The 121,896-nt window shown below is 40.2% G+C and overlaps 8 protein-coding genes and 1 pseudogene across 8 annotated transcripts in view; 7 read left to right on the forward strand and 2 right to left on the reverse strand.

Annotated features, from left to right (window-relative positions):
* The window catches only part of LOC139478247 (uncharacterized), a 5,487-nt gene extending 2,331 nt beyond the window's left edge, over window positions 1-3,156 (reverse strand). Inside the window, exons 1-3 of the mRNA XM_071260667.1 lie at window positions 3,073-3,156; window positions 1,656-1,731; window positions 1-1,045 (exon numbers count right to left, since the gene is read on the reverse strand). The exon at window positions 1-1,045 is cut by the window's left edge and continues 2,331 nt beyond it. Of these exons, the coding sequence (XP_071116768.1) occupies window positions 1-1,045; window positions 1,656-1,731; window positions 3,073-3,082 (1,131 nt within the window). The 5' untranslated portion in view covers window positions 3,083-3,156. The remainder of the gene's footprint in view (window positions 1,046-1,655; window positions 1,732-3,072) is intronic.
* A 1,975-nt stretch (window positions 3,157-5,131) lies between these two features.
* LOC139479407 (uncharacterized) lies at window positions 5,132-13,439 on the forward strand. The gene is made up of 4 exons (XM_071262261.1): window positions 5,132-5,375; window positions 9,544-9,582; window positions 11,813-11,900; window positions 12,146-13,439. Exons 1-4 carry the CDS (start codon window positions 5,132-5,134, stop codon window positions 13,437-13,439), a joined length of 1,665 nt encoding a protein of 554 aa, XP_071118362.1.
* Window positions 13,440-23,646: 10,207 nt separating this feature from the next.
* LOC139478251 (uncharacterized) lies at window positions 23,647-56,120 on the forward strand (annotated as a pseudogene).
* Window positions 56,121-59,938: 3,818 nt separating this feature from the next.
* On the forward strand, window positions 59,939-65,091 carry LOC139480004 (uncharacterized). Its single transcript, XM_071262971.1, has 3 exons — window positions 59,939-60,013; window positions 61,933-62,027; window positions 62,873-65,091. Exons 2-3 carry the CDS (start codon window positions 61,933-61,935, stop codon window positions 64,650-64,652), a joined length of 1,875 nt encoding a protein of 624 aa, XP_071119072.1. The 5' UTR covers window positions 59,939-60,013; the 3' UTR covers window positions 64,653-65,091.
* A 1,507-nt stretch (window positions 65,092-66,598) lies between these two features.
* Window positions 66,599-72,531, forward strand: LOC139479245 (nucleolar protein dao-5-like). The gene is made up of 4 exons (XM_071262102.1): window positions 66,599-66,736; window positions 67,716-67,749; window positions 68,968-69,046; window positions 69,881-72,531. The coding sequence occupies exons 2-4, from the start codon at window positions 67,728-67,730 to the stop codon at window positions 71,751-71,753; spliced, it is 1,974 nt and encodes a 657-aa protein (XP_071118203.1). The 5' UTR covers window positions 66,599-66,736; window positions 67,716-67,727; the 3' UTR covers window positions 71,754-72,531.
* A 3,041-nt stretch (window positions 72,532-75,572) lies between these two features.
* On the forward strand, window positions 75,573-80,087 carry LOC139480279 (uncharacterized). Its single transcript, XM_071263333.1, has 3 exons — window positions 75,573-75,661; window positions 76,492-76,594; window positions 79,033-80,087. Exons 1-3 carry the CDS (start codon window positions 75,616-75,618, stop codon window positions 79,430-79,432), a joined length of 549 nt encoding a protein of 182 aa, XP_071119434.1. The 5' UTR covers window positions 75,573-75,615; the 3' UTR covers window positions 79,433-80,087.
* A 2,190-nt stretch (window positions 80,088-82,277) lies between these two features.
* LOC139479408 (uncharacterized) lies at window positions 82,278-87,542 on the forward strand. Its single transcript, XM_071262262.1, has 3 exons — window positions 82,278-82,287; window positions 85,772-85,865; window positions 86,486-87,542. Exons 1-3 carry the CDS (start codon window positions 82,278-82,280, stop codon window positions 87,540-87,542), a joined length of 1,161 nt encoding a protein of 386 aa, XP_071118363.1.
* Window positions 87,543-88,548: 1,006 nt separating this feature from the next.
* On the forward strand, window positions 88,549-93,089 carry LOC139479989 (uncharacterized). Its single transcript, XM_071262955.1, has 2 exons — window positions 88,549-88,830; window positions 90,521-93,089. The coding sequence occupies exons 1-2, from the start codon at window positions 88,754-88,756 to the stop codon at window positions 91,443-91,445; spliced, it is 1,002 nt and encodes a 333-aa protein (XP_071119056.1). The 5' UTR covers window positions 88,549-88,753; the 3' UTR covers window positions 91,446-93,089.
* Window positions 93,090-95,433: 2,344 nt separating this feature from the next.
* Window positions 95,434-121,672, reverse strand: LOC139479098 (multiple epidermal growth factor-like domains protein 10). Its single transcript, XM_071261860.1, has 10 exons — window positions 121,593-121,672; window positions 120,192-120,323; window positions 119,206-119,472; window positions 117,441-117,578; window positions 116,969-117,103; window positions 103,766-103,909; window positions 103,163-103,276; window positions 98,504-98,585; window positions 97,930-98,028; window positions 95,434-97,227 (listed from the first exon to the last, which is right to left on the reverse strand). Exons 1-10 carry the CDS (start codon window positions 121,654-121,656, stop codon window positions 96,864-96,866), a joined length of 1,539 nt encoding a protein of 512 aa, XP_071117961.1. The 5' UTR covers window positions 121,657-121,672; the 3' UTR covers window positions 95,434-96,863.
* Window positions 121,673-121,896: the final 224 nt, after the last annotated feature.

The following is a 121,896-nucleotide window of genomic DNA, read 5'->3' on the forward strand; positions in this document are numbered from 1 at the left end:
GGATGTTCTAGAAGCACGTCCGAAATTAGTACCATGTATCTTGGTAGTATCTTTGGATATTGGGTGCATCTCGAGCAAGTTTCTTGAAAGAGGCAAAGTTTTCGTTTTAGAAGACAAGCGTGGCATAGCAAATTGTCCTGCTGATCGTGACTGATCATCAAATGGGTCAATATTATTCTTGGAGGAAAAGTTATCACTGATCATGTCAATGATATTTTGTGACATTTCCTGGATATTTGGCACAGCACCTTCCAATATAGGATGAGCAATATCTTCTTCGGGTATGAACATCCCCTCTGTTTCCTCCAAGGAGACACCCGAGCCTGAAGATGCATAGATGGACCCAAGGTCCACATCTGCAACAGGTTGCATGTTGAGCCAGGAGGTTCTGAGGAGTGTAGACATTGAAGATTGACGAGTTTTCCCATCGGATGTTTCTCGAAGGAGAACATCGTCGTCCCCCTCTTCTGGATTAGGTCGTTTGAGCACAATATCCATGTTCTCGTCTTCATCGGGTACGAATACGTCTGCTTTGTTAGTATTGGATAGGTACGCCATTTTGCTAGTTTCAAATGTAGAAGCGGTGCTGTCTCCTCTTGAATCGTCTACAGGAACGTAATCATTTGTCAGATTTGAACTAACACTTCCTCGAGCCAGGGCTCCTTTGAAGCTCGATTTAAAACGATTATCACTTTTACGCCATCCACGACCAATCTTCTTCAGGAGGATTCCGCTCAATGTTGAACATTTCTTAGGGGGCTGAGGCCTACCAGTTACTGAAGTGTCTGCTACTGTTTTAATAGGTTCCTCACAACTTGTTGCACCGCAAGTAACATCTGACACGGGCCGGACTGCACCTAAATCTTCATACGAATGGTCGTCACTGTCACCGTCACTGTCACTGTCACTTGATGATGAGTCTGAGTTCCGGCTTCTCTTCTTCTTTCTTAAAGGAATAGGATCCCCCTGGTTCTGGTAGATAGCAGCAATGTCCAATATGCTGAAGGATAGGTCAGACAGACTTTTGCCTCGTTCGCACTGTCTCCTTTGAAAACATTGAAACATAATTCATCTTAAAAAAAAGATACCAATTATGAAAATTACCTTTAACTACATATGTCACTAGGTAATAGTTAATTTATTTTTCAAATTATACCGATATGCACCGATATACATATACACATATGGTGATTAGATTAGGATAGGTCCCAGTAACCTATCCTTGTTCAAGACGACTAAAATGATTGAGTGGTGATCTCTATGGTTGTGTTTAATTATACACCGACATTGGACATTTCACAACAAACAATCGAATTTTGATAGAATCCCTTCATGAAAGAAAAACAAAATAATTATATGTGTGTAATAATCGAGTCTCGACTGAAAAATCCAGAGATTGACATCATGAGCATTGATCTGCGCTTCTGGGATACCATGACATGCATCAACCAAGGAATCAATCCTTAGTTAGTTAGTCGCCTCTTGCGACAGACATGCTCGCCTCTTACGACAAGCATGGCTTGCTGGAGACCAATGGTATCCCGGATTCTCCAATAACAACATATTTCCAATATTTTTCTGGAACATTATTTCTTTCCAAAAGTTCAAGCCCGTGCAGAAAATCTTTTATCTTATGAAATGCTTTTTGTACTTACTTGGCGAACAATAGGACAGCCAATATGAAGAAGAGAAGCAGGATATATGCGCCAATAAAACCCAGCGATGTATATACTGGAAAAAAGAATATACAGAAACATACGTGTGACATTTCACAGTGTCATCTACTGAGTTTAGATACAGTCTGAATCGTACAATCGACTCTGCTTTCAGGGTCATGGAAAGGGTTTTGTTGCTTTATTTAATTTGCACTGCCACTAATAACACTATTTAATTCGAAATTACTTAAATATCCGAATGGTCAAAATATCCTTATGATTAATCGCAGTTTCGAAACAAGAGATATTTGTAACTTCCCTCTGTTGCTTAAGATAAAATACAAATATGAAACAAACAAAGATGATTCTTATGATGAGTTTATGATTTTTCTTTTCACACAGAATAAATATAATACAAAAACCTTGGAACAATATCCCGTCAACTTGTAATTTTAACTGTGAAATTGATCACCCCCAAAGATATATGAGTTTCTGGATTGCCGCAGAAACACCAAAGTCGTACTTATTGATGTTGATGGTGGATTCTCAGATTGTCTGGAGGCGATATCTGGATTAATACGGTTCCTAACTTTAATTCAGATTTGTTCTTAACCAGCAGACCATACTCTAAACAATGACAATTTTTATCTTTTCTAGCATTAATGTGGAACCTTATTCATCCAGGCAATCTAATTTCCCTCTAATGTGTTTTGATTATCGGGGAATGTCCCGAAAACGAAACATTTGATTTATTTAAAATGTTCAACGTCCGGATGTAGCAGATGTTGGCGAAGCACATTCCACGCCGCTTTGAACAGTATTCCAGTTATATCTCGACGCGTCAGCTTCATGTGGGAGAAAAGACAAAAGTGATGCAGGTCTTGGACGTTTACCACTTTGGTGAAACCCACGCGCACTCGTATGATGCTGATAAACCTGGAAACATAATCGTGGCGAACCCCCATCATAGGTTTCTAGCGTGCCCGAACTATGCATCTCTGCACAGCGAAATGCGCGCTTAGACGACTGGGCCACCTGTGCCCCGCCGAAGTAAGAAGTTTGCACTGTATATTATTGAACACTCGTGAACATCACACTGAATGGTAATTGTAATTTGAAAATATTATTAAGTAATACTTTCCCAAACCATCCAAAGCCCGCCACATTGTCACTTGGTGATGAACAGCTATGCTACACAGAACACTGAATAATGCGAACCGAACTTGATGAAACAACATATACGACAATGCGAAATCCAAATCATGTTTAGTTTCCTTAACACAGTGTGCTACATGCCACTTTATAGATGAACATGCACAAGCACTAGATTGACTGACCATGATTAACATTTGGATAATTATCACCCAAAACTATTTCTAGACTCTAAGTTTTGCTGGTACTTTAAATACATACATACCCCAGGTCATATCTTTAAAGGATTAGGTATCCAAACACGTCCGCCGGTCATCTTCACTAAGGTTAGTGTATGCGGCATCAAGGTTGTGATTTCTTATTCAGTTCAGTTTTAATCATATGCAGCGTTAATTTATTTCCTTCTTGAAATGAGTGTTACCGTTCACATTCCGCCTTACAGGGAAATAGAGCATTTATGTAACCGCGAGATATAGTGCGTTCTGGGTTAGAATAGGTCTTCAGCAATCGTTGCTCATCGTAAGAGGCGACTGAGGAGATCGGGTGGTCAGGCTTTCTGACTTAATCGATGCTCATGATATCAATCACTGGATTGTCAGTCGCTATATGGCTGATATAATGCCGATGCGACGTTAAATTTAACCCACTTTCTGGATTGTCTGGTCCAGACTCGATTGTTTACAGACCACCGTCATATAGCTGGAAAATTGCCGAGTGCAGCAACAAACATACCAGCGGATGTATAGATGAAATGAAAGTTCACGTTTTCTTTAATATGTCACTTTTAAATATAACTTAGCAAAAGTCTTCAGAAGTTAGGTACCGATTTTGTATGATTTTGAAAAAGGTTTAAGATACAATGTACGCCAATAGGTACATGTAGGTAGTGCGACAAAAGCTAATTACTTTCATTGAGATAATCAATAGGTTTGATCCTGGAGGACAAAGGGTAGTTTTTTTCAAGGTTTGACACGGACATGTTTAAGAAGTTAAAGTCAACTTTTGGGAGAAAATCATCCATTTGTTGTGTCACACTGAACGGCCAACATGTTTGGTGTTTTCAGTGCATTGGACAATTTCCTTATGTAATGTTCGCCTCCTAACTCGATGCTGTGTCATGGGTCAAGGAACTAATCTAAATCGAAACTGTCGCATTAATACTTTGACATGTGACAGTGTACGTGCGAGAAGGACAGAATTAATGTTCAAACGAAATGATATTGGTGGATAAACGTTATGTTCTTACAATAGTATGTTACGCCTTTATACAATGCTTGACTATTAGACTTCAATGAATGCACACAAAAATATTCCTTAAATAAGACTGCATATGACCAGGTATAGGATTTGTTTGTTTGTTGTATAACGCCGCACTCAGTTATATTCTTGCTATATGACGGCTGTCTGTAAATAATCGAATCTGGACCAGACAACCCAGTGATTGATATCATGAGCATCGATCCACTGAAACTGAAATAATTACAAACTACCAACTTTATAACAGCAACGTGTATTGTAGATATCCCTTACATAATTCGCATGACAATATTCGTAGTCCTGATCGTTGATTGTTTTATGAATATTAAGTAATAATATATGAACTAAAAGAATGAAGTCTATTGGAGGTGAGGGGAAATGGGGTTTAACGTCGCGTCCAAGATTATTGCACTTATACAGCGACGTGCATGCACGTGTATGTGTTTGTGTGGCTGCTTGTACTAGTCCGGACTGATGCCGATTTATAGTGCTAGCTCACTGAGACACCATGCCGCAGTTTAACATGAATATCCCACTCAGACACAGTATACTGACTCCGAGCCGACCAGTCCTTGTTTTAGCCTCATAATGCCGAGCGCCAGACAGGGTAACAACAAGTACCATCTTTTAACGTCGTTTGGTATGACGCGGCCGGGGATCGAACCCCGGATCTTCCGCTCTCCGGGCGGACGCTCTACCACTAGACCACGGAGGCGGTCGAAGTCTATTGGAAATATGTATACTCGATGTATATTCGGTGAATATCAGTATTAAATGAAAATCGCTGAACAGAAACATACAAGTTCATGAAGGAAGATTCAACAAACAATATGACGTACATGTTTTTTACTTACAAACTCTGTTCATGTAAGAAAAGATCAAAGAAACGCAACCAACCAAATATCGCATTGCATTGCATTGCATTTTCTTTTTGCAAGAGATATCGCTTCAAATGTTATTCATAAAGAGCCAGATATCCAATCCCATATTATTAACACTCTTAGCAAACATCGGTTGTGCAGAGTTCAGAAAAGCACCTCTTTTGATCGTTTTGATGAGACTGCACCATGCAATGTCTCAGTGACTATGCTCAACAGGACAACCACGTCACAGACCGTCCCGGTAGTGGTCGCTCGCCTGTGATAACCCCTTGTATAGACTTATGGATTCGAACCACGACCCGGCGACACAGGTCCCAGACATCGGCTACCACAGCCTGTGTCATCCCCGGCAACAGTGGCGTATGTATGACAACAGTCCGACGACGTCCACGCATCCCAATGTCATCCGAGCTGGGCGCCCAGAAAGAAGGCAAATCTTGACGGCAGTAGATCAACGGTGATCTCCAGTGGTGCATTGCATTAGTGGAGGATAGCACATCAAGGAGAAGGGTCGTCTTCACCGATGGGTCACGTTTTCTTTCTCACCAAAACTGGACACGTGTCTACAGGCGTCTAGGTGAACGTGACTTCACGCCTTGTCGTCTTGAAGGCGATCACTTTTTTTAATGTGGTTGCGTTATGACTGCCTCAATATTTTGACCTTCATAATATGTTCATGTGTTTTTTTCAGATGAGTGAGTGAGTGAGTGAGTGAGTATGGTTTTACGCCGCTTTTAGCAATATTCCAGCAATATCACGGCGGGGGACACCAGAAATGGGCTTCACACATTGTACCCATGTCGGGAATCGAAACCCGGGTCTTCGGCGTGACGAGCGAACGCTTTAACCAATAGGCTACCCGACCGCCCATTTTTTCAGATGAACATTTGACTTCCTTTGATGTATTTATGACGAGTGCCACCGGTGCGGCAGGCTAGCTCAAATTTTTGTTAACACCTGGTGTCATCACTGTTTGATAGCGTTTCAAAAACACATGCTTATGATATAATCGGAATCAGACAATGGACTAATTTTAGTAGTAGAAATTTCTTATGATTTATATGGACATGGTTTTTGTGACTTTTATTCCAGCACGATAACGCCAGACCACATGTTGCTAGATTTGTGCAGACGTATCTGACTGAGAACAATGCTAATTAATGTGTTATCTTGGTCTGCAAGACGTCCAAATATGTCACCAACGGAATACAGTTAACTACGTTTTTAACGAACACGCTTATAACGAACTGACTGATAAACCGAACTTTTCTTTGGTCCCGGCCATTTGATGTATATATGCTGTATACGTGTATAGTATTCATAACGAACTACGATTATAACGAACTACAATTAGTGGTCCATTTGAGTTCGGTATTACCGTTGGTTATTGTATGTTTGAGATGAAATAAAACGACGTTTGCGACATCTTGCAGGAACGTTGCGGATATTGTCGTTCCGAGCCCTTTTTTAGCCTCAGTGAGGCGGGGTTGTCAGACTTGCATCGGCGCACGGGTGGACACACTTGTTACTGACTGAACTTGCCTCTGAACCCCCTCTAGTGACATGATTCGTTTGCACATAGCAGGCGTGCTTTCAATGTTGTCTGTTGCTCGTTATCTTACCTTTGCCTGTGAGAACATATCAACATATCTTATATTGTTAAAAGGAGTGAAGGGTGTCTTTTTTGTTTGGTTATTTGTTGTTTAACGCCGCACAAGCAATATTCCAGCTGTTTGACAGCGGTCTGTAAATAATCGAGTCTGGACATCTGGTCATGAGTATCGATCTTTGAAACTGGAATACGATGACATGCATCAACCTTGTCAGCAAGCCTGACCACCCATTCCCGTTAGTCGCCTCTTACGACAAGTATGGGTTGCTGAAGACCAATTCGTAATTAGACATAGTTGCAATCAGAAACGGTTTCATCAGCGCGTCTGGGAGTTTGAAACACTAGCTTTAGACATTATTTTCAATCCTATTATGACAAAATAGGACCATGTTTCCAGTTGTGGAATAAAATAATGTTCAAACCAAGACAAATCCCCACCCTCAGCACAGCAACATTTTTTAGAATTACCAATGACGATCTCTCCAGATCCAAAATCAAGATCTCTCCAAGAAGTTGTGTAATTTTTCTTTAGATTTTTTTTCATATACGTGTATCTGTTTATCTGTTTACAATTATATGCATATGACCCTTCTGCATCCGTAGAGATGCTATCTGATAGTGATTCATGAACACAAGCTCATGATTATAGTCGGATTTTTAGTACAGATGTCTGTGTGCCCTCAATGACATCCACCTCAGTGGAGAGTTGTTGCAAGTGTGGACGGTGGACGTGGTTCGGAGTATTTTTAGCTTCAACAAAGTCAGTGGATGCGCTGCCGTGTCACCGGACTCCCGGTCCATCGATCACAATCGATATGCCCCCGTCACCTGCATGCACGTCAAAACAAGGAACGCATCACTGAGTGACACAACTTAATTGGGCGTACTCGCATAACTGTAATTGCCTCAATATTTCAACGAGGTCAGCAGGGAAAGTCAAGTTGTACCAAGGATGTTACAAATAACGTTCACATTGTCAAAACCTGTTTCCTTGAATCATGAAAACTGAAACCACAGGCAACATCTGCCGTTTCCTTACAAAATATTGAATTGTGTCCGACTCTCATTTTCACGCATCATCTCCTCCACAACATAGTTGTGGTGTAAATACAGGTTGAAATAATTGCTGTGGAAAGTAAGTACCTTGTCATATACAAACTCAATTTTTATTATTATTTTTATGTGACCAATATGCTTATGATATGCAGTATTTCATGCTTACATCATTATTCATTATTGATAAACACATGTATGTGGAATACAACTTAGAATGATAATAAATGCATCTGATTAACCGCAGCCAGGTTACGAAACAAGATATGTTTATATTCAGGTGCCATTCACTCGCCCCGCTCTAACTGAGATGCAAAACGAACATATTTCGTAAAGGTTTTTTCTTTACTTATAAGCAGCAGAACTTCTGTACACGACTTAACAAATTAAAAATGAATATCTTGTTTTTTCTTTCAACAAAATCAGTAAATGCGCTGTCGAGTGACTGGATTTACGTGGCATGGCATAAGTACTATTGTACTACTGCCCGGCGTCAAGCAACTAACACTTACATTGTTAAGCAAATTGCATGAATGGCGGGTGCAACCGGTAGGGCAGGGCTGCCACCTTTTGTCATCATTGATTTTAACTGATCCATCATATCATTTTCCCCACTATTTTGCCTTTCACGCCGAAGTGTGTGTGTGTGTGTGAAACCTATGATTGTGGGTTCGAATCCCGGTTCGCCCCGATTATGTTTCTAGGTTTGTCAGCACCATACCCGTGCTCGTGGGTTTCACCGAAGTGGTAAACGTCTGAGACCTGCATCACTTCGGGCTTTCCTCCCACATTGAGCTGACACGCCGTGATATAACTGGAATACTGTTCACAGCGGCGTTAAACCCAAACTCATTCACTCACTCACTGACGCCGAATGGAATCTGTTTCGTCGGATAATCGAGACTGGTTATTCTCTGGCGTTGACGATATATGTTCCATCGATATTTGGAAATAATATTGTGTGATTCCCGTTTATTACTTTCATCATGTCGTGGTATTATAAGGTCATGTCAGACATGTAGTCATAATGAAACAGAGATTGGTCAAGTCTAATGATAATGGTCAATGCTTATAACAACTGCCTATAAGCATCCTTCCTAAGTATGGTCCATTCTCATAAAACCGCATCCGTGGTCAAGTGGTAGAGCGTCCGCCCGGAAAGCGGAAGGTCTGGGGTTCGACTCGGTACGTGTCATACCAAAAGACGTTAAAAGATGGTACCTTGTCTGGCGCTCTTCATTAAGGGGCTAAAACAAGGACTGGTCGGCTCGGAGTCAGTATACTGTGTCTGATTAGGGTATTCATGTTAAACTGCGGTATGGTATCTCAGTGTGCTAGCACTATAAATCGTCATCAGTCCGGAACAGAGCATGCACCTTACAAGCAGCACACAGGTGCATGCTCGTCGCTATATAAGTGCAATAATCATTGACGCGACGTTAAACCCCATTTCACCTCACCTCACCTCACCGCCATTCTCATAATATTCACGTACTATCAGTCTCTGCATAATCCATTTGAAGAATCCACTTTTATCCTTTATTGTGCAATCTTCCTGCTTGCATACATCCGGGGTATTAACCTAAATAATCTACTTTTATTATCACTAGCTATCTGTAAATCCTCACAATTCGTGTAATCTTGACGCGTTATACCATTTAACTTCATAGAAAATATGATTTTTAAAAAGGATACTGAGTTCAAGGTTCTACTATAATGGAACAGCAGATGATGAGTTATGAATATAACCAATTTGGGTTCCTTAACACCGAGTCTATAATACAGCAAATGATCAAATATGTGTTCATCAGCTACCACGAATCCCCTTCCTGTTATAATAATTTGTGCTGTTCAATAATAATAACACCTCTACTCCCCACTTGCGTGCCAAACACTGTGCTTTTTATCAAGTCATTTTCAAATTTATCAACAGTGTCGCCCTTACCAACAAGTACAGTTAAACCCGAAACAGGTAAGAATGATGTCGCTTTTAACTGACTATTGTTTTACGTCGTTATTTTATAAATTGTCTAAGAAATCGATAAATAGAGGGTTAAACATGTGAGCAAATTTAATGGACATTTATTTCAAATCATACTTTGATATTTACTAACGAAAAAAAATAACTATGCTTCATATCAATTTCAATAAGAATAAGTTTATTCTGAAATAAATAATGCATCTTTTAATACATATTCATGAAGACAGCCGTGATTCACAGCTTACATGTGCATGTTAATGCATGGCGCACAATTCAATCAGCACCTTATCCTCTGGACCCGTGAAGATCCGGGGTAGAATAGGTCTTCAGCAACCCATACTTGCCGCAAAAGGTGACTATGCTTGTCGTAAAAGGCGACTAACGGGATCGGGTGGTCAGGCTCGCTGACTTGGTTGATACATGTCATCGATCCCAATTGCGTGGATCGATGTTCATGCTGTCAATCACTGGATTGTCTGGTCCAGACTCGATTATTTACAGACCGCCGTCATATAGCTGGAATATTGCTGAGTGCGGCGTTAAACAACAAACAAACAAACATGGCGCACAATTTGGATGTTTAGGTGGTTGTTGGGACTCACACACCTTGTTTATTTAATGTGAACAGCAAACAATGATTGTTTACTGTTTACTTATCAGGTGCTCATAAAAACACTTTTGTTTATCCGCAAATAACGCTTACGCAACGCCACGGTTTCCTGGAAGTGAACGTCTACGTGCCGTAGGTATACTGCTCAAAATGAAGTATCCAGACATTTTAATGTTCATCGAAATACAATATCATCTCTTAGGGGACGCCATCTACAGCAAGGCAACACTCATGACTTGCGACGTGCTAGTCGTCCCCGTGTGTGATGGGCGGTCTGGTAGCCTAGTGGTTAAAGCGTCATCCCTCTTGTCATACAGTCTTGTGGAGAGTGTTAAAGTCACTTCATCTGAACTCCATTAAAACTACACGTAACTAGTTTTCCGCTCTTTCTACGAGGGAAGACACACTGTGAGCAGGACAAGCTCGCACACATTGTGTCATTGGGGCGATGGGGTAGCCGAGTGGTTAAAGCGTTCGCACGTCACGCCGAAGACCTGGGTTTCGATTCCCAACAAGGGTAAAAGGTGTGAAACCCATTTCTGGTATCCCTCGCCGTGACATTACTGGAATATTGCTAAAAGCGGCGTAACTCCATACCCACTCACTCGTCTCCGTGTGGCATCACGTCAACAAGACGACCATTGACACTTACCAAACTGTCCCGTTAACAGCTCAGACAATTCCTTGGTTAAGGCCAATTAGTGGAAGAACCGTACGCAATCGGTTGAGGGAGCACAACATCCGACTCCGACGTCCAGCGATACGCCCAATTTTGCTTCCACATCACCGTCAGTCACGCACAGCTTGGTGTAATCAGCATGTGAGGTTCAGAGTGAGAAAGTGAGTTAAAATTTAAAATCACATCCGCAATTTTTTAACCATATATTGACTGGAACATGTTAATGATAATACATTTAGTCGATATAAAACCTGTCGTCAACGGACAGTAAAACAACTAGAGTATCACTGATTTGTATTTAAAACTAGCATTGGACGATAAAATGGATGACTATACATAACAACACAAGATAAAAACGGGCCATAGATCATCAGCAACTAAAGTTAGGCCACCACACGAGGGACCATGGGGACCTCTGCTAGAGGGGTTCAGAAGACAGGACCGGGACACGATACTGTTCTCAGATGAGTCCATGTTTCATCATTCGAGGCAGTAAACTTGCATGGTCGGCTGTTTTCCAGACCTTACCCCCCATGGGACATGTCTGAGATGAAAAGGAACGACGATTACGATATGATCAGTACGGCTTGTAACGCAAGCTCAGTTGGATCAATCTGTGGCTGACTATCTCCGGGCTCTTTTCGAACATCGTGTGCATCTTCAGTGCGCCGCAACTTTCTCGCCTGTGTCAACGCAAATGATGGCCACACCCGATACTGACATTGTTAATAGAGTTGATAAACTACCACTCTTTCAGGGCGTATCGCTATTTCTCCTGTGACGTGGTATGGGTTTTGTCGATGAAGTTAACATTTCATAATTTGCACCATTTTATGTGATATATAAACCACAATTACTTTTTTACTTATGTACTTATATTTTTAGGTGGGTGGTAATATATATGTAATAGGTATATTTATTTTCATTTCCAGATGTTAACCTCATATTTGCGTGGACAATTGCTGGGATTGGAATGGTCCTTGCCTGTCTTTTCCTATTACTATTTTTATACATGAAATGGTAAGTATATCGGGTTTGAATAACTTTCAAAATGGTTCATGAGTTTTATGAAATAAGTTTGGCCTTAGGGGCATCTCTGAATGACATTCGCACACTGAGAATATTACTAAGAAAGAGACAAACGTTTTAAATAGGTTATTTTAATGTAAAAATAGGTGACAAGCCATTTCAGTTTTTGTTTGTTATTTCTCTAGGTTGGTGGTTTTTAATAAACGTCCTATTTATTTATTCATTTCTTATTCCAGTAAAGATTCGTGTCGTGGATGTTCCAGATTGGTATCGGCGTTTCCATCAGATATTGCTTCCATCTACAGACAGAATGATCGGGTGGACTGTGATCACGAGTATGAGCGTATAACTTTACAAGACCAAGTCGAGGAGAACGAGTCTGTGTGCAACAGCGAACAATCACCAACAGATAGGCGTCCTGGTGGGGAAAGAGCAGAAGACTATATAAATCCTCGAGCTTCATCTTCAACAGAACATGTCTTGGATGATGTTAGGATATCTAGGTTATCCCATCTTCTGAGTTCATCGTTCTGGAGTGAAACGAAATCGGAGGGTTATTTGGAATCTAAGAGCATTCAGTCGCGTGGAAGCTATGGACAAAAGAGAACTCAGAGTTGCCGCAAGGTAAAGTCAGATGACGTATGTTCGGATACTCTTACTGCGGGGCACTTTGTACCCGACTCGGGGGAGTTTCGTGCACAGGGATTCCCTGCAGGAATAGCAGAAACCATGTCGCCTGTCACGGACAGCATGGTGGACATTTTTCAAGAAATCTTCAATCCTTCCAACAGCAATCTTAGAGGCCTGCTTCTCAAAACAATTAGGCCCACAACAGAAACAAATGAGAGCCTGTCCCGACGTCTCTCAAAATCGGAGACAGATGTCAACATTGCCAAACTTTCCAAAGCCTTTGGCGATATTTGGTACGATCCTTTTGCAGACCGACAAATTAAACCAAATGCAGATGATGATCATTATGTTGCTGTCGCCGATATCAGAATAACACCTAAACCAAAACAACGGAAATCTTTGTCTAGGAAAGGACACAGCCTTGATGCTAAACAAACGGAGTCGGAACTCGACATCCAGAACAGAAAAATGCCCGACATAAGTGTCTTAAAATGTAACACAATCCCATGCTCCCTAGATAAAAGGGTACCTGTTCCTCTTCCGAGATGCAAACCTATGAGCCCCAGTCAGTATCAACCATGCAGCATCTTAAAGACTTCCTGTAACAAGATAGAAGGGGATGAATCTGTCCAAGACGGGACGACAGAGGAAAACCTACGAGCACCTTCGATGCATCTTGACACTTTGGATCAAATTCAATGTCCAAGAAGCAACAATGCTCAACAAGTCGATCCACCAGGTTATGGGTCGTTAAGGCGGAGCGTTCAAAAGGTAAAGAAGGCTATATGTTTAGATGGACATGCAAATACAGGAAAGGAACATTTGAACGTTAGGATGATCGTGACGGATTTGGCATGCTCTGCTGAAAATGGATTGGATTCCGAATTCTGGAACTCTTGAGTTATATATTTTCACCTCGTTGATATCCATGGGTAGACTAGTTTCCTCCGTTTCCATAACTAACCCTTTTCGCGAGCACCTGTTCACCGCTGTTTTGTATTTAAGCTCAATTGTTTCTGTTTCGGCGTCCAATGAGGAACGGGTGGTCATACTATTTTGTTTTGTTTTTGGTTTGGTTTGGTTTGTTGTTTAACGCCGCACTCAGCAATATTCAAGCTAAATGAGGGCGGTCTGTAAATAATCGAGTCTGGACCAGACAATCCAGTGATTGATATCATGAGCATCGATCCACGCAATTGGGATCGATGACATGTATCAACCAAGTCAGCGAGCCTGATCACTCGATCCCGTTAGTCGCCTTTTACGACAAGCATAGTCACATTTTATGGCAAGCATTGGTTGCTGAAGATCTATTCTACTCCGGAATCATACTATTTTGGACATGGATGATTGTGTTTGACTTTGCCACGTGGATCGTTGGTCTTACGTTTTACCTGCCTTCCGCGATAGGGCTGAAACACTGCTTACCACGTCACTTTTTATAAACTTTCATAAACACGCATGATATAGTCGGAGTCATTCAATAGACTATGCTTTCAGAAGATATGTCTTATCTTTATTGAAATACGAGTAGCTCTGTCGCTTAAATATCACACGTTTTTAAAATATAACAGTGTATATGTGAAACATAGCATTGATGACACTGTTTTGTATGAGAACTAGATGGTCGAGACGGGCATAGACTTGTCATTATAAGATTTACAGTAAGTGTACTCCCCATCAAAAAGAATTTCGCGTGAACTGACTATTTACTTGTGACATGGTTGTGACAGTGACGTCGTGTTCAAACAACCTGGGTTAATTTACTCACACTGTCTGTATGAACATACTTACAAAAACACGAAGGATTAGGATTTAGTTAGTGACCAAACACTACCATGTACACTATCGTCAAAAGTATGTATCGGTATCACCAAGGCACATAGATAATCGAGTCTTGATCTATAAGACAAATAATGATAGACAGCATTAGGGACGACCCAAGCCATCGGGATACGATACCACGATACTCTATTGACCTGCAATTGTTTCCTGTTTCGTTAATTAATCACGACACCACGCTCCAGACAGCAGAAACCAAAATCCCCGTTAATTTCTAGCGGGACTTATTTGTATTTATTTCCCTGTGGAGTTTGACGGACATACTGCGTCTGTAGCCCAAACAAGGAAATAAATTGTTATATTTGACATTCTGGAACATGAACTCTCTTGTACTGACACTTGTAACGCCCTATTGTTTTCACGTAGCATATTGTTAGATATATTCCAAGTAGACTTAACTTGAATCAATTCACTTAAATCATTATTTATTTATTGCATTCTCAACTGTTCTGCACTGGTTAACCATTGTATCAAACAGTGTGACAAATGATCTCTATTTCAAAACAAGACAGGCTACTTGCAAACCAAGTAGGAAACGTAAGAAACATAAACTCATGTATGACATTTTTCTCGTATATACAGTTAGTCTTCTCTTCGTTATCCATCGACTTTACACACATCAGACAACACTTCTGTAGTACTGTTTATACCTTATCTGAACTTTTTCGAAACAGTTTCTAACAACCAGAATTTAGCATTTTGATATAATTCACTTTCTGTGAAGAATATAGATCTTAATTTGAACCGTCAGTTTATTCCCTTTGAATTTGATGCTTGAGATGGCATTTTCACTTGAATTGTTTTTGTTTACATGTATGGTAAGACTGGAGACTGCACAGCTGCATTACTCACTCACATACTCACTCGTAATCCACAGGAGGATGTAGTCCATAATCTAATCGTGGTGAATCCTGTGTGTGTGTATGTGTGTTTGTGTGCGTGTTTGTGTGCTAATTGGTAGCCCCTGCTAGTTTGATTCAAGTCATCCAAAACTAACTCTTCCCCAAAAGCCTAATGAGGTACATCAGTCGAGAAGGTAGTTCATACCCTTGTTACTCGGACATTTTTCTCAAATTCACACAGAGCTCTACATACGAAATCTGGTCTTTGGAAATACATGTTCAAGAGCATGTGTGGGGCATCAGCCCTCTAATGTTTCAGCGTGTACGCGTGTGTGTGTCTGTCTGTCTCCGTTTCCCTACCTCTGTGTGTGTGTATGTGTGTGTGTGTGTGTTTGTGTGTGTGTGTGTGTGTGTGTGTGTGTGTCTGTGTGTGTGTGTGTGTGTGTGTGTGTGTGTTTGTGTGTGTGTGTGTGTGTGTGTGTGTGTGTGTGTGTGTGTGTGTGTGTGTGTGTCTGCTTATACTAGTACGGACTAATGCCGATTTTATAGAGCTAGCCCATTTAGATACCATGCCGCAGTTTAACACGAATACCCCACTTAGACACAGTATACTGACTCCGAGCCGACACGTCATTGTTTTCGCCCCTTAATGACGAGCGCCAAGCAGGGTAACAACAAGTAGCATTTTTAACGTTGTTTTTTTATGACGTGGCCGGGGATCGAACCCACGGCTTTTCGCTGTCCGGACACGAAGACCACGAAGGCGGTCTGTCATACATAAAGCCAACAGCGACAAACACAGCGCTGTCAGGAGATTGAATACCTTATACTTGGCATACTATACATCGAATAGTCGGATAAACATAGAGTCATATTTGAACTGGGTAACTATACACCTTTGATCGTAGGTTCGAATCCAGGTTTCAAGCCAATGATGTTTCTAGGTTTGTCAGCACCATACCCGTGCCCGTGGGTTTAACCAAAGTGGTAAACGTCTTAGACCTGTATCACTTCAGGCTTTCCTCCCACATGAAGCTGACACGCCGTGATATAACCGGAATACTGTTCAAAGGGGCGTTAAATCCAACTCACTATCTCATATTTGAACTGATTGTTCACATGCGAATACCTTAAAAAGACAGCATTATATCTGGATTCCAGCTTCTTTTATTATTTCAAAGCGACTTTTCCATACAGACACTGGTATAGCTATCGTATATTCATAAGTAGTACAGTTTGCAAAATGCCAAATAAATGGTAAATAAGTATCTTACTTCAGTCCTTATATTTGCACATTACTGTAAATCATAATGCAAAAAGTGTTTAACCTCGGGACCTCGGCTTAGAATATGTCCCCAGCAAGCTTCACTAGTCTACGAGTGGAATAAATGGATCAAGCGCTCAGACTAGGTGATTTTGTGTCATCGTATCCGACGGCGTGAAACGTTGCATTATGTCACTGGTTTATCTGGTCCAGACTCGAATATTGAAAGGTCACCTTCATACAGCTTGAAACTTTCTACCTACGACTTACAACAGCAAGCAAATTGTATGTTTTCAAATATTGCCTTGGCATAAAGCTGTTTTGTACTTTTGTAATGACATATAGGTATTTTTCAAATATTTCCCTTGCATATAGCTGTTCTGTACTTTTAATGATGATGTTGAAGTTATGATGTTGTGTAAGTATTCCTGAAACATATTATAAAATAAATTATGTTTCTACATTTTTTAAGTGAATGTGTGCGTCTGATTTGTCAGTATAAAGTGAAGGGGCGTTGTATTATACCATACGGTGTGGATCGTTGCTCACAATATCGATTTCTGGAATGTCTGTCCAGACTCAATTATTTACAGGCCGCTGTCATATAGTTGGAATATTACTGATTGCGGCGTTTAACAAACAAACAATCAAGCAAAAACTCCACCCTTCCTTCCTTGTTAAAGTACAAGACAGGGAAAAGTTATTGTCAAAGGGAATTTGTGAGTGTATAAACAGTAAACCAACAAAAAGTATTTGTAAAAAGTGACGATACATGTCAGGTCGAAGACCCGGACCCCGTTCCACAAAGCGGTCTTAGCTTTGCAGGTGTCCTAAGTCAAATTTAAAGTATGGGAGTTGCAACAGTGGTTGCGTTAAGATTTGCTTTGTTGAACGGGGCGAATGTAGTTAACAAACATATTGTATTCAGGCTATGCAAATGGCTTGGTATGGGTAAAATATTCACGGATGCATCATATTTTCAAGTTTCGAGTCAATATAGCCATTAATAAATATTTCCGAATTCAGCGTTAAGCTATTGATATGAAAACTTTACTGTGAAACTATGTATGGTTTGCTACTGATATACAGTTTCCTGCCATCAACCTTCCTGTAGATCACCTCCATTATGGCCCCTCGACTGTATTTTAAAGCTAGTTAAGGTCATACACATTCACTTCCTCGTTGTTAACCTTAAGAGCGCCTTACATTTGTTTTGCTTTGTTTTACGCATCCGCCGAACTTAAAAATAGATAAAGAAATCAAAGCGATCGGAGGTATAAAAACTGTCATTCTGATTTGATTTCCTTTATATATATATTAGAAATATAGTTTACTTTCTGTTTATTCATTTCTCACCAACTAAGTGCATACATATTACCAGTATAGTAGTGTATGTGGGTGTTGACCAGATTCATACAGTTTGTGAGGACACTCAAACAGCATTAAAATATTGTTTGTCCGCTTACTTTTTCAAGTTTATAAAGCCCACAAGTAGTACCAATCTAACCAAAAGAGTTTCAGTTTCTAGGACTTCATATATATTGTTCTTGGCTCAATCGTGTATGGTGCTGAAAACCAGCTCATAGACGTGGCCTCTGTTACGGAAATGATCAACACAACATAAGGATGCATATCTTGAATGCTTCAGTTTAAGCGGTAACAAAAATACCAATCATTTTTATTATATATCATTTGCGCACTTCATAGACATATGTTTATTTGTTTGTTCTTTAACGTCGCACTTAGCGATATTTCAGCTATATGACGGCGGTCTGTAAATAATCGAGTCCAGTGATTGATGTCAGTAGCATCGATCTACTCAACTGGGATACGATGACATGCATCAACCAAGTCAGCAAGCCTGACCAACCGATCCCGTTAGTCGCCTCTTACGACAAGCATGGGTTGATGAAGACCAATTCTAACCCGGATCGGGGCGGTCGGGTAGCCTAGTGGTTAAAGCGTTCGCTCGTCACGTCGAAGACCCGGGTTCGATTCCTGACATGGGTTCAATGTGTGAAGCCCATTTCTGGTGTCCCCCGCCGTGATATTGCTGGAATATTGCTAAAAGCGGCGTAAAACCATATTCACTCACTCTAACCCGGATCTTCACGGGTAAGATAGGCGTATGGGGCCTTGATAAAACACAAGTTTCAGACAGAAGTACTTGCGTAAGGTCAGCGTCCGTAGATACAGAAAATACCAAGACAAGCACAGACGCAAACAAACACCGCCATCACACACACACACACACACACACACACACACACACACACACACACACACACACACACACACACACACACACACACACACACACACACACACATACACACACACACGCGCGCACAAACATACAGTTATCTAGTATGCATGTCTATCTATGTCGGACAGTTTTGAAACAGTGCACCAGCATACAGAGCCTCGGTGCCACTTGTGTCCTGTGTCTGTTTCCGGGCGTGGTTTCAATTGTCAGCTTTAAAACCTCATCAAATTATCTTTCGGTTGATATTCTTGTCCTCGAAAATAGATCATATGCGAGGCGTGCATAAAGGGAAGTTGAAAAGTGTCACTTGAGGTATAATGCGTCAAAGCAGGTCCGTTGTTAAACCGGAACTATATTATCATTTTGCCCAAAGCAACAACGTATATAATATGTTCACTACCCTATGCTACTGCGCATGACAACACTGTTGCCTGTTTCATATACTCTCCACAAAAAGTAGGAGAACGTGAAATATGTGTGTAAGAGATAAAACTTAACGCCCCAAACACATCCGAAACAGCAAATATTTGATAACTTAATCGCGCCAGTGTACACCCGCGGCCACGAACAGGAACAATCAATGTTCCATCCGTGTAGAGAGTTTAACTGCGACTAAACATCTCCAACATTTCGGTTGTGGCAAATATCAGTATCTTTGAATTATCGAATCAGGGGTCTTAAACCAGGAACCGCCCAAAACAACACGTGCACGTGTCTGTAACAATGCTGGTATTTTATTCCACCGATGTCGATATAGGCTGGACATGGCCTTTGTGCATGAATATGCTGTAGCAAGAGAAAAAATCATTCAGGCTTGGGATATCTTTTTCATAAACAAACTGGACTGGAGTTATTTCGCCTTGTACTTCATGTAAATCAGACTAAGCTAGTGTTTTAATATATCAGCAGTGCCTATCAGTAAATACCACGAAGAATAGATTGAACATTTGAGGTGATCAGATTATAAGGTGATCGGCGCATTATCAACTTGGACTTTCTGAAGTAAAAAATAAAAATATGTTGAAATTGTTTTATGTGTAGGGAAACTGGGAGTTAAAATACATTTGAAGTGTTAATGTTTACGGGTACGTCAATAACTACTGGTACACCAATACACAACCACCGAACAGGACATTGATGTCAACTTTCCCTTTATGTTGAGCAATATTCCAGCAGCTCCAGCCTTTGGAGTGGACATTTCACAACGTTTTAGGTACAAATGAATGTGTTTCTGACAGGTGCCACTGGTGGGGAACCTTTTCGCATACACCTGGTATCAATACTATTTGATAGTGATACATAAACACATGCTCATAATAGAGTCGGAATCGTAAAATCAACTCTGATTAAAAATAACTATGGATAGGACTCTGTCGCTTTTATTTTGGTAAAGATGTAGGCACTTTGTGATGCAGGGACAAACCGCGTGTGTATTGTTATTAGATATGACACATTGTCGTTAACTGTTTATTATACTAGGCTCAAAGTTACATTAGTTTATAACGGATGGATTGGGAAGGGATTGTTGCTTGATATACTAAGAAGGAATCAAAGAAACTGACACTTTTGTGAGTTTGAACAGACAATTAACGGCTATGGACTTTCAGGACTTCATAAACAACTTGTGACAATTTAAGGGATACACAGGAATTATTTTGTTTATGGCCAGAAGCTGATATTTCTTTTATAAATGTGTATACAAGTGGGACCCTTCCAACTTCACCATATACTTAACAGCTTGGCGTTGATGTTCTAAGGCCAGGAACACGTTTTCGAAATTTCAAGTGGATTCTTTCAATGACATCTAGCGTTTCGTAGCCTATGACTTCGTATCCCTACAACAAAATGGGAGTAACCGTAACGCGAAATGCCTTAAAAACAATCTAATGGTAGGTTAATATTTCTCGCTGTTTTAAGCAAGCTAAACATAGCTTTTGTATGCGATCTCGGTTAAACTTTTTTTAAACTAGTTTTTCTATTTTAAAGAAATTTTGTTCCAAGGAAATTATTACCAGCAACTATTTTCAGCTTTTTGACATCACCAGATGAAACTAACAATTTTGTTTTCTTTACTGCACTTCTTCCAAATATAACAATTTTAGTTTTAGATACTGTAAACGTCAAGTTTCCATTTGCCACAATACGACTTATTTATTGAATTTTTAAATGATATTGGGTCTACATGTATATCAGTTGAACATAGGAGAAACAGAAATTGGACACACGGGATCACATTAAAGATCACTACTTTGTATGTCAACACCACTGCATTCCTTCAATCATTCAAAAATATTTAGAAAAGCAGAGGTGACAGATTTTCTCCTTGGCGAACACCCCACTGACTTGTCATTGATTTGATAATACTGTATATGTTTTTCACGACTTTGAGAAATCATTCAACATATACCATGTTCTAGCATTTTATACCAGAGCCAGACCCTCTAGACGTTATTAACATTTTTGAAAAAATATGTCAACTGTGTAATTAAAGTTTTCTATTAGTATTTTTCAAGATATAAACAATTACACTCTTCAAAAAAAAGAAACGCACACGTAGATTTTTAGTAAATTTATTGTACCTAATAAATTCGATATATTTAATTTACTATCATAGATACACATATGAAATTTTGGAGCTCGATAGTCACATGTTGTCGAAAGGCATTGACTATTGTTAATTGTCAACAGCTCCCTCTGGCGGTCAATGATTGGAAGAAGGTGAGGTTGAAGAATTTGATTCATGATCGGCAGCGCGGAGTTTCGGCATTTTCGAACTTGAAAAATGGTGACAATTGAATTACAAATTATTGGCTTATGCTTGCCTTTTTATAGCCACTACCACGAGTTAAGAATGCCATAACATGCACGTGCATTTTGCTTTACTGCTTTCCTCCATAAACGTTTGAACAAGTGTGAAAACAATGCCGTTTAAGACATTGCAAATCGTTAATGGCTGCCAACAGTTTCCAAAAACATATATCCAATTTATATACAGGATCCCTTGTGTAGTCAGGTTCAATGAACTACATGCGACCTGTGCGTTTCCTTTTTTAAGAGTGTATTCTGCTTGAAATGATGATATAAGCTGGTTTATATCGAGAAATTGTGTTAATGTATGCACGTAAACTATTTTCCCAAACAACTTAAAATAGTTACTGGTTGATTAACAGTTTGTTTTTTACATCAGTTTTTTTTCCTTAGAAATTTGTTTAACAGTGCCTAAACCATGTTTCGGTTGACCTATTGTTTAAAGTTGCCCTAAAATATCAAAGGCGTCTATAAGGTGATCAAATTTATATTTGGTGATATATGACGCTTCAGTAAGGATACTGAATTATGTCCGTCACTGGCACAGAAATCGTCGAAGTATAGTAACATTCCACAAGGCAAGTGCCGTTCAAATTAACTTGTTTTGAACGTCTTGTTACTTTCGTCGACAACGGCTCCCCCCTCAGCCTCCTAATGCTACCGTCCAATACTCAGTGTCTAACTTTTTCTTGTGGCAAATTTCTTTTGTAAGACTGGTGTATATCGTATATCTTTTTTTATTAACAGTCTTCTTTTCTGATGACAGTAAGTAACCTGGAACATTCTGTGGCTGTTACATTCTGCATTATCGTCCTGTTTGTGGAAATTTGTCCTAGATTTAACATTTAAAAGTCTATAAAATCTCTGTTAAGACAGTAGAGGCAATAGAACGGAAATATAATATTTTAGGCATCATATGTTGTGTATTAGCTGATTGTTAAGGCCCCGAAATGTTATAATGTTAGATCGTGTGGGCGAAACATTTTATGATACACAAGAGTGCACTGGCTGGTTACACCTAAACATGGAGTTTGAAATCAGTAACTGACATGATCAATTAAGTTGAGCTAAATAATAGTTCATAAATAAAGAATAATAGAAAGTAATAGTCGAAACAAATTGAATTAGCTTTCTACCAAGAACGATTGTGCATAGCAGCTTGGATGTGCACAGGCGGTGTTCAAGAATATGATGTTGTACAGAAAATACAAACTTTGACCGATTTAAGTTGTTGTAGAATGATGAATCGCATGTGTTTTTCATCCTACGCTTCCATATACACACAACAAATGCAAACATACCACTTGTGTGAAACATTATGAAGCTGATGGCTGATGAGCCAAGTATAACGTACATTCCCACACGGAAGAAATAGTATTCACTAGAGTATTTGAGCATCCCTCTAAAGGGATATATCACTAAAGTATTTAAAAGAGAACAAGAGAAAACAAAATTAATACAAATCAGTGTTTATTCGTGATTCAATAAAGACGTTATACTATGGAATATATTGCTCAGTTAAAGGAGCTTTACATTATATACACGAACTAAACAAATTAAACAATTGAAGAAGAATGTGGCAAATAATGTACCAACTCTATTTTATAAATCCACGTAATATATGTATCATCTTTGGTATAATGTATAGTATATCATTGCGACATTTTTCTCATCTCTACCAACACAATTGAAAACAGTATATATATATATATATATATATATATATATATACCACAACTAATGTATATATAAATATCGACATGTAAAACAAACGCAAATTAGCAATATAAAATCGCTGTACAGTTGAAGATCTGCTGATTTCACTTTAATGGTAACTCAATATTTCAGTGAAAATCTCTCTCCTTGACAATATGTTGAAATGACATGAAGAAGCAAATTGTATCTGTGACGCAGTTTGCTTTCCTCAACAATGAAGTTAGTTATCAAAAGCGGCATGTTACGGGATAGTGTGTTTGGAGCCTCGGCAGATGAGAAGAAAAAAGTCTCATTTTAGAACAAGGAAGATATTACATCTAGGCTCTATATCCGTTACTGTACAAGTTATTAAGAGGGGCGCATCCCAACAACCACTGTCACATGGAGTGAGGACATCAGGCAATGGATATATGGGTCATTTGTGTCATTCTTTCTTGGATTACAATTATAGGATTACCTGATGTTGAATGTGAGTACCAGTTAAAGGGCACTAGGCTCAGGCTAATTGGTAGCCCCTGCTAGTTTGATTCAAGTCATCCAAAACTAACTCTTCCCCAAAAGCCTAATGAGGTACATCAGTCGAGAAGGTAGTTCATACCCTTGTTACTCGGACATTTTTCTCAATTTCACACAGAGCTCTACATACGAAATCTGGTCTTTGGAAATACATGTTCAAGAGCATGTGTGGAGCATCAGCCCTCTAATGTTTCAGCGTGTACGCGTGTGTGTGTGTGTGTGTGTGTGTGTGTGTGTGTGTGTGTGTGTGTGTGTGTGTGTGTGTGTGTGTGTGTGTGTGTGTGTGTGTGTGTGTGTGTGTGTGTGTGTGACAAACACAGCGCTGTCAGGAGATTGAATACCTTATACTTGGCATACTATACATCGAACAGTCGGATAAACATAGAGTCATATTTGAACTGGGTAACTATAAACCTTTGATCGTAGGTTCGAATCCAGGTTTCAAGCCGATGATGTTCAAGCACCATACCCGTGCTAGTGGGTTTCACAAAGTCTAAGACCTGCATCATTTCGGGCTTTACTCCTTTCCTACTCCAAATCTGACACGATGGTGTTTGACTGAACTCCAAGACAATGCGTTCCGTTTAAACCAAACTCGCTGCCTAGCTTATTGTGTACGTGTGTCTCTAGTTACTTTTATGTGACTTACACTTACACTTCAATATCTGCCTGAATAGATTTCACGGGACGTCAAAAGGCAAAATTGTGAGGAAAAATTTATGAATGGAACACTGCAAATCAGTGATGACATCAGGTGTTCGCGAAAATAGCTAATACTACCATGCCTAGCTAAATGTAAGCGCTCCCTGGGGTATTCAAATCGTTCATTCGAATATGAGTGACAAAACGTCACAGCCTCAGGAGAATTCACACTCGAATATCAGTTGCATGCAAAGGCCCATTCCTAAAAAAAACTACACATAAGAGACACAAATGATTGTAAAACCATACCAATGACCCCATTTTCCTTTTATGTATTCCTTAAGGGCAAAGGAATTGACATCGTCTGTTTTAGGAAGACAAACAAAACTACAAGTGTGTGTTTCCACGTTTAGTAAAACCAGATCTTGAAAGGTTGAAATTCTGTCCACATTACCAAGAAAAGCTCTTCTTGGCGATCACCTTCAGAAGGAGTATGGCTGTTCCAAAGCGATATATTTGTTTGTGCTACACCCATCTAGTTCAGTTCAAGTATAATCTGATTCGACTAGGAGTAGGCCTACTCGAAGGGTTGACGTATGTCATCGAGTTGTTGGAAAATGGACACTTTATGGATCTGAACTCTTCAACTCCCAGTTGAATGCCTGAGTGTAACATCCGACTGAATATTGCGGTCTAAGTACATCCCTTTCCATCTTGCGATTCAATAGGACGCCTCGTGGTGTAGTGGATAGAGCGTCTGCCCGGAGAAGGGATACCAATAGACGTTAACGGATTGTACTTGTTGTAACCCTACCTGGTGCTCGGTTTTAAGGAAATAGAACAAGGACTGCGCGGTCCCTATTGTCCCAAGTAAGGTGGTCTAGCTTTGGTTGCTGATGGTCTATAGCCCTTGTTTTAATAATATAAAGTGGATTAATGTTAAATATGTTGATTTGAATGTTTTATTATTTAATAGTGTTAATTTTAGTCTACTGCTAAAGTTTTACTGGCCTTTGTGACTGATATTTATCAGTATCTGTTCTCGTCACAAAAGTTTCTTTTTAATTTTAACCCACTCATTCACTATTCGGCTCGGAGTCGGTATAATGTGTCTGCTTAGGATATCCATGTACTGCGGCATGGTATCTCAGTTAGCTAACACCATAAAAACCGGTATAAGTCCGGACTAGTACAAGCAGCCACAAATACACCTACACGTGCAGGCATATTGCAATATTAGTCCACACATCTTGAATGCGACTTAAACCCCATTTCAAGTCACGTCAAGTAAAGGAGTGGAGTTGATATGAGGTGAAATTACATTATACTGGAGTCAGCTGTGTTCCAATAGCAATGCATAGCTAAAATGAAGACACTGGAGAACACAGTGTTGAATCACTACTATTTCTGCTATTCACCAACGACTGATGATTTTCGAGGTTTCAAAGCCCCCTGGAAAACTGGCTGTCGAGTGGTTGTGTGGTAATAGCATGTTGTGCGGCACTTGGCCAATTTCTGTTTTTTTTGCAATTTAACAGAGATATAGAGTATTGGATGTTGATTGAATAACCTCATGGTGTAAAATAATTTGTGTTAAATAAACACGAAAACGGCGTTATGACTATACCCCGCCATGGGGCACATTTAAATTTTGTGATTGATATGAACTTCATGTTGAAAAGCATGGAGGAAGGTCTTTAACTCTGCATATTTTCATTCATGTAACTGTAGTGGTTTCTGAGAAAAGTTGTCCCCATTGCAGACACTATGCACTAAGTAAAAAAGAAAGAAGCATAAAAGATATTTTTTTAAAATACCTAAAATTAAAAGGCCCCAGCTCAGCAAATTTTTGATACATATGCAAAGTTTCATAATAAAAGATTAAACGTTTTCCGAGTTATGCTCCGGAAACGAATGCTACACATTATTTGAGTCTAAGTCCAGTTTGTTACCAAGGAAGCACAGAATACGACGAAAGGTTTTATATGGCGGCTTTATGTAAACTTTGAGAGAGACAAATACTGCCTTAGATAATATAATAAGTATACAACTACATAAAGACCTATCAATTAGAATTGCATGGTTTGTATAGCGTTAAACATTCGATCCGGAGAAAGAAAACGGGGCACAACTCCAGTTATCGTACTTTTTGTTCAAATGCTGTCAAACTTATTCCACATAAATATCGACATTGAAACCATATACTTTTGGATCTATCACATATGATAAGAAACGATGAAATTGTTACGATAAACAAATCAAGTTAATAGACATATTTAACCTAATTTCCATTAATAGTACAGAAAAAACGATTAAAAGAACATAATGTCACGCTTTTTCGAAATTACAGAAAATCATTTTACGGGGTGTTTTTTGCTACAAAGTCACTCACCTTTATTTTAAATAAAATCAAACCATTCTTAACGAAGACCATTTCTTTTTTTTAAATGAGACTTGTATACATTTCATTAAACTGTGGTTCATTATCATTTCACACCAGCATCATGCATTTACTTTACAAACAAAAACACCGTTCTTAGAAAGAAATGTTTAGGAGTTTTAGATTTTTGGTAGATTTGTACTGGTATTTTACTATTTTTTTCACACAAATAGAAATACAGTAAGTTTCAAAATATCTTGTGAATGGAGGAATTTAAAAAGGAGAAAATCTTTTGATTAAAGTTGCATCTGGTGCCTCTTGTGTATCAATGTCCATCAGTCAAACGATCATAAACAATTTTAAAACAAACGTTTAATGTTCCTTACAAATGTGTAATTTATATATAAAGTAAAAATGTGACAAATTTTCTTCAATGAATATATTTACTGTTAAATACAAAAAATCAATGAAATGGATTTTTTTCTGAAGCGAAAATGAGTTTATTGGAGATATATCAGAATGACTGATAAATGGCAAACCTGCAATATTTTTATAACTATCCCTTTTGTAGAAAATAATAACGCTGAGAACGGGGAATTAGAAGAATGTCGGAAATGGCTATATTAAGGTTTTACATAATTTTCAGAAGTTGTTTATTGTACTTAACATATGACATAACACACATATTCCCCGCAGAATCCAAAGCTGTAAAGATCATTTGTGTACGTGATGTAGTTTGTGTTTTGGAAATGTAATCATAGAATCTCATTACAGTCACAAAGCCTGCTCATATCACACTGTGAACAGAGTAACGGAGAGACGTAAACCGATGACAATGTCAATAATGATCATTTGCTACAGCGTTGCTCAACGAACCTACATTGCAAAGGTCCTTTAATTTATTGGATGTTGACATGTGTCGGTGGGATCTTCATTTGTTATACGTGCCATTTGTCATACGGTTTAACCAAGCAGAGATCCAGATAACTTTTTGAGCAAATAAGTTTTTACTCAGAGGTTTTTATTTTTAACTGGGTTATTACATGTTTCATTGGGTAACGAATATTATTATTATATGTTTTTTACATTTGAGTTTTTCATTTAATGCATGCGTTTCTGTACGCTTAATTGTGTTTTAAACATTTCTTTTCATTTTTTAATTTTTTATTTGTATTTATTTTTATTTTATATTTTATATTTTACTTATTTAATTATTTTTATTTTATTTTATTTTATTTATAAATATATATTTATTTATTTTTGGGGAGTGATTTTACGCAAATACGTAGCTTATCTGTAGCATATCTGTCAAGATAGGTTATGGTTGAATGCATGAGAAGTCACAATGATGATGCCTTACTAATTGAATGGTCCAACACATTTGGTATAAAATACAACACATTTTCTACTTTATATGCATGTACAAAGGATAATCACAATGTCATTAAAATGGAGATTCAAACTTATACACACATGAAAGAAACACATGAATTAATCATTACCGAAGCGAGACCGTGTCGCCATCTTTGCTTACAAATCGACGTGTAAATATCACGTGATTCTGATACATACAACTTGTCCAGCATGTCCGCGTGAAAAGGTTGGCACACTAGACTAAGCATAAACAAAATCACAAAACAAAATCTAAACATTAACTATAGACAAAACAAAATCTGAACATAATATTTACCATATACATGCACATCTGCACCTGGCGTGTCTCCATATTAACACATAAATTATGAAATACTTTTATATCGTTCACAATATATTGGTGTATAAATGAATACACAACGGCTTTCAGAAAGTGGTCAAATGTAACTTTGTTATATTTGGGATAACTCTTTTCTTAGTGAAGTACAAATTCGAATACTTTTTAAACTACTAAAGTGCAAAGAAGCCACTGAACTCAAATAGAAAATTCGAAGGACCAAGGCACTCCAGCACACGGAAGTGCCTTTTCCGACCTCTGTTGAGGTTCATAAATCCATATAAGCCTCTGGAGATGGATGTCACTCTAACACAGCCAGACCATGGGAGAGAACGTTCCTCCCGTCCCAGATCCCCAGTTGAGCCGCCATGAGCAGCTCAAGTGAAATACTTCAATGGAATTGCAGAGGACTACAGAATAAATATAACGATATCCAATTATTACAATAAGATATTAAACCATCAAGTTTTGTGTCTTCAGCACACATCCTTGAAAAATACCATTCAGAGGCTACACTTCTTACCAGGCCACTGGAGGTTCTTCATGCATATACGTACAATGATTTATGAATTGCAAATTCAGCTTTACTAAATGAATTTGAGTGGTTAGGTCACGACGACCTCTGTGGAAGTGACCATTTCCCTACCATGTTAAAGTCTGTTACCCCATCTGGTGTTACTCCATCATCACGATGGAACTTAAATAAAGCTAACTGGCCTTTACATGAAACTCTTTGTGCAAACCAACTTAAGCCTTATCTTTTTAAATTAATGTTTCAGACCCCATAAAATGTCTCTCTGATGAACTGAACAAAATAGCGGATGAATGTATTTCAAACAGTCCTCTGCAAGTCCACACATAGTTTAATTATACTTGCAAACAAACTGGAAGGCACCACGGAAGAAGGCTGGGCATTTTTCCGTTCCCATCCAATTCAAAGAGGGGAGGAGATCAGAACAAAATCTCCAACTGTACAGAGCGCTGATCCGTTCAAAACATGATTACAGCTTCATCGTTTATGGGGGAGTTTGTAAAAGCAATTTAAAACTATTAGATTCTGTTCATCACCAAGGCCTGAGGGTTTGCCTTGGGGCTTTCAAAACTTCACCAATTAATAGTTTGTATGTTGAGGTGATCAGCCGTCCCTAAAACTCTGTAGTATGTTTCTAAATTACGTTCTACTTAATCCAATTCAGCTTATGACTGCTTTAATACAAATAAACAAATACGTCATAGTTTGTCCCCCAATGAGTTCTAGCAGATACAATGTTTCCACATCTCGTGGGTAGGCCACACCCAGCAGATCTATTTACAGTTTACAAACAACAACCCATTCGACGCGCTTAGGAATATAAACATATTAGATTGCGTTCTCTATTATCTGACAAAGGGAATCATGGTTAAGCACATAGTACGATAATAAAAAAAACCAAAGCACTAGCATGTGTGTATTGAAATCCTACACGACAGCACGTCTCTAATACGAGGGGGCACGGGATGGGGGAGGGGGGAGGGGTGTTTGAAAAGTCCTAAACCCATCTCCGACGGGTGAATGGTGCACCCTGAACAGGATGAAAGTATACGGGCCAGTATGTTAACTGAGGGAGAAATGTGCCAATTGTTTTGCAATCTCAGAAAAGCACCAATTTCACCAGTATCCAAACATTTGATTTTTCAAACTTTATACGCTTATAGTGGTGACCTTGGATAGTCACATCTCTGTCTTCAAAAGTTCAAGACAGTTTGTCAGTATTGAAAGTTTACTGATATTGTGAAATGCTTGGCTTCCTCATAGATACCATCTATGCGAATTTTGAGGATAGGACATTTACGCAGAATGTAAGCATTCCGATAGGCACCAATTGTGCTCCCCATCCAGCTGATCATTGTCTTCATGCATACGAGTCATAAATTATATTTAGATTGGCAAGATCAAAACAAATGAATTTCACTTAAGCTTCATGTGTATCGTTGATCAGATAATAATAAATTGTTCACTAATGGTCAAATAGCCAATTCCCTTCCACTGATTTACCCACCTGAGCTAGAACATATTAGAGACCAGTGAAACCGTCACAAGACTGTATGACAAACGTTTCAAACCGTTTTATGGTAGACATATTGGGGGCATTTCCAAATTTGACACATCAGTGATCAAAATGATGTCCGATGCAATTATCAATTTTGACTTGTACCATATGTTACCGTGCTCTTTCAGGTGACTTGTCCTTGCAAGTGTTTTTGACGGGTGCCATCAGTGGAATCGTACAATTGACGCTGCTTTCAACAGATTTCTGTTGAATGTGGAAAGGATTTTGTCGCTTTTATATTAATATTCATTTCAAAATTCGACATGGGAATTAGGTTTATATTGAGTTTTGTTTCCCTATTTCTCTATATTACAGCGAACCTTAGCTTGGCCGAAAACTCGAAAGTGCTCAATGAAACAGGCAAACCTATAAACAAGAATGTTACAAACATATTTGATGAGAAGCCTAGATCCTGTGTGAAGATCAACGGCAACTTGAATATTACGTTTGCGGACCGTTCATTTAACGCTATCAGGATTGTTGTCGAGCCACGAAGTAAGTAGATGTATGCAGTGACTTGCATTGAGATACCTAGGGCAAAGACTCAAAAGAAATAACTTTAAATTACCAATTGTAATTTATACTGGGGAATATTGTTATTTATTAACATATCTTGTGTTATCAAAACGGGTAAATTTGAATTTTCTTTGTCATGTTTGATAGCCTATATGCCTATAACGACATACTAAGGAGTTAATATGTGACGCTTGCCCTATATATTATCATATTATACTATGTTGTATGTAATCTTGAACTTGCTCATTACGACAAATACGTTTTTATATTACAGTGCATAAACTCACCAAAAATACGTTTCTTATCAATTAGCTGTCATTAAAACATCTGACCGTTTGAAAGAAAATTTGTAATTGGTTCCTGTTTCAGATATAACTGTTAAGGTGGGTGGGACGAACCTACCCGAGAACTGTTCTTGTAAAACGAGCCAAATAAAGAAGAAGAAGAAGAAGAAGAAGAAGATAATTTTTCTCACTGCCATCAACTTTACTTGTCCACTGCTAACATCGACGAGCCTCCAACTGTTGGATGTGAACCGACTGTGTGATGTCCAGCTGTATAACACGTCGGGTAACGGTAAGACACAGCTAGTGGCGATTTTAAGCCAAACTATATCACTCATGGCATTATATACAGCCTCATATGAATCGAAAGTGACTTTCCGGCTCAAAGAGGAGTGTTTTATGAACATTGATAGCTGAACCTTTATCCAACTTTTGATTGGCATTCTAGAAGTTGGCAAAGAAAGTAAAAACGTACAACTTTATGGATAACAACTTCTGTTTTTTTGCTTATAGCGACGTTTCGATGTAGATTCTTACACCGTTATCAAGTTGGAGTCAGAAGTTGTTATCTATACAGTTGTAAGGAAGAGAATTTATGGATGTCAACTTTATGGATGTAAAACAAATAAAATTATGTGTATCACTTCTAAATATCTTTCAAAGACTATAAAATTGTACGTACGTTTTTCTAACTGAACCTTTATCTGTATTTCTGGGGTTCTTGTACAACGTTTCAACATTCACCAAAGGCTATAAAACGCAGGACTGGAAATTATTATTTCCTATGACATGCAACTTCAAGATAGTAATCAACACAATGTATATGGGAATGTTTCATCGGTAAAGTATATCATCATCTCTGAGTAGAAGTCAGACCCATTACAAATTGATGTACTTGTATAAATCACAATATCATTGAAGTATGATAACGCTGTTTCAGCTGCAAAGGGTATGGAATGCACAGAGTGGAATCAAAAAGAAGAAAACATCACCAACAAGCCAGGTAATCGCTGATTAACCAAACATATCATAAAAAAGATCAGTGATATTCCACATGTACTTCAGGGGTAAATTATACAAGATATAGGGTTTAAAAATGGATGGATTCGATTTTCCGATCGTGAATTTCCACCTTCATATCCTGTAACGTACCATCCGCTTCAGCTTATTGCGTCTATCGCTTAACCTTTCAATTAAGGTTTCATCATAAAAGGTCTATTTAAGTTATTCCAGAAATTATATGGTCAACATGTTGTGTGGTGCCATCCCATATGACCCTTACGTGGAGTTTTCTAATCTACTTATATTTTAAATAACAAAATATGAGTGGCGAACTCGGTACCGAGTGTCATCACTTGTTTTCAGTGATCCATTCATATAATGCGCATCACTAGTTGGTCTTTTACACCCAGTGCCACCCGTAAAGGCCCGGTTAGACTAGGTCTTCAGCAACCCATGCTTGCCGTAAAAGGCGACTATGCTTGTCGTTAGAGGCGACTAACAGGATCGGGTGGTCAGCCTCGCTGACTTGGTTGATGCATGTCATCCTATCCAAACTGCGTAGATCGATGCTCATGATGTCAATCACTGGATTGTCAGGTCCAGACTCGATTATTTACAGACCGCCGTCATATAGCAGGAATATTGCTGAGTGGCGTTAAACAACAAACGAACAAACAATAATTACACAAAAAGCAATCTGTTTCGGCAATTTTTGGACACTGATTATTAGTGCAGCGCGTTTTGAAATTACATGTCCCGTTATTGTAAAACAACCTGGACCTATCAACCATTTTTCACCCGTTATGTCCATTGTCCGATCTTCCACCTACAACAGCTACAACTCCATCAGCATGTAACCCCGGTAACTTTGGCGCCAGCTGCACTGACACGTGCGGAGATGGATGTGTCAACAGCACCTGTGACATCAGAGAAGGGACTTGCTCCTGCTTGCCCGGATGGAATGGATCAAGATGTGACACTGGTGTGTATTATTGTTTTGCAGTACATATGTACGTAAACATGCATCATATCATACCTAAGTAGTTATTTTCTGAATGAAAATGACCTGTGACGTCAGAGTCGGAACCTGTTCCTGTTCCATTGTAGAATGGAATTACATGTCATACGAATGGGTGTTAAAACTTGACATAACCATAAGTAACAAACCATTACGAAGTACGATTCAATCAATCCGGCATGTATGTATTCCATGCATAGCGCCAAATCTACTTTCGAAAAATAACAATGATTGTTGAAAGCATGAGGTAACGCTTTGACCGATGTGTATAAAATAAGCATGTAATCAGTCATACCTACATGTAATAGTGATGGGTAACACCGTCGGTTAGAAATCAAACTTCCAGCCCTCGAACACTCCCCAAAACAGCAAATATGTGAAACAAATATGTTTATGTCCCAAAGGAACAATTTATTTCCAGGTGGAACTATTCACTTTAGGGCATGTACACATATGGACGTCTTGCCCCTTTGAATGACCTAAGTCCGCAGGACTGCATACCTTTTGATCATGTTATATTCTGGAAGTATAATACGTTTTATGTATAGTTTATATGATAATATATTTCATATTAATTCATATAGGTATGACACGGTTATGATTATATTATTCCCAACTGAGCTCGCGCTTGTCACATTAAAGACACGATGACGCTTCATTGATGTACTTTAAAAAGAATCAGTGTTGCTTCTACATATTCAACTCGTTATAAACATTATAAACAAATGATGGTAATAGGTACAGATTAGTGTCAAGATCACATGAATTTTTCGTTCATGTCCGCTTTACCAAAATACAGAATGTCCAGACGCATCCTACGGTGACTACTGCAAGGGTAGATGCAGTCGTGGGTGTACCGGACCCTACTGCAACAAGACGGACGGAATATGCAGGTGTAGGCCGGGGTATAATGGCTCGACCTGCCACGATGGTACGTTAATGCAAAAACAACCGTCACGCACACACACACACACACACACACACACACACACACACACACACACACACACACACACACACACACACACACACACACACACACACACACACACACACATATGCATATATATATATGGAACCTATGAGTATTACTGAGCGTCACTCTGCAGTGACGGTGCCATCGGATCATGTACCTGTCCACCTGGCTAAATTGGAAGCACTACTGACATAACCCTATCACACATTTGTCTTGACAGAGTGTAAAAACGGAACCTATGGTCACTACTGTAATGAAAGCTGCAGCGAAGGCTGTTCTACCCCCTGTAACTCGGCCAACAGGTCGTGTATCTGCAAATCCGGCTTCACTGGATCTACCTGTCTTGAAAATAAGTTCTTTACATGTATTGTTTCATAAGGCACTACTGGTGTTTTCAGTAAGATACAAGTAGAATAGTTCGTGTGGTGTAATTAGTGTGATTGCGTGACTTCCTTCTGACCTGACCCAATTAAACATTTATCTTGACAGAGTGTAAAAACGGAACCTATGGTCACTACTGTAATGAAAGCTGCAGCGAAGGCTGTTCTGCCCCCTGTAACTCGGCCAACGGGTCGTGTACCTGCAAACCCGGCTACACTGGATCTACCTGTGTAGAAAGTAAGTTCTGTACAACTTTTGTGTCATCAGATTATACTGACGTGTTCATTACTATACAAATAGAATAGCTGGTGTGATGTGACGGGTGTGTATACATCACTTATTATTGACATAACTCTATTAAACATTGTTTTGACAGAGTGTAAAAACGTAACCTATGGTCACTACTGTAATAAAAGCTGCAGCGAAGGCTGTTCTACCCCCTGTAACTCGGCCAACGGGTCGTGTACCTGCAAACCCGGTTACACTGGACCTACCTGTGTAAAAAGTAAGTTCTATACATGTTTTGTGTCATCAGATTATAATGATTATAATTCAAAAAGATACAAATGGGATAGTTTGTGTGATGTAACAAGTGTGTATGCCTCGCTTACTATTGACATGACCCTATTAAACATTGTTTTGTCAGAGTGTAAAGAAGGAACCTATGGACACTACTGCAATGCAAACTGCAGTGACGGATGTTCTACACAGTGTAACAAGGAGGACGGAAAGTGCAGCTGCAAACCGGGATACAGAGGGAACAAATGTGTCTGGCGTGAGTGACATGAAATGTATTGTTTTAGTAATGTTAGTGTCTGTAACCCTCAAGTTTCACGCTAATAGTAAGTGTGCATGCTTGTAAGGTATGGTTCAACAGTCAATTACAGTTTTATATGCAAATAAGTCAATAGTAGAATGAACTACTCTATTATTCTGTGGCTTAAGATATGGCATGTATTTCGGTTGATGCTTTGCCTGAAAACACTTCCATGTTGTATTGTTCAGCGACAATGAATGTTACACGAATGTCCCCAAATCACAGTGTGTCAAGTAGGCCAGTGTGGAAATTACCGTAGAGAACAGTGCAGTGAAGGATTTTCTACATTGTTAGACATTTTTTTGTTAGAGTGTAAATACGGAACCTATGGTCACTACTGTAATGAAAGCTGCAGCGAAGGCTGTTCTGCCCCCTGTAACTCGGCCAACGGGTCGTGTATCTGCAAACCCGGCTACACTGGACCTACCTGTGTAGAAAGTAAGTTCTATACATGTATTGTTTCATAAGGCACTACTGATGTTTTCAGTAAGATACAAGTAGAATAGTTCGTGTGATGTAATTAGTGTGTATGCGTGACTTCCTTCTGACCTGACCCAATTAAACATTTGTCTTGTCAGAGTGTAAAGACAGAACCTATAGTCACTACTGTAATACAAACTGCAGTGAGGGATGTTCTACATTGTTAACCACTGTTTTGTCAGAGTGTAAAGGCGGAACCTATGGTAACTACTGTAATACAAACTGCAGTGACGGATGTTCTACATTGTTAAACATTTGTCTTGTCAGAGTGTAAAGACGGAACCTATGGTCACTACTGTAATGAAAGCTGCAGCGAAGGCTGTTCTGCCCCCTGTAACTCGGCCAACGGGTCGTGTACCTGCAAACCCGGCTACACTGGACCTACCTGTGTAGAAAGTAAGTTCTATACATGCATTGTTTCATCAGATTATACTGATGTGTTCAACACGATACAAATAGAATAGCTGGTGTGATGTGACGGGTGTGTTTACATCGCTTACTATTGACATGACCCAATTAAACATTTGTCTTTTCAGAGTGTAAAGACGGAACCTATGGTCACTACTGTAATAAAAGCTGCAGCGAAGGCTGTTCTGCCCCCTGTAACTCGGCCAACGGGTCGTGTATCTGCAAACCCGGCTACACTGGACGTACCTGTGTAAAAAGTAAGTTCTATACATGTTTAGTGTCATCAGATTATAATGATTATAATTCAAAAAGATACAAATGGGATAGTTTGTGTGATGTAACAGGTGTGTATGCCTCGCTTACTATTGACATGACCCTATTAAACATTGTTTTGTCAGAGTGTAAAGGCGGAACTTATGGTAACTACTGTAATACAAACTGCAGTGATGGATGTTCTACATTGTTAAACATTTGTCTTGTCCGAGTGTAAAGACGGAACCTATGGTCACTACTGTAATACAAACTGCATTGACGGATGTTCTACATTGTTAACCACTGTTTTGTCAGAGTGTAAAGGCGGAACCTATGGTAACTACTGTAATACAAACTGCAGTGACGGATGTTCTACATTGTTAAACATTTGTCTTGTCAGAGTGTAAAGACGGAACCTATTGTCACTACTGTAATACAAACTGCAGTGACGGATGTTCTACATTGTTAACCATTGTTTTGTCAGAGTGTAAAGGCGGAACCTATGGTAACTACTGCAATGCAAACTGCAGTGAGGGATGTTCTACACAGTGTAACAAGGACAACGGAAAGTGCAGCTGCAAACCGGGATACAGAGGGAACAAATGTGTCTGGCGTGAGTGATATGAAACACAGTATATTAGTAACATGTATTGACTATCATATTTACTTATCAACGAATTCAAAACAAACTTCTGTCGCAAAAGCTATTGAAAGTAGTACCTACATTCTGAAGTAGCGATTTCATGAAACTATTTTTGTAGTTCCAACCAATTGGTAATTCACAATGATGAACACATTTTTAAATGCATTTTTCAGCGTGTCTTCAGATACATTATGGGTCAAACTGCAACGAAACTTGTTCAGACGGATGTGTCAACGGAATGTGTGACAAAGAAGACGGGACATGTTCGTGTCGGCCGGGGTGGAAAGGAAATAAATGCACAACAGGTAGAAGGGCATGACAGAAACAGTTTGGTCATAAAAATATTTAATGATGGTAAGCAATCTATTTAATACGCTGTCTACGTGATGGTATCGTATTTTTGAAACATGGACTTTGTTGCAATAAACTGATTCAATTAATTAAATCGAATCATTGTCATGTTTGTTAATGAAAGTTGTATTTCAGAGTGCCCCCTCGGATTCTATGGAGACAGCTGTGACAGGATGTGCCCAAATTGTCTTGATAAGAACTGTTCCAGCACTGATGGTCGGTGCTTGTCAAGCTGTTCAGCTGGGTGGAGAGGCAGGAAGTGTGAGAAAGGTAAGTTTTCGTTTCTACTTCCTCTGAGATTAGCTAACAATAGAGTCTATATTCAGTAGAATGTCTCTGACATTGAAACATGGCAAAGGGAAAAACTTCTCGATGTGTTTTGTATTATGTTTTAAGAATGCGACCAGGGACAGTTTGGTTTCAACTGCCGATCTAGATGCAGCCTGGGATGTTTCAACTCATCCTGTACACCAAGTGATGGAGAATGCAATTGCACAGCGGGATGGGAAGGACCCAAATGCGACAGAGGTGACCGTTACATGTATTTGATACTTTGTTAACCATATTCATTATACTCTTTTTTTCTTAACCGGTATCAATCGGTTATACTTCCTCAAATGTACACTTATGGCAGGATGCCAATGTATGCAACGTTGATGTTACATGTTATTGATTCCTTCAATTAATTACGGAAACAATTATAACATTGTGTGAAAATCTGTACCAAAAGTTGCCTCCCTTATATTGACCACTAGATACGTACAGGATATACGTATAATGCGCTGGTTTATTTTCATGGAAATTTTTATGGTACAGTTTATGATCTGAAATGTTCTGAAATCGGTATAGCCTCGAAACGAGATATATGACTCAATTTTTATTGTTTTGCTTGAGGATTAAAATCATCTTTTCTGTTTTGAGATTATTGGTTCTCTGTTCCTTGTGAAGAGTTGTGTCCCTTGGTTGTGGCTGACGACCCACTTTACTGCGATTGTATTTAAAACCTTGGTTTGTCAGCACCATTCCCGTGCTTATCGATTTCTCAAAAGTGGTACACGGTTTTGACATTCGTCACTCTGAAGGCCCGGGTTCGATTCTCCAAATGGGTACAATGTGTTAAACCCATTTCATGTGTGCCCCTCGTGATATTGCGAGAATATTGCTAAGAGTGTCAAAAAACCAAACTCACTCACTAACTCATATTGAAACCTCTCTGAAACCTAAGGAGATTTATTGTCGATTGGAGTGAGTGGGTGAGTTGGGTTTAACGCCGCCTTAACAGTATATCGCGGCGTGTCACCCTAATGTTGGAGGAAAGACCGAAGTGGTGCAGGTCTTAGAAGTTTACCACTTCGGTGAAACCCACGAGCACGGGTATGGTGCTGGCAAACCCGGAAACATAAACGGGACAAACAGGGATTCGAACCTACAATCAAAGGTTTCTGGCGTGCCCAAGGGACGCAACTCTGCACAACGAAGCGCGGCGCCTTAGACGACTGGTCCACCCGGGCCCCCTATTGTCGATTGGAATTACTTTTAACTTTAAATATGAAAACAATACCTCATAAAACGGAAATCTGTTTCAGTCCCTCGACTTCTCACTCGGTGTATTTTACTGTGTATTTTTAAATTCATTCATCAATTATACCATCACTCCATCTATTTGTTAGTTGTTTAACGCCGCACTTCTTGGTTATTCATAATCTGCATTAATTGACATTTGGAAAAGTATTATGCATGTTTTTTGTGTTTTTGTTATCGTTTGTTTGTTGTTTTACACCGTACTCAGCCATATTCCAGCTATATGACAGCGGTCTGTAAATAATCGAGTCTGGACCAGACAATCCAGTGATTAACATCATGGGCATCGATCCACGTAATTGGGATCAATGACATGCATCAACCAAGTCAGCGAGCCTGACCACCCGATCCCATTTTTCGCCTCTTACGACAAGCAGAGTTGCTTTTTTACAGCAAGCGCGGGTTGCTGAAGACCTATTCTACCCCGGATCTTCAAGGGTCCACTTCATCTAGAAAATACGCAAACTCTCAATATTACCAAAATGAATGCTTTTTCTGATAAAAGCTTTCAATCAACAAATCTTCATCACAGAAAGTAATATGCATACCAGTTGACATAATGCATGATTTCACAGATCAGAGATGTATTTGATAAAAGTCTCCGTTGCACGTCTTAGGCTCCTCCGCACTTGGGATAAGCATACTGCAAATGAAAGAACATGTTTGTACATTCACTGTAAACAAATTTTCATATATAAATAACAAAAATGCAATATTGATATACTGCCGGGCGAAAGAAAGCATACACTTGATTATTGGATTTGACCAAAAGATACAAACGTTATCAAAACGTCACTAGGCCGAAAACGGTTAAGTCACAGAAACACTGGAAACTCACAACTCATCTTCCAGGGGCCAAAGGGGCCGCAAGCCTTTTATCAAAGTCTTGTTAAAACTAGACGTTGATAAAGACTAGTGGACACGCTTGCCTCGGGAAGATGATCACAATTATGATACCCGTATCAAACTACCTCACCATCCGATAATAATTTCTTGTTTGTTTCATTTTAGCCACCATCAAACATGGCTGTATGCTTTCTTTTAGCAAGGAGTTTAAGATACAACAATGTGATTATCTCATTGCAACAGAATGTGAAAGTGGTACGTACGGGGAGAACTGCACCCTGCAGTGCAGTCCTGGTTGTCGGTTCCCGTGTCACGGTGTCAGTGGGCGGTGCAAGTGCAGAGTGGACTGGACTGGTCCGCAGTGTCAAGACAGTGAGTGATTCCATCACCCGTGATGAGTACAACATCAAATATACAGAAGGGAGGAAACTAGACAGTTACTCACGACCTGCAATATATGCGAATCTCTTTAAATGTTTTTTTGTATACGTAGGGTAAGTTCACCTGATATTTATCATACATTTTACATTCGAACGAGCTAGCGAGTATGGTTTTACGCCCTTTTAGCAAGATTCCAGTAACATCACGGATTGAGACTAGAAATGGACTTCACACATTGTAGCCATGTTGGGAATCGAAACCGGGCCTCTAGCGTGACGTGCTAACGCTTTAACCACTAGGCCACCCCACCGACCCCTTCATGATATATCCATAATACTACATTCTCGACACATATATGCACAAGTCTGTTTTATGTGCATGTGGTATGTTTTAAATGTATATACCAGTAATTCAACATGACGATATGTTAACTTTCAAGAAATTGCTTAAGACAATGTCACAACGTTGATGTATTTTATAATAGCAACAACAACGTACACTGAACCGCAAAAGAAACGTCACCATGGATATATATATATATATATATAAGAAACCTTAATCTTCCAAAACCTGTAAACTTACTTTGAGACATATTAAAAAGATGAAACTTGGCACAACTGATGATCAAGGTTGAAATTAAAGAGTCAAATGTTCTTAAAGTGAAACACAACACTAGTCTCAGAAAATGGCATCGCAAGTCAGTATCTCGTGTGTCCGCCATGTGCATTGATGACTGCCATGCAACGTCGATAGATGGAAGGGATGAGGCGGTTGATGAAGGCCATAGGCACTTGAGCCCACACTCTGAGGAACGCCCGACGCAGTTCAGCTGAAGTTGTCGGCCTTGGTCGGACGTCATTCAACCGTCTTTGAATCTCATCCCACCGGTGCTCAATGTGATTTAAATCGGGACAGAGGGCAGGCCACTGCATGGTTCTGATGCCATTCTGCTGGAGGAAATTTCTTGCTGCTCTCGCAGTGTGGGCACGGGCGGTATCATGCTGAAACTCGTGGTTGCGGCGACGTGCCAAATAAGGTATGGCGTGTGGTCTCAAGATTTGATCAATGTACCGAGCTGCTGTGACACTATTGCCGCTCCAGGGACCGATGTTCTGGAAGACCACAGGGCCGACCAATTCCACCCCACACCATGATGCTCGGACCACCACGAGTCTCTCTCAACAACACAAGCATCCGAATAACGTTCCCCACGGCGTCGCCAGACACACACCCTCTCTCTCTCTGCCATCTGCTGTTTAGATACAGTAACGGCTCTCGTCTGAGAAGAGGACTCTTCCACTGCCGGTGGCGCCAATGCTGGTGCTCTGTTGCCCACTGTAAATGGTCCCGGCGATGACGTGGTGTCAGAATGTGTCCTCAGTGTGGCCTTTGACAGTGGAGGTGTCTGCTCGTCAACCGTCGACGCACAGTGTCCACACTAATGTGTCGCAGGTGTGTCCCCATGGTCTGTCGAGCATTTTCCGGAGTATCAACAAAGCGATCTTGAAGATGCTGTCGCACAATCTGACGATCCTGACGTCGGGTGGTGACCCTTGGTCTTCCACTACGTGGTCCGGCATCTGTAGTGTTGGTTGTCTGGTGCCGTTGCTGGAGCCTGTATATGGGTCCAGCTTGCAATCGTCCAAGTGCTTGGTGTCGCTGATTTCTTGCCATGTGGTAACAATTCAATAACGAAAATGTTATCCGATCTGGGTGGATTTTTATAGGGTCAAAAATGGGGGAACTCATGTGCATTTCAATTTGCACGGAACTCATGTGCATCGGATTACCATGGCCGTTGCAGTGATGCGTTTGGGCGATCGGTTTTATTGTCATCTGCTTTGTTTTTTCATCATCAAATTTCATTTTTCCGGACAAGGTAATGATAAATTTTAGAAACTTTGACAATAATTACCCAGATATTTAATTGACAACTTTTCATGCAATGTTACTTGGGGTGACGTTTCTTTTGCGGTTCAGTATATATCAGGGTTGGGAGTAAAGTGTGCGTCAAAACTCTCTCTGAATAAGAAACAAACCAGCCATTAAGAATTCTTCTACCTGGACACAACATCGGCTGTATTGTGTGTGACCTCGTCAAGCATTTGCCTATTCCTCATGCAGAAATAGGGCTGCGAAAGGCTGATTTTCTCAAGAGCGAGTTGATGTTCCATGTTGTCGCTGCATTCGCCATACTTGTGATCGTTGTCATGGCAGCCGCGGCCATCTTGTTCCTCAGGTAATGTGTACTTGGTCATGCAACATGATGTAATGTCATGATCGTTCACACTTGTCATGCGTTTTAATCATATCCATAGACAAATCACGAAATCCGTTTTGCAACATTGTTTAACATTTTATATATCGGATTTAAATGAGACAGTGGATATTGCGTATGATTATGGAAAGGGTTTGTCGCTTGTATTTATTTTGTAAATTTTGTAATGTGTCTATTTAATCGTAATTGTTACCGTGTCCACAGCTTCGGTTGACGGAAATTCAAAGAGAAGTAATGGAATGGTCAGATCAGTAACTGTAACAGTGATTACGTGCCTTCTCGTGTTTCAGGGAGCCGTTAATGAGGTGGAGAAATGGCCATGGTAACACTTTTTCTTCTCAGAGAGAGATAGAGAGAGAGGGAGGAAGGGAGATCGGCGGAGAGAGAGAGAGCAGAAGAGAGAGAGATAGTTGGGAGAGAGCGGCGGGGAGGGAGAGAGAGAGCGGAGGAGAGAGGAAGAGAGCGGCGGAGAGAGAGGGAAAGAGCGGCGGAGAGGGAGAGAGCGGCGGAGAGAGGGAGCGGCGGAGAGAGAGAGCGGCGGAGAGAGACAGAGAGCGGCGGGGAGAGAGGGAGAGAGAGGCGGAGAGGGAGAGAGTAGCGAAGAGAGAGAGCGGCGGAGAGAGAGGAGAGAGCGGCGGGGAGAGAGGGAGAGCGGCGGAAAGGGAGAGAGGAGCGGAGAGAGAGATAGAGAGGGGGAGAGCGGCGGAGAGAGAGGAGAGAGCGGCGGAGAGAGAGGGAGAGAGCGGCAGAGAGAGAGAGAGAGCGGCGGAGAGAGAGAGAGAGAGAGATGTGGCGAGATGACTGGGGTCAACAGTTGTACAATACGTATGGGCGTATAAGTGTTGAATGTAAAGACATGCAGAGAGCATGCGTCTTTTCCTATTTTGGGAAAGTGTAATGTTATATCAATTTTTTCAAGTTGGTTTTCGTATTAGTTTTATCGGATGAAAAATAACTTTAATAACATCGGAAATAGAATCGGAACATGAAAAATCATATTAATAAAAACAAATCAGCCGTGGTAAAAATCTTAGGTGCAATGTGCATGATATCAATATGTGAGCCTAAACTTCTGCATTGCCTCATACATTCTTGGAGATACCCCAATATATGTGCATGTAGATAAACCAGATGTTCGCAGATGTTCTCTTAATCAGTATGTCACTGACGTATAGTTTAGCTCTGACGTATGATTTCATCGCCGACATGGTCGTATATAGTGTAAGCCATGTCAATGCCAATGTTCCGTACTAACATATTCTGCTATATAGGGCTTCAATATTTGCACGATCATTCCATAAAGGAATCTAGTATACGCTTTATATTTACACGAAGTTATCAACGCCGGCGACGTCGCTGCCCCACGTCGTCAAGCAGGCAAAGACGATACCCAGGAGACAAGTTTTAGTAGTCGTAACGGCCCGTCTCCACTTAAAGGCGTCCCAAAGGCCACAACATCGGGAGGAGAGTCCAGCAAGAACGTCTCAATGAGAGGACGTCTCTTTCAGCATAAAGAGAAGCGAGTTACTCTGAAGAAATCGTTGATGTTCGAAGATCCGACGGTGGGTGTAGTCTATGTCCATGGTGGTGCTTACTGTTACATTTGCAAACTTCCATAGGGCCGAAAGCGGGGCAGTTTGGTGTGCAGCTGTGATTGTACTCATTATGATCCGTAGTCTTGTTAGCGCTATACGATTTAACCAAAGTGACATATAAATAAAAGCGACAAAACTCTTCCCATATTCATATGGAATCTTTTCTAAAAGCAATGTCCATTGTACCTTTCCGACTATATCAAGAGCCTGTGTTTATGAATCACTATCAAATATTGATGACACCATTGTTCGTAAAAGGTGAACGTATCCTGCCCAAGCTGCGTATTCTGGCACCTGTCATAAACACATGCACAGGGAAGTCAATTGTCAACTGTCAGCTGTGTTACTTTGGACTTTCTTGCTACATCAAACTGACACGCTCAATATGACTGATATAAAGTTCACAGCGACGTTAAATCAAGTTCTCTTACTCATTAATATACGTGTTTATATATGCGTGTCAATGCAAATTCAGATCAAGACATTGTTTGTGGTGTAATTCTATTACATGTGTTCATGGCACAATCTCTCCAGGTGGGCCAAATGTCGGATGCCGGATGCGAGGACGACCCCAAGGACAGCCACAAAGGTAATAAACCTCGGGAAAGTACATCAATAATAAAAGCCAAGAAAAAAATTCCATAATCAGAAGAATCGCTGTCAAAAGTCCGTTGGACGATCCCGACTATATCCTAAGAAGTATTATTGACATATCATAGGAAATGTTTTGACGAAAATATATACATCCATGTTAATATTTCGAAATCTGTTCAATGGATGAACAGTAAATTAATATTAACATGTCAATCCAATTAGTTTCCTTTACAATTTTGATGTTTTTCACAAAGGTATGTAGTTGGATGTAATTTCTCTCATTCATCCTAGAAGCAACCACTGAACAAGACGATGCATTGGTCATAGAAGACTATATTTCTGCATCTCGGATCGCAGTCAAGGATTTTCAAACCTATCTTGCTCAGAAGAAATCCCAGAAAACGACTTTCGACAAAGAATACAGCGTATGTTTCAGTTGATGGTGTTCTAGTATTTTAAAATTCATAGATACGCTCAGACTTTCCTATGAAACTTACTATGGGTTCGAATCCCACATTGACTGTGGTCATCACGCTTGGTTTGCCAGCACCACACTCGTACTCGTTAAATTCACAAATGAAGCTTTTGATTATTCCAGCAATAATGATAGTGCTTGAAAATTGCTAAAAGCGGCATAAAACCCCATTCACAGACTCCCTTTAATGAACTCCTTATATGAACAATATTCCTGGTCGGCTCTGGAAGGCAGTTGATGAACATGATGTTATTATTATAGAAATACCCGTGAATTCCACGTTCGGCTCTCGGCTCTCGCATTCCCAACTCAGTTATCTGTCCATTATAATGTCCAATCCGATGTTCTCGCATTCCTATTGGACTGCTTTGACGTTGACATTATGACAACGGCGACCTGTAAATAAACCAGTGTGGACAGACCAGTGGTTGATAGCATGAGCAAACGTCCACATCGTTGGGATACCTTGGCACAAGATCATGTTCCCAACGTAAACGCCCCGTCTTCATTAGTCGGCTCCTCTTATATTCACGGGAACCGGGGGTCTGTTCCGCTCTAGAATCCAAAAGGGATTATATTACCTACATGTATTTCTCTAATTATATATTTCAGGAGTTCCCCCAAGGGCTCTCAGCCTCCCATAATGTTGCGCTTATCCCAGAAAACAATGTCAAGAACAGATTCAAGGGAATATACCCATGTAGGTATACGTATAAGTTCTACTCAAATATTCCAATCGGGTTGAGACGAACCGGTGCGGGCCCATGACAGTCGAACAGATTTATATGTACGTTTACACATACAGTCTTTTGGATAGTTTTGGACATCATAAAACTTTATGCATAGATCTTAATATGGAATGGATGAAATATAAACGTTGTGAATTGGTAACAGGCCATGGAATCATCTTTGATTGTTCCAGATGACCACAGCCGAGTATGCTTGAAAACCAAGAGCACCATGGGAGGGTATATCAACGCCAGCTACATAAACGTAAGGCCTACTCTCTACTGGTAAAACATATATAGATGCAACACTGTTGCTTATATTCAACTTTAAAAATGTTTTAATAATTTATATCCATCCACGTGTCAAGTTTCATTTCGTTTCTACACAGGGTCCTTCAAATAAGCGACAGTACATCGCCGCTCAAGGTTGGTGAATAATATTGAAATGAAATGTATATATCAATCAGACATCGCATGTTGTTGCAGAATTGCATCCATAAAAGTGTTTTAAAATCGTTTTCCAACAAGGGGCAGGGGTGGCCTCGTCGTCTTAGGCGCCGCGATTCGCTGTGCAGAGTTGCGTCCCTTGGTCACGCCAGAAACCTATGATTGTGGATTCGAATCTCCGTTCGCCCCGATTATGTAACTAGGTTTGTCAGCACCGGGCTCGTGGGTCTCACTGAAGTGTTAGGCGTCTGAGACCCACATCACTTCGAGCTCTCCTCCCAGATTAAGCTGACACGCCATGATATAACTGGAATACAGTTAAAAGCAGCGTTAAACCCAACTCACTCACTCACTCTTTTCTAACAAACATTTTACCCATGTGCAAAACTCCTGAATGGGATATAATTTATGATGGCTAATACAAATGATATGATGCTGATACATTTACAGGCCCCTTACCCAGCACAGTGACTGACTTCTGGGAGATGGTGTGGGAGAACCAATGTCCTGTCATCGTCATGCTGGCCAACGTCATGGAAGATGGAAGGGTGAGCAAAAACACATATTGATTGCTATAATCGACAAAATCCTTTCTATAATCATAAGGAATCTCTGCTAAAAGCAGAATCCATTGTACGAACATAATCATGTATTTATGAACCACTATCAAACAGTGATGATAGTAGTGTTCCCGAAAAATGGACTGTTTCCTGCCAGGATGTATAATACACATATGTAATGAGCCTTGAACGCCCCTGCCTCAGCAACGCCCAAACAGCCATGTTTGTGTAGAGACATGTACATATTGCTGTACTGTATTTTGTGTTATAGGAGAGATGTCACCAGTACTGGCCTGACAGGGGCGTGTCTGAGTTTGGAGATTGGAGCATCACCTGTCTGGACATCTGCCAGTTAGCGGATCTCACCATCAGGACCCTCAGTGCTCAGAGAGTGAGTCATGCAATCCTTATATACCGTTTCCCCCGTGAAGACACGGCTTGTATTGGTCTGCAGCAACCCATGCTTGTCTCACCCGTGAAGATACGGGTTAGAATTGGTCTGCAGCAACCCATGCTTGTCTCACCCATGAAACGGGTTAGAATTGGTCTGCAGCAACCCATGCTTGTCTCACCCATGAAGACACGGGTTAGAATTGGTCTGCAGCAACCCATGCTTGTCTCACCCGTGAATATACGGGTTAGAATTGGTCTTCAGCAACCCATGCTTGTCTCACCCGTGAAGATCCGGGTTAAAATAATAATTGGTCTTCAGCAACCCATGCTTTTCTCCCCCATGAACATCCGGGTTAGAATTGGTCTTAAGCAACCCATGCTCGTCGCAAGGGCGACTAACGGGATCGGGTGGTCAGGATCGCTAACTTGGTTGATGCCTGTCTTCATTATCCTTTTTGCGTAGATCTATGCTCATGATATCAGTCACTGGATTGTCAGGTCCAGATTCGATGATTTACAGACCGCTGTAATATAGCTTGAATATTGCTCAGTGCGGCCTTAAACAAAAAACAACAAACTAGAACATAATATAATACCGTCTACTGCATATACGATTTTTTCGTGCCGTTAAGGGCTTTCTCACTGTATCGTGCCTCTTCTAATAAACATGTTCAAATACAGTAACAAATCTTTTGTCTCTGTGTCGGTCATTAGGATTTTTAAGAGGACCATTTCTCCTTTATTCTACACGTATACGCAGATAAGTTCAAAAACACCTCCCCGTTGACTCCTTTAATACCCCTTTTCATGACTGAATTGGTTAACACTGCTTTGAACAGTTTTTCTGTAATATGACGTAGAATGCTCCACACTTGCACCTTGACGATACATATGACTTAATGCGTCATTGTTACAAGGGTGACAGAACTGTTGTATGTTACTAAAAGGTAATAATAAATAGTAATGACAGTGATGATGATGATTATGATGATGATGTACTTTTGCTTTCAGAAACATGGCGTTTCTAAGCAAGTGAAACACATCCATTACACTGTTTGGCCTGACAAAGACGTCCCCAAGTACCCCATGTCGCTTGTGATGTTGCGAAACACTGTTCGAGAATTCTGTGATTTTGACAAGGGACCAACTGTCGTTCATTGCAGGTAGGTCAACATTGGTCAACATGACCGTTTCCTATCTCAATCTACCCTTGATCTCCATCAGCCATCATAGAGTCGCATATTTGAAAGGATGTTCACTGAAAGCGTTTTATAAATGAAATGGGGTTTAACGTTGAGTTCAAGACTATAGCAGTTATACAGAAACGTATATGCACGAAAGTGTGTTGCTACTGGTTCCAGGACTTCTACTTTGACTAATGACGGCTTTATAGTGCATCACACCCAAACACATTATACTGACCGACCAGTCAGTGTTTTATCCCCTTAATTCTGAACGCCAGACAGGGTAGCAACAAGTACCATCTTTTGACGCCCCTTGGTATGACGGGCCTGGGGATCAACCCACCTCCTTCCACTCTCGGGCAGAAGCTCTACCCACTAGACTAAGGAGGCGGATATATGTAAAGATACTAAAAATTCCTCAGTGAATTCGTTTTCAAGTGCAATGAGGGGCGGTCGGGTAGCCTAGTGGTTAAAGCGTTCGCTCGAAGACCCGGGTTCGATTCCCGACATGGGTACAATGTGTGAAGCCCATTCCTGGTTTCACCGGCAAGTGCAATGATGTTATATGCTGAGTTGCGCCCCTAAGCCTGTCAGTGTACGCCAGTCGTTAATTCGAATTCAAGATCCACTTTATGGTCGTATATGTATGTCAGCACTATACCTTTGCTCGTGGGTTGTGGTAAACGCCTGCGAGTGTTCATTCTACCTTTGCTGACTCGCTGATGTAATAAAAATGCGGGCCCCTACAACGCTGACATCACAGTAACGACCCACTTTTGTTGTCCTTGTCCAGCGCGGGAGTGGGACGCACTGGGACACTTATCTCCCTGGACTATTTGCTACAGGAAGCGGAAGAACAGGGAAGCGTCGACGTGTACGCATGCGTGTGGAAACTAAGGACGCAGCGGCTTAAGATGGTCCAAACAAAGGTAATGATTACATTCCATGATGGAATGGTCACAGTTGTATATCTGTCAAGAGCTTTACCTTCCGCAATTCTAGCTGTTACTTTTGACATAAACTCGTGCCTGATCAGATTACAAAAAGAAAGAAAAGCATCACACTGTTCTATCTACAATATAACTTTAAGGCAACTTTAATTTGGAATTTGACATGCTTACACTTTTCACGAACACGTGGTGCCATTACTGATAATCCGTGATCCATTCATAATTATAACCGCTATTTGCCTTTTACGCCAAACAGATTCTGTTTCGTCAGATAATCGAGGATGGTTATTCTCTGGCGTTTACATTTTATATTAAAATATAACAAGGAACAATAAACACTGCCAAGGATCATTGACTAACTGTGTTGTGGTGTGCAGGTGACGACACGAATTTGCAGTACTTAACATCAGTAATTGTATTTGTCTGGCCGTTAGGTCCAGTATGTGTTTCTTCACGACTGTGTACTGGACGCTCTGGAGTACACGACGACGGCAGTACCAACAGCAGAGTTTGGCAACGTTTACAAGCAACAACAGAGAGACACTGACGGGAACAATGGCATTGCGGCAAGATTTGAGGTTTGTAGTTCTGGAAACGAAAGAAAGTGTGATACATTCGTTTAATGCCGCTTTGAACAGAAATTTACATGTAATATCAGCTGCATGTCAGCTTAATACGATATCTGCTCATCTTCCCGAGGCAAAACTGAACTTTTATAGTAAGTGAACTCCTTTGTCTCGGGAAGATTATATGTGCTACGCCCGTGATACACGGTGGCCCAAAATGGACTCGAAATACAATAAGCTATGACGGTTGCTTGTGCTGTGGGTACTTGATAACTATTTTTCAGAAACTGAACAGCTGCCCAGGACCTGCAGTCACTGCAACTGTAGCCCGCTATGCTGAAAACATTCAGAAAAATAGGAGACAGTCACTATACCCAGGTATTATTGTTTTACATGTACATTTAACTTTCGAAATGTATCAACAATATTTGTATATAGGTTTTGTTTTTTTAATCACTTTTATATTGCCTCCATAGTGCCTCCAAAAGACGTTAAAATATGGTACTTGTTATTACCCTGCCTATCAAGGAATAAAACAAGGACTGGTCGGCTCGGAGTCCGTATACTGTGTCTGAGTGGGGTATCCATGTAAAACTACACCATGGTATCTCAGTGGGATAGCACTATTTAGCTGGCATTAATCCGGAATAGTACAAGCTCACACACTGTAACATTAAGTAACATTGTAATGTTGCTTACATAATTTTTAATTAAATGCTTTTATCTATTGTCGCCATGTGACGTTGATATCGGTTTGCCGGTTTGTCTGGCGAGCGGGCACCTATGTTTTCAGGATCTAATGTCATAACAACAGTAGAAAGTCATCTAACATTTTAACAGCTGATTATTGGATTACTATATCCTCTTGTGTGGTCCTACACCGAAGCCATCCAATCATGCCCAGCACAACACTCTACAATACTTTACCTGGGTGCATTAAAAATTTGCAACATATTTCTCAGAAATATAATTCTTTCACAGATGACAGTGATCGACCTCTCCTGACAACTGAAGTGGAAGACCACACAGATTACATTAATGCGGTTTTCGTACCGGTAATACTGTTTAATTTATTTGATCTCTTACAAACAAGCTTCACTCTGATGATAGTGCGTCAAGATACTGACTGACCCCTCGACACATTAGACAGTGTATTTAAAACGGAGGTCTACCTAGGAGCCGATACATCAAAACATGGCCGAAGTAAGGACCAAATGTCTTCTTCTGGTGCTTAGAAACGTGTTTGTACGTTTCAATAGATTGGTTTTTGTAGATCCAAATACCACAATAAGAATTCGCTATACACTTCTTCCACATTTGACGCATCAGTGACCAAAATGACCGATGCATTTCCTTGTTTATGTTCACGCGTTTGGTCAGGTAAACTTTTGACTTGCCTTTGCATGGGTTTGTGACATGTGTCACTGGTGTGGCAAGATACGCTGACCTTTTCACTGTCTATTTGATAGTGATTCATAAGCACATGCCCATGATGTAGCCTGAATCGTCCAACAGACTCGTACATACATGTAACTGCATAGAAAGAAAAATCATCCTCGATGAAGCAGAAAAATGTATTTCATAAAAAAAACGTTGATTTAATATTTCTTCTTGGTTTTGTTTCTCCGAAATATTGCTCTATATTTGTGCGTCCAGTCCTACAAGAAGCAACGTGCCTTCATCTTGACCCAGGCACCCCTGCCATCTACAGTGGTGGACATCTGGCGCCTCATTCACGACTACCGCATCTCAGGCATTGTGGTACTGGATGATTATAAAGAGAATGCATCGGTATGGGTTTTACGTTGGTATAGGATAGGTATTTTGTCAGTATTTATTAGTAACGCTTATGGTACAGTCGGAATCGTACAATGGAGATTACCTTTATCCGATATTTCCTATGATTATGTAAAGGGTATTGCCGCTTTATTTAATCCTAATCGTAGGATAGTTATGCGTGATCATGAAATGACTAGACCGCCCCCGTGGTCTAGTAGATAGAGGGTTTACACGCAGAACGGGAGGCAGGTTGTTCGATACCCAGCTGCGTCATAACAAAAGACGGTACTTGTTGTCACTGGTCTGCTCGGATTCAGTACACTGCGTCTGAGTGGGGTATCTCTTTAGGCAAGCGCTATATAATCGGCATTTGTCTGGAATAGTACAAGCAGCCACACACACGTGAATGAACGCCGCTATAAAAAGTGCAATAATCTTGAATGCGACGTTAAACCCCATGTCGCTGATAAGACGACATGCATTACATTTCTCGTATCTCAGTAAAGGTATGATAAGCGCCATTTAAGATCCACTGGGAACATAAAATTATATTCCTGTGCCTCCTCCTAATCACAGAGGAGGAAACCAGAACCATGCTAGCCATGGTTATGATACCTAATGATGTATTGACAGGGAGACTGTGCTGTGTATTGGGCTGAAGAGGGCAAGCCAGGCAATTATGGGCCCTTTGCTGTATCGTTCATCAAGCGTCAAAATCACCCTGGATTTCGAACAGAGGTTTACAAGTATTCAATGAAGGTAAGACCATTGCAAGATGAAGATGCTTGATTGCAAATAGTAAAGCATCTTTACTGCAGACTTACAGGCTACTTGAGCCCCCTCATGAGTCGATCTAACCACGCATACCACGCGTTTTTAAACGAGATCCGGACCGTTCTGGCCACCAGTTACAATTGCCTGTTAAAAAAGGTGAAACAGATGTTTCCAATAAGTAGGACAATAAATTTTATATTCATGCTCGTCACTTTCGAACATCTGTAAATATAGTTTGATTATGCCTTCGTTTCTTAAAAAAATAAAAAAATATACCATTAAGTTGACCATGTAAATATATGTGCACCTGTATAACCTTTAAGGAAACGTTTATCTCCTCTGACAGGGTACAAATGAAACAAGGGAGATAACTCTGTTTCGAGCAGATTCTTGGAAATCGACCGATCTTCCTCGCAGCTCTGTTCATTTCCTCACCCTCTTGGATTACATCAGACAGTGGAACTCCAGCACGGCCCCTATCCTGGTTCAGTGCAGGTAAACATGGTGTTAGAACACGGCCTCATCCTGGTACAGTGCAGGTAAACATGGAGTTAGAACGCGGCCTCATCCTGGGTCAGTGCAGGTAAACATGGTGTTAGAACACGGCCCTGTCCTGGGTCAGTGCAGGTAAACATGGTAAACATTTGTAGACCGATGCTCATGATGTAAATCTCTTGACTACCTGGTCCAAACGCGACAGACCGCCGTCATATAGCTGGAATATTGCTGAAAGCGGCATTAAACAAAAAGCAAACGAACAAAACAACTTCCAGTGTACTTCACAATAAACATAGTTCTTGTGACTGTTTTTCAGAGATGGAGCAACTCGGTGCGGGCTGTTCTCTGTGGTCAGCTCCATACAAGAACACGTCCTCACTGCACAGCTTGTGTCAGTGGACCGGGCCATCAGAACCACTCGCAATGTCCGGCCGCAGGTTATACCCACCATGGTAATAGGTTTATTTTCTAGAACTGTCACGTAAAGGTCATCCAAAGAGAAGTACAGTAAACTCCGGTTATAACGAACTCAAAGGGATTACTAATTTTAGTTCGTACTAACCGTAGTTCGTTATAAGCATATATACAGCATAGCTACAGCAAATAGTCGGGACCAAAAAAGTAAGTTCGTTATACCCGTCAGTTCGTTATAAGTGTGTTCGTTATAACAATGGACAAGGAGAGTGGAGATTTGTGTTTGTTTTAGGGCTGTTTGTATCCAATTGTTGTTTGTAACTCCCAAGTGAGTGTTCGTGTTATATACTACTCAAAAGAAGTAAAAGAACACCCGATTACAGATTAACTATAGACACATGGAAGAATTGGGGCTTCTTTGATTAATTTTGACCTGTATATATCTGTACGTTACACGTGCTGAAACGTTATATTCTGAGTTTCTCTAAATATTTTCTTATATAATTTTCTTTGATGGGGATTTAGAAGTGGCATATGTTATACTTTGTTAATGGACAGAGGCATAGCACTCGAACCTTTCTTGTATATATAGAAACTCGAATTTCTTAATTTTTACAATAATATATGACAAATGCACTTCGTTTTTTTCAGGAACAATACAGATTTTGCCATGATATTTTGATGGAGTACCTGAGTGGACCATGGAAGGGGAAATAGCCCATTTCATGAGAGATGAGAGATGGCATTTACGGTACTAGGTCAATGCCAAATACGTGATTATTTACAGCGATGGTTTTGTTTCAAGCTGAACCTTTGGCCTTTTTAAAATTCTGTTTTAGTCATGTTTGTTGTAATAAACATGCATTGTTACTCTTTTCTAGATTGGACAACTTTCCTTTTTTTATGGCTACGTCAGATATACAGGTTCACTTATGACGAGTAGACATGCACACAGCAGACAGATTTCAAATACTGAACATTTAGTTGTTCTTATGTCGGATTCGTGCAATCGTTTTGGGCAGAGATTTCTTATGAATGTGGAAAGGGTTTTGTCGCTTTTATTTACAATGACATGCTGGGGGTAGTAAATGTTATTGCATAAGAGTTTCTTTTTGCATGTGAAAACCCGTCAAAGACTTATTTAAACAAAAACATAAACCATGAATACTTGATGGTCGACAGATAATTAATGAGAAACACTTTATGTTCTGGTTCTGCATGATAATTTTTTTAAATCAAGTTCTTATTAATGTATAGTGAGTGAGTGAGTGTGGCTTTACGCCGCTTTTAGCAATATTCCAGCAATATCACGGTAGGGGACACCAGAAATGGGCTTCACACATTGTACCCATGTCAGGAATCGAACCCGGGTCTTCGGCGTGACGAGCGAACGCTTTAACCACTAGACTACCCGACCGACCCCTATTAATGTATAGACTTGAGGGGATAATATTTCTTGTTTTCCATTAATTGTATTCTATATATCTTTTTATTGACTGTTTCACGTAATTCGTGACTGTGTGTTTGGGTCTGAAACAAAACAATGAATTGGGCGTGTCAGAAATCCTAGACTTTGATTCTTGGTTTGCCAGGACCATATCCGTGCTCGTGGGTTTCACCACAGTTGTATACATACATCACTTTGGGCTTTCTCCCTAATCTGAGGCGCCGTGATATAACCAACATTCTATTGAAAGCAGGGAAAAACGACCCACTCATTCACATCGAAGTATGACGTGTTTTCTTAAATGCGGTTTGACCCTGCCAAAGTGGCATCCCAGCAAGCTTAACTCAAGTCATTAAACCACTACTCTTTGCTTATTTATACTGTATGATGTAAATGAATCTTTCATGTCATGTATTAATATCATTACTTATAAGATATCTTTGTGTTTTTGTTTATTCAATAACGTTTATGTTTGTTTTGTTTCTTCGATACACCTTGAGTAATTTCTTCCATTTTCAGATTATATTATTATATCCTTTTATTTGATTGTTTTTATCCTCAAACTTATGTTGCATTGTGCATTCATTCAAATAAACCTATTTAGATAACATTTCACGCAGACGTTGAATTTTATACATCTTTGTGTGAGCATGAATATCAAGCTATCGACACACTGTACATTGTACACTTTTCCTAAAAAATGTGTTTATAGTTGGCTTTAACATCTATAGCCTTAAGAAAAGAAAAAGTTTAAGAATTCACACAGTTATTATGAATGGCACACGTGCATTATATTATTTATATTTCATTGATATGTTCTGTGTAAAAGGGAGTTTGATGCCACCAAAGTAATATAAAACGTTTGTATATATTTTTTTTCCAGTTTCGTTGCCTTTGTCTAAATAAATAAAACAAATATAATAATATTGTATGGCTTTGTTCACTTTTTTTGCGTGGGTTGGAACGTCATGCATACCAAAGTTAAACGGTGGCGAATTTGAACACCTGTAAGGATTATCAGGGGTCATTTGTAATATTTAACCCTCTTCTTAACATTCATCGGGGGCACGGGTGGCCCAGTCGTCTAAGGCGCCGCGATTCGCTCTGCAGAGTTGCGTCCCTTGGGCACGCCAGAAACATATGATTGTGGGTTCGAATCCCGGTTCGCCCCAATTATGTTTCTAGGTTTGTGGGTTTCACCGAAATGGTAAATGTCTGAGACCTGCATCACTCTGGGCTTTCCTCCCACACACGCCGTGATACAACTGGAATACAGCGGCGTTAACCCCAACTCACTCACTTAACATTCATCTGTAACGCTGTATGTGATGCATATTTACATGAAATTCATAACGGTTCCTCCGGTAGATGTCTTATGATTATTGAAATGGTTTTGTCGCTTTTATATTTACTGACGATGACGAGCTAAGTTGTCGTTATTGCCATTTTAAGTTTATGGACACATTTGACCCGAAACATGACACAGTGTCACAAACCCCTGTACATTACAGCCATGTTAAGAGTCATTACTTTCTGGGCAAGACCATTATCTGGAAAATGCACAAAAGTATCACTCATAGTTTTTAATATTTTGTATAATAATTTCACTGCTAAAATATGCGCCAAAGGTGGTTTATGTTTGTTAAACATTTTTACAAAATTGGAACTCAATTGGGACTGATATTTCAACATTTCATCTAACAAAGCTATTTCTACAAAACCATAAATGATAACATGGCACTGGAAACATATTTAGTTTACTTACCCCAAACGACTATAAATATCTTTGTTATTGTTCAGAACATCTTGTCATTATTACCCAACGAATGTGGAAGATTGCGCATTACACTCTTAGGGGATGAGAAAAGCACTCTATGTAATAGTGAGGACATTGCTGACGAATTTCATTTATGTTTGAATGCATACGAATAAACTTCCCTGTCCATCCACAATGTATAAACTTATCCAGCTTTTTCAATGTAACAATCATATGTTAAATAAATAAACTTGTCAACTATTGTTAAATGGACTAAGTAATGGATACATTCAAAGAAATTTGGCAGCCATTATTACTCTAATCTGTAAATCCTTAACATGCTATGTACAGATAGCCTTGGGAGTAATAAAGGTCTTTTCTTCTGTTCTGCCTTAAGGTAACAGATGACGCAGTGCTCGTGTTGAGGACGTTAAGGATCATCAGGAGTCGTGTGATGTTTGACCTCCTTCCTCCTTAAGACCTGTGAACATAGGTAGACTAGGTCCGGGGTAGACTAGGTCTTCAGCAACCCATGCTTGCCGTAAAAGGTGACTATGCTTGTCGTGAAAGGCGACTAACGGGATCGGGTGGTCAGGCTCGCTGACTTGGTTGATGCATGTCATCGATCCCAATTGCGTGGACTGATGCTCATGATATTAATCACTGGATTGTCTGGTCTAGATTCGATTATTTACAGACCGCCGTCATATAGCTGGAATATTGCTGAGTGCGGCGTTACACAACAAACCAAAACCAACCATCCCGATCATTTACAGCTCGACGTGACCTGGCTGGAGTACTTACACAGCGTAAACCATAGTCCTTTTCTCGTAATGTTGTATGTCTGGAATGTATTGCTGAGTGCGGCGTTAAACAACAAACCAACCAACCAACCAACCTCTCTCCTTAACATTAATCTGTCACCTTGTATGTTATGCATATTAACACTGCCTATGTTGCTATTTCCTCAAACACAAAGTCAAGTCGTAGTTGTACATTTCAGAAATGTATAGTTTTCTACAGATACAAGGAAAACAACACCTGCCTCACTTGCATAGAGGCTAGAACGAACGAAATATTACATGTTATCATTCCACTGGTTGCGGGTAAGGATCACACAGCCATTCCTATTGACGGCCTAAATATTTACAGGAATGAGGTTCTTCACAATTATGTTTACTAGGAAAAGTTTTCATGTTGCAGACATACACATGTATGTAATAACCATGCTAGATGATAATATTTCGAATGCTATTTGTCGCGGCCTACATTGCTATAGGCCCATGTTCTGCACATGTTCACACTGACCAGCTGAATTGCCAGGGATGACATTTCGGTTTACTGTCACATCTGTCAGATTATATTGCATTGGAGGTAGCAGGAAAAGGGCTGGATCGCGTCGACTTAACTAAACAACCGCTGGTATATAGGTGCAGTTGTAATATGAACAAGGTCATGCAATGAGTAAGTGAGTATGGTTTTACGCCGCTTTTTGCAATATCCCAGCAATATCACGGCGGGGGACACCAGAAATTGGGCTTCACACATTGTACCGATGTCGGGAATCGAACCCGGGTCTTCGGCGTGATGAGCGAACGCCTTTACCACTAGGCTACTCGACCGCACCAGGTCATGCAATGAATGCCCATAATAAGTATATGTAACTAAATGTATACGTCCCTAATCGGCAATGTCCGTCGGTGTTTCCGGACTAGCAAAATTGTACTGAGTTCAGTAGTACCCACTTGAGTGTACACGAAATGCAGGACCTGGTACATGTACTGTTCAAATAGATTCGAAACGGAAAATGACACAAAAACAATAACGCGCGAATTACAGAGTTCACGATTGTAACATGTTTCATTACAAGGAAGTAAGTCTATACAAGAGCGTGCATGTCGACCCAAGGTCGTCAACACAAAAGAAGATCTATAAACTGTTTATTTTCATACAGGAAATAATCTTTTTTGCAATTCCTTTTTATTCATGACCTTTGTATTGTTTGTACTTCAATACTTGCTAATGTATATGAAAGCGACAAAAACCTTTCGTTTGTAATAGGAAATCTCTGCTGAAAGCACAGACGAATGTACGGTTCCGACCTTATCATGAGCAGGTGTTTATGAATCATTATTAAACAGTGACGATACCAGGTGTCAGTCAGTGTATTCTGCCCCTCCCGTGGCACCGTCAAAAGTAGATGCAAAGTCAAGTCAAGTGTTCACCCCCAAAAAACGGGAACAAATGGTACAAGTCAAAATAGGGAACTGCATTGGACATCATTTTTGTCATTTTGGACATGTCCTCCACAAGTCCATCATGAAACCTTTTGATTGAGGCCGTGAATGTTGTAACCTTGATCAAACAGCTTTTGAGTCGTATGAAGCTCTTCGTAGAAAGAGCATGCTCATTATACCTCAAGGGTTCTGAAATGTAGACGCCAGGGGCTGGAGCTGCGTGAATATTGCTCGACCATCGGAAGTTAACCATCGGAAAGTTGAAGTCATCCCTCCTGCCTGACAGTAAATGTTCTAATTACGTCGGTGAACGGGAGACAAAGTCACAAGTCACTGTCAAAAGGTTGCGTCGAATACCATATTCGCCGGAATAATGGTATGTGGATGATCACGATAGAATAGTTATTTCATATTGAATATTTCCTATGTATGGTTTTCTTAATGAGGTGTGTTTTAGATGGTATGTTTCTTGAATTTGTATATCGTGGGTTCGAATCCACCCTGATTTAGGTTATAGGTTTGTCAGTACCAAATCCGTATTGTGGGTTTCACCAAAACGGTAAACGTCTGAGACTTCCATCACTTCTTGGTTCCTTCCCATCAAGGTGACGCACTTTGATATAAATACTGCTCAAAGCGGCGTTAAAACAAAACTTACTAACTTACTGAAGGCATACAGCCACAAAGGGAAGTTGTGAGTCACGGAAAACACTCAAAATATTTCCTGTGCGAATTCAGTTATCGAGTTTTACAGAGATATATCTCCGAGAGGCACGAACGAACACGGTATGTCAATTTAATATACATTTCAGCAAAATAATCAACATCGTCTTTAAAACATTCATAAATGCTCCTAGTTGTTAATTCCTCTGTATATGATTTTGTCAAAGACACGACACGACTGTTAACTCGCGATGCTATCCTTATCTAGCATTGTTTGACTCCTGATAACTAGACATTACTTAACTCACCATAGAACTTTCTTAATCTATCAGTGTTTGACGCCTGATAACTAGACATGACTTAACTCTCCACAGAACTTTCTTAATCTATCAGTGTTTGCCGCCTGATAACTAGACATGACTTAACTCTCCATAGAACTTTCTTAATCTATCAGTGTTTGACGCCTGATAACTAGACATGACTTAACTCTCCACATAACGTTCTTAATCTATAAGTGTTTGACCCCTGATAACTAGACATTACTTAACTAACGTGGAACTTTCTTAATCTATCAGTTTTTGACCCCTGATAACTAGACATGACTTAACTTTCCATAGAACTTTCTTAATCTATCAGTGTTTGACCCCTGATAACTAGACATGACGTAACTCTCCATAGAACTTTCTTAATCTATCAGTGTTTGACCCCTGATAACTAGACATGACGTAACTCTCGATAGACCTTTCTTAATCTATCAGTGTTTGACGCCTGATAACTAGACATGACTTAACTCTCCACAGAACTTTCTTAATCTATCAGTGTTTGACCCCTGATAACTAGACATGACGTAACTCTCCATTGAACTTTCTTAATCTATCAGTGTTTGACGCCTGATAACTAGACATTACTTAACTAACGTGGAACTTCCTTAATCTATCATTGTTTGACCCCTGATAACTAGACATGACGTTACTCTCCATAGACCTTTCTTAATCTATCAGTGTTTGACGCCTGATAACTAGACATGACTTAACTCTCCACAGAACTTTCTTAATCTATCAGTGTTTGACCCCTGATAACTAGACATTACTTAACTAACGTGGAACTTTCTTAATCTATCAGTTTTTGACCCCTGATAACTAGACATGACTTTACTTTCCATAGAACTTTCTTAATCTATCAGTGTTTGACGCCTGATAACTAGACATGACGTAACTCTCCACAGAACTTTCTTAATCTATCAGTGTTTGACGCCTGATAACTAGACATTACTTAACTAACGTGGAACTTCCTTAATCTATCAGTGTTTGACCCCTGATAACTAGACATGACGTAACTCTCCATAGAACTTTCTTAATCTATCAGTGTTTGACCCCTGATAACTAGACATGACGTAACTCTCCATAGAACTTTCTTAATCTACCAGTGGTTGACCCCTGATAACTAGACATGACTTAACTCTCCATAGAACTTTCTTAATCTATCATTGTTTGACCCCTCATAACTAGACATGACTTAACTCTCGATAGACCTTTCTTAATCTATCAGTGTTTGACCCCTGATAACTGGACATTACTCTAACTCTCCATAGAACTTTCTTAACTTTGTTAACTCTTGAAAGAAGATTTCCTCATTTACAATTGTGTTTGACACAATTTTAACTGGACACCATTTTAACTCGCGATTGATTGGTCAATGATAAGCAGACATCAGTGTTAAATCCCGATAAAAGCATTCGTTATCTAGCTTTAATTGGCCGCAAATATAAAACACAGACATTAGTTATCGTTGGCTCGAATCTCAGATTCGGCCTGTTAATGAAGTGTGGTTTGTACCCATGCTCGTGAGTCCCCAAAGTCTGACCATCTAGGACCTGAATCAATCTGTGTCATTATAAGAGTGTGCTGTGACTGAAAACGGCTCAAAGTTGCGCTAAACCGAAGTCCCTCACTCATACTCAGTTTAATGTTGATGTGTATATTGCCCTGCCCAGGTGATGAATCTGCTAACGGTACATTTAATCACCAAAGGTTTCATTTCAGATGGAGACTAATAGGAGTCTCCTGATTGCAAATCTTTCTGTATGGCCAGTGATCGTGGCCGCAGTGCTGATAATCCTCATCTATGGTTGTTTAAGGTAAATTAGGAACCGACCATTCAATATTCGGGAGGGGAGGGGAGGGGAGGGGAGGGGAGGGTGGGTTTGAGAGGGGGCTGGGATTTAATAGAAAAGAAATCTTGAAAAAATAATTATGCTTCAGAATGTTCAGGCTCAGTTTTGAATCTAATCGCGATACAAAATCCCACCACCAAATCCCCTGCCCGTGAAGATCCGGGGTAGAATAGGTCTTCAGCAACCCATGCTTGCCGTAAAATGCGACTATGCTTGTCGTAAAAGGCGACTAACGGGATCGGGTGGTCAGGCTCGCTGACTTGGTTGATGCATGTCACTGGTCCCAATTGCGTGGATCGATGCGCATGATGTCAATCACTAGATTGTTTGGTCCAGACGCGATTATTTACAGACCTCCATCATATAGCTGGAATATTGCTGAGTGCGGCGTTAAACAACCAACCAACCAACCAACCAACCAACCAAATCCCCACCCCTTCATCACCATTTCGAACTGTGTGACTCGTTGATGAAATATATCCTTCTTTCGTTGGCTTGTAGTCAAAATAAATTAGGGAAGTAATAGAAAATATACGAATCGTGTTAACTGCAGTGTTCAATATGCATGTTTCTTGTTTATGTCTTGTTCAGATTGTAGGACTACGTATAAAGAATCGAAACCGAGATACGTTTACCAGGCTTCCTTCCCTATCATGAGAGTGGGTTGTGAGCGTAGTGTCAAGTTCTTAAAGGTCATCTGACCAATTATCTTCAAGAACAAAGTTCAAGCCCAAAATCTTTAGCTCAGATAGATATGACATAGTTTTGTTGGAAGCGAATCTAAACACACTGAATCTTTGTATTTACAGAATGGTATGTCGATCCTGTATTAAAAGGCCTGCACGAAATTACATGGTGCAACTCAAGGATTACGGAACAGCATGTAGGGATAAAGATAGGCGTGAACACTCAATACACATTGACGATGATGAAGTTGGAGACAGGCTGATGTTGGATAAGGATGACCAAGTGCGGGATGATACTAACAACCGTGACGGTGTTAAAGACAAGGATAGGTTACTATTACGCGAGACTAGATATTCGCGTGAAGATGAAAGTCAGATTGATGTTATGAAGAGCAAAGAACAACAGACAGAGATAGATGAGGAGATCACACAGCATGTTACTGAATTGGTAACTACCACAACGAACTTACTAGAAAACACAAGGTACTCCAAATCTGATTCAACCGGCGATGGATGTGATCGCGAAAGGATAGATGCAAGTGAAGACATGCCAAAACGCCCGATCCCTGTTCCTAGAATGAAAAGCAGTTCCTCAAGCGAACAACAAACAAGAGAGGGCACCAACGCGTCCACAGAAACAACGTTATTGTCAGGATCACCAAGTGGATTTGAGGACAGACTTGAGGGTGATGTATTTCCGTCGCCACATGGTATTGCTAGTAATTCCCTGTCAGCATCTATTGTCAACGATACGAGGCCTTCTTTGGGGCCACCACCTCTCCCAGCTACACAACCAAGGCTGACACGAATAGGCAGGAGGCTTCCAGAGAATGCCTCACAAATGCAAAAGGCAAGGATAGAAGAACTACAGGCGGTCATTGGAAAAGACCAAATGAAGAGGGACGCGATTACCACAAAACCAACACGACCGATTGCTGTACCACTGGTGTCATCAGAGAAGTGTCCTATGGAACGTGAATGTCAGACTATAGCAATCCGCAAGTCCTTTAAGAATAGTAGGCCTACTGCGCCTCCCCCGTCTGTACCAAGACTCACAGACAAGGATGACTTTGAGATTGCAAAAAGCAACTTATCGGGTGCGGAGGTTGGAGGTGCAATCTCGCTCGAAGAAACTACAGGTGCATATGATGAAATATGCGATGACCGATTAGATGAAGCTAGCACTATAATAAATCATTATTATGATTCCATAATAGAGGACCACCTTTATGACTGTATAGATGATATGCCAGGATCTAGACGTAGTCGTCATGGACCAAAACCTAACCAACAAAACGTTGCGTTCAGAACTGAAGGACTTGATGATAATGACTTTGTTAATCCTTTCTATGCGAGGGGAATCGAAATGTCATTTGAAAAAAAGATTAAGGATGCACAGGCAAACCTATATGCTTCATTTATAGAAGAAGATGAGCCTGGTCCAGGAAATACAATCTCATTGTGTGAGCAGGGAACACCCATCTCATATGGCATGGGAATGGCTCCTCGTGAACGTATCGGCTCACAGCATGAGGTGCCTTGGAAAGCTGAGCCGTTGCGATTTTCTGGTTACCTGACAGCTATTGAATCCCATCCCTACAACGCTTCGGGATACAAGAGACAGACATCCTTTAAAGGATCAGCTGAAATTCTACCTGATGATGAATCAGCCATTGTGAAACCTGATGACACACCACTGAATGAGCAAGCTGTCCAGTACGTGAACGAAGGTATGACTGTAGCTGAGACACATAGAAAGCCACCAGTACCTGCCAACGGAAAGGAAATCAAAGCAGAAAATGAACACTACCAGGAACCATTACTTGACACATCAACAGCAAGAACGCAATCAGTGAAACCTCCCGTACCTCCCAAACCAAAGCCCGACAAGAGGTATTCATAAAAACAAAGCTTGGTGTATGTCATTGTTTCGATGCTTGAAGCACAATTCTTGATTTATGTTGGTCTTGATCGTGACTTTGACCTTGGCTTTGACATTTGATGGTGGCAAACTGGAGGACAAGACAGGCTATCACGAAACTGTCATTAGTTAAATTTCATAGTTATGTTCTAGTTTGTTTGTTGTATTGACGGGGGTATGTAAATATTCGAATCTGGACCAAATAATCCAGTTATTGACTCTCAAACTATCAATTCTAATCCGGATATTCACGGACAGTTACGTTCCTGGGGTTTCTTCGGAATGTGAAAGAATAATTTATGAATACGGATGAAGCACTGAATCAGTAAAGTTGTCTTGGTATGTTTACCAGTCTAACTGGGATACTATGCATGGTGTTGATAAAAAATGTTACGAAAGTTTTAATGGCTTTTGTGTTACAATAATGGGTGGATTTATTTACATCTTAAATAATGATGAATATAAATTTCATGATATTATATGTTACAGAGACTTTCAACATCTAGCTCATTTCACTTGCATAAAAACATTTGTAGAAAAAAAATTAATACGATATGCAATGACATGAGGATATGTCTTCATTGCTCTGTACATAACGGTTCATCTTATAGAATAAAATCTCATTTCGTTGTTGAACAGATGTTTTGTTTAGTTTGTTTCACAAAGGAAAAAGTTATACTTTTCATATTGGAAATGAAAATCATATAGATCTTAATTATTTCAATATATCCGTAAGAGAAATCAACTTTAGAAGAATTAGTAAGCCAATACTTCTGTGTCAAGTGACTAAATCGCTGTCTACCAACTGTAACAAAATAGCATTGTTACCTTGTGAGATTAAATGCATATATGCATTTCCTGTTCATAGTCCCTGTATTTAGAGAGGTAAACAATAGCCAGATCCACGTGTAATATGCAGTTGGTTCAATAGTTAATTGCCTATTAGAAAACTCCAGTTAAATATAACTAGCCATACTTAGAAGTGTTGTGTTATTATCGGTTTTATGTGTTACATTTACATATATAGACACATTTAACATGTAGGGACGCATGGAAAATGTTATTTCTTACATTGCACCATTTGTTAGAAAATATGTATTTCTGAAACCGTGTATCCAAAACGTTTAAAGGCTTGGGCTGATGTCTGTGTCTGTGTCTGTGTCTGTGTCTGTACTGAACAGAAATAATTCAACGTAAATACTATATCCATACCTGCACTGACAACCTCTAATATAACTCTATACTATAACAATACATGCGCAATATACTCGTGAAGATCCGAGTTCGAATGGATCTTCAGCAACCTACACCCTCGCGTAACAGGTGACTATGCTTGTCGCAAGAGGCGACTAAGAGGGTCGGGGATCGGACTGGCTGACTTGGTTAATGCATATCATCGTATCCCAATTGCTTGGATCGATGATCATGATATCAATCAATGGATTGTCTGGACCAGATTCGATTATTTACAGACCGCCGTCATATAGCTGGAATATTGCTGAGTACGGCGTCAAACAACAAACAAACGATAACAAAAAAACATAAAACTTCTCCAAATGTCAATCAATGCAGATTATGAATAACCAAGAAGTTGAAACGTGCTTAAGCTTCTAATGGGAGCCTCCTTTTAAACCTTTTTATTTATTAGGTTTCTTTGTAGGCTTTTTCCCCGAGGTCGTATTGATATTCAAAGCTATTTCCAATTCCTTCTTTGTATAATATAAACCGTAATATTTGTACATGAAAAACAGCCTCTCTGATTACTTTTAAAATGCATTTTAGGCCTAAAATATTTCCGGGTCGTTTTTGTATTTTCATATGAATCAAACCATTTCCTGTTCGCACATTATTAATCAGAGGTGCATCAGGCACATTTCCCTGATGTGACGTTCTCCCCATATGGCAATGGACACTGGTTGCGCCATGTTTTGTTGGTAGTTCATTGCCATTACATTCGTATTCCTTATGAACCGTGTGGTGTTAATATGTGATTAAGCTAAGTGGGCGGGTGTCCTCCTTTTGACCCTGGAACCCTGCTCGGCGTTTGGCAAGAAGCGGGATATCAGGTATGAAATTATCCTTTTGATCAAATCAAACTAGTACACTTGAAGTGAAATATTTAATGACAATTCGATCATGACTACTTCCATTTGTGTTATACTAGGACAAAGAATTGCTTCCTTATTGCTCGCCGCGAATGGCTATATTATTATTAGCTACTTTCATATTGGATACATCCGTTTTAGAACACATAGGCACAATGTAACGATCATGAATACAGATCATGCCAATCTCTAGAATACAACATTGTTCTCCCGTCTGATACTAGATACATTGGTACACAATACAATGATAAGCACAGTGAGAAGTCTATTTATCATAGAATTCATCATTTTCAAAAGGTAATTATTTACATACATACACTATTTATCCTCTATATGTACGTAACGCGCACTGACTGTGGTTAAAAACATTTGCAAAAATGGATAGTAAATATATTTTAATAGTCAGGATCGATAGAATGTATTGAGAATGATATTTCTTTTTAAGAGTTGTAATACACTATATGACTGTTTTCTGTATTGATTTATATATTGATAAAGCTGCATGTACTATTTACCAGTATACCATGGTGAAGAAATGTTATTTGGTGGTGCCTTTGTATTTTATTAGGCTTGTTATAAGTAGTTCCTTAATAAAGATGAATGGCGGCCATGTACTGTACTTGAATTTGTCAGATACTACACAAAATAATATGAAACAAGAACATATTTAGAGAGAGAGAGGCGGAATGATGTTTTTCATGCGAATCTTATTGTGACGTAAGATCGTAATGACGTCACACTAGACACGGGATCCAGATGACGGAAACAATACATTCGTCCGCGTGAAGTGATAGTTACCTTAATTCACTATGGTTAATATATACATTTGTACGAAATATTTCTCTCTCCCTCTCTCTCTCTCTCTCTCTTGAAGTATTGAAGTATCATGTTGCTTTGTATGCTTTAAAAGGCTTTGACGTCGAACTGGTTTCTATTTCAGTTCAGTACGCCTATGATGGACAACTACGACCCAGGTAATCTGGAATTTCCATGTACTGTCACTGTATGTTGCAACTATCTGTGGACTATGGTCTCGCATGTATGACTCAAGAGGACGCAGTCATGTGTCACATGTACACTGTATATGGTCTACGTGCTTCCTATCGTGTGCTAATTAACGTGTCATTTATAGTGTACAGAACGTGTGGCATAAGCTCTTGAGCATGTGAATGACATGTTTATATCTAAGGCCACTTATATCTATTATCTGATCTTCTGATTCACCTGGGGGCACGGGTGGCCCAGTCGTCTTAAGCGCCGCGATTCGCTGTGCAGAGTTGTGCCCTTTGGCACGCCAGAAACCTATAATTGTGGGTTCGAATCCCGGTTCGCCCCGATTATGTTTCTAGGTTTGTCAGCACCATATCCGTGCTCATGGGTTTCACCGAAGTGGTAAACGTCTGAGACCTGCATCACTTCGGGCTTTCCACCCACATTAAGCTGACACGCCGTGATATAGGTGGAATAATGTTAAAAGCGGCGTTAAACCCAACTCACCCACTCCCTCTGATTCACCTTACATGTATATTTTCAAATAAAGCTTTTTCTATATTAAGTGGTTATTTTCTGATAAAAAAACCATGTCATCTTATTAAAAAATGCTTTTGTATATACTTGTGGTTAACAACTGACAAAGAATCCATAACACAAGCTCTTCTAGGAATCAAAAGCAGTACCCTAAAATGCAAATCTCACTAATTTTCGATTATTTTCAAATAAAGTTTTTTCTATATTAAGTGGTTATTTTCTGATCAAAAACATGTCTTTTTGTAATAAAATACTTCTGTATTTACTTGTGGTTAACAACTGACAAAGAATCCATTAAAGCGTCTCCCCTTTAAAAATACCTCCTATGCATGAAATAGGTTTTCTGTAGTTTAAACTAATTGCAAAGTCTGGTTCACAACGCAGTCAACAATATCAAACATCACGAAAGGATGGAGTATTGTCAGACATACCACTTGTTGATAGCATGAACAACATTCCACACATGCCGTGATACATGTAAGTGTGTATGTCATGTGTGGACTGGACAGAACAGTTTGGCATATCACATTACATTGAATGGATGTGTTATTACCGAGTGCAGGTCAAGTTTTAGCCACAGAATAAGTCAAGCTGCGATACCGGACACACAAACCGGAATATTGGAAAAACATTATGTTTGTGTACGTTTCATTTCCCTTTTCCAGTTGCACATCCTGGTGTGTGGATATTTGGGATTTCTGCTGTTATCCTTCTCCCCATCGTCGTCTTCATCTGTATACGAAGGTATCTCTCCAACATTAATTCTTTCATCTCAGCGAAGGGAGCGGCGGAGGGAGAGAGGGGAGCGTCAGAGCGAGGGAGGGAGAGGGAGGGAGGGAGAGAGGGAAGGAGCGGCGGAGGGAGAGAGAGGGAGGGAGAGAGAGGGAGGGAGCGGCGGAGAGTGAGATGGAGGGAGAGAGCAGGGGAGAGAGAGGTAGGGAGGGAGCGGCGGAGAGAGAGAGAGAGAGAGGGGGGTGCGGCGGAGGGAAAGAGAGAGAGGGAAGAAAAGAGAGAGGGAGGGAGAGAGCAGGAGAGAAAGAGAGGTAGGGAGCGTCGGAGAGAGAGGGAGGGAGCGGCGGAGAGTGAGATGGAGGGAGAGAGCAGGGGAGAGAGAGGTAGGGAGGGAGCGGCGGAGAGAGAGAGAGGGAGGGAGCGGCGGAGAGTGAGATGGAGGGAGAGAGCAGGGGAGAGAGAGGTAGGGAGGGAGCGACGGAGAGAGAGAGAGAGGGAGGGTGCGGCGGAGGGAAAGAGAGGGAGGGAGGGAAAGAGAGAGGGAGGGAGAGAGCAGGAGAGAAAGAGAGGTAGGGAGCGGCGTAGAGTGAGAGAGAGAGAGGGAGGGAGAGAGCAGCGGAGAGAGAGAGGGAGGAGGGGGAAAATATGCCTGTTATAACAAAGGCTGTTTGCAGCCATTACATATATCTTTGCCTTGATGTGTAGATATTTACTTCAATGCAATTAAATAGAAATCCTCATATCAATGAAAATTGCTATGTCATGTTCTTTCCTAAATACCACTTTCTGCATCTTCTAGGTAGCCATATTATCTAAATAATTGCTTTTTGCTTGTTTTATACACAGAAAGAAGAGAAGGTATACGTTTCTTGGAAGCATGGACATTGCCACAGTCTTCGGACAGATCACAGCAGATGCCGAAGACAACACTGAAATGCGATCCAACGAGCCAGACCCTTCGTTATGCGCATCTGGCGCATCTGCGAAACCTGCTCCATGCGCAAACAAACGCGAATCAACAGCATCGGGCAGCTCTATGAGGAGCGGGAGTAAATCGTGTTTTGTAAATCAGCAACCGGCGGTGAACATGGGTGGTTGTCGTCAGAAAAGTAAGTCAACATTCCATGCTACATTACGAGACTTTAACCCCGAAACTGGCACAGATGATGACATTGCCAACTATTCCAAGCCTAACAGAGGTCGCAGAAGCGACTACGAGGCAATATATCTGAAGAATCCTAAACGTGATCCCAATAAATCAAGGCCTCTTCCACCAATTCATCCTTCACAACTGAAATTAACAGAAGCAGAAAGGGCATCTCTTCCTGAAAACGCGCTGAGAAGAATGCAAACACAGTCACTAACACACTGTCCCGTATCGAACTTAGCAATAAGTGCAGCAAATCATCATCAATCAAACTCCGCTGAGCGTGTACCAAAGAATCTATCTAAAACGGAGGAAACCTGTAACCCCGGTAATGATTACAAGAAAAATACTCTTCCAATGGCGAAGTTATCTAAGATGGCAGGGCGTCCACTTCCACCAATCCAAATGGCTGGAATGAAACCAGCTGTCAAATCAGATAATAACAGTCAACATCAGGAGATAGGTGAAAAGAGGTTGAAATGCGCGATACCTGATCGTCCAGAAGAGTTAGCGGCCAGCGCTAATGAATCTCTTGGCAATCCTGCACGGCCAAAAGGATCACCATCTGCAAAGAAGAAAAAACATCACAAGAAACAAAAAGCGAAGAAGCCAGTCACCAGCGGAAATAAAATTGATGGTAACATAAACAAACCACAGGTGACAAAGGAGGATTCACCAAAGATTCTCAAACCGGGTCAAGATTGTAGCAGCAGTGGTCTCGAATCCCCACAACAGGCATATGCATTAAAATATATTACAGACAAGTATACTGATGCCCCTAAAAATCAACAAATAGGTTACCAGAGAAGCAATATTCTTAAAGCCTCTTCTGCCTTTGCACCCTGCTCGTCAAATTTGTCAACGACCAACAACACTGAAAAAAACATCACGCAGCCAACACCGTCAGGTTCTGATAAGTCTTCTTTGAAACAACTGAGTCCACGTTCTTTGACGGTTGAAGGAAGGTCTCATCAGAATGCAAACTTGTTTGCGTATTTCTCTGAAGACATAACGCTACCCTCAAATGAACTGGTAGCAGATCTGTCACGGTCTGCATTAACTGAAGAACAGCCTAAAGCAATCAATCTGATGAAACCAAATGACAAAATAGGAGAAGATGCGACCGTAGAGCTCTTAACCCAAGATGTACTCCAAATAGGACCACCTATTGCTAAAGTCCCATCTATGGAACAACCTGAAGTGGATGATGCTAAACTTGTTCTCAATATTCATAACTCAGATAAAGAAATGTCAAAGAAAAGTGATAAGTTGCAAGGCATAGCCAGTGATACACCTAGCCTCGGTGTTCCAAGCAAAGCCACACCCAAAGATGGTTTGTCTGCTGTTGCACTTGAAAAGGAACCCGAATTAAAAGTCGTGTCCAAGGACGTCCTAGAAACAAAAATACCAGTGCCCGAGGTACTAAAATCAACAGCTGGGGACACAGTTTCAGTGAAATCGTCCGATATCAAAGCACCATTGGCAAGAGAAGAGATAAACGCGACAGAATCAGACACGATTAAGAAAGAGATGCAACCAAATCTGAGACGTGCGAGCGAAGGAAAAAAATGATAAGTCAAAGGATGTGAAGCCCAAGGCGAAGCTTTTCTCCGTTAGTAGGGGAGGCAGTTACAAGATAGGTGATCTTTGTCAATTGTAGCTGCAACTAAAGGGCAACGTAGACATGTACCGGATAGTGACTGAAGCAAGGGATATATATGATATGCACTAGTGAAATATATGCCCAGATAATGACCGGATCGATGGATATATATGATATGCACTAGTGCAATATATGCCCGGATAATGACTGGATCGATGGATACACATGATATGCACTAGTGCAATATATGCCCGGATAATGACTGGATCGATGGATATACATGATATGCACTCGTGCAATATATGTCCATCCAATGACTGGATAGGTGGATATTTATTATATGCACTAGTGCAAAATATGCCCTCAGAATGACTTGATCGGTCCATACTGATTGTATATGCAATATCTATCCATGTAATGACTGGATCGCTATACATGTATATCCGTGAGATGCACTATTTGTACGTGTAATGGCCAGGTCGGTGTATATTCAGTATATGCACTAGTGCTGCATATGTCAGCGTAGTGTCTGGACAGATGGATTCATTATATAATGAAAAATATACCCGTGGAAAGGCTGCATTCGGGTATAGTTATAACATGTGTTTGGGCAGTTTATTGCCCGGAAAACGACTTAGATTGGGACATTATATGCGCGGGGACAATATGTCCCCATATAATGCAGTATTGATGTTTTGGTCATGTACATTTGTAACGTTAACGTTAGTCAAATGTGTTGAAATTCTATTGTTTCTGAGATTTTAATAAAATATATTTACTTCACAGTGCTGTTTGTAATTTACAGTATGCAGGGTAATTGGTATTCACCCACTATTGTAGCAGCTTCTAAAAAGGAACAGCCAGTTTCATAAGCGATATAATGTTTAAAGAGGCGTTGTTATTTGAAACCGGAACAAAGAAATATAACGTCGAGGAAAAGGCATGCATTAAAGTACTATCTCTGATATGTGACCATCTAGTTTTATATCGAGTGAGTGAGTGGGTTCAACAGTAGTCTGAACAGTATTTCAGTTACTTCACGGCGTGTCAGCTTAATGTGGGAGGAAAGCCCGAAGTGATGCAGGTCTAAGATGTCTACCACATTGGGGAAACCCACAAGCGCCGGTAACATCATCCGGACGAATTCAAACCTACGAAAATAGGTTTCTGGCCTGCATAAGGGACGCAACTCTCTCACAACAAATAGCAGTACCTTCGACGACTGGTCTACACGCGCCGTAGTTCCATTTCGAATCGTCAAATTCTTCTGGTATGAGATATTGTGCTAATGTAATAATGTACTATTGATTTTTGTTTGAGATTAATTAATGTCATAAAAGTCAATACTTCAGACCATATGGAGATATAGACCATAATGCCTCTGTGACCATAAAAAGATACAATTAATGGATGATGTATAGGGGACCGAGCTGCTATGTTCCTCCAGAAAACATTAGGCTGGTGTGTTTGTGCTGAAATATCCACACACATGAAGCACATTTGCAACTGATGTGTCAGCAACTGAATCAATAACTCTAACAAAAACAAGGAAATATTTAAGGCTAAAATAACACGTGAGGTTGTGAAATTCGACTTTCGGATCGTGGAGGGATGCACAATATCCATGGTGTCAAATGTAGTACAGTAAACTACGGTTATAACGAACTCAAAGCGACCCCTTATTTTAGTTCGTAATAACTGTAGTTCGTTATAAGCATACATACAGCATATATGCAACCAATGGCCGGGTCTAAAAAATAAGTTCGTTATATGGATGAGTTCGTTTTAAGCGTGTTCGTTATAAGAGAAGTTTACTGTAAGTGTCATTATAATACTTCCGTATCTCTATGGTTCAGCTAATACTAGAATTCAAAAGAAAAAACGTGTACCGCGAGTTGTAGCTCCAACATCTAAGTTTGCACCGTGAACGGCCAAAGTGAAAACTGACAGCCTAGTGGTTAAAGCGTTCGCTCGTCACGCCGAAGACCCGGGTTCGATTCCCGACAATGGGTACAATGTGTGAAGCCCATTACTGGTGTCCCCCGCCGTGATATTGCTGGAATATTGCTAAAACCGGCGTAAAACCATACTCACTCACTCACTTAAGTGGAGGGGCACTAGCGACATCGTGGATCAACGAATTACAAAAGATTCTTCAGCAACATCACTGACATACGTACATAGCGGCTCAAATATAAAGTGAGTGAGTGAGTTGGGTTTTACGCCGCTTTTCGCAATATTCCAGCAATATCACAGAAATGGGCTTCATATATATAAAGTGTAATGCTGCCGACACAGCTAAGTTTCACGTGACGTCATATAGACATAATGAATATAAAAATACATTGTTTGCACACTTCGCTTTCAATCAAAGCGTAAAAAACATTTCCACAATCACGACAAATATCGACCAAAAGAGTTCATTGTACGACTCCTACTATATCCCAAGCGTGTGTTAATGTCCGATACAATTCCTTATTTTGACTTGTACCATATGCTACCATGAACAGTTGTCTTGCCTTTGCATGTGTTTGTGACGGGTGACACCGGCGGGGCAGGATACGCTCACCTTTTCGCGAACAACTGGTTTGATAATGATTCATAAACACATGCTTATGATATAGTCGAAATCGTACAATGGACTGTTTTTGGCCGATATTCCTTATTACTGTGGGTTTTTGTCGTCTCTATTCATCACTCTCAAATACTGATTATAACAGGTGTTTGCTAAATTGTGAACGTATACTCCCCCTAACGGTGGCATCCGTCACAAACACATAAAAATGCAAGTCAATTGTTTACCTGAAATAATACGGTAAAAAAATGGAATTGTATCGGACACCATTGTTGTCACCGATGCGTCACATTTGGAAGTGTTCTCCACATGTCTGACATAAAACCATTTTGAAAGTTTTACTTTGACCTAGCATGTTGTAACCTGGATCCAACAACCTTTAAACAAAACTGTGCACAATCTGATTATTACAGTTATCTTGGTGAACTCAGTTACTCCCTCTTATATATACACTTACCTATCAAATACCGCCGTATAACCTGTGACGATCCGGGGTAGAATAGGTGTGCAGGAACCCATGCTTGTCGTAAGAGGCGACTAACAGGATCAGGTGGTCAGGCTCGCTGACTTGGTTGATGCATGTCATCGCATCCCAATTGGATGGATCGATGCGTATCAAGTCAGTCACTGGATTGTGTGGTCCAGACTCGATTATTTACAGACCGTCGTCATATAGCCGTAATATTGCTAAGTGCGGCCTCAACCAAAAACAAATAAACAAACAAACAAAACCGCCATGATATACTAGAAAATGGAATATTACTGAATGCGTTGCAAACCAAACCGAAAGAAACAATCACAATATTGATAGAAACAGTATTTTCAATAAGTCATAGGAAGAAAAGGAGATTTTGTTAAAGAAAATCAGTTTTGGTACAAAAAGAAGTTTGTCGATAAAGAGTCATTATTTAGTTTATTAAAACTGATACTGTATCGCCACACGTTTCTCCTTAATGTCAGACTCCCATATGACAGAGGATATATATATGTGTAGTAACACATTGTGTCCGGTAGCAATCACGCCTTCTCTTGTTCAACCCGTTTTTTACGCTTAATCCACTTTTCTGGCTTTATACTGTATAAAGTGTCCTATTCGCCTGTCTTACCGCCTGTTAACCACCTCTTTCCGAACAAGGGTGATGTTTAAAACATTTCTCACGTCACCAATAATTCATGTTTCATTTTCCTGTTTTGACAAATTAAAATGGATTGTGAACAACATTGAGTCAGGCAGTGCGTGAGGACACATCCGTGAAATGGGAGATCAGGACTTCTTTAGGTTTGGAACATTAAAAGGAGAAGGTATGTGCATATACATTTCATGGTGTTGGTCTGTGTATCATACGACAGTAATATTGACGCCGTTAAAACAAAGGCTTAAGTCAATACTACTACTCTACCATAAGTGACATTCCGCATGTGCGATATATCTGTCACAGTAGCCAGGGCCCCGTTTGACAAAAAGAATTTAGTGCTAAGTGTCAACTCACATACTTCGACTTACTCTTTGTGAAACAGAGCATTGGTATCGATACAGCGTATAACTGGTTCAAATCCTTTGGCTCGTTTCTGTCGTTGAAAGGAGCTAAACATAAACATGAGCTATAAAAATTTGACATTTCAGGTTTTTTTTGTTTTTTGTTTAACGCCGCACTCAGCAGTATTCCAGCTATATGACGGCGGTCTGTAAATAAACGAGTCTGGACCAGACAATCCAGTGATTGACATCATGAGCCTCGTTCCACGCAATTTGGATACGACGACATGCATTAACCAAGTCAGGGAGCCTGACCACCCGATCTTGTTAGTCGCCCCTTACGACAAGCATAGTCGCCTTTTACAGCATGCATTGGTTGCTGAAGACCTATTCTACCCCGGATCTTCTCGGGTCGACATTTCAGTATGAGGGTGTGGCACAGACACACGATTGATGGATAAATATTAGCTAACCACCCATCCCATCGGGTACAAAGAGCACAAACTAAAAATATCCATTTTTGATCATATGAATAACGATTTTACAAGATTTAAAAGTGCTTGATGATGTGTTCTGTATGATATAATATACGGCACGGCCGAATCGCCTTTTGGTTACTGCTTAGACTACCTTAACCCAAACTATTATATTTCAGACAAAAAACACCTTTGGTATCTGACGTATCTGATGGTCACAGTCATGGCACTGTTTCTCAGCTACATTGGCCTTCTTGTCCTGCAGTTTATCATCAGCAAAAGGTGCGTTACGCTACTATTCTGAAACAACAACAGTCACACTTTGCGCGCTTCTTTGTCCTGAAGAAGTGTCGCATTTACACCCAAAAATACATTAATTTTGTGTTTAGCGCGTTACCAGCTCTATGTCAGCAGCCCCTGAATATTCCGATATCATAATTCCAAAAATAATAACAAGAATATATACTGAACAACAAAAGGAAATGACACCAATATTTTAGTGTATTTTCAAAACAAGTAAAGTTGGGTTTCAATGTTGTAGTACATGTATGGAATCAAGTCACAAATATGCAACTGCTACAGAAAAGCATGCATTCCATGCAAAAGTTAACTTTTATGCAAGCCCCATACATTTCACAACCCAAGAATGGGTATAAAAACAGGATTCCATATGCATTGTTTAGCATCGTGCTGACAACAACCACTCAGAAAAACAAAAAAATTACGCAATTATTCAACATTACGAAATGCCACGCCTGTCCGGAAATGAGCGTCTGCGAGCCATTGGTATGCTTGAAGCAGGATCGAGTCAGACAAATGCAGTCAGAGACCATCCTCGGAGTGGCAGGCCACGCGTAACCAATAATCGACAAGACAACTGGATTCGAACAACACACCTACGAAATCGATTCCAGCCAGCAACAGTGACTGCAAGAAGCATCCCTGGCCTTCGATGAGTATCTTCACAAACCGTACGTCGCCGGCTCAGATGTGCAGGGATTGTAGCCAGAAGACCCGACAGACGTCCCATTTTGACAGGAAACCACCGTCAAGCACGTCTACAGTGGTGCAGACAGCGCCTACGCTGGACGGCCATGCAGTGGGGATTCACTATTCACTGAAGAGTCTCGTTTTCACCTCAGCAACAGCGAGGGAAGGATTCGAGTGTACCGACGTCGAGGTAACGTTACGTCAATCATTGTGTCATGAAGATCGGTTCGGGGACGGCAGCGTTATGGTATGGGGTGGGATTACAGCAAGACGGAAGACCCGTTTGATAGTGGTAGAGGGAAATCTCAATGGACAGCGCTACCGCGACGAGATCATCGGCCCTGTTGTTGTATCGTTTCTGCGTCGTCATTGCCATGGCATTACCTTTCAACATGACAACGCCTGGCCACATATTGCTCGACTTGTTCTCTTCAACAAAACAACGTGAATGTCATCCTCTGGCCGGCTCGCTCCCCTGATCTCTCACCAATCGAGCACATGTAGGATGAGATGGATCGGCGCCTTCGACGTCAACCACGTGTTTCAGAGACACTCCAGGAACTTCGAAACATGTTCCAGCAGATATGGACAGATATCCCACAGGACTTTGTGCGACGCCTGGTCCATTCCATAAGACGAAGATGTGATGCTTGCATCACAACCAGAGGTGGACACACACGCTATTGATTTGTAAATTGACATTTTGGCATTTTCATGGGTTTTTTATGAAATCACGCATTTTCTGAAGTCAGTATAGCAAATTAAACCATTTGAACACTTAGGAGTCTTTTATCTGTTGCAAATCGAATTTGTTTCAGATTTTGTAAAAAACGTAACTTTGCATTAAATCTCATTCAATGTCACAGGAACTTTTGTTGTTCAGTTTATTTTGTACGTCAGAAAACGGGTGCGGCTAATATAATTGGAAGTGTAACACACAATGTTTCTCCTTTGGTTAGAGGTTAAGCATTTTGTCTAATAATATCGTGTATCACCGAATACAGGTTTTTGATGGTAATTTAGAGTATTAGCCTTTTTAAATTCAAAATTTTAGCCATTCATATTCATGCATATAAATGTAACCTGAGAGTAATGGTAAAAATGTAAAATGTAAAAAAATTAAATAAAACAAAAACTCATATAAATCGAAGTCGAAGTCAATACACCGCCGTGAAGACGAGCCATATTTTATATGTATATTATATACGTGTATATCAGGGATGCCTGTAAGTAGGTGTGGTATACCAGCAGTAGCAATAAGAGTAGTCCTCAACACCGCCGTGGTCAGAGTAATCAGCCAGCTAGCAATATAATGATAAGATATAAGATTGATTTGTTATAAATACATAGTCATTTAAACACACACACACACACACACACACACACACACACACACACACACACACACACACACACACTCACTCACTCACTCACTCACTCACTCACTCACACATTCACTCACACACACACACACACACACACACACACACACACACACACACACTTTTAGCATTTTTACATTAGTATGTACTTTTGGTTTGTTTGTGTATTGTTTAACGCCAAACTCAGCTATATTCCAGCTATCTGACGGCCATTTGTATGTTAAATCTCCAGTGGACATATGTCTTAACTGAAAACGCCACAGATTTTTGTCATAACTGACAATGTCATTCGACATAATAAAAACTCATTTGTATTTTATCCACCAAATGACGTTTCTGTAATTCCAGGTATCGTCGTCGCCGCACGCACGGTATCCCTAGAAGGGATCCGGTCATGAGTGAAGATGACTGTATTTCCCTCCAAGATCTGTCCGACATGGAAGGCTGTGTTTTTCGAGAGGAAGGGAGAGAGAGTATGCTTCTGGACAACGGTAGAACATCCAGGAAACGGTATAACAGCCATCCCATTGAAGAACAGGATCGTGCCTATATGAATGAAGTGTCTCGAGAAAACGCCATTCAAGCAGACATGTCAATTGGCATAGGCTTTTCATCAATGTCAAGCGACAATGGCGTGTCGGGAGAGTTGGCTGTTTCAGATGGACGTCGGTTAAAGGAAGGTGCTTGGGAAAACAATTATATATATGTTGGCCATGACCTACGTGAACAAAGTGATACTGTATTCTGAAAACAACTATGGAAATTGAAAACAGTTGTACCAAAGTTTCGACATTCTAAGGACCATGTAAGAAGCGATTTTAGATGACCTGCTATTTTGGATACGGGATTTGCATATTTATTTATTTTAATCTCTCGTGCATCGTGACCATGAGATACATTCCAAACATACAACATTTCGAGAAAAGAGTCTGTGATGGTTTACGCTGTGTAAGTACTCCAGCCAGGTTACGTCGAGCTGTAAATAATCGGGATGGTTGGTTTTGGTTTGTTGTTTAACGCCGCACTAAGCAATATTCCAGCTATATGACGGCGGTCTGTAAATAATCGAGTCTGGACCACACAATCCAGTGATTAATATCATGAGCATCGATCCACTCAATTGGGATACGATGACATGCATTAACCAAGTCAGCGAGCCTGACCACCCGATCCCGTTAGTCGCCTTTTACGACAAGCATAGTCACCTTTTACGGCAAGCATGGGTCTCTGAGGACCTATTCTACCCCGGAATAATCGGGATGGACACGGTAAACTTGTGCTTGATGTCATAAACGACGATGAGTCATATGGTGACAATCCGTCCTTCATTGTAGTCCCTTCTTAGTGCAAGCATTGGGTGCGGAGGACCTTTCTGACACCAAGGGACGACTGCAGTTGATAGGTCCATGTGACTATAAGATTATAATATCGAGACATCGTTTAGAGTATGACAATACATAGAAAACACATATCAATGTATGTAATAATTTGTAAAAAAATAAATGTTTCGATTATTGGTTTGTCCTCTATATCCGGAGGAGTGTGTAATATACACACGTATCTTAATATGATCTGATTATACATTAAGGTTATCCGTTGGTGTCCACACTAGGACAAATGTACATAACATAACGACGTCATATCTCCGTCAAATGAATATGACTTGAGTAAATATATACAGTAGCACGTGTATACGTATCATATCATACACAACTGCACAAGTATAAATGAGTGTGCGTGCATATTGCCGCTTCGAACAATATTTCACTTATATCATAAAATATAAAACCTCGAATAAATGCAATTTCGAGTCAGTTACCACTTTGATGAGATACGCGAGCACAGGTATGGTGCTGACAAACCTAGAAGGAATAAGTATGGGTGTAGGCCGCATTTAGCAATATCCCAGAAATTTCTCAGCAATATCTAAACACTATCCCAGCACTTTCCCAACACTATCCCAGCAATATCACAGCAATATCCCAGCATTATCACAGCAATATCACAGCAATATTCCAACAATATTCTAATAATATCCCAGTAATATCACAGCTATCTTCCAACAATAATCAAACAATATCCAAGCAATATCCCAACAACATCCTAGAAATATCCAAGCAATATTCTAACAATATCCCAGCAATATCCAAACAATATTCAAACAATATTCAAACAATATCCTAGCAATATCCCAACAATATCCCTGCAGTATCCCAGCAATATTCTAACAATATCCAAGCAATATCCAAGAAATATTCCAACAATATCCAAGCAATATCTCAGCAATATTCTTCGCAATATCCTCGCAATATCCCAACAATATCTCAACAATATTCCAGCACTATCACAGCACTATCACAGCAGTATCCCAGCAATATTCCAACAATGTTCCAGCAATATCCCAGCAATATCTAAGCAGTATCCAAGCATTACCTAGAAACTTCCCAGCAATATTTCATCAATATCCAATCAATATCCCAGCAATATCCCAACAATATTCCAACGATATTCCAATAATATCCCAGCAATATACAACCAATATCCAAGCAATATCCGAACAATATCCCAACAATATTCCAACAGTATTTCAACAATATCCCAGCAATATCCCAACAATATATCAGCAATATCCCAACAATATTCAAACACTATCCACGCAATACCCCAACAGTATTCACGCACTATCCCAGCAATATCCCAGCAATATTCCATGCAATACCCACGCAATATCCAAAACATACCCCAACACTATCCCAGCACTATCCCAATACTATCCCAGCAATATCCCAACAATATTCCGGCAATATCACAACAATATCACAGCAATATGCCCTGCAATATCGCAGCAATATTCCAACAATATTCCAATATTATCCCAGCAATATCCAAGCAATATTTCAACAATTTTCCAATAATATCCCAGCAATATCCCAGTTATATTCCATCAATATCCCATCAATATCCCAACAATATTCCAACAATATTCGAACAATATCCCAGCATTATCCCAACAATATCCCAGCAATATTCCAACAATATCCCAGCAATATCCCAACAATATTCCAGCAATATTCCAGCAATATCCCAGCAATATCCCAGCAATATCACGGCGTGGGACACCAGAAATGAGCTTCACACATTGTACCAATGAGGGGACAAACCTAGACACGTAATCAGGGAGAATATGGGATTCGAACCCACGACCATATATTCCGACATGCCGAAAGGACGCAACTCACAACGAAATGCGACACTTGAGACCACAGGCCCACCGTGTAGAAAACGACGTATGAAATTGCCTGTTCATGCTCATAGTGTAGCTGCATAATACCACTATCTGTCAGCCCCAGTCAGGTCATATTTCCGCATTGTGTGACACCGGAGGTGATTCCATCCTCGTATTGCTGGTGTGTTAATACCTTAAATGACTTATTAAACGTACCTACTATAAAATTCCTTAGTTGTGGACAGAACGTAACATTTAGCAACATCAGTTAGCTCTAATACATTTAGAATAAATATCAGTATATCATATCAAAACGTTGTGTACAAAAGGCTCTCGAGAAAGAAAATCTTGACTAAATGACCCAAAGATGCGGATGGGTAAGGAAAACTGTATAAAATAAAATGCAGGCAGATAACATTGTACGATTCCTTGTTTGTGCGTTTTGATTGCAGTGATAAAGATATCGTCCAGGCGCGCCAAGAATGTGGTATACGGTAATGTGCAATAGTTACTACCGCAATGCCGAGAAGCCGAATGTGAAGAATAACTTCCGTACGTTTCTGATCTCTATCCTACAGTAAGTAGTTAAAGAGAACATATTAAGTTACAGTTTCATGTGATCAATTAGGTATATGTGTTTTTTCTTTGGGGAGCATTATGGAGTTGGAACAGTAAATATGTTTCAGATTTTAAGACTAGAAAATTATTTTAAAAGATTAAATTAAATGAGTAGAAGTGGTAGAGGGTTAGCTGTGGGCTGGGGCATTTTCTTGTTTCAACCTGTAATTGTGACAGACAGATAGTCTATTCAAGTCTAACCTTAGGAACAGCTATATTATAAACAGGTAAAAACATATACACACGTACAGAGTCAGAGACTAGTGTATACAGTATGAAACAATACCTTTCTTGCAATGAAAGTAAAAAAATATTTGTTTTAAATATGCATATATTCACCAATGGGGGGTATGGGTGAGCGATGGATTCCTTAACCTGAAAACGTGATGGTTTGTAGCAGATTCGAAACTGTCATTGAAGTGGATGGACGCCAGTTAATACAATGTCCGGGAACAAGATACAGTCGCGCCAACCATTAGTAGTCTGAAGGCGACTATACAGGAATAAATGACATTGTCGACTTCAGACCATCTGAAACGAAAGTTTATGGAGTAAATTCGGCTGAATAAGAAACCAGTAAAGTACAAGACATATGTGTTGGCGGCACAACACGGTCACGTTGTCTTACGTACGCCAGTCAGACATTGTGGGCTCAACCCTGTTAAGCATATCTTGGCTAATTGCACAGGGTTCGTGGCAAGACATTTCACAACATTCAAACTCACACATGTCAAAGGGAGGATCAACGCGGTCTTTACTAGCCATCAGCCTTGTTGAACCAGTTATCATACATTTGGGTGATAGTACAGATTCATACACGTCATCAGCGGAGATAGATGCTACCTCAAGATATCATATATAGAAAAACAATTACTTTTTGATTCCAAAACCGCAACATTCCAGTACACATCCAGTTTCATAGCTTTTAACTATTCCATCATTTATTTATCCAAGCAGATATAATCCAGTACATATCCTAAATTGCTACCCCATCAACGCACATGTCAATTAAGTTGGTTGGTTGGTTTGTTGTTTTACGCCGCAATCAGCAATATTCCAGCTATATCACTGTCAATTAAGTACAATCACAGCAATATTTTGAGACCACCCCCAACTCGGGTAACATTTGCACCTGGGAGAATGCACGGGCCGGTGTGAGGTTATCACCTCGGGATAGGCCGTTTCATACATTCATGACAACATACGAATATTTTCTAAGTTTATCATCATTTTACCTGTAAAAGTTCGTTTTAAGGGTTATCACAGTGTCAGTTAGGATAGGCTAGATTAGGTCAATTTGCGTTACTTTGATATATGCTATTTTCATAGCCCTATATTTATTAAATGAAACCGGGAGGCATTTTTCTAGCATTTCCGACAGTACTTTAGTGTTCTATTGAGTGTCAGCTGTTACAATTCATCCTGTGTCAGATGTTCCTGTAAGAAAGGTGGAATAGTGTGTACAGCTACATGTATGATACCATAATCGGCAAATGGACAAAAGAAACACTGATGACAGTGAAGTTGAGGAGACACGAAGCAGTGAACACTGAGCAGGCTAAGAATCAATTGACCATGCTGTGAAAGCACCTATTTTCAAATTCCGTTTATTACCTAACACTTTTCAGTGGAACATTCCATTTTTAGACAGAGGAATCTCTGATGATTAGTTTGAAGTATTTATCTTTTATTCACGAAAAAGTTGAAGCACTACAAAATTTTGGGTTCACTTAATGACTGTCGGCCAACATACTACCATGGCCGTGTGATCGATCAGATAGCCAGCGACACATGAATCATTGCCGGACGGAAATTGTCAGTGTTAAAACAAAATATTCGCGCTTTATATTCATGTGAAACCACCTACTGGGAAATGAAACGAGACAGTTTGTAGCCAGTTAAGAATTAAATATAATATTTCAACGCCAGAGAATAATCAGCCGAAACGGATTTTTAGCTATGAAACTTGAAAGTAAGTTGTCCGTCAAAACTTCTTTTTACCTTTCACCATCTTTTCACTGTTGCGTGATATTGATGAATAACTATTTATAATGAAAAGTAGAAGAAATCTCAAATGATAATGAAGAATTATAGAATGATACTGTATCTGTGTACACAATATGAGTGTACAGTTAGAAATAGTCAAAAGATATAACGGTGATAACAAGAATGTTTTCATATATTGCACCTGTATTGTGCACCACATTGTGACGAATCCGGGTCTTTGGCATGAAAACCGAACCCTTCAACCACCGGGTAACCCGCTGCTTCTTACAATGAAGATTATGCTTTAAGATATACTGGTCCTCGAGAACATCTGATACTGAAGACGTCACATTTACGGTCTCCAATGCCTAGAAACAAAAATTACTCAAAACAAGTTTTCATACGTGTGTACTTTTGTAACTCTGTCATTTGGTCCATTGTGTGTCATCGTCAGTCACAGTTTTGTATATATCTACCAGTTCTATATTAGAGTATATATCATAAAAATATTAGACATTCCGGTGCAAAATAGATCCTCTAAATTTTAACTTATTTACATATTTACGTGGCTTGGGTTTTTTCAAATTTTCAAATATGTGAATGCATATTTTGGATGCCTTACATAATATTTTAGGGATGGACTATTCAGAATAAGGGATAGAAGTAGCCTGGTGGTTAAAGACACTCTACAGTATTTAGCACAGACAAAAAACATGAAACTGACCCCCTATATACATTATTCACAGTGGACATTATCTAAAAGGTTTGCAGGATTTCTATTTCTTCCCCAAATAATGACAAACCCAACTTTAATTTCATCAGCAAAATGCTGCGAGTTTCAGGTTTCTTGTTTTGTTGGTTAACGGCACAAACAGCAATATTCCAGCTATATTCCAGCTATATGACGATGTCAGTTAAAAATCGAGTCTGAACCAGACAATCCTGTTATTGACATCATGAGCATCGATCTATTCAATTGGGACATATTCGATTGTTAACTGAGCCTGACCACACGATCCCGTTGGTGAGTGAGTGAGTATGGTTCTACGCAGCTTTTAACTTTATTCCAGCAATATCACGGCGGGTGACACCAGAGATGGGCTTAACACATTTTACCCATATAGGGATTCTCGAACCCGGGTTTTCGGCGTGACTGGCGAACGCTTTAACGACTAGGCTACCCCCACCGCACCCGATCCCGTTTATCGCTGCCTTTGATATATTTATGTAGTCCAGTAAATTCAAATGCATGTTTAGCATTTTCAGAAAAGGACTTTGTCTTCCTACTCGTGGCGGCCTTTGTTTCAGCTGCAATCATTGGCGTAATTTGTGCGTGTCTAGACTGCATGAGGTAAGAGCAACTGCAATGCAAACGTAGAACACAGGCTTAAGTTATATTGTAATATATTGTGCATCAAAAACTCCATGTCTACATGTATATCTAATCTATGTGCATCTCTTAGGGTTGTTATTTACCTATGGTCGTAAGTTCGAATCCAACATTCGCCTTGGTTATGTCTCAGGGTTTGTCAGCACCTGATCTGTGCTCGTGGGTTTGAAAAAAGTAAACTTTTAAGACCTGCATCGATCTCTCCTTGCACATCAAACATATACTAGCATACAGTTATACACGTGAAATACTGATGAATACTGATTATAAGCGACATTAAGGTCACTCAGTCGCTCACTTCTAGGATAAGTACTAGTATAATGTAGAAACAGCATAAGATAGTCATCAGTACATGGGGTAAATATACTAAAAAATATGAATATTTCGACAAACCAGCCTTGAATACATATAATAAGATATCATATTCATTTTTCACTGTCAGTAGTATACAAACTTATCGATCCCCGTTTCAGTGATTCGTCACATCAAATATAGTTTTCTCTGGACAAAATCATCAAAGTAAAAAGCATGGATCTGGAGATCTGACAATTGATATAATGTACACAATAAACCCATTACAGATTGTGCCCCACTACAAAATCCAATGTACGGACGTCTACACAAGAAGAAAGAAGCGAAACTGAAGCGACTGCAGGACTGTTTGACAGGTCAGCCACAGAAACTGATGTAGCAGTCAACAACCAGTACTTGACGGCTACGGTACACCATGCAATGCAAGACATCATGACGGCAATCACAAATGAAGTTCAACCCGACTCAACACTGGGGCAACACCCTGAAGACTTGTACCATCGCATTCAGGAATCCATGTCATATCTTGTGCAAAACATTGAAAATGGGGTTCCACGGGTGACCTTTTGTCGAAGGGGACAAGATGTTTCGCCTGCGTCTTCAGAACCAGAACATGATACTCCACAAGCAGCAGGTGGGGGGAGTTCCAGTTTGGTCCGTCGTGAGACAAATGAAGTACCACTTGAATCTATTGATGGAGGAACAAAAGAACCGCATGAAACCTTTGTTGGAAATGCCTATCGATCCTCGGGTAATTTTGAGTTCATGAGTGGAAGTACGACTGGGACATGTGCCCAAGGCTCCTGGGTTGGTACTGCTGAGATAGGAACATGTAGATCAGCTGATGCTAGAGGTACTGATGAAAGCCCTGTTTATCAGGGAGTTGATGTATCAGTGCAGAAAGCTGTTCGTGATTACTTCAACAGACCTACAAGGGACATATTGCAGGGCTATACATCATCGCCAGATGCCGAAGTCAACACAGACCCGTCGTTAGATGATTACCAGGCTGTCAGAGGTTACCTTACAAGAATCATCGATGTGATTTCACTTCAGTGGTTGAATGAGCAGACAACAGAATCAGCTTCAGATAACGAGTATACAATTATGCATAATTGTGTGGCTACACCAAAAGATACTTGTCAATACAATCTAAATAGTGAAAGGAAAATCCTAGAGAGGCCGTTACCGGATACATCACTGCTTGCCTCTCGTCTGAGTGCTATAAGAAAACTACCTTTCACCATTGGGTCAAGAAAACGGTCTTCTAACGACGCAAGCCGGTGTCTTTATGCCAATGTAAAGGGGTTCGTGAAACGCCATTAAAAGTCAACAAAAACATTTCAGGCCTTGAAGGGCCACGGTGTATTCCTCCTGTGGGGATATTCTGGTGATTCACTCGAGGACAGGTTGTCCACCAGTGGTATACGGAAAGTTCCCTTAGTAACCTGGATTGGTCAATTGAATTGTCGGGACTAAATGACTGAGACTAGTAGAAGCGATATTCCGGATACATGCTCAGTAATTTAGACACAAATCAATTAGTAAAGATCTGGTAGAGGGTCGAATGTCGTTTGATGAAGGCCACGAAACACCTCAACATTTGAAAATGTAATATATCCGAAAGCACATCGTGTCTGAAAAATTAAGAAGTTACTTTAGAAGCTTAGAAGCATGTACATAATCGCACCCCAAACTTTCTAGCTATATCAAGTCGGCCGATACGCTGTCGCGACAATCCAGTGGTTGGTATGATGATCAATGTTCATATTAATCCATGTATGTCTCCTGATTGAAAAATATCGTCTTATGCACGACAGATAAATATATATAATGTCCAATGTCCGATTTTTTAATATATATCTTAATATCGAATATTTGGGTTTGCATTAAAGAAATCACATTTCTACTTCATATGTTGTTATCAATAGTCGGTACATTAAAATGTGAGTTTCAAACAATGCCTGGTTGGAGCCAATTACAAGGACTGGTTCATACAATATCACACCTGGAAGAATTACTGAACTGGTTTATACAATATCACAGCTAGAACAATTACTACGACTCTCTCTCTCTCTCTCTCTCTCTCTCTCTCTCTCTCTCTCTCTCTCTCTCTCTCTCTCTCTTTCTCACTCTCCCTCTCTCTCTCTCTCTCTCTCTCTCTCTCTCTTCTGTTGAATTAACACAAGGAAACCGAAACAGTAACAGTAATAATATAAGAATTTAAACTGTGGTTGTCACAGGGAAAGAGAAAGCACACCATAATAACTGAAGTCAGAAACTAACAGCGGGGCTTCATCGTGTTAAAAGTAAGGAATTCTGTGTGAAATAACTACTCCTACGTTAAGCTTCATCTGTGCAGTGTTATTTCAAGACTGCAATGAGATATTGTGATTTGGAGAATACACACTAACCACATAAACCAGTCCGTGTTTTGCAATCTCTTGAAATCCATGCGTCCAAGATGGAGATCATCCTGATTGTTGGACAACACAAAGGTACCGTTCAGAAATCGAGCTCAATCTCCACGTTTAGTCATGATGGGAGAGACATTTCTGTTGGTGATTCTTCTCCCTCTACTCTGCCTGCTCGCCATCTACATTCTCAGGGAGAGGTTAGTGTGACTTTATGATTTATAAATTGTGCTTCCGAGAAAGTGGTTCGGAAACTGAATTGCACTACAGTTATTAATGAAGGTGATCAATTTGTTAAGACTGAAAGGAACTCTACTCACAAATACAGTAAACTACGGTTATAACGAACTCAAAGGCGCCACTACTTTTAGCTCGTAAAGTTCGTAATAATCGTAGATCCTTATAAGCATATATACAACATATATACAACAAATGGCCGGGACTAAAATATAGGTTCGTTATATAGGTCAATTCGTTATAAGCGTGTTCGTTATAAACGTAGTTTACTGTATTCAGTTACCCAAATATGTTTTTGTTGGATTTCCTGACTGACAAGATCTTGGTCAAATTTGCGGATAGAAAAAGTAGTATAACAGACTACTGTGTCTATATTTCTCAATTGCTAAGAAACTTTAGGGATTGTACATTTTATTCAAATTTCACTGAACGACTCATTTTGCTTTCAACTAAGCTTTTTAAAAAGGTTTCACCATCAAAGGCATGGTTAAGTCCTTCTGGTCTATGCATCCGTTATCAACATGTATACAATTGTCAATGATGTTTCTATATTGAATATATAGATAATCAACATACTGTTTTCAATTATAACTGTCAACACATATTATTATAATTTTCAATCAAAATGTGAAAGATTAAATGTTCGAGTGTATCATATCTACACTAACGCATTCGGTTTAATGGGACCAACGAGAGGCTGAGGGAATGAGTTACGTTTAATGCCAAAGCATTCCAGTTATATCAGCTTGACGTGGGACGAAAGCCCGAAGTGATGCAGGTCTCAGACTTTCACCACTTTGGTGATACCCACAAGCACGGGTATGGTGCTGACAGACCTAGAAACATAATCAGGGCAAACCGGGATTCGAACGCCTGATCATTGGTTTCTGGCGTGGGCAGGGGGCGCAACCCTGCACATTAAATTTAGGCGTCTTAGACGAATTGGTCACGAATGTCGACACTCCACCCTGGCATTAAACCCGGACTTGTTTGGAACTACGGATCCCATCTTTGGCTTAAAAAAGAAAATATGAAAAAAATATGTGTGATCATGTTTTACCAAACAAAATATATTGTTCACTGGTCAGTGGTAGTCACGGAGTCAACACTCTGTGCACTGATCTGCTGACCTTGGATTCCAATCACAAAATCGGTCCGATTGTACTCCTTAGTTGTCAGCAACACCGAGCGCGTTGGTTTCACAAAAATGGTGAACGCACGTGCTTCTTTTGTTTGTTGGTTTAATTGTTTAACACCGCACTCAGCAATATTCCAGCTATATGATATAAATAATGGAGTCTGGTCAGGCAATCCAGTGATTGATATCATGAGCATCGATCTACGCAACTGACATACAATTACATGCATCAGCTAAGTCAGTGAGCTTGACCACCCATTCCTGTTACAGTCCACTTACGGCTAGCATGTCCTTTTTAGATGACCTCCTGTGACAGACGTAATATACCTGAAATACAGTCAAAGAACTGTTAGAATTAGCGTTAAACACACCCACCCATTCCCTTAGGCTTAATCGGACCCCACCCAATAAAGAAATGAATAAATGTAGAAACTGTTTCATCTTTTAATCTTACTTAGTTGAAGTAAGAACACTCGTTACAGTGCCATTGAATAATGAAATTGTCACTGTTTCAGGGTGTTTGGCTGTCTTCGGGATATCATGGTCATAGTGCAAACAAAGTGGAGAAACATGTTCTCTCATGCTTCAATGATGTACGCGAATATGAGGAGGACGCCTAAATCTGAGGAAAATGAATTTCATTTCATTAATAAGCGCTCAGTGTATACTCAGTCAGGAACTGGTGAATTTTCTCTTTTGAACCAGCACGTGTACATTGACATAGAAGATAATCACGTCTACTCAGAAGCGTTTGAAATGCCTACTTGTACACCGCCTAGTAGTCTGCTGCCGAGTTTTCCCTCCTCAGACATGTATCTCACGTCATTCGCATCGTATATAGCCAGTGACCACTTGGATGGTGTAGATGAAGGCAACGGAGAAGGTCATAGTCAAGGTCACGTTAGTAATAAAGGTGAAGGTCACGTCACTAAAAAAGGTCACGGTCAGCTCCGAGAAGATAGAGAGGAGCACATGATTGACGATGGGAAGGGACACCTCAGTCGACAGGACCAGGGGCAGCCCAAAGGAAGACCTACCCCTACATTTTCGACTGGCCAGTATGTTTCACACGACAAGCTTCTTAAATATAATAAGGGTTTAGTGACGTCGTTGGGTGTAGGAAAAAGTGGACAACATATTGTTCAACTGCACGCCACGCCACCGGATAGGTTACTCGATGGAGCATCTCCGGACTCAGTCCCTGAAGAGAAAGGTCAACATGAGGAATTAGACAGAAATGAGAGAATTATATCTGAATGTTCTACCAAGGAAAGGGATAGTGATGTTGGTGATTGTAAGACAGTGAAATCATGTTCACAAACATCTCCGCCCTCTGAAGTAGCCGCTACGCTTAAGTATGTGTGTCCACATTGTGGAAATGCGGAAGATATTTCAGAGAGGAAAAAAGTACTTTCGTCAACACGGTCGTGTGCAACATAGATGGGTTTCGGTTATTGACATGTGATGGAACATTACTTGTAATAAGACAGTGTTCGCTTTGTTATTCATACGACACACGGGCTGTGATATCAGTACACAATCTTACGCTCTGTAGTCAAGCATATAAGGGATCTTTTCAAAATGTCAGCATTCATTTAATTATCTGTTTATTAAAAGAACTAGAATTGTTTGAAGAAAATGTGATTGATATGTTTTGTAACAAAATGACCTTACGGTTTTAAAATTTTTAATATAAACTAGTCACTGAGATTTTAGTGGCTTTACCCTCTAAGGGAGTTAAAGTTTTGTGAAAGTAGTGTGCCTCCTTCAAGGAGTAAGTATATACTCCGAAACGTTGTGTTCCTCATCATAAAGAAGTTGACGTCTTCAAGGAGTAAGTATTTACTCCGAAACGTTGTGTTCCTCATCATAAAGAAGTTAACGTCCAAATATTCTCTTCCTCATGAGTATCACTTCTAAATGCCTTTCAAAGACCAGAATATATAACATTTGGATATATTTGGATTAAGTTTTAATGAGTTGAATTATGTGTCATGGTACTTGTAGAAACACCTTTATATATTTCAACAACAAAACCATGAGTTTTGAGCAAAGGAAAATATCAATTTTTGAGTTTTCGAAACATTTCGAACAGCATGTTGAATTTTGTAAAAGCCTTCGACCGAGACTGGCCACAGCATGGAGAGTTTCTGGAAAAATGGGTTTCCAGATTGGGACGCTTTGATATATGGTGTATAGAATGATATGGAATATTATTTGACGAATACTCGTTATGTCTAACGTGACTGAATACTTATTTCATATTTGCAAAGACAATCACTCCATCGGACTTTGATGCGGACATGAAACTATGTAACATCTGAAATTGGACCCAGTCTGATTAACTAGGAAATGGAAAGGGCAGGCTTTAGCTTTTCGTTGTGAAAACTATGCTACATACGCGGCACAACAGTGAAACTGGAAATGTCACAGACGCAAGCTTGTCATTTGTTATTCAACATGGTACTGAAACATTACAAGAACCTGGAGTGAGTGAGTGAGTTGGGTTTAACGCCACTTTTAACAGTATTCCAGTTATATCGCCGCGTGTCAGCTTAATGTGGGAGGAAAGTCCGAAGTGATGCAGGTCTCAGACGTTTACCACTTCGGTGAAACCCACGAGCACGGGTATGGTGCTGACAAACCTAGAAACATAATCAAGAACCTGGAAGTCATTTCAAAATAAATCTTCTTTCAGTGGCTGTTGTTTTGTTTTAGAGCTAATTGAATCTTGGTTCTTTGGCATGAGATGACCTGGAAGGCTAAATGCAAAATCGACATTTTCTTACTTTCTACTTCCGGGTAGACTATTGATTCGGGTTTTTCGATCTACATATAAGTATTTTAGTATAATAACTTCAAACAGAATGATATCCTGTTTTTATACTGAACAGATGGCCAAAGTGCACTTGCACCCGGAAGGTCGAATTTGAAGTAAATGTCGTATCTTAAAGTCTTAGTTTCGGACAATTTGTAAAACAAGGAAACAGTAGATATTTTTCGAAGTTTATTTCAATTTGAAAAATCCATTTAGTTGTAGTGCATATCATCGGACAAAGATCGGCTTAATAATACCCCGGGCTATATGTGGTGTATAATATGCTATATATATGGCATTATTTGAAATGTATTGTGCACTGTATGCTATATGTTGTGAATCATATACAATATTTTGTGCGTTATATGCTATATATTATGCATTATATGCTACATATTGTCCACTGTATGCTATATATTGTGTATTATATACAATATATTGAGTATCATATGCTATATATTATGCATTATATGCTATATATTGTGCACTGTATGCTATATATTGTGTATTATTGACAATATATTCTGTATTATATGTTATATATTATGCATTATATGCTATATATTGTGCACTGTATGCTATATATTGTGCTCTGTATGCTATATGTTGTGTATTATATACCATATCTTGTGTATTATATGCTATATATTATGCATTATATGCTATATATTGTGCACTGTATGCTATATGTTGTGCATTATGTACCATATAATGTGTATTATATACAATATGTTATGTATTATACATTAAACATTGTGCATTATATACTATATATTGTGGATTATATTTTGCGTCAGCTCATCCAAGACACCCCATACCATTACTTCCACCTCTAAACTGACAACATACAGTAACGCAGGCGTCCCTTAATTCCTTCTCCTGGAAGCATGCAGACCAGAACCGTCCAACTGACACCTGGGTTCATCTGTGAACAGTATACTGCCCCAACCTTCACTTCTGAACCTCAGTTGCCGTCTACGCTAAGTTGGGCGTACCTGGCTGTGACGTGTAAGGCTAACTGGGCGTTTCACTAGACGTCGAGACGGATATTGTGCTCCCTTCACTGGTTGCGTACGGTTTTACCACTAATTAGTCTCAACCTCGGAATTATCCGAGCTGTAAATGTGGCAGTTTGATATCGATTTCGTAGATGCACCAACCGAATACGATTGTCTTGTTGACGTGACGTGGAAAGTCACGAGTGTTGTCCTAATGTAGAGAGCGTCTCTAAAGAGATCATACTGTGTTTCTTTGTACGCAAAAATGTCTGGCAAGTCGTTCTGCGCCTTTCCTGTTTGCTAACCATACCTACAAACGTTATATTTGGCACTTTCTTAGTAAAGTACAGATTCTCGTCCTTTTTTGGGTTAAGTCCCGTCCGGGATTCGAACCCACACTTGACGGACGGGACTCAAAAAGTACGAGAATCTGTACTATACTAAGAAAGTGTTATCTAAATATAACATGTGTTACATTCTTAATGGCATCGTGTATTCATAACCACACCTACGTTGATTTTCAGCAGGCCGTGGCATTGCGTATGCGTTATTTACGGTTAAAAAGAAGTGTTTTATGAGCACCTGACAGCTTAAAAATCATTGTGAGCTTTTCACGTTCAAAAAAACATGTGAGTGTCATGCACCCAACAAACACACGAACATATTAACTGTGCACCGTGCATTAAAATGCAGGTGCAAACTGTGAATCACGACCATAAAGTCGAGATGTCTTTATGAAAATGAATTAAAAGATGCATTATTTAATTTCAGAATAACTTTATCTTTATTTAACCGTATATGAAGCACAGTTACTTTTTTCCTTCAGTATATGGACCGCCTCTGTGGTCCAGTGGTAGAGCGTCCGTTACCCTGTCTGGCGCTCGGCATTAAAGGCATTAAAGGGCTAAAACAAGGACTGGTCGGCTCGGAGTCAGTATACTGTGTCTGAGTGGGATATTCATGTTAAACTGCGGCATGGTGTCTCAGTGAGCTAGCACTATAAATCGGCATCAGTCCGGACTAGTACAAGCAGCAGCACCAACACACACACGTACATGCACGTCGCTATATAAGTGCAATGATCTTGGCCGCGACGTTAAACCCCATTTCACCTCAACTCACCTCCTTCAGTATATAATATATAGTATATATTGTGCATTATTATCTTATACGCAGTAAAACATCATTATCTCGATGTATCCTTTAAGACGATTCAGCTTTACGATCCCGTGAACTCCCTTATGAACCCTATGGATTACACACACTGCTGTCTCGTATATATGACCAGAATTACTTCCAGTTTACGAAGTTTCAGTGTACTTTCATAGCAGGTCATTATTGAATAAGCCGGACATTATTGAATTTCACTCAAATTATGTCCGAGTAAAAATAGATGGACAAACATTAGGGATTAAATGCGATTATCGTTTGTAGGCAAGTCAAGAGTGAGTGAGTGAGTGAGTGAATATGGTTTTACGCCGCTTTTAGCAATATTCCAGCAATATCACGGCGGGGGACACCAGAAATGGGCTTCACACATTGTACCCATGTCGGGAACCGAACCCGGGTCTTCGGCGTGACGAGCGAACGCTTTAACCACTAGGCTACCCGACCGCCACGGCAAGTCAAAACTGTCTTGGGGTTATAAGGTCTGTTATGATGACTGCAATTTTCATCACATTCGAATCATAATATTATAATTAACGGCGAAGATTGCAAAATGTTAATTGTCTTAAAGACGGCGTAGGTCTTACATAAAGATTACTATACAACCACTTGCGCGACAGCGAGTTTCGTAAAATCAGTACGACACACATACGAGTGTAATAATTTCATTATTACCCATTTATTTTGTTAATCCTTTTGAGCTCCCCTTTATTGAAATACACTGATCACAACCGTCGTCTCAGAAAACCACACATGTTGAATAACGTCAACCAAGTTAAGCTAAGACGTCGTTTCTAGTGTAATGTCATTCCGACCTTATGTTACAAGACAAGACGAATTCAACAATACCGTCCGGATAACAGAACACCACACTTGTGCGCCTGCAATGATATTTGCACCAATGAACGTACGAATTGAATTAACTCGGGTATTTCTAACCCTGTGGGTAATAAAATTACGATCAAATGATGCATGGTATATCTGACGAGGGAAACTTAATACAAGCTTTATTCTTTACATCTGGATAATCAATTGACGAGTCCACAAAGAACACAAGTATGGGCATGTAATCTGCTATTTTCTTCACATTCTCTAACAGTCCAGACTTGTATCGAATTTAACCACTAATATTGACGTATGTCTATAAATTTATATTTGATTGATATTTATAAGTAAACTTCAATTATCCGCCGAAACAAATAGAGAGATAGACCTGATTATCTTGAAACTGGCATGGAAGTCTCTTGCAGAGGGTACCAGAGCAATTGCTTCGATATTGGACCACACAGAACCAACTATGATGAAGAGCCCTGGTCTGAGTATAGGAGAGGGTAAGGGCAACCCAGGGTAAGGGCAACCCAGAGTCAGAGGTACATCGGTGTCCATCAGCCGTCTGTATTTCAGAATGTCAATATGGAATTCAATCACGCCACTTGAAATGTTAGTGTTCACGAGTGCTTCTTTGAAGAAGTACGAACTTATCCGGTTTTTTTGTAGAACGGTGTTATATTTTACATGGTCTATTTTTGTTTACTTGCTTGTTGTTGAACACTGTTATCAGCAACATTCCAGCTATCTGAAAGTTGTGTGTAAATAATTAAGTCTGGACTAGACAACCAGTGATTAATATTATGACACGCAATCAACCAAATCACCGAGCCCGACCACCCGATCAATTTCTCGCCTCTTACGACTAACATAGGTTGACGGAGACGAATGCTAATCCGGAATTGTAACAATATTTTTTATGAAACTAGAGACGCCACCATATTTGAAAGTTTGATAAACACACAATCAAAAATATATTCCATTATCATGAACAATTTCAGTTCTCTTCCATCATCTCAGACCGCCTCCGTATATAGCATACAGTGCTCATGTCTTGCCTGACTGACAATGCGAAGAGAATTGTTCAATAAAGCCACTATCTGGTTGTGTAACATTGAAACTACTTCCGCCCTTCTTGCTCCTCGAAACACCTTGTTTACGACTACTCTGGCCAAAAAGATGCCGTCTTTGAGTGATGGCATTGTCATCGACTTCCTCTGTTCCAAATATGTTAATACTGTCAATATAACTGTCCTGTCGAGGTAAATCCTGAGAGCCTCTAAAAAGATCTGGCTGGAAGGTCGTGTGGGAGAAAAGACCAGAAAGAAATTGGCTTGTGGTGGCTTGTGATCCTCTCGGATTCAACGACCGCCCGTCTGGTGGCTGTTTAAGGATTCTTCCACGCGAGGACCTGCAAGAGTGAGTGAGTTTGGTTTAACGCCGTTTTTACATTATTTCAGTTAAAACACTGTGTGACAGCATGACGTGGGGGGGAATCCCCAAGTGATATATGTCCTAGACGTTTACCACAATGCTGAAACCCACGAGCAAAGGAAAAGTCTTGAAAAACCTAGAAACATACATGGAATCAGGGCAAATGTGGAATTCGAACACTATAAAACTATGCGGTTTTGACACCCCTAACGCAAATTCCCACAGCGACTTGTTGTGCCTTAGACGAGAGAACCATCCGTGGTGCTAACAGCTCCCTCTGGATTCAAGCATTCCTCATCTCAACAAATACACTACATGCAGTGTTATTCTGAAAAAGGGTAGCTTGTCGAGTCTTACATGCCATTGGTTATTTCATTCATTACCTATCAATCAATCATCAAAGACGGTAAAAGAGAAGATACTAAAAAACTTTAATCTTTACCATGACCCCATTTGGCAGTGCTGTTGAATTTGGACCTTGTGTTTGCACCTATCGTGGGCTCGTATCGTCTATTCACTGTTAACAGTTTATGTAAGTCAGTAGCATAGGTTTCAGCAAACTGTACACACCTGCCACCTGAGTTACTTAGGGATTCCCTCCTACATGAACCAGCCCCTCTGTTATACGCATCACTACATGTTTTCCACAGATGTCACAAAGGCAGCTTGGTATACGTACAAAGGGGAACGTGCAGCAGCATTGGGATGTCTTTGGGGTACCATCTCAATAACCTCGTGTTGGCATTTCCTGGCTGTATGTTTCCTCCAGGCTTTGTAACTGGGAAACATATATGAAACCTTCAGACATCGTGGGAACTCTTAGTGCTTAAAGCGGACGTCACTATACGCACGCGCACAGACAAACGCAAACGCGTTATATACCTGCTCAAAGCGACGTTAACAATCAAACCAGAATCTGTTATGAACGTTGTGAGTGGCGGATGCTACCCGTAGGGCAGGACTTGCCTACCCTTTTCGCGAAAACCTTGTGTCATCACTGATATTTCGTGATATATTCATATAATTTTCATCGACATTTTGCATTTTGCGCGCTGTGGGTAATGCAGATATTTTATTATTATATCATATTAAATCCAAGTCACTCACTACAAACGGTAATGTTCTTGATCGTATGTCTCAAATACAGTCACATCCGGCTACAACAAAACAGTTCCATGCAGTGAAAATGATGGGAATAGCGAGTTGGGGAATTTGGATCCTACACGTGTTCGCCTCCCCTGTTGTAGCCTTACCTCAGTCCAGCAACTATCCCAACCACGACAGCAGCCGATGGAAGTCCCACAGATAATCCTATTGATAAAATCTGGTTTGCACCTGGAAGTGACATAATGACCTTTAGTAGTTGTAGTTGTAGTAGTTGTAATTGTAGTTTGTTAGTTGTTTAACTTCGCAATATACCAGCAATATTCAAGCTATATGGCGGTCTGTATATAATCGTGTCTGGACCAGACAATCCACTGCTTCTCTTTTTTTTAAACAACGACATGCATCCAATAAATAGCTCACTCACCTTCTCACTGATGATGTGACAACAAATAAATGTGGACAGTGTCAGTCAACCCCAACATGCATAACATGTTTACACATGTCACATCTCGGTCACACATGTCACATCGCGGTCACACATATCAAAACTTGGTCACACATGTCACAACGCGGTCACACATATCACAACTCGGTCACATGTCGCACCTCGGTAACATGTCACAACTCGGTAACATCTCACACCTCGGTCACACATGTCACACCTCGGTCATACGTGTCACACCTGGGTCACATGTCATACTTCGGTCACACATGACAAATCACAGTCACACATATCACACCTTGGTCACATCTCACACCTCAGTCATACATGTCACACCTCGGTCACATATGTCACACCTTGGTCACTCATGTAACATCGTGGTCACACATATCACATCTCGGTCACACATGTCATACCTCGGTCATACGTGTCACACCTCGGTCACATGCCATACTTCGGTCACACATGACACATCACAGTCACACATTTCACACCTCGGTCACACATGTCACACCTTGGTAACACATGTCACATCGTGGTAACACATATCAGACCTCGGTCACATCTCACACCTAGGTCACACATGTCACTCCTCGGTCAAACATGTCACACCTTCGTCACATCTCACACCTCAGTCGCATGGCACACCTGGGTCCTATGTCACACCTCAGTTACACATGTCATACCTCAGTCATACATGTCATACCTTGTTCGTACGTCGCACCGCGGCCACGTGTCACACTTCAGTTACATGTCACACCTTGGTCACAGGTCACACCTCGGTCAAACATGTCACACCACATTCATATGTCACACCTTGGTCACATATTTACACCTTGGTCAAACTTGTCACACCTCGGTCCAACATGTCACACCTTGGTCACAAGTCATATCTCAGTCACATGTCACACCTGGGTCCTATGTCACACCTCGGTCACACATGTCATACCTCAGTCATACATGTCATACCTTGTTCGTACGTCACACCTCTGTCACGTGTCACACTTCAGCTACATGTCACACCTTGGTCACATCTCAAACCTCGGTCACACATGTCACAACTAGGCCATATGTGTCACACCTCGGTCACGTGTCACACTTCAGCTACATGTCACACCTTGGTCACATCTCAAACTTCGGTCACACATGCCATACCTCAGTCATACATGTCACACCTTGGTAATACTTATCACATCTCGGTAAAAAATGTCACACCTGGGTCACACATGTCACACATTGATCACACATGTCACATCGTGATCACACATATCACACCTCGGTCACATCTCACACCTAGGTCACACATGTCACAACTAGGCCATATGTGTCACACCTCGGTCAAATGTCACACCTCGGTTACATGTCAAACCTCAATCACACAAGTCACTCCTCGGTCAAACATGTCACACCTCGGTCACATGTCACACCTCAGTCACACATGTCATACCTCAGTCATACATGTCATACCTTGTTCGTACTTAACACCTCGGTCACGTGTCACACTTCAGTTACATGTCACACCTTGGTCACAAGTCACACCTCGGTCATACATGTCACACCACATTCACATGTCACACCTTTGGGTCAAACATGTCACACTTTGGTCACAAGTCACACCTCGGTCATACATGTCACACCACATCCACATGTCACACCTTGGTCACAAGTCACACCTTGGTCACATATTTACACCTGGGTCATACTAGTCACACCTCGGTCCAACATGTCACACCTTGGTCACAAGTCATATGTCAGTCACATGTCACACCTGGGTCCCAGGTCACACCTCGGTCACATGTCACTCCTCGGTCACACATGTCACACCTGGGTTATACATGTCACACCTCTGTCACATGTCACTCCTCGGTCACACATGTCATTCTTAGATCACACATGTCACACCTAGGTCACATGTCACACCTCGGTTACAACATGTCACACCTTGGTCACATATGTCATACCTCGGTCATACTTGTCACACTTCGGTCAAACATGTCACACCTTGCTCACATGTCACACCTCAGTCACATGTCACACTTGTGTCCTATGAAACACCTCAGTCACACATGTCATACCTTGTTCGTACATCGCTCCTCAGTCACGTGTCACACTTCAGTTACATGTCACAACTTTGTCATACATGTCTTACCTCGGTCAAACATGTCCCACCTTGGTAACATGTCACACCACGGTCACATGTCACTCCTCGGTCACATGTCACGCCTCGTGTGACACACTTCGGTCAAACATGTCACACCTTGGTCACACATGTCACACCTCGGTCACATCTCACACCTAGGTCATACATGTCTTACCTCGGTCAAACATGTCACATCTTGGTCACATGTCACACCTCGGTCACATGTCACTCCTCGTTCACATGTCACACTGCGATCACACATGTCACACCTTGGTCACACATCTCACTCCTTGGTCACACATGTCACACCTCGGTCACATTTCACACCTAGGTCACACATGTCACACCTTGGTCACACATGTCACACCTTGGTCACACATGTCACACCTAGGTCACATGTCACACCTTGGTCACACATGTCACAACTCGGTCATACATGTCACACCACATTCACATGTCACACCTTGGTCACATGTCACACCTTGGTCACATATTTACACCTCGGTCATACTTGTCACACCTCGGTCCAACATGTCACCCCTTGGTCACATGTCACACCTTGGTCACGTGTCACACCTGGGTCCTATGTCACACCTCGGTCACACATGTCATACCTCAGTCATACGTTTCATACCTTGTTCTTATGTCACACCTCGATCACATGTCACACTTCAGTTACATGTCACACCTTGGTCAGATCTCACACCCAGGTCACACATGTCATACCTCAGTCATACATGTCACACCTTCGTAGTACCTATCACATCTCGGTCAAACATGTCACACCTTTGTCACATGTCACATCTCGGTCACATGTCACTCCTCGGTCACACATGTTACACCTGGGTCATACATGTCACACCTCGGTCACACATGTCATTCTGAGATCACACATGTCACACTTAAGTCACATATCACACTTAAGACACTTCAATCCTTTGTCACAAATTCCATATTTCGGTCAGACATGTCATACTCTGGCTAAACATGTCATACTTAGGTCACAAGTCGTAGTTAGGTCACACATGCCATCTTTAGGCCAAACATGTCATACCTAGGCCAAACATGTCATACTTCGGTCACATGTCATACTCAGGTCACATGTCATACTCAGGTCACATGTCATACTTAGGCCAAACATATCATACTTTGGCCACATGTCAGGTAAAGGAGAAACATGTCATACTTAGGCCAAACATGTCATACGTAGGCTAAACATGGCATATGTAGGCCACATGGCATACTTAGGCTAAACGTGGCATATGTAGGCCACATGTTATACTTAGGACAAACATGTCATACTTGGGCCAAATGTAATGCTTAGGCCAAACATGTCATACGTAGGCCACATGTCATACGTAGGCCACATGTCATACTTAGGCTAAACATGGCATATGTAGGCCACATGTTATACTTAGGACAAACATGTCAAACTAAGGCCAAATGTCATACTTAGAACAAACATGGCATACGTAGGCCACATGCCATACTTAAGTCAAACAGGTCATACTTAGGACACACATGTCATACTAAGGTCTCAAGTCGTAGTTAGGTCACACATGCCATCTTTAGGCCAAACATGTCACACTTAGGCCAAACATGTTATACTTAGGACACACATTTCATACTTAGGCCAAACATGTCATACTTAGGACACACATGTCATACTTAGGACACACATGTCAGGCTTAGGCCAAACATGTCATACTTAGGACACACATTTCATACTTAGGCCAACCATGTCATACTTAGGACACACATGTCATACTTAGGCTAAACATGTCATACTTAGCCAAACATGTCATACTTAGGACAAACATGTCATACTTAGGACACACATGTCACACTTAGGCTAAACATGGAATATGTAGGCAAAACATGGCATACTTAGGACACACATGTCATACTTTGGTCAAACATGTCAAACTTAGGCCAAATGTAATATTTAGAACACATATCATACTTTGGCCACATGTCAGGCTAAGGCAAAACTTGTCATACTTAGGCCAAATGTCATACTTAGGACAAACATGTCATACGTAGGCCACATGTCATACTAAGGCCAGCCATGTTATGGTTAGACCAAATATGTCATACTTAGGCCAAACATGTCATACTTAGGCCAAACATGTTATACCTCAGCCAAAAACATCACACTTAGGTCACACATGTCATAGTTAGGTCGACGTCACACATGTCATCTTTACGTCAAACATGTCATACTTAAGTGATCCTTGCCGCCAGGGTTGCAGACATAAGAGCAGTTACCGCATGTTCCATTGAGACAATTACTACACTTGTACACACAGTCCGTGTCATGTCTATCGACTGTGCAGTCTGAAACATACAAAACATGAAACATGTCAAATGTGTAACACTGTCATGAATGATGAATGATGTATGTAAGCGAGTGACCTTCATGGACAAACCATTGTAAAACTTAAGCAAAATCTTTAAGAAACGGTTATCCTCCTTAACATTCATATAATTTTGGGGGCGGTTGGGAAGCGTAGTGGTTGAAGCGTTCACTCGTCACGCTAACGACCCGAGTTCTATTCTCCACATGGGTACAATGTGTGAAGCCCATTTGTGGTGTCCTCCGCCCTGATATTGCTGGAATATTGATAAAAGCGGCGTGAAACCACCCTGACTCACTCATGTTGTTTTTCATAAATTGGGACTATTTCTTATACCTAGTTCTATTAACATTTCATATCAGTGTACAAGATGATATTAGTAGTTCTGTTTCTGTGACTTATTCACTTAAGATAAGAGAAAAAAACAATTCAGAAGAATACCACGTGGAGGCAGCAGACTCACACTCACTATGAAAACAGCAAGCGTTGCCCGTGTACCCTTGAGAACATCCCCCGAGGCAGGTGTCGGCCTTGAAGTTGCAGGGATCATCCCCGTCTTGGCAGCGTCCACAGAGCTCCGCACAGTCACGCCACAAACTACCAGCGGGACATTCTTCAGACAAAAACTTGTGATTTAGGATCATGTATAAAGTTGGAAAGAAAGAATGATTTACTTGCATCGTTTAGAAACCGCCTCCGTGGTCTAGTGGTAGAGCTTCCGCCCGGAGAGCGGAAGGTCCGGGGCTCGATCCCCGGCTGCGTCATACCAAAAGACGTTAAAAGATGGTTCTTGTTGGTACCCTGTCTGACGCTCGGCACTAAGGGGCTAAAACAAGAACTGATCGGCTCGGAGTCAGTATACTGTGTCTGAGTGGGGTATTCATGTTAAACTGCTGCATGGTATCTCAGTGAGCTAGCACTATAAATCGGCTATTAGTCCGGACTAGTACAAGCAGCCACACAAACACACACGTGCATGCACGTCGCTATATAAGTGCAATAACCTTGGACGCGATGTTAAACCCTAAAACCGTTTAGGCCCTCTGTTTGAAAGAAAGAAGTGGGAAATTTAAGGAATCATCAGGGGATAGTTTCTCTTTTTTTCTGGCATGGGCCATTTAGATTGAGGCCTTGGGGTAGCCTTGTGTATAAAGTTTTCGCACGTAACGCCGAAGTCCCGAGTTCGATTTCCCACATATTCACAACTGAGTGAAGCTCATTTGTGGTGTTCACAACAGTGGTAGAGTTGGAATATTTCTAAAAGCGGCGTTACTGTATTCGGAGAATGTTTGCCGATACAACGTGTGTTCGTTAATGTTACAGTATACAGTAAACTACGGTTATAACGTACTCAAAGGGACTACTAATTTTAGTTCGTTATAACCGTAGTTCGTTATTAGCATATGTACAGTATAACTACAGCAAATAGTCGGGTCCAAAAAGTAAGTTCGTTATATCCGTCAGTTCGTTATAAGCGTGTTCGTTATAACCGTAGTTAACTGTATATACATATTAAAATAAATGAGGAAATGGTATAAGAATGTGCATGGTTCACGAAGGTTCACAAAGGATGAACACAACCAATAATAATATTTTACTCAATGCACTTAATCATTATGTTCATATAAATAATATTTCCTAACACGGCAGTAAACATTATTCAGCACATACCTATACGCCGCTTTATTTTTTCAAGTCAGTATATAAACGTCAGGGGCTAATATGCGTTACATAGATGCAACACCACGTCTTCTATCTCTTAAGGACTGACCATTATTCCTTTGGAATTAAAGAGTGTAAAAGGATTTAAAACATTCAAATCCACTTAATGATCAATCACTATTTATTCATATAATAATAATTATTTGAAAAATAATGAAAGTGTCGCTGTGATATAGTTACACGGCACTTTGTCCACGTTGACGTATTAAACTATGCATGTGTTGAAAGATTTGAGGACGTAACTGATCGAATATACAGCCTGTCGTTATGGTCGGTTGTTCAGGAGTTGGTTAAATATTCAGGAGTTGGTTACATATTCAGCGGCTGGTTACACATTCAGGATTTGGAAACACATTAAGAAGATGATTACACATTCAGGGATTGGTTCCACATTCAGGGGTTGGAAACACATTCAGAAAATGTTACACATTCAGGAGTTGCTAAAACATTCAGGAGTTGGTTACACATTCAGGGGTTGGTTGAACATTCAGAGGTTCTTACACATGCAGGAGTTGGTTTTATATTCAGGAGTTGGTTACACATTCAGGGGTTGGTTAAACATTCAGGGGTTGGTTACACATTCGGAAGATGGTTACATATTCATATCCAGGAGTTGGTTTCATATTCAGGAGTTGGTTACATATTCAGGAGCTGGTTACACACTCAGGGGTTGGTTACACATTCAGGGGTTAGTTACACATTCAGGGGCTGGTTACCCATTCTGAAGATGGTTACATATTCATAAGCAGGCGTTAGTTTCATATTAAAGAGGTGGTTGCACATTCAGGGATTGGTTACACATTCAGGGGGTAGGTAACACATTCAGAACAGGGTTACACATTCAGAAGATGTTTACATATTCAGAAGATGGTAACACATTCAGGAGTTGGTTACACATTCAGGAATTGGTTACACATTCAGGAGCTGGTTACACATTCAGAAGATGATTAAACATCCAGGCGATCATTACACATTCAGAAGATGGTTACACATTCAGGAGCTGGTTACAAATTCAGGAGTTGGTTACACATTCAGGAGTTGGTTACACATTCAGGAATTGGTTACACATTCAGGAGCTGGTTACACATTCAGAAGATGATTAAACATCCAGGCGATCATTACACATTCAGAAGATGGTTACACATTCAGGAGCTGGTTACAAATTCAGGAGTTGGTTACACATTCAGGAGTTGGTTACACATTCAGAAGATGGTTACACATTCAACACATTCAGAAGATTGTTACACATTCAGGGGATAGTTACATATTCATGAGTTGGTTACACATTCAGGAGTTGGTTACACATTTGGGTTGGTTACACATTCAGAAGATGGTTATACGTCAAGAAGATGGTTACACATTCAGAAGATGATTACAAAGTCAGAAGATGGTTACACATTCAGGAGTTGGTTACACATTCATGAGTTCAGTACACATTCAGAAGTTGGTTACAAATTCAGAAGATGGTTATACATTCAGTGGTTCGTTACACATTCAGGAGCTGGGTTCACATTCAGGGATTGGTCACACATTCAGAAAATGATTACACACTCAGAAGATGGTTATACATCCAGAAGATGGTAACATATTCAGGAGTTGGTTACACATTCACAAGATGGTTACACATTCAGGAGTAGGTTGCACTTACAGGAGCTGTTTACTTATTCAGAAGATGGTGTCATATTTAGAAGATGGTTACACATTCAAAAGATGGTTACACATTCAGGAGTAGGTTGCACTTTCAGGAGCTGTTTATCTATTCAGAAGATGGTTACACATTCAGAAGATGGTTACATGTTCACAAGATGGTTACACATTCATTAGTAGATTGCACTTTCAGGAGCTGTTTACTTATTCAGAAGATGGTGTCATATTTAGAAGATGGTTACACATTCAGAAGATGGTTACACATTCAGGAGTAGGTTGCACTTTCAGGAGCTGTTTATTTATTCAGAAGATGGTTACATATTCAGAAGATGATTACACATTCAAAAGATGGTAACACATTCAGGAGTTGGTTACATATTCAGGGGGTGATTACACATTCAGGAGTTGGTTACATATTTAGGCGATGGTTACACATTCAGAAGATGATTAAACATTCAGGAGATGATTACACATTCAGAATAATGACTACACAATCAGGAGTTGGTTGCACTTTCATGAGCTGGCTACATATTCAGAAAGTGGTCAAATATTCAGAAGATGGTTACACATTCAGAAGATGGTTACACATTCAGGAGTTGGTTACACATTCAGGAGTTGGTTACGCATTCAGAAGATGGTTACACTTTAAGGAGTTGGTTACACATTCAGGAGATGGTTACACATTCAGGGGGTGATTACTCATTTAGGGGTTGGTCACACAATCAGAAGATGCTCACACATTCAGGTATAGGTTACACATTCAGAGGATGATTACACATTCAGGAGTTGGTTACACATTCAGGAGTTGGTTTCACATTCAGGAGTTGGTTACACATTCAGGAGTTGGTTGCACATTCAGGAGTTGGTTACATATTTAGGCGATGGTTACACGTTTAGAAGAGGGTTACACATTCAGAAGATCATTGAACATTCAGAAGATTGTTACACATTCAGGAGTTGGTTACATATTCAGGGGGTGATTACACATTCAGGGGTTGGTCACACATTCAGAAGATGGTTACATATTCAGGGGGTGATTACACATTCAGGGGTTGGTCACACATTCAGAAGATGGTTACATATTCAGGGGGTGATTACACATTCAGGGGTTGGTCACACATTCAGAAGATGGTTACACATTCAGAAGATGATCACATATTCAGAAGATGGTTACATATTCAGAAGATGGTTACATGTTCAGAAGATAGTTACACATTCAGAAGATTGTTACACATTTAGGGGCAGGTTGCAGTTTCAGGAGCTGTTTACTTATTCAGAAGATGGTTACATATTCAGAAGATGGTGACATACTCAGAAGATGGTTCCACATTCAGGAGATGGCTACACATTGAGAAGATGATTACATATTCAAAAGATGGTTACACATTCAGGAGTTGGTTACATATTCAGGGGGTGATTACTCATTCAGGGGTTAGTCACACATTCAGAAGATGGTTACACATTCAGAAGATGGTTACACATCCAGAAGATGATTACACATTCAGGAGTTGGTTACACATTCAGAAGATGGTTACACATTCAGAAGATGGCTACACATTCAGGGGTGAGTTACATATTCAGAAGATCGTTACACATGGAGGAGTTGGTTACACATTTAGTGGTTGGTAACACATTCAGAAGAGGGTTTCATATTCAGGGATTTGTTACACATTTAGGGGTTGGTCACACATTCAAAAGATCGTTACACATTCAGAAGATGATTACACATTGGGAAGATGGTTGCACATTCAAAAGATGGTTACATATGGAGGAGTTAGCAACGCATTCATGAGTTGATTACACATTGGTTGCACATTCATAAGTTGGTTACATATTTAGAAGATGGTTACACATCAAGAAGATGGTTACATATTCAGAAGATGGTTACACATTCAGGAGTAGGTTGCACTTTCAGGAGCTGTTTATTTATTCAGAAGATGGTCAAATATTCAGAAGATGGTTACACATTCAGAAGATGGTTACACATTCAGGAGTTGGTTACACATTCAGGAGTTGGTTACACATTCAGGAGTTGGTAACATATTTAGGCGATGATTACACGTTTAGAAGAGGGTTACACATTCAGAAGATCATTGAACATTCAGAAGATTGTTACACATTCAGGAGTTGGTTACATATTCAGGGGGTGATTACACATTCAGGGGTTGGTCACACATTCAGAAGATGGTTACATATTCAGGGGGTGATTACACATTCAGGGGTTGGTCACACATTCAGAAGATGGTTACATATTCAGGGGGTGATTACACATTCAGGGGTTGGTCACACATTCAGAAGATGGTTACACATTCAGAAGATGATCACATATTCAGAAGATGGTTACAAATGCAGAAGATGGCTACATGTTCAGAAGATGGTTACACATTCAGAAGATTGTTACACATTTAGGGGCAGGTTGCAGTTTCAGGAGCTGTTTACTTATTCCATAGATGGTTACATATTCAGAAGATGGTGATATGTTCAGAAGATGGTTCCACATTCAGGAGATGGTTACACATTCAGAAGATGATCACATATTCAGAAGATGGTTACATATTCAGAAGATGGTTACATGTTCAGAAGATGGTTACACATTCAGAAGATTGTTACACATTTAGGGGCAGGTTGCAGTTTCAGGAGCTGTTTACTTATTCCATAGATGGTTACATATTCAGAAGATGGTGACATGTTCAGAAGATGGTTCTACATTCAGGAGATGGTTACACATTCAGAAGATGATTACATATTCAAAAGATGGTTACACATTCAGGAGTTGGTTACATATTCAGGGGGTGATTACTCATTCAGGGGTTGGTCACACATTCAGAAGATGATTACACATTCAGAAGATGGTTACACATCCAGAAGATGGTTACATGTTCACAAGATGGTTACACATTCATTAGTAGATTGCACTTTCAGGAGCTGTTTACTTATTCAGAAGATGGTGTCATATTTAGAAGATGGTTACACATTCAGAAGATGGTTACTCATTCAGGAGTAGGTTGCACTTTCAGGAGCTGTTTATTTATTCAGAAGATGGTTACATATTCAGAAGATGATTACACATTCAAAAGATGGTAACACATTCAGGAGTTGGTTACATATTCTGGGGGTGATTACACATTCAGGAGCTGGTTACATATTTAGGCGATGGTTACACATTCAGAAGATGATTCAACATTCAGGAGATGGCTAAACATTCAGAATAATGACTACACAATCAGGAGTTGGTTGCACTTTCATGAGCTGGCTACATATTCAGAAAGTGGTCAAATATTCAGAAGATGGTTACACATTCAGAAGATGGTTACACATTCAGGAGTTGGTTACACATTCAGGAGTTGGTTACGCATTCAGAAGATGGTTACACATTCAGGAGTTGGTTACACATTCAGGAGATGGTTACACATTCAGGGGGTGATTACTCATTTAGGGGTTGGTCACACAATCAGAAGATGCTCACACATTCAGGTATAGGTTACACATTCAGAGGATGATTACACATTCAGGAGTTGGTTACACATTCAGGAGTTGGTTGCACATTCAGGAGTTGGTTACACATTCAGGAGTTGGTTACACATTCAGGAGTTGGTTACATATTTAGGCGATGGTTACACGTTTAGAAGAGGGTTACACATTCAGAAGATCATTGAACATTCAGAAGATTGTTACACATTCAGGAGTTGGTTACATATTCAGGGGGTGATTACACATTCAGGGGTTGGTCACACATTCAGAAGATGGTTACATATTCAGGGGGTGATTACACATTCAGGGGTTGGTCACACATTCAGAAGATGGTTACACATTCAGAAGATGGTTACATGTTCAGAAGATGGTTACACATTCAGAAGATGGTTACACATTTAAGGGCAGGTTGCAGTTTCAGGAGCTGTTTACTTATTCAGAAGATGGTTACATATTCAGAAGATGGTGAGATATTAAGAAGATGGTTACACATTCAGAAGATGATTACACATTGGGAAGATGGTTGCACATTCAAAAGATGGTTACATATGGAGGAGTTGGCAATGCATTCATGAGTTGATTACACATTGGTTACACATTCATGAGTTGGTTACATATTTAGAAGATGGTTACACATCAAGAAGATGGTTACACATTCAGAAGATGGCTACACATTCAGGAGCTGGTTACACATTCAGAAGATGGTTACACATTCATGAAGTGATTACACATTCAGGGGTTGGTCACACATTCAGAAGATGCTTACAAATTTAGAAGATGCGTACATATTCAGAAGATGATTGCACATTCAAAAGTTGGTTACACATTCAGAAGATGCTTACACATTCAGGAGTTGGTTACATGTTCACAAGATGGTTACACATTCAGAAGATGGTTACACATTCAAAAGTTGGTTACACATTCAGAAGATGGCTTACACGTTCAGGAGTTGATTACACATTCAGAAGATGGTTACATGTTCACAAGATGGTTACACATTCATTAGTAGGTTGCACTTTCAGGAGCTGTTTACTTATTCAGAAGATGGTGTCATATTTAGAAGATGGTTACACATTCAAAAGATGATTACACATTCAGGAGTAGGTTGCACTTTCAGGAGCTGTTTATTTATTCAGAAGATGGTTACATATTCAGAAGATGGTTTCATGTTCACAAGATGGTTACACATTCATTAGTAGGTTGCACTTACAGGAGCTGTTTACTTATTCAGAAGATGGTGTCATATTTAGAAGATGGTTACACATTCAGAAGATGGTTACACATTCAGGAGTAGGTTGCACTTTCAGGAGCTGTTTATTTATTCAGAAGATGGTTACACATTCAGAAGATGGTTACATGTTCACAAGATGGTTACACATTCATTAGTAGGTTGCACTTTCAGGAGCTGTTTATTTATTCAGAAGATGGTTACATATTCAGAAGATGATTACACATTCAAAAGATGGTAACACATTCAGGAGTTGGTTACATAATCAGGGGGTGATTACATATTGAGGAGTTGGTTACATATTTAGGCGATGGTTACACATTCAGAAGATGACTAGACAATCAGGAGTTGGTTGCACTTTCACGAGCTGGCTACATATTCAGAAAGTGGTCAAATATTCAGAAGATGGTTACACATTCAGGAGTTGGTTACGCATTCAGAAGATGGTTACACATTCAGGAGTTGGTTACACATTCAGAAGATGGTTACACATCCAGAAGATGGCTACACATTCAGAAGATGGTTACACATTCAGAAGATGACTACACATTCAGAAGATGGTTACACATTCAGAAGATGATTACACATTCAGAAGATAGTTACACATTCAGAAGATGGCTACACATTCAGAAGATGGTTACACATTCAGAAGATGGTTACACATTCAGGAGTTGGCTACACATTCAGGAGTTGGTTACACATTCAGAAGATGGCTACACATTCAGAAGATGGTTAAACATCCAGAAGATGGTTACACATTCAGAAGATGGTTACGCATTCAGAAGATGATTACACATTCAGAAGATGGCTACACATTCAGAAGATGGTTACACATCCAGAAGATGGTTACACATTCAGAAGATGGTTACACATCCAGAAGATGGTTACACATTCAGGAGATGGTTACACATCCAGAAGATGGTTACACATTCAGAAGATGGTTACACATCCAGAAGATGGTTACACATTCAGAAGATATTTACACATTCAGAAGATGGCTACACATTCAGAAGATGGTTACACATGCTGAAGATGATTACACATTCAGGAGTTGGTTACACATTCAGAAGATGGTTACACATTCAGAAGATGGCTACACATTCAGGGGTGAGTTACATATTCAGAAGATCGTTACACATGGAGGAGTTGGTTACACATTTAGTGGTTGGTAACACATTCAGAAGAGGGTTACAAATTCAGGGATTTGTTACACATTAAGGGGTTGGTCACACATTCAAAAGATCGTTACACATTCAGAAGATGATTACACACTCGGAAGATGGTTGCACATTCAAAAGATGGTTACATATGGAGGAGTTAGCAACGCATTCATGAGTTGATTACACATTGGTTGCACATTCATGAGTTGGTTACATATTTAGAAGATGGTTACACATCAAGAAGATGGTTACACATTCAGAAGATGGTTACACATTCAGGAGCTGGTTACGCATTCAGAAGATGGTTACACATTCAGGAGTTGGTTACACATTCAGAAGATGGTTACACATCCAGAAGATGGCTACACATTCAGAAGATGGTTACACATTCAGAAGATGACTACACATTCAGAAGATGGTTACACATTCAGAAGATGATTACACATTCAGAAGATAGTTACACATTCAGAAGATGGCTACACATTCAGAAGATGGTTACACATTCAGAAGATGGTTACACATTCAGGAGTTGGCTACACATTCAGGAGTTGGTTACACATTCAGAAGATGGCTACACATTCAGAAGATGGTTAAACATCCAGAAGATGGTTACACATTCAGAAGATGGTTACGCATTCAGAAGATGATTACACATTCAGAAGATGGCTACACATTCAGAAGATGGTTACACATCCAGAAGATGGTTACACATTCAGAAGATGGTTACACATCCAGAAGATGGTTACACATTCAGGAGATGGTTACACATCCAGAAGATGGTTACACATTCAGAAGATGGTTACACATCCAGAAGATGGTTACACATTCAGAAGATATTTACACATTCAGAAGATGGCTACACATTCAGAAGATGGTTACACATGCTGAAGATGATTACACATTCAGGAGTTGGTTACACATTCAGAAGATGGTTACACATTCAGAAGATGGCTACACATTCAGGGGTGAGTTACATATTCAGAAGATCGTTACACATGGAGGAGTTGGTTACACATTTAGTGGTTGGTAACACATTCAGAAGAGGGTTACAAATTCAGGGATTTGTTACACATTAAGGGGTTGGTCACACATTCAAAAGATCGTTACACATTCAGAAGATGATTACACACTCGGAAGATGGTTGCACATTCAAAAGATGGTTACATATGGAGGAGTTAGCAACGCATTCATGAGTTGATTACACATTGGTTGCACATTCATGAGTTGGTTACATATTTAGAAGATGGTTACACATCAAGAAGATGGTTACACATTCAGAAGATGGTTACACATTCAGGAGCTGGTTACACATTCAGAAGATGGTTACACATTCATGAAGTGATTACACATTCAGGGGTTGGTCACATATTCAGAAGATGGTTACAAATTTAGAAGATGCGTACATATTCAGAAGATGATTACACATTCAAAAGTTGGTTACACATTCAGAAGATGCTTACACATTCAGGAGTTGGTTACATGTTCACAAGATGGTTACACATTCAGAAGATAGTTACACATTCAAAAGTTGGTTACACATTCAGAAGATGGCTTACACATTCAGGAGTTGATTACACATTCAGAAGATGGTTACATGTTCACAAGATGGTTACACATTCATTAGTAGGTTGCACTTTCAGGAGCTGTTTACTTATTCAGAAGATGGTGTCATATTTAGAAGATGGTTACACATTCAGGAGTAGGTTGCACTTTCAGGAGCTGTTTATTTATTCAGAAGATGGTTACATATTCAGAAGATGGTTACATGTTCACAAGATGGTTACATATTCTTTAGTAGGTTGCACTTACAGGAGCTGTTTATTTATTCAGAAGATGGTTACATATTCAGAAGATGGTCACATGTTCACAAGATGGTTACACATTCAGGAGTAGGTTGCACTTACAGGAGCTGTTTACTTATTCAGGAGATGGTGTCATATTTAGAAGATGGTTACACATTCAGAAGATGGTTACACATTCAGAAGATTGTTACACATTTAGGGGCAGGTTGCAGTTTCAGGAGCTGTTTACTTATTCCATAGATGGTTACATATTCAGAAGATGGTGACATGTTCAGAAGATGGTTCTACATTCAGGAGATGGTTACACATTCAGAAGATGATTACATATTCAAAAGATGGTTACACATTCAGGAGTTGGTTACATATTCAGAGGGTGATTACTCATTCAGGGGTTGGTCACACATTCAGAAGATGATTACACATTCAGAAGATGGTTACACATCCAGAAGATGGTTACATGTTCACAAGATGGTTACACATTCATTAGTAGATTGCACTTTCAGGAGCTGTTTACTTATTCAGAAGATGGTGTCATATTTAGAAGATGGTTACACATTCAGAAGATGGTTACTCATTCAGGAGTAGGTTGCACTTTCAGGAGCTGTTTATTTATTCAGAAGATGGTTACACATTCAGAAGATGGTTACATGTTCACAAGATGGTTACACATTTATAAGTAGATTGCACTTTCAGGAGCTGTTTACTTATTCAGAAGATGGTGTCATATTTAGAAGATGGTTACACATTCAGAAGATGGTTACTCATTCAGGAGTAGGTTGCACTTTCAGGAGCTGTTTATTTATTCAAAAGATGGTAACACATTCAGGAGTTGGTTACATATTCTGGGGGTGATTACACATTCATTAGTAGGTTACACATTTAGGCGATGGTTACACATTCAGAAGATGATTCAACATTCAGGAGATGGTTACACATTCAGAATAATGACTACACAATCAGGAGTTTTATGAGCTGGCTACATATTCAGAAAGTGGTCAAATATTCAGAAGATGGTTACACATTCAGAAGATGGTTACACATTCAGGAGTTGGTTACACATTCAGGAGTTGGTTACGCATTTAGAAGATGGTTACACATTCAGGAGTTGGTTACACATTCAGGAGTTGGTTACACATTCAGGGGTTGATTACTCATTTAGGGGTTGGTCACACAATCAGAAGATGCTCACACATTCACATATAGGTTACACATTCAGAGGATGATTACACATTCAGGAGTTGGTTACACATTCAGGAGTTGGTTGCACATTCAGGAGTTGGTTGCACATTCAGGAGTTGGTTGCACATTCAGGAGTTGGTTACATATTTAGGCGATGGTTACACGTTTAGAAGAGGGTTACACATTCAGAAGATCATTGAACATTCAGAAGATTGTTACACATTCAGGAGTTGGTTACATATTCAGGGGGTGATTACACATTCAGGGGTTGGTCACACATTCAGAAGATGGTTACATATTCAGGGGGTGATTACACATTCAGGGGTTGGTCACACATTCAGAAGATGGTTACATATTCAGGGGGTGATTACACATTCAGGGGTTGGTCACACATTCAGAAGATGGTTACACATTCAGAAGATGATCACATATTCAGAAGATGGTTACATATTCAGAAGATGGTTACATGTTCAGAAGATGGTTACACATTCAGAAGATTGTTACACATTTAGGGGCAGTTTGCACTTTCAGGAGCTGATTACTTATTCAGAAGATGGTTACATATTCAGAAGATGGTGACATATTCAGAAGATGGTTCCACATTCAGGAGATGGTTACACATTCAGAAGATGATTACATATTCAAAAGATGGTTACACATTCAGGAGTTGGTTACATATTCAGGGGTTGGTCACACATTCAGGGGTTGGTCACACAATCAGAAGATGCTCACACATTCAGGTATAGGTTACACATTCAGAAGATGGTTACATATTCAGAAGATGATCACATATTCAGAAGATGGTTACATATTCAGAAGATGGTTACATGTTCAGAAGATGGTTACACATTCAGAAGATTGTTACACATTTAGGGGCAGGTTGCACTTTCAGAAGCTGTTTACTTATTCAGAAGATGGTTACATATTCAGAAGATGGTGACATATTCAGAAGATGGTTCCACATTCAGGAGATGGTTACACATTGAGAAGATGATTACATATTCAAAAGATGGTTACACATTCAGGAGTTGGTTACATAATCAGGGGGTGATTACTCATTCAGGGGTTGGTCACACATTCAGAAGATGATTACACATTCAGAAGATGGTCACATATTCAGAAGATGGTGACATGTTCAGAAGATGGTTACACATTCAGAAGATGGTTGCACATTCAGGAGTTGGTTGCACTTGCAGGTGCTGGTTACACATTCAGAAGATGGTTACGCGTTAAGAAGATGATTACACATTCAGGAGTTGGTTGCACTTTCAGGAGCTGGTTACACATTCAGGGGTTGGTTAAACATTCGATGTTGGATACAAATTCAGGGGTTGGTTACATGTTTAGGCGATGGTTACGTATGATTACAGCCCAACACATGCCATGACATGCATGCATGTGCAAGTCATGCCCAAAGGGTTACGGTGAACACGTGCACTTTACTTGTATACACACAAACACACCGTGTGTACATTCGATTCCCCAGTAGCCCTCCTTGCAGGCTCCCTGACACGCCCCACCCTCGGGGTCACACCTCTCCTGGTGACAGTGTCCACACACCTGGCCACACCCTCGACCGTAGCTACCTACGCCACATTCTACAACACATGATGCAATTTCCTGACTCACTCATTCAGTAATACATGTTATACGTAATTGGATGTATGCAGTTATACATAAATGTGTAAAGGAATTTCCCACGAATACATATCAATATTTAATGTTTTGTCGCCTTCCATAGCAAGAACACAGATTGAAGCACTCTTATCATTTGTCTTTATCTATATCTTATTATTTGTGAGACATTGGGGGTAAAATATATACTGCTCCGTGTCATATAATGTCTCCACGAATGACAGCCATTTTCCACACTCATTAACAATTTTACAATTTGGTTCAGAAATATGACAACATGCACGTTCATGCTAAACGCACTGTGCTGACAATTGAAGCCAGTCCATCCAGCGGAACACCCCGACTTGCAGTGGCCCAATCTGGCAGCACATGCTTCATTCGCGTCATCACAATGACAGAATTTCCCACAGACTTCTCCGAACAAGCCGTCGGGGCAATCTGCAAAGCAGTTTCTGGAACTGTCAATGCGCAATAGTGTACATATTTAACAAAACGTATATGCAAATGGTAAACACAGACCCATTCCACTTACTAACACGTTCTCTTATTAATGTTGAAAACCATTCCATTAAGGCCTTTATCTTCGAGTTCTTGTGTGGCTGTTATTTAATTTGTAATTTGTATAGCCAAGTTAAATACGACATTTTGGGTAAGAGTAACATTGAAATTTAAGTAAGAAAAGTGACGTCCATAAGAAAGTACGCCAAGACTTTGAGAGGCGATTGAAGAAAAGCGAAAGCACGTCTGACGTTAAACATGTATATAATGAAAGTGGCGTTTTGGCATCATGTAAACAAAAGTTCACTCTATAAATGTAGAAACCTTACGAGTAACAATAACATAACAGGGGGTCGATGAGATCATTCACATTGGCATTGTCAAAATATTGTAACAACAGACTTGTTTAAAATTGAGTATGTCCACCTCGTGCATCAGAGCAGGCCACAACACGACGTCGCAACGGTGACTTTAACCGCCTGGTGACGTTAGCGGGAATCCGTTACCATGTCAGGATGAGACAAAGCTCTGGTAGTCCTGTGCCACAAATGTTGGGTTCATGCCAGGAGGACAAGTAGATCATGGCACAGCATTAACGTTCGTGTTGTTGGGGAAGACCTGCGTTAGCCTTGCAATATGGGGTCTTGCGTTATCCTGCAACGTATATGTGTTGGATAAATGGAAGCACAATGGTCGCAAAACTTCATCCCGATACGCCTGTGCAGTAATGTTGCCTTGAGTGATAACCAGCCCCGTCTAAAGTCTCCACAGATTGCCACCCAGACCATGACACCACCTCCTGCAAATGGCTGCACTTGCTGGAGCCAGTTCGGCGCTGGGCTTTCACTCGACGTCAGTACACACACTGTCGACCAACAGTTCGAAACAGTCAAAATCTGCTCTAATCAGATGTCCGTAGTCTCGAACCTGCCAACGACGAACCCGCCTGGGCCCATATTAACCTATTATGTCCGTGTTGTGGCGTCAATGTCATTCCATAGTAGGGTCGACGTGCTCGGGTATCATGTTCCCTCAATAGATGTGAAACTGACACGATGTCCGCGTGCCATCGAGGACGTTGCGTTCGTGGGGATGAGCTTTAACGGTCTTCAATGGGCGTGGTCACACTCCAAGGTCTATCCATTGTCTGACCTTTCTGCCGTAAACGTCATACAAACACGGGTGCAAGCAGATGTTCTTCCACTGTGACTATACCTTCCTCCTGGCCTTACCAATCTCACTCTCGCAAATACCTTAAATGGTAATTAGGGGGCGGTCAGGTAGCCTTGTGGTTAAAGCGTTCGCTCGTCACGCCGAAGACCCGGGTTCGATTCCCGACATGGATACAATGTGTGAAGCCCATTTCTGATGTCCCCCGCCGTGATATTGCTAGAGTATTACTTAAAGAGGCGTTAAACCATACTCACTCACTCACGCTATGGTAATTAGACAAAAAACATTTTGGTGTACTTTCTTTTGGACGTTACTTTGTAATAAATTGAACCATATATTGACTCTAAATTTATCAGCTCTCGTTGAAGTTTTTGCAGCAGTTGAATCAACTTACTGCATAGTTTAAGATCAGCGCACATAACGTAATGCTTCACTGTGTGTTCAGAGGCAAAACACCAGGGCATTGTAGCGTATTGGTCGTTCCCATGCCGGGGGTTTCTGCAGTAGTTCTTCCGGTTGTCTTCGAGGGGGAAACTTTCTGTTGAATAACCTAGTTCATGAACAAAAGGTTCCGACCATTTCTGACACGGACTACCATTCTGCGCCTGACTGAATGTTCCGGTGTAGTTGATACCATGGATGTCATAAATACAATGGTTGTCTGAAAGGTAAGACCTCTTATACAGCACTAACACACGCATAGTAGAGTACAGTGTATAGAACATGTATCTTTCTAGCATTCTCTTCGGGACCTTTATATCCTGATATCAATTACCTAGTACAAATGTAGCATTCATACAGATATATATATTCCAACTCATGCGGTTTGTTACACATGTGTGGCTTTTGATGACGTCATTGCTTCTCTAGAGTGACGATACAACTGTATCTCACAACAGAGTCACGGTGGCTTATGCGATGTTTGTTTGTTTGTTTGTTTGTTTGTTTGTTTGTTTGTTTGTTTGTGTAACGCCGCACTCAGCAGTATTCCAGCTTTATGACGGCGGTCTGTAATTAATCGAGTCTGGGCCAGACAATCCAGTGATTGACATCATGAGCATCGATCCACGCAATGGGGATACGATGACATGCATCCATCAAGTCAGCGAACCTGACCACCCGATCCCGTTGGTCGCCTTTTACGACAAGCACGAGTTGCTGAAGACGAATTCTACCCCGGATCTTCACGCGATGAATATTACTTATGCGACCTATGTGAGCACTGTGGTCTGACTACGATGTTTGGATGGCGCATGTTATACAGCCTCCTATTATTCATACGGATCATATTAATCCTGATCTGAATGTGATCACTTATGATGACTACTTGAATAATTCTACGGCCTTACATTCGTCAAACAGAATACACACGTGTCTCACCGAGTTGACAACCAAATCCATATTTCCCATCTTGGCATCCAGACTCGCACCATCCATTCGTGACGTCACATGACCCGCGAAGGCAGTGGCAGCGGAACTTACACTTCCATCCAAAACTACCAAGCGGGCAGCCTAGCAGAACATTACATTCTTTAGAGGGTGAGTTAGTGAATGTTGTTTAACGCCAAAGTCAGCATGTTTTCAAATATATCACGTATATATGTCTGTATATTTTAAAGTCTGGACCAGGCAAACAAGTGATTGATCCTATGCCGCCTCCGTGGTCTAGTGGTAGAGCGTCCGCCCGGAGAGCGGAAGGTTCGGGGTGCTATCCCCAGCCGCGTCATACCAAAAGACGTTAAAAGATTGTACTTGTTGTTACCCTGCCTGGCGCTCGGCATTAAAGGGATCAGACAAGGACTGGTCGGCACGGAGTATATTGTGTCTGAGTGGGGTATCCAGAACAAACACAGAAAGTAACCCGCAAAAACTATGATTGTTTGCCTGAAACATAATTACGATTTTTCGGTGTAGGTTTTTTACTATTTTTTAGTGTACGTACTTATCCAAATAGCATCCTCTCAGATCTGTGTGACAACGCCATAATGACGCAGTGTTTGCAACAAAGCGTTCCTACGGCAATAATAAAAACAGTTCATTCATTGTAGAAGGTGATGATCCTTACAACATAAACAATTTATGAAAAAAGATCCTTACAACATAAACAATTTATGAAAAAAGATCCTTACAACATAAACAATTTATGAAAAAAGATCCTTACAACAAAAACAGTTTTTGAAAAAAAGATCCTTACAACATAAACAAATTATGAAAAAAGCATGATAAAATGGACAATTATTTTATCGCTAAAACTAAAGTTTTTCGTATGGAGGTATGGCTCCATGCGGGTGTTCATGAAGCGGGGCTCAGGTGCTTTGGTTGTAAACACTCTATTACGTGTAGTGATAATATTTTCATAAATAGCTCAGCCATGGATAAATCAAATTAATTTAACTACCTAGATTTCCACTCCCATTATCGGTATTGTACATTTGGAGTCTAAATATCAAAGTTGGTTAGAAATGCACCACGACAAAGAAGGTACTTCTACTACTAGTCACACATCACGTCATCTAAATATGAAAACAACTACTTAATAAATAGGTCTTCATCAACCCATGCTTGCCGTAAAAGATAACTATGTTTGACGTAAGAGACGACTAACGGGATCGGGTGGTCAGACTCGCTTGCTCATCGTATCTCAATTGCGTGGATCGATGCTCATGATGTCAATCACTGGATTGTGTGGTCCAGACTCGATTATTTACAGACCGCCGTCATATAGCTGGACAACAAATAAACAAAATAACAATGTGATGCTAAGCTACCAGCTAATCTTACCTCGTTCTGTATCAGTGAGACGTAATAAGGAGAGACCCAACGCCAAAATTGATAAGGTTTTCATCCCCCGTGTCCTCCAGTTCGTGTAACTCTACTTACTGAGTTTGAATTATTTCCTGTTATGACGCGTACTTAGATATTTGATAACCTTTCAGTTTCTATTAAAGACAGTTTAACTTTTCTATTTATAATTCAATCCAGCGGATCTAAATGAGGAAGATGTCCATTGTTTTTGAATATGTGCGTCTTACTGGTGAAACTGAACGCTTGAAGTGCGGTCGTGACGTTGAATCTAATGCGCTCG

The sequence above is a fragment of the Haliotis cracherodii genome, unplaced genomic scaffold (genome assembly GCF_022045235.1).
Source record: "Haliotis cracherodii isolate W230 unplaced genomic scaffold, xgHalCrac1.p SCAF_4, whole genome shotgun sequence".
NCBI lineage: Eukaryota > Metazoa > Mollusca > Gastropoda > Lepetellida > Haliotidae > Haliotis > Haliotis cracherodii.

Excerpts from the sequence above, each read along its gene's own strand:
- LOC139479407 (XM_071262261.1), top strand. The coding sequence starts at position 5,132 with ATGCAATGTCTCAGTGACTATGCTCAACAGGACAACCACGTCACAGAC. Across the intron at positions 9,583-11,812 it reads TACAGTTAAACCCGAAACAG|ATGTTAACCTCATATTTGCG; the intron begins GTAAGAATGATG and ends TTTCATTTCCAG. Across the intron at positions 11,901-12,145 it reads CTATTTTTATACATGAAATG|TAAAGATTCGTGTCGTGGAT; the intron begins GTAAGTATATCG and ends TTCTTATTCCAG.
- LOC139480004 (XM_071262971.1), top strand. The coding sequence starts at position 61,933 with ATGGAGACTAATAGGAGTCTCCTGATTGCAAATCTTTCTGTATGGCCA. Across the intron at positions 62,028-62,872 it reads CTCATCTATGGTTGTTTAAG|AATGGTATGTCGATCCTGTA; the intron begins GTAAATTAGGAA and ends TTGTATTTACAG.
- LOC139480279 (XM_071263333.1), top strand. The coding sequence starts at position 75,616 with ATGGGAGATCAGGACTTCTTTAGGTTTGGAACATTAAAAGGAGAAG. Across the intron at positions 75,662-76,491 it reads TGGAACATTAAAAGGAGAAG|ACAAAAAACACCTTTGGTAT; the intron begins GTATGTGCATAT and ends ATTATATTTCAG. Across the intron at positions 76,595-79,032 it reads CAGTTTATCATCAGCAAAAG|GTATCGTCGTCGCCGCACGC; the intron begins GTGCGTTACGCT and ends CTGTAATTCCAG.
- LOC139479245 (XM_071262102.1), top strand. The coding sequence starts at position 67,728 with ATGATGGACAACTACGACCCAG. Across the intron at positions 67,750-68,967 it reads GATGGACAACTACGACCCAG|TTGCACATCCTGGTGTGTGG; the intron begins GTAATCTGGAAT and ends TCCCTTTTCCAG. Across the intron at positions 69,047-69,880 it reads GTCTTCATCTGTATACGAAG|AAAGAAGAGAAGGTATACGT; the intron begins GTATCTCTCCAA and ends TTTTATACACAG.
- LOC139479989 (XM_071262955.1), top strand. The coding sequence starts at position 88,754 with ATGATGGGAGAGACATTTCTGTTGGTGATTCTTCTCCCTCTACTCTGC. Across the intron at positions 88,831-90,520 it reads ATCTACATTCTCAGGGAGAG|GGTGTTTGGCTGTCTTCGGG; the intron begins GTTAGTGTGACT and ends TCACTGTTTCAG.
- LOC139479408 (XM_071262262.1), top strand. Across the intron at positions 85,866-86,485 it reads GCGTGTCTAGACTGCATGAG|ATTGTGCCCCACTACAAAAT; the intron begins GTAAGAGCAACT and ends AACCCATTACAG.
- LOC139479098 (XM_071261860.1), bottom strand. The coding sequence starts at position 121,656 with ATGAAAACCTTATCAATTTTGGCGTTGGGTCTCTCCTTATTACGTCTC. Across the intron at positions 120,324-121,592 it reads TCTCACTGATACAGAACGAG|GCTGCCCGCTTGGTAGTTTT; the intron begins GTAAGATTAGCT and ends ATGTTCTGCTAG. Across the intron at positions 103,277-103,765 it reads CAACGCTTGCTGTTTTCATA|ACTGCACAGTCGATAGACAT; the intron begins GTGAGTGTGAGT and ends TGTATGTTTCAG.